This window comes from Sceloporus occidentalis, unplaced genomic scaffold (assembly GCF_023333645.1).
Source record: "Sceloporus occidentalis isolate IW3139 unplaced genomic scaffold, rSceOcc1.0.p SCAF_2, whole genome shotgun sequence".
Lineage (NCBI taxonomy): Eukaryota > Metazoa > Chordata > Lepidosauria > Squamata > Phrynosomatidae > Sceloporus > Sceloporus occidentalis.
In genome coordinates, this window is record NW_028316982.1 from 212,487,439 (window position 1) to 212,631,617 (window position 144,179).

At 39.7% G+C, this 144,179-nt stretch overlaps 1 protein-coding gene and 1 long non-coding RNA gene across 6 annotated transcripts; one reads left to right on the forward strand and one right to left on the reverse strand.

Moving 5' to 3' along the window:
• Positions 1-222: 222 nt before the first annotated feature.
• USP25 (ubiquitin specific peptidase 25) lies at positions 223-92,956 on the reverse strand. 4 transcript variants are annotated; one of them, XM_089512168.1, is made up of 26 exons: positions 92,788-92,956; positions 74,603-74,680; positions 72,433-72,577; positions 68,118-68,241; positions 65,965-66,127; positions 54,842-54,928; positions 52,957-53,094; positions 51,100-51,176; positions 50,701-50,774; positions 47,061-47,209; positions 45,106-45,233; positions 35,367-35,462; positions 34,449-34,610; positions 33,115-33,320; positions 32,392-32,462; positions 30,994-31,222; positions 29,996-30,196; positions 27,424-27,557; positions 22,010-22,120; positions 18,074-18,169; positions 15,693-15,871; positions 6,476-6,554; positions 6,018-6,097; positions 5,283-5,406; positions 1,960-2,155; positions 223-848 (listed from the first exon to the last, which is right to left on the reverse strand). In XM_089512168.1, exons 1-26 carry the CDS (start codon positions 92,830-92,832, stop codon positions 676-678), a joined length of 3,345 nt encoding a protein of 1,114 aa, XP_089368294.1. In that variant the 5' UTR covers positions 92,833-92,956; the 3' UTR covers positions 223-675. The 4 variants fall into 4 exon arrangements, with proteins under 4 accessions (XP_089368294.1, XP_089368295.1, XP_089368296.1 ...); XM_089512169.1 differs by lacking the exon at positions 22,010-22,120 and having other exon boundaries at positions 92,788-92,955; XM_089512170.1 differs by lacking the exons at positions 18,074-18,169; positions 22,010-22,120 and having other exon boundaries at positions 92,788-92,953.
• Positions 92,957-93,008: 52 nt separating this feature from the next.
• Positions 93,009-99,822, forward strand: LOC149319671 (uncharacterized). Of its 2 annotated transcripts, XR_016280229.1 has the most exons (4): positions 93,009-93,186; positions 94,486-96,416; positions 97,306-97,503; positions 99,605-99,822. It is a non-coding gene; the product is annotated as an uncharacterized LOC149319671 (long non-coding RNA). The 2 variants fall into 2 exon arrangements; XR_016280230.1 differs by lacking the exon at positions 97,306-97,503.
• Positions 99,823-144,179: the final 44,357 nt, after the last annotated feature.

Consider the following 144,179-nt stretch of genomic DNA (forward strand, 5'->3'; position numbering starts at 1 on the left):
AAGTGTGGTACTCTGCAGTTAAATAGGAAGCATTACAAATGTCATGAAATAAACACAAGAACCTCCAAGCAAAACAATACTACAGCCAAAGGAAGATTTCTACATTTTCATACACTTCCAAATATCCAAGCTATTAAAAAACTCCTCAATGCATCACCATGATGCAGTGCCATATCTAAAATATCAATAATTCACAAATAAAGAGTTAATTTACAAGCAAAGTAGCCATAAATAAAACTTTTTTTATTCTTTGATGTAATTTACAAGCTACCAGGTACCATGTATTTTACACTGGTCATTTTAAAATTGATGCAGTCACAGAATGTCCCAGATGGAAAAGAAAACTGTTGATGATGAAGTAAAAGGATTTTAAGATAAAAGCAAAGTAATACTGTAACAGGTAAGTGGCAAAAAAGCAGGTTTGCCATAATAAAATCAGACTTGTAATGTTTCATGAGTTCTGGCTGATAATGAAAACTGAGTGCCATGCGATTCTCAGCTTTATTGCCTGCAATCTGGCTAGTGTCAGTACAGTCCTCTTTCTTTTCTTGCAGTTATTAAAATGAAAGAGTTAAAAACTATAGCAGCAACAAGCAAACCCTGTGACAGGAAGGCAAGGGTTAAAGAACTAAAAAAAAAAGTTTATACAGTGTGCTTAAGGAAGGTCTTTAGAGTTTATCTTCCATCAGCTGGAGTTCGACTGAGTGACAACATGATTCGGGCAAATCGCTCGCACAGTTCATGGGTGGAATAAGAAGGTAACTTTGGTGGGTCATTGAAACCTTTAATTTCTGTAGAACAATCTAACAATTTTGGCAGGAAGTCTGTCAGCTTTTCTTGCAAGTTAGCTGTGAAGATAAAAAACAAACAAAACATTTATAACCAGCTAAGTAGACTTGAGTATTATTGAACAGTGTGAGAATGCATCTGTTGGGGTTTGAGAGCACTTAAAAAAGGAAAAGAAAGCTGGTCTTACATATTTTACTCTTGACAAGTTGCACAAATACTAACAGAATTCTGGAAACTGGGCAAATTTAATTTGGAGTAGAGAAGACGGAGAGGCAATGGGACAGTTATCTTTAATCATCTGAAGAGGAGCAATAATAATAATAATAATAATAATAATAACAACAACAACAACAACAACAACTTTATTACGCCCATTTGGCCAGCACAAGAAGAAGAGCTATGTCATACAGTTTTTCATAACCTATCTGATGTGGTAGATTGACAGTATTGTTTCCCAATATGCCATGGATCAGTCCCCTATTTGTGCCCACTGCCTACTAATGTTCCTTTTTTATTTTGGAAAACTGCTGTGAATTGGGAGCCAATAGCTTGTACAGATCACCACTTTGAAAGTTCTGATGCAGAATATGGATCAAGACTTTCTGCTGTTTCAGAGGACATCAACAAATGGATTCAAAACACAAGAAAGGGGTTTACATGTAAACTTCAGATTCATGATAGGAAGAGCTGTTCAATAAAGGAATGGACTATCTCAGAAGGTGGTGGACTCTCTTTCTTTTGACGTTTTTATATGTAATATAAAAGGAATATGTAATAAAGTAATATGAATTTTTTGGATACAGCACTGAAAGCACTTGGCTGAGGAACACACTCAAACATAGTCAGTGCACTTATGTCCAAAATAAGTAGCATGATGAGTATATGCAGATGCTGTTTCACAAATAACTTGATGACAATGACATAAAAACCAATGAGAACTGGCATTACTTTTAATATTATTATCAACCTGTCAAAATTTGATGTGTGATCTCTGAATGTGTTTTTAAGAATAAGCTGATTTCAATCTGAACTTCAGACCCCTCATCATATATATCATTTTAGGGACATCATTCCTCTGAGTGCAACTAATAATGCAACTAATTAGGATTTCTTGTTTTCAATTATATCATTATTTGTACTAAAGCAACCATACTATGAAAAGTAACTTACGCTCCATTTCTTGTCCAAGATATGAGCACCATCGATTCCTCATATCTTCTACAGCAACAATATCCTTTTCCTCTGTTTCATCCACCAACAATAAAGGCAGACATGGGACTATAAGCTCATTCATAATTTCTAGACCCTTATTTACTTCATCATCATCTCCAGATTCAAACTGTGCTGCAGCACACTCATTTAACTTCTTCATGGAAGATCAAGAGAAAATAAACATTAGTACTCACATTGTGTATACTGAACCCATTTTCCAAATGGATTCTAAAAATGCAACTTATCAACAAATTACTGAGAAAGAGAGACTCTTTTCATAATCATGTGACTGCTTAACCCATGACAGATTACTATACCAAATAAGGTAGAGATAGTATTTTTATCGCTGAATCTTAGAATGTGTACCAAAGAGTTTGCCCTTGAGCATCTCTGCCCATCATAACTGAATGTAAAATTGGCTCAGATAGGAAACAGGCAGAAATGTCTCAAACCAAGCCAAAATTCAGTACAGCTACATTCAGAAAAAACTATTTTGTCAAGTAATCATGCATACTGGATCTGAAATCGTCTTACATAACTTCCACAGAGTTCTTACATTTTATGTATCTGTTTCTTACTGTGATGGTCTTTTACCAGTAACACTCAAAAAACAGTTTCTTACAATAGGAATCCAGTAACCATTGTTTTAATTAACACATATAAATACACATTCAAAATACACTGAAGCACAATGCGTAAGAATAACCAGAAGAGTGAAAGAGTCTTTAAATGAATTAATGGGAATTTGGACAAAACATCTGAAAACTACTTTGAGTTATGATTTGAAGGTTTTTTTTTTTTACAAAATGATGTACTTATGATGTTTGATATCAGAAAGACTCCTGAAGTTGTATAACATATGTTGGAAATATGAGCAAAAAGAGGGAACTTGTGGTGCATGTGAGAAAACACTAGGTTTCGATACATTCTATAATGGAAGATATTCTGAAATTAAAGCCAGAATATTTTTTTGGGAGGGGGGAATCCTGGAAGAACCGATAGAGAAGAAATATGGAAGAACTGTCCAATACATGTTCAATGCAGTGAGAACATTGTATGTGCAAAAATGGAAGGATGTTGATATCTATCATAAGAAGAATGGTTAATAAAGCTACAGAAATGGATAAAATGACAAATTTGATTAAATACAAGATCTGTTAGCAATTTTGAAAAAGAATAGGAACTGATAATTGACTTTATGAGAAAATATTGGGTAAAAATAACAATTTTAAATATTGGGTAAAAATAACTATTTTAGGATTTGAAAAATAGTACAATAAGGAGGAAAGAAGTAGCAAAATCACTTAAAGGATATAATGCACAGTCTAACTGAATCATGTCAATAAGACTGCAGGGAAAACCCATCAACATGACCATAATCAAAGTTTATGCTCCAACTACAGAGACAGAAGTAGAAGAAAAAGAAAAAGAAAGATTATCTGCTGGAGTCTTGGAAGAAATTGATCACACCCCAAAGCATGACTTTTTAGAAAACAAAAATATGGGGGAAAAATAGGAGTAGAATCCAAGATTGTAACAAATTTATCCTAGGACCAAGAAATAAAGGAGGAGGGTGATTAGCTGAATTTTGCATGGCCAACCATTTTTTTAATCACAAACACATTCTTCAAGCAACCAATGTAGAAATCAAATAGACTGCATAATCAGAAGCAGAAGATGAAAAAGCTTCATTTTCTCTGCAAAAACAAGTCCAGGAGAATATTGTGGCACAGAACATGAACTGTTAATATTAAAAATTAGAGCAAAGATAAAGAAGAACACTAAGGGCCAAAACAGATGGCCCTGAAGGGGCAGCTTCACATTGCCCCTTTTGAGTGCTGGATCCACTGCACACCACAGCCCTGATCCATCTATTTTCCAGCTCAAAAAGAAGCGGCAAAATGCTGCTCCTTTTTTAGCCTGCAACAGGGCATCCTTTCCGCTACAGTTTTGCAGCACTCCTGCATATAAAAGCCATGCCACAAGAGCGCTGCGATGCTGCTGACCATCTGGTTGCGCGGGCAGTATGACACTGGCTTGGGGGCATTGTTGGGGCGTGATGCATCTGAATACCACGTCCTCATGCCGCCCCCAAGCCGGCACTTACTTACCTAAAGTCTGTTTCGGACCTAAGTCAACCACTGTGGCAAAATACAATCTGAAGAACATAGCAGTACAATTTAAAGAGAACACAAGATTTGCACTATTAAGCTTAACTGAGCAGGAGCATGAAGAACTTTGGACTGAAGTCAGAGATATTGCTAGGGAGGAATACAAATAACAACTATCTGCAGGAAAAGAAACAAATAAAAGCCTCAGTGGATGAGGTATAAACTCTTTAAGTAATTAAGGAAAGAGGAGAAGCAAAAGTAAAAGGTGACAGAAAGAGTGTTAGAACTCTGAAAGCAACTGACTTCTGCGCAGGGACAAGGAGAACTATTATAATATTCAACACAAAGAAACACACAATGATAACAGAAAACAGAATAGGTCCACAAAATCTGAGAACTCCAAGGGCAGTTTATGACAAGAGTGGGGATGACCAGCAAAAGAACGCATTACATGACAAAGCAGAAATAAAAAGATGACGGAAGCAATATACCGAGGAACTATATAAAAGAGATGAAAGGATGACAGATTAATTTAAGGAAGAACCATTTGAAGATAAACCTACCAATTTAGAAAATGACATGGAAGCTGCACTCAGAGCACTTGGGAGGAATAAATCACTAGGAACAAATGGAATACACTCTTACCTCGGGATACGAATGCGCCGGGATACGAAATTTCCGGGTTACGAAAAAAAAAATATATTTCCGGGTTACGAAGGTTATTCCGGGTTACGAATAACCTTTTGGTGCTTTTCGGCGCTATTTCGCACCAAATCGCGGCTTCTCTCCATTAGCGCCTATGGCTTTCTCGGCTTACGAAGCCTTCCGGGTTACGAAAATGGCGGCGGAACGGATTAATTTCGTAACCCGAGGGCCGAGTGTACCAATAAAGCAGCTTCAAGTTACAGAGACAGAATCTACTCTAATTATAACTAAAATATGAAAACAATAGAATGGCCCAGATTACAATCCCCAAGAAAGCCAAAGTTCTAAAGAATTCTGGATTATTATATAATATAACAATATAAGAACCTGCTCAGTAATTATATAACAGTTTAAAAAAATTAAAAAAAATAATTAAATTACTATTTCACTAGTTAACTGATATTTGCACCCTATTTGAATCAAAAGGTTGCAGAATTAGAAAGGCGGTATTTGCATTCTACTTACTAATAAGCATTCTCTTCTATAATGAGATATCAGTTCTTCATCGTGTCCTCTATACAGGCCTCTTGATGAGAGCTCTTTGTTTTTATGGTAAGCACAGATGAGGTACAGCAAGGCTTCATGAAAACTAGCACACACAGAAGAGAAAATATTTTTGCATAGCACAACAATATGGAACATTAGCTAGGCACTACAAATGGTTTCTTCTGGTTTACAATACTGTATAATTTCTCTCCCAATGTTCCAATGTCTACATCTTTGTTCTATAGACAAATTTCTACTATGACTGTGATGGGAATCTGAATTTTACAAGGGAGATTGGGATAACACAAGGAAGGGGAGCACCTTCAACAAGCATATTATTTATCAGCTCAGTGCTGAAACATATGTTTGGTGTATGGGTCTAGCCATGACTGTAGGCTGTGTTTTTATTCATCGGTGCAGGAGACCCAATCTGAACTGGGACTACAGCAGGTAGCAAAGAACACTCCCCCTCCCCCTGAGATGCTACGCAAGCATCTATATTTAGATTAGTCTTTCTGCACTGGCCATCTGCACATTCAATAAAGTGACTAACATTAATAAAAACTGGACAGACCTATCCACTTGTCTTGAAAATTCAAAGTTACTCTCTCCTGTGATACATATATAGATTGATAGATATGCCTGTGCACACAAGTAAATTTTGGACAGTACTTTTTTTCAAGGTTTAGAGAAGCAGTTTGTGGATTCCCTTACTTCTTCTTTTGAAAGAGTTCCAATCCCACCATGAGATATACAGTAGTATCTCTGAAATTTCTGTATTCTTGGTGCCACCACTGTATATAAAAGAAAAAAAAAAGATTTGAGGTATTATAAAATCCATACTCTACTCCTTACTACTGCAACTTTGCAGTACTTTGGATAATGCCTCCTTTACATGGTAACAGTGAAGAAAAAAAAGTCTAACTTTCTGTACCACTTCTTTAACACACACTGACTTTCCACAACAATGGGAAAAGGGTAAGAAAACTGTTCTCTTGAAACTATTTGCAAGCAAATTTAATTTCAAAGGCTGTAGATCCCGATAATCATAATTCCCAACAAGAAGATAAATATTTCCTATAACCCTCGAAGGCTCATTTTCTCTGAAGGACTTTAAATATCATTTATTTTAGTTTGCCACATATAAGAAGTATTTCAAGTATAATACTAGCCTCATAATCTTCCATGTTGACTTCACCTGGCTTTATCATTTCAATTTTGGCTTGAGCCACTTTCATTATGTTGCGACACCTTAAGAAAAAAGAAAGGGGGAAAGAAACAAATAACAATAATTACAAAATATAATCACATCAGATCAACAGTCTGTCTTTCTTTGTGTAGTACCTGTACCAAACAAAGAGGGCTGATTTCTGTAGAATGTTTTCTTTTTTTACTTGTGGGATTTATGCAGAATGAGAAAGGCAATTGGGGGGATGCCTGGGACAACTGTTGAAATAAAACTGCTGCTTCCCTTTGTTGTTATGAGTGGGTTTATAGGGATGGGGGCAGCAAGTGATTGCCCTGTTAATGAGTATGCATCTTTAAATTAAGGGTGAGGAAATTCCTTTGCAACCAGGCATACATTTAGGCTGAAACTGATACCACAATGATGGCAGTATTTAGGTGAATTCTTGCATTGCAGTGGAAATTATTATTATTATTATTAACCTTTATTTATGAAGCGCTGTAAATTTACACAGCGCTGTACATACAATCTTTTTAGTTAGCCGGTTCCCTGCCCTCGGGCTTACAATCTAAAAAGACATGACATACTGCACCACGTTGGCTCTCAGTCTTTGAACATTAGCCATAATAAACCAATACAGTGCCCAGTAGCATTTTGTTCATGCTGGGGTTATTAAATATAATTTACCACCTCTTAAAAATATGCAAAGCAAAGACATCAACCCCTTCAGTGAATTCTAATGTTATGTTACAGCAATCCAATACATAAAGAACTGCTGAAACCAACAGGATTTTTCCCTGATAGCATGTTAGATTGGAAGAAAGCATGTGGTAGTCCATTGAGACGATGATCATTGTTAAACTTATTCTGATTCCAATACATGCTCATATTCAAATGATAAGTACCAAGGCCAAAAAATACAAGTCTATGAAGTTCTTTTATTCTATAAGCACATTCCTAGACGGACAGGTTGCTTACCTGTAACAGTATTTCTTCGAGTGGTCATCTGCGAATACATACAAATGGGTTTTACTGCGCCTGCGCAGTGCTGTTCGGAATCTTCTGGAATCACTAGGCAAAGTTTACTTTGCAACATATAGAAACTTTTTGGCGGTAACTCCGCCCACCCGTTATAAGGCCCCTGCCTTCCCGCTCTTTTCCCCAGTTCCGCAATTTTTCCGCCAAGCAGGCGATGGAGAGAGCCAATGAGAGCAGGACACTGAGGGGACGGACGGGTGGGATTTGTATGTATTCGCAGATGACCACTCGAAGAAATACTGTTACAGGTAAGCAACCTGTCCTTCTTCTTCGTGGTCTCTGCGAATCATACAAATGGGTTTAGACTGACAAGCTTAGGTATGCGGCGGAGGGAGTGTCCTGAGACCAAAGCTATGGTAAACCAAAGGTACATTTATTACAACAATAAACACCTTGAACCATAAAAGAGTCAGTCTTATTGTTTTGCACAAACGACATTGCTAAACCTGAGAAGGGAAGATAAGGTCGTGCAAGACCTATCCCATTGAAATAGTGCAAACCAACATTCACAGAATGGAAACAGAAGGCATTATAAATTAAATGCTGAAACACAACAATCAGTAGTGCAATCAATGCAACCCTGAAACCAGCACAGCCCTCCCGAAAGCTGCGTCTCGGATGGCTCTGGTGTCCAACCTATAGTGTTTTATAAAAGTCAATGGCTGGGACCAGACAGCAGCCTTACAGACATCCTCCAGGGGAATCCCTGACAGAAATGCAGAAGATGCCGACATTGACCTTGTGGAATGGGACCGGACCCTGCCCGGGAGAGGCTTGCCCAGCAGTTCATAGCAGAGGTGGATGGTACCAGCCACCCATTTGGAAAACCTCTGCGCAGACACGGGCAACCCCTTCTTCGGCTCCGAGTAGCATTGGAAAAGTCTCTCGGACCGACTGGAGGCAGCAGTTCTGTCTAAATAAAACGCCAGTGCTCTCCTGACATCAAGAGAGTGCAGGCGTCACTCCGCATCCGACGTCGGATTGGATGCGAGGGTAGGCAGCACAATGTCCTGGCACATGTGAAACGCAGATACTACCTTCGGCAAGAAAGTAATGTCTGTCTGGAGGACTACCTTGTCCTTGTGGAACCTCAAAAAGGGCTGGTCCCTCCGTAAGGCACAGAGTTCGCCCGCACGGCGGGCAGAGGTGATGGCCACAAGAAAAGCGGTTCTCGAAGTCAATAGTCTCAAGTCCGCTGTGGCCATCGGTTCAAAGGGCTTGGATTGGAGAGTGGACAGTACCGCCTCCAAACTCCAAGCCGGTGTCGGTACCGACACAGGAGGATACAGGTTGGCACAACCCTTGAGGAACCCCTTCACCAAGGGGTCCTTGAAGAAAGAAACCCTCCCCCCGAACTGATATTTGGCACAAATGGCAGACAAATAGCACTTGATGGATGCAAGAGATAGCCCCTCATCCAAAAGTGCCATCAAAAACTCCAGCACCACTGGAGTGGACACTTGAGCAGGAGACAAGCCTTTTTGGTCCAGGAACAGGCCAAATTTCCTCCACTTGGAGGCATAGGACCGCTGGGTGGAAGGTTTCCTTGCAGCCAGGATCACCGTCCTCACCACCTCTGGCAGGGCAGTCAGGGCTGTATCCTCCAGGCTACCAGCGGCAGGCTCTCGATGTCCGGGTGGAGAATCCTCTCGTCCTGGATCGACAGCAGGTCCGGACGAGGATCGAGGCGGAGAAAGCATCTCTTGGAAAGGTGAAGAAGGGATGCAAGCCAGGGCTGTCTCGGCCACCACGGGGTGATCAGGATCGCATGCGAGTGGTCCGTTGTCATCTTGGACACTACCCTGATGATGAGAGGGAACGGAGGGAACGCGTAGAGAAGCTCCCCCGTCCAGAGGAAGGCGAATGCGTCTCCGAGGGATCCGTCCATCGACTTCCTGGAGCAGAACTGGGGACAGTGGGTGTTCCACCTGGTCGCGAAGAGGTCGATCCGGGGGGTTCCCCACCGGTCGAAGAGATCGCTGACCATCTTGGGATGGAGCCTCCACTCATGGCACACCGACGGGGATCTGCTGAGGCGGTCTGCCAGCTCGTTGTCCTCTCCTGGAAGGTGAATCGCCTGAAGGAGGATTTGTCTTTGGATGCACCAGTCCCAGATGCGGAGCGTCAGGTCGAGCAGGGTCTTGGATCTGGTGCCTCCTTGCTTGTTGATGTAATACATCACGGTGGTGTTGTCCGTCCTCAGGAGGACCACCTTGCCTGTGACGGTGAACTCGAACACCCTTAATGCCTTCTCCACTGCCAGCATCTCCAGGGCATTGATGTGGAGGAGCTTGTCCTGGGCGGACCACCTGTCCTTGACGACCAAGTCGAGCAGGTGGGCGCCCCAACCCTCCAGGGATGCGTCGGTTGTCAGAGTCAGCTGTGACTGGGGCTGATGAAAGGGCATCCCGGTGCCGACGTTGCGGAAGTCCAACCACCATCTCAGGGAAGCAGCTACCGGTCTCGGTACCGTGAGCCACTTGGACGGAGGGTCCTCCATCGGAGAGAAGGCAGAGAGGAACCAGGACTGGAGCGGTCGGAGGCGAAGCCTTGCCCAAGGTGTGACAAACGTCGTTGATGCCATGTGGCCCAAAGCGACCTGGACATCTCTGGCCCTCACCCTTCTGTGGGAGATGCAAGGTCTGAGCGACGCAGTCAAGGCCTGGAAACGGTCTGGAGGGAGAAAGGCGGAGCATCTTTTGGAGTCGAGAATTGCCCCGATAAACTTGACCTGCCTGGTTGGGGCGAAGTGGGATTTTTCCCTGTTGACGACCAGTCCAAGGGAGTCCAAGAGGTGCTGGGCGAATGAGACTGCCTCCTGCAGTTCGTGTGGAGACTCGGCGGCAAACAGCCAGTCGTCCAGGTAAGGGAAGACCATGAAGCCCTTCTGATGAAGGTATGCCACCACCGGTGCCATGCACTTTGTGAAGACCCGTGGAGCCGTGGCCAAGCCGAAGGGAAGGACGTTGTAGCGGTACGAGGTGGAGCCGACAGCGAAGGCGAGGAATCTCCGGTGGGATTCCCGGATCCCGACGTGGAAGTAGGTGTCCTTCAAGTCGACAGTCGCGAACCACAGGCCCTGGTGGAGCAGAGGCAGAATGGAAGCCAAGGTTACCATTCGAAAGCGAGGGTATTCCAGGGACAAATTCAAGTGTCTCAAGTCTAGGATGGGCCTGATGCCCCCATCCGCTTTCGGTACCGTAAAGTACCTGGAGAAGAAGGCTCTGGGACATTGGTCAGGCGGTAAAGGGGAGATGGCCCCTTTTCCCAGCAAGGTGCGCACTTCGTCGAGAAGGGTGTCCGAGGGGGGAGTGGACATGAAGGCTCCAGTTGGAGGGAGCTCTTCGAACTCGAGGGCATATCCCCTACGGACAATGTTGAGAACCCACGAGTCCGATGTTATTGAGGCCCAGGCGTTAGCGAAGGGCCTCAAAATGTCCAGAAAGAAGGGGGGTGAAAGAGAGGCGAAGTGCGCTGCGTCCCTTCAGGCTCTCTTCTTCCCCTGGTCGGTGTCCTGCCGGCGGGACTTGCGGTACCGAGGCGGGAAGTTACGACGGCCAGAGGAGGAGGAAGACTGCGAGGGGTAGCGACTTCTCTGGGAGCCCTGTTGTTGGGACTGTCGATCCCGAGGGGAGGTCCCCTGAGACTGACCTTGCAGCTGCCATGGGCGCTGACTCTTCCGAAATGGAGAAGCAGGTGCAGAGGACATGCCATGCTTCTTAGCTGCCGCCTTCATCCTGAACTTACTGTTCAGGCGGTCGTCAGTCTCCGCATGGAAGAGCCCGGTCCCGTCGAGTGGCATGTCCTCGATGGCCACCTTGACGGTAGGGTTGAGGTCCGAGGCCCTCAACCAAGCGTGTCGCCTGAGTGCCATGGAAGCAGACATGGCCCTCCCTGCACAGTCAGCCATATTTCTGGAAGTGGTGATGAGCCAGCTTCCGATGGAGTGAGTCTCATCCCTGACCTCGACCAACTGCCTCTGGACGTCATCCGGGATGTCCGGGATGAGAGGGGAGATACGTTCCATGAGGGTTTGGACGTATGCCCCCATGCAGGCGGTATAATTGATGGCCTTTACCACCAGGGCCGCTGCCGAGTAGGCCTTCTTGGCCAGGCCATCCACCTTCTTCGCCTCCCGGTCGACAGGGGAGGTAGCCTGCTTCGGCACGAAGCTGTGTTGAGCTCCCTCAACAATAGCCGAATTGGGCCTGGGGTGGTCAGCCAACCAGGGACAGCTTGCCGGGGCGACTCTGTAGAGACTCCACCTTGCGGGACGAGGCAGACAAGTTGGCCGGAGAGTCCCAAGACCTCTGAACTATGGTCTGGAGAGATGGTAGCAGGGGAAGGCAAGGTGGTGTGGGCACCCGTCCATGAACCCGACGTTCCACCGGATCCTGAGCATCATCGTCCGGGAAAGCAAGCTCGATGTCGAGGGCCCTGGCCATCTTCACGACGTGCTCACTAAAAGAACGGACGTCGTCCGATGGGGAAGAAGGCTCAGGATTGTTCATCCTCTGGGGAGAAGCCGACACCAAGAGGACATCTTCTTCCTCGGACGGCACCTCGGACGGGGGCACGGGCTCATCATCAGAGTCCAAGTCAGAGGAGAGGACGTCAACCACTGTGACTTGGGATCTCGGACGGCGCGGGATGGGATCAGCCGAAGAGCGCGAGCGCCGGCGAGGCGGAGATGGAGGCCTCTCGAACACGGAGACGGCCGAAACCGATCTGGCAGACGTGCCCTCCTGTGGGTCAGCCGGATGGGGGTTCAATCTGGTGAACTCTCTGAGCGCCACCTCCTTCATGACCGACATGAAGTATCGGCCCGACTGGGTGTCCAGGAACAGATCCGGCGCCTCCTGTGGGCGGGGCGGTTGTCCATCGCCCTCATCCTCGGAATGGGGAAGCGAGAGGTCTCCAGAAGGGAGGGCAGGAGCGGTGTCCCCTGTCTCGTGGACGAAGTCCATAGTGGGCTGAGGCGGTGGTGTGACCAGTACCGGAGTCTGCTGCATCTCAGGGGCAGGCTCTGGGTCAAGAGCTGCCGGAGTGGAAGCGCGAGCCTTCTTAGTGGGGGAACGCCTCTTGTCCTTAGCCTTGGGCAAGTCGGTCCCGGCTTGCTCCTTGGCAGGCTTAGACTTCTTAGAGGCAGGGTCACGGCCTGCCCTGTCATGGTGCCTCTTCTTTCCCGGTCTCGGGGTCTCTTCCAACGGAAAGAATGGATTTTCCGGGAGGTCCAGGAGGACAGCAGCCGCTCCCGATGAAGAAGGCCTTGGGGACCTTGCCTTGTCCGAAGACGCTCCCGAAACCGAAGCCAATTCCCTCGGCTTGGAGGCGTGACGGGACGCCTTGGATGATGAAGGCGACGCGAGTTGGGCCTCCGCTCCGGTCCCCTTCCTCGCGTGCGAGCCATCCGATTTCTTCGCAGATTTGGACGACGGCTCGGTGCCCTCAGTCCCCGAAGCCTTATGGGGGCGCTTGGAGGGTTCGTCGGTGGCACTGGGCGGTTTGGAGCCATGGGCCACATCGGAGGTGGCGGGAGGGATTGTCCCGGCCGGGACACACACCACACTGGAAACAGTGGCCCTGACGGATGTCACGCTGGACACGCTGGCCCTGGAAGATGAAGCCGGGGGCGCGGAAGGCGGGACGGATGAAGAGCGGGAACCTCCCTCCTGTACCTTGCCCAGGGCGATCGCTGAGGTGAGCCGGGACTCACGGTTTTTCCGGGCCTGAGAGGAGAGGGACCTGCAGAGCGGGCAGGCCTTGGCGTCATGGTCCTTGCCGAGGCACAGAAGACAGGAAGAGTGCGGGTCCTGGACGGGCACCTTTCCCCCGCAGATGTCACACTTTTTGAAGGGTGCAGGCATCTTGAGAGGACGACACAGCCGAAGGAGAATCCAGAGAACGAGATCAACAGTCCGAAGTTCGAAGTTACCAGGGGCGGGAGACAAAGAATGGTCAAGAGTACAGTCCGAGGTCAAAAACGAAAGTGATTCCAAGCAAGCGAAGCAAGCGAAAGTTCCCTGAAGCAGCTAGCGCGGCGGAAAAAAAGAACTGGGAAAAGAGCGGGAAGGCAGGGGCCTTATAACGGGTGGGCGGAGTTACCGCCAAAAAGTTTCTATATGTTGCAAAGTAAACTTTGCCTAGTGATTCCAGAAGATTCCGAACAGGACTGCGCAGGCGCAGTAAAACCCATTTGTATGATTCGCAGAGACCACGAAGAAGAAACTCTATTTACGTAGCCAAAATAGAAGTATCCCTGGGTCCCTGGAAGCCATCTACAGTTGTTCTACCTCAGGGGTAGGCAACCTTTTTGAGCCGGGGGCCGGGTTGCTGTCCCTCAGACAACTGGGGGGCCGAAGCCAAAAAATAAATAAGTAAATAATTTTAAAAAATAAATAAATAAACCGGGACATATGTAGGACAAACATTTCAAATGGAGGACACTTTTTTTAAAAAAATGGAGGACACGCAAAAAAATTTGCTGATTTTTTAAAAAATGTTAATATAAATGCATGTTTCGGAGGCTTCTATAGACAATTGCCCCTCTTGCCCGCCGCTTGCCCCCCTTGCCTGCCCCTTGCCCGCCTCCTCCTGATAGGCCAAAGGCCCCCGCCCTCATGCGAGAGGCCAAAGGCTCCGGCGGCAATCGGCGGCAGGACCGGGCTGGGGCCGGTCCTAAGGCCTTGTCGGGCCGCATCCGGCCCGCGGGCCGCAGGTTGCCTACCCCTGTTCTACCTAGTCCACTTTGAAGACCATTCCCAGCCAGATACTTATAGTTATATCCCATCTTTCTTTCCCAACATTTAAAGGTATATAAAAATTCTCATAATCCTATAAACTTCATGACCAAATGGAGATTGAAATCTTGAAATCTAGGTCATCTTAATCTATCATTCTAACCATTTACACTGTGATGGTTCTGGGAACGCAGGAAAGCGCTTTCTCTGTGGCTGCTCCTAGGTTTTGGAACTCCCTCCCAAGGGAGGTTTGATCTGCCCCCGTTGTCTTTTTGCTAGCAGCAAAGACCTTGTTTAAACAAGCCTTCAGCCTTGGCTGTGATGTATAACTGGATGTGCTATTTTAATAGCCACTGTGTATGCTAACTGTTTTAATTATTTTTAATTTTAATGTTTTACAAATAGTGTTTTTATTGAAAGTACAGTGCAAAGTGCTGTAAAGCTGCTTTGTATCCCATCTGGAAGACAAGCAGGACATAAATAAATAAATAAATAAATAAATAAATAAATAAATGCTTCCAATGATCTCAGGTTTCTGTGCTCTGCCTTCACTCCAACACTGGGACAATAATCATATGTCTTCCCTACCTAAATGATCAGTCTGCCTGTGAAAGTCATTATTTATACTTAACTATCAGATCTCAATAACAGTCCCTCAAAATTTCTCTGCACAGGACTGAACAAGATTTCCCATATATAAATATAACCTCTATCTGTGAAATCGAAGGCTTTCATGGCCGGCATCCATAGTTTTTTGTGGGTTTTTCTGGCTATGTGGCTGTGTTCTAGAAGAGTTTATTCCTGATGTTTCGACAGCATCTATGGCTGGCATCTTCAGAGAATGTTGGCATAGAAGAGAGCTGGATACTCTCTCTCTCTCTCTCTCTCTCTCTCTCTCTCTATATATATATATATATATATATATATGACCCTGGGTAGGCAGGAATGATTTCCATGTTAATTCCATGTTCTGTTCTTGCTGCCAGGACCTCTGGGTGGAAGGATATGCAAAGGAGGGTTAGTGTCTGCTAATTGGTGATCATTATCTGCTGGGAAAGCCCCTAATCACCCAGACAAAAGGAAAACCAAGGATAATGGTGGCTGTTAACTGTGGGATTTAGTCACCACTTGATGTTTGTTCACTGAGGGCTCTGGAGATTTTTAAAGGCAAAAGATAGTGAAATAATGTATTCACAAATGAACACACTAAAAGCAAATAAAAAAAGTGAGTATAAGCTGGACACTGTTGTTACTGTTTCAAACCTATTAGGAAAAATATAAATTTTAATCGAATAACTATAGTTAAATAAGTAGAGCTATACATAGTGAAAATACCATTTACAACAACCAGGTGCAAGGAAGAGATAAATCTTCTAAACAAACTGTTCAAGAAGTGCCTTCTTTCAGAGTGTCTTTCATAATTACCTTTCATCAAAACTCAAATTATGATCCGCAAACTGCTCCAACAGTGTTCTTTCAATTATTTTCTTTGGTGCCTGATTCTGAATGAAGTACACAATTGCATGATGTAAACGGTAATCACATTCAGGTGGTGTGTCTTCTTGAGCCAGTTTGAGTAACCGTGCATATTCTGATTTTATTGCCTAAAAACAAAACAATTAACAAGAAGCCATTTAATTTGCAATATTCCCATTTTTAAAGTGAAAGGATTCAGTGCATTAAAATGTATAGGCTTTATTCAAACAGTGTCACTGACAATAAACATTCTTTTTAACTTGGGCAATTATTGGGATTCTAGAATTATTGTCTATTTACTAACAACAGCCCTCCCAGTTATTCAATACTTTTATATTGCTGGGGTAACATGATGCACAGGTGTAGTTAGAAAGGAAAAAAATAAAACAAACAAAAACTATTTTAAATTTTAAACTAACAAGGTGTGATTAATAATTTACACTTAGGTATAATGCATCATATTAACCACCAAAAATGTGAGTTCTATATTAACTTATGGCTAAATATCTATAGAATGTAATAACGATTTAATTTCAGCACTCAGCTGAACTGGAACAGATGACACTGAAAGCATACAAAAACAACACAGCATTTTATCCCCACCCCCACTTTTTTAAAAACAAAAACATATGTATTTAAAAACTGTCTGAAAGAAGAAATGTTGCATCACATAGAAATATAGGTTGAGTCCCCCTTATCTCCAAGAAACCTCATTATGTATGTGCAAATACAGGTATTCCATAAAAAAAAACAAACGCTTCTAGTCCCAAACATTTTGGATTAGGGAGACTCAATCTGTAATACATATAATCTAAAATGCTTGGGATGGTAATAAAGTCTACTCTTTACAAATCTAAACTGTTTCTTCATCTTGTTACTCAGGAACTCAAGCATTTCCTGCTTCTATAATTCCATTTCAAAGAGTAATGTAAGGCAAATGGGTACTGCTGCAGCATAAATGTACATGATTGCAACAGAATGAGAAATGTTTGCATAGCAAATCAATAAAATTCTGAAGTAAGTAGGTAGAACTTTATTCCCCACCCCACTAGATAGTGACATCTGCATTATGTGGACCAGCTTTCCAAGACCCCATTTTTCATGGGAAGCTAACCAAAACAAGTGGAGATGCCAGTATCCCAGAGTAATAAAATATATGAAGCAGGAACCTTGCAGACTTTGGAAAAAGCCAAGAGCTGCATTTATAGTATTGCACTTGGCAAACAGAGGTATGAGCAAGCCATCTGGCTGTACACATTGTCCTTTTTCCCCTTACTTGTACAAAGGAGTAGTAAAGTCTTCCATTAATTATGATTCCCCATGGTTAATTAACAACTTCATAACCATTTATATTATTATAAACAATGGTATGAAAGACAACATTACAGCTGAGGTTTCCAACAGTTAACAATTGATAAAATTCTTGTGCACTTGTCCAAAAGGGCTATGTGTTTATTTCCAAAACTGGTACATGTCTGCCTATTAAACAAAATATGGTAGAAGGGGAGTATAATCGCTAGAGCTTAAAATTATGGTATGCCTTTAAAGGAATTGAAATAGAGGTAGGGAAATTATAGTAAAGACCAATCATGGCCAATGGCCCAGTCTAATTATGAGCAGCACAACCTTGAAGATCTAATTATTTCACCTGTCAGAATGCAGCACTGAAGGCTACCTACATAACCATCTAAGATTCCTTGACAGAGGTTACTAGACAAATGTGCTTAATACCTAGTCCTGTTCACAATTCAGTAATTCAAACTGAAATCAACAAGACTTAGGGCCAGTACAGAGTGGCACTAAAAGCTGCCTTCTGGGTAGCTGTGGGTGACTTGGCATGGCATACACACGCTGCATGCCCTCATGATGCCCTGAAGGCATCCAGAGTGCCCCACATTAACTGGCTTCCAGGCATCTTGGGGGTGTGGTGGTTACATGCCACAAGTTCCCAACACACCAGGAAGCCGCCGTGGCCGAAAAAGGAGTAGTTGAAAACCACTGCTTTTTTGGCCGGCACAGCACCGAATTGGGGCTGCCATGGCACCAATTCGTCTTCAGGTGGTGCGTCTTCATGCTGCCCCATCCAGGCCATCTATTTTGGTCCTTACTCGATAAACACTGCTAATATATTTTATCTTTATGTCAGAACACACAAGAACATTTACAATGCCTTCAAAAATCTTGGATGCTGCTATGTTAATATGGTTATCTTTCCAGGAAAAAAAAAGCAACTGTATTGTTTGATAGAAGGAAAATTCCAAGAACAGTCACACTTTTAATAAAAATACAAAAACAAATGGAAAGAAAAAAGTTGAAAGTGGTGATTGTACCTGAAAGAACCCTGCTTCAGGTCCACACCTGTCATACACATTCGTGGCTTTACCTATAGCCATGATAATGCCTTGCATGTTCGGGGTCAGCATTACCTGTCACAGGAGATTTAATATATATAGATACATAGAGATTTTGTGATGAGAAATATAAATTCAAGTCACTCTGTGCCCTTATATTCTCATGCCATATGCAACACATGCATACATATACTGCAGTGACAGCTTGATATCACTGCATTCGTATCACATCCAACACAATAATTATGCAACCTAGATTTATGGTAAAATCACAACAGGAAATGCTTTCAGAATTAAGAGGAAATCGTTTTGCACACGTGCAGAACTTTAAAATGTGCTGTTACCAAGCTGAATTAATACTATAAATCACATCTGTAAGAGTTCCTGGCTTCTGAAACAAAGTATAAAGTACACTACTCTTTTCAGGATTAACGTAATTTCAGATTACAATTCCCAGAGTCTTCAGGCTCAGGGGATTCAGGAAATTGTAGTCCAAAAATGTAATAGGCCATGAATTGTTTAGCCCAGTATTATATTGTTTTCAAACATTTCTCCTTAAGAATTAGTATGACAGTATGAGAGGATAACCATGCATGCTACTGATTATGCAATAAAACACTATCAAAATGCAGTCAACAAGCAGAGACTCATTCACTGGTTGCATATGCAACCCCAGATTTTGTCCATCTCCACCACCCTGCTTTTAATTGTATTTGAATGGTCTTGTGAAAGCAACGCAGAGCAGACAAAATGAATGACAGGGCAGGTAGCCTTTAGGCTTGAAGGATCTACTTTGGCCAGGATTCAATATCACAACTATAGATGTATAACCTAGAGTTATACATCCATAACTGATATGTATTAATGATCCTTACAGTCACACCTGTGGCACTATTGCCATGATTGGACAGTTGGCCCTCTTTCTTCTCCACAATTTTTTAATCTACGGATTCAAGCATCCACGGCTTGAAAATATTCCAAAAAAGTATAAATTCCAAATAGCAAATCTTGATTTTTCATTTTATATAAGGGACACCATTTTGTTTTGCCATTATATTTAATGGGACTTGAACATCCATGGATTTTGTTATCCATGGAGGATCCTGGAACCAAACCCAGCAGATAATAAGGTCCCACTGTAACCTACTTTCCGAGAAATCAGCCACTAAGAGAAGGAAGTTCATTCCTGGCAATTGGGGAATGGGTAGATGATATTTCTACCTCCTGACCTACAAGCGAGGCTGAGACAATCAGAAATATGAGCCTGTCACACTTCCATATCACAGGCTCAGGTGCTGGTGGGAGTGAGGTGGAAACAACATCCACCCATGCCCTAATCATCAGCAGAATGGACCTCTTGCACTCAGCATGGCTGTTCCTCAGTAAAGCAAATGACTAAGGAGTCTATGTAGAATTTCAGATTTTGTTTCTTAATTGCATACTGCTATCCAGCAAGCTGTTAAGACACTGACTCTAACAATCGCAACATCAGCAGGCAAGCAGTTTGAGACCCAAGTGCCATGTGACAAAATGAGCTCCTGTCACTATTCTCAGCTTCTGGCAACCTAGCAGTTTGAAAGCATGTAAAAGTGCAAATAAATACATACACATTGGTGGGAAGGTAACAGCATTCCGTGCAGTCATGCTAGCCGCATGACCATGAGTCTTTGACAACGCCAGCATTGTCCCTCAACTTAGTAATGGAGATGAGCACTTCCCTCTACAGTCGGACCCAACTTGACAATCTTGTCAAAGGGGAAACCTTTACCTTTACCTGAACTGAACGAAGTTCACAAGCTTTCCCCACAGAAATTGACTTCAGTTTACTACAAGTTTTCTGTTCTAGGACACGGGTAAGTTATTTTGTTGCCTCTTTTGTTAAACAATTTGGAATCAGAAATCCTTGCCATCAGTAGTAGAAATTCATCAATAGATCCATTGATCTACTCACCTCTGAGATAAACTCTTTGTATCTACACTGGAAACCACTCAATAAAAGGAGAAGTGGAAGTCTGAGAATACATAGCTAAAGGAGATTGCATCTTCAAAGACTTCTTCAGCGGCCTTCTGACATTGGATCTTTAAAAAAATAACCTAAATGACAGCCTGGCACCTTGTGGATTATCCCCTTGACCTGCACCTCTGTGGGTCCAGTAAGCCTAGGCTGCAGCCATATGGGAGAGGTTGAGGGTGTGTCTACTGCCTGGCCAGAGCATCTATTGCGATTCTGGTAGCTAAAGCATGTCATCCCAACCAATGTATTTCCCTTAATCTACAATCAAGGGGGGGGGGGATATTAGGGCTGAAGAGCATGCTCAACTGTTATATTTTCCATAGTTAATTCTTTTGAGCCACTGGTAGAGTGGAACCACCTGGTAGCATTTAACTCCCAGGTTCAACTGTCAGTGAAATGATACATATTTATTACTGCCAATGTTTGCTAAAAGCAACATGCACCCTTCTATCCCCAGTTAAACTTAAACATCCAGGATTTTCCAGCTCAGGATGCTGGAAGTAGATGGCCTGTCAGCCTGCTTTCTTTCTCAGAGTGTTTGTACATAATACACCAATTTCATTAATTATTAGTAGGCAAGGAACAGTAGTATAGCACAGGTTATCATGTGAACTAATTTCTAATAAAAAACCTTGAATAATAAAGAGTTCTAAAAATTGGACAGCAAATCCCAATTCTGGGGAAATTGGAAAAAAAGCACATCATTTGCATGAAACATAAACTTCATTGTATGTGTGTAATGATATACAGTGGAGTAGCTTTAAAGTTGATTTCTCTTTTGGTCTACATTTTTCTGTACAAAAATAAACACATTTGGAATTATAGGAGGAGTGAGAACCAAATTTTGTACTTGGAATTAATTGTGCATCTATCTGGCTTACTCTTTCACAGGAGTAATTATTTTTAAATTGCAAACTTTCAACCTAATCGTCTCCTTCCCTTTTTACTATGAGCCCAATACTTCACTTAGGCTTTGGGACAATCTGTTCTGCTTTCACTTGTTTTATTTCCTAGGGCTTCCTAGTAACCTAATGAGGAACTTCAGTTGACACTTCATAATCTAATATACCCAATGGCTTTTGCATTAGATTATATTTATGGAATATGCTGCCAATAGAGTCCACTGAAATAATTTCAAAATACATACTTTCAATGCCCATATGGGTCAATATGGTCAATATGGTAAATGTCCAACACACTGTATAAAGGTATCTTTATTTCATGAAGGAGATCTGGCCCTGTAGTTTTTGTTGGTTGTAAGCCCCCATCATCCCTGACAGTGAAGTGACTAGTCTTGATGCCTGGGGCAGAAAAGAACTGCTGTCCAGTAACATCTGAAGGACAACACATTTCTCACATCTGCTTTATTAGACCTAACTATATATATACAAAATTGTGTATATGTCTAGCTTTTGATAATATGTTTCCAGATGCAGCAAGATGAACATCTGAAATACTCTCCTATCTTTCTTGATTATTTGGTTAGTCTTGATAAAGGTACTGCCATTGCTGAGCCTGTATTTTTCTAAATACTGGAGAAATTTATTTCTTTGAAACTAGTTCTTTAAAGCAGTCCACTGGGCCCCAGAAACAGAAATAAATTTATTTATTTATTTATGAAGAATTATGTAGCTCTGTCAAAAATGATGTGTGAAGGGTCTTTTTATTTTTCTATCTGTGGATGATTTCAGTTCAGTTTAGTTCCACACCATGCATAGGCCTCTGAAAAAAATGATCAGCATCTATCTATACATTTTGCAGATTCCAGTAAACCAGTAGACTTAGGTAAGTATTTAGATAGATAGAGGATAGTTAACTGTCACCATGTGCAAGCATGCCAAAAATCTCTTTACAGGCAGTGCATTAATGGTACAGAAATCTGTGATTAGTGAATGTGGTACCTCATCATCATAACCCCCCTCTGACTCAATCACATAAGTCCCTACATCAGGTATCGCCACCTCTACAACTTTCTGGTTAGGAGCAGTAGGAACTTGGGTGCTATCAGATTTCTGTAGGAGAAAAAAAATCAGGTAATGGTAAAATATAAATTAAAAAAGAATTGCTAACTTATCCAACTACCAGGTAAGCTACTTTGAGAATTACTGCATATTTTCTCCAGCAGAGAAATCACTTCAAAGTAAAAATGCCACCTAATTAGATTGCAGATCCTATTTTAAAATGGTCATACTGATGTTGATTCTTGAATGGGAAAAGGGCAATTTGTCTGAAATTTACTACCTGAAGAAACTGCTACATGTCACTTCATTAAAGGCAGTCCTAATAAATTCATAAAGAGAACAAAGGAGAAAATTTTACAAGTAACTTTGAGTTATTGAACAAAACAGATACAGATGAAAAAAAAGTTGCTAAGTAAAGCTTGGTAACCCTGCCCATTGCACTATCAGAAAAGTTTACAGGTGGCTCCAAAAAGAGACCTCAGAACAAAACTGAATGTAAATTAATGAAAACCTGAGACATAAGGATAGCCAAACAGCTTGTATAGGATAACTTTTTAGCTGAGTCAACAAAAATAAGGTTTGTTTTTTGAAAAAGAGTAACATAGTGTAGATGAACAAGAGTTTGAATAGGATAACTGATATACATTTCTGTTACCTCAATATAACAATTATTCCAAGCAGTAGTACAACCTTAGTATGCAAAGAGATCTTGTAGAAACTTTGAGACTGAGTGAAAGACATTGCAGTATAAGCTTCTGTACCATGATGAATGAGAACCTTACACTTGGTGTCCTCCATAAGAAGGCACCTTTTTATTTTACAAACATTTGTATTTATTGATTGCAAAGTACAACTTGCATACTTTCAGAACTAGATAGCTGATTTACATTTCAATCTGGTTTCAGGCCTGGATAGCTAACAGAGACAGCTTTGGTGGCCTTGGCGGATGACCTACACCAGGAACTAGATAGGAGAGTGTGTCCCTACTGGTTATGATGAGGCCCTCTACAGTTTTCAACCCCACTGACCATGGTATTCTTTAAGCCACCTGGCTGGGACAGTACTTGGAAGAACTGATTCATGGTGGATCCATTCTTCCTTGAGGGGTAAACCCAGAAAGAGGTGCTAAGGGACTCCTGTTCGAGTCCTTGGCTACTGACCTGTGGGTTCTCTCAGGTTTCTGCCCCCCCCCTTGCTATTTAATATATGCATATCTGTTCCTAGTCACTTCACTCAATGCATTTGATGAAACAGACTTAAGTGTATGAAAGCTTATACTTTCTCTCAGTTAGTCTCAAAGGTGTTACAAGATCCTTTGGTACAGCTGACCCGCCCCTTACGCGGGCTTGCCTTACGCAGACTTGAATTCACATGGAAGGCAAGCCCCAATCAAAACAATGGGGTGTACGGCCCATTATTTTGAATGGGATTTGAGCATACATTCGATTCCCCTTATGCGGGAGGGTCCTGAACGGATCGCCCATGTAATGGGCGGTTCTACTGTATACTGATCCAGACAAACATGGAAATGCCCTTGAATTTTATGGGAATGGGACACAATTTGCATGTGTTTTTAATGTTGTTTAATCTCACTGAAGTATGCATCATTGCATTAATATCCTTAAAAAGGAAAAGGGTTTAGTACTCCCCACTGACACCAAAAATTTCATAGAAAAGGCTACATACAACACAAATCACAAGCTTTAGCTACTAAAGGGACCAAACAGACAGGCCAAAATAAAGCTGCTTCGGGTCACTTTGGAGGTATGCTGTTTAAATACTGCATGCGTCCTAAGAGGCCGGAAGCTGTGCCAAAACCACGCTCCAATCCTAAGGACTAGAGCATGGCTTTGGCGCAGCTTCTGGCCTCTTAAGATGTGTGTGTCGTTTAAACAGTATACCTGCAGTATAAACAGTATAAACAGTATACCTGCAAGGTGACCTGAAGCACCAGGAGCCCTGGTGGTGCAGTGGTTAAATGCCTGTACTGCAGCCATTTACTCAAAACCACAAGGTTGCAAGTTCAAGACCAGCAAAAGGGCCCAAGCTCGACTCAGGCTTGCATCTTTCCGAGGTCGCTAAAACGAGTACCCAGACTGTTGGGGGCAAATTAGCTTATTTGCTAATTAGCTTACTTGCTGTTCACCGCTATGATCTTTGGAATAGCGGTATATAAATAAAACATATTATTATTATTATTATTATTATTATTATTATTTTGGCCTGTCTGTTCGGGCCCAAAGAAAATCAAGGCAATTTGATAAGCATCATTTGACCTTCTTAAAACACACTAATATCTTTTTCTTACAATAAATCTGCCCAAGAATAACTGGCAATGCTTTGTACCATCATATCCTTATTTGTTCAGAAATGACTACTGTTGATCCATATACCGAAAGTAGAACAATGTCCAATCTATACTTAAAGACAGTCAATTATTAACTGCTATGATCATTTTTTTTTTTGTTTTACCTCTTTCTTATGACCTTGGAACAATACAAACAACTTGGTAGCCACATTCAGATATTACAACAAAATCATGATTTGTTGCTGGGGAGGGGAGCAGGGAATGCACTACAACAGTATAAGCCTCAAATGCTCCCTCTGTGTTCTTCCACCAGGTTCAAAAGGAAATAAAAAATTTTGTTCAAATTTTATCATGTGGAAAAGTTTGTCATTTCAGCTGAGCAAGAGGAACTATGTTTGCAGACACTAATTAGTTAGTAAAGTGGGTAGTGGGCACTAGAAATCATAATACATACCAATGGAAATTTTACACATTCTCTATGTCTACAGGGGGGAAAGAGGAGGAAACATGCGTAAGTGATATCAGAACATTGATATTTTTTTCAAGAATCTAAAATATAGGTTTAGAATATAGCTGGAGAATCTGAAACTATATTGATCTACTACAATTACCATGAACCCTATCCAATTTAGTGAATGGTGGGAACAGTAGTTTATCAATACCTGGAGATCCAAAGGCTCCTCACTCCTGGTCTACATTATTGTACCAAATAATCACATGCTGGCATTGCAGGAAGAAAAAGGGCATTTCTACTTTCCCCCTGTATTTCTGTCCCATTAAATAATAATAATAATAATAATAATAATAATAATAATAATAATTTTTATTTATAAACCGCTATTCCATGTTGATCATAGCGGTATACAGGTAAAAATTGCAATATCAAATACAAAATACAGGATAAAAATTGCAATGCATAAATAAAACTTCAATAAAAACATTTCAGAATACAGATTAAAACCATACATCAAATCCAGGCCAGCTAAATGTGCTCGGTAATGCTGTACATGTAGGGGGGAGTCATATATCATCAAGGAGCATCGGGGAAGGCTTGCTGAAACAGGAAGGTCTTGAGTCTCTTTTTAAAGTAGCAGTGCTACTTTCTGCTGTTCTGTTTTTGATCACAATTTTACGTGCTGCTTCTGACTGACAAAGTCCCCTGTAAGGTGGTTCCTGATCACTTTAGGTAGCACAAAAATTATTGTTGTTTGTATCTTTAAGTTGTTTCTGACTTATGGCATCCCTAAGACAAACCTATCATGAAGTCTTCTTGACAAGATTTGTTTAGAGTTTGCCTTTACCTCCCTCTGAGTCTGAGTGTGAGAGACATGCCCAAGGACACCCAATGTGTTTGGATGGGTATGGGGATTCAAGCCCCACTCTCTAGTCATAGTCCAAACCACTACACCACGCTGGCCACAGCCTCAAAATCTGGTTCAGAGTGAGTCTCCTTCTAGAGCAAAGCACACATGAAAAAGGATAGTGCTTCTCAGTCTTATAAAAGCTTCTTAGATAATAAACTTGAAAATTGCCCTTGGATCTTTTCGTATGTGGTGGGAATTAACAAATAAATAGTCAATAGTTTCCCAGATACTTGTATTTCTTAAGCAAATGATACCACTGTAGTAAAAAAACAAAAAACAAAAAACAAACAAACCAATAACAGCAAAGTAAGGCCTACTTTAAGTGTTTGTTTAAATGGAGTTAGAAATATATTATTATCTACATTATCATCTAATATGATGAAACTAAGAAGTGTAATGTGATTTCTGATTACTTTAGGTAGTGCAAAATTTTTGCAATTAACTTCATTCATATTACTGACTTCAAGTGAATATCTCTTCTAGTAAATTAAACATGAATAGGCTTTTGGATATAGAGAGCAGACAAGTCATGGTTAACTAAAAGCAGAAACAAAAGCACCAGCTGCACTTGTTCCTAGACTTTGGATCTGCACACTGTATGCCTGAGGGCAGGGAACCATCCAATTAAAAAGATTGTATGTACAGCGCTGTGTAAATTTACAGCGCTTTATAAATAAAGGTTAATAATATTAACAACACATGCCTTAGTTGAATATTCTTTGGATTTTCAACATGCTCTACTTGGGACTGTCTTTGAAGCGTATTTGGAAAGTTCAGCTGGTCCAAAGAACAGATTGTTAAAAGGAGTTGTCTACAGAGAATACGTTACTCCCTAGTTGCAGCGCTACTTTCTGCTGTTCTGTTTTTGATCACAATTTTAAGTGCTGCTTCTGACTGACAAAGTCCCCTGTAAGGTGGTTCCTGATCACTTTAGGTAGCACAAAAATAAATGGAGACGGCAGCAACTCACTCAGTACATAACTTAAAACCAGGTGAAGGCATGAGAGATTTGGCTCTTCCCAACCAAAATCAAAAGTGACATTCTTGGAAACAGAGGTCACTTCAAGATGATGGGGGGGGGTAGTATACTTGGGGGGAGGGATATTTTCTTCTGTTGGAATTGTGTAGGGATTTTAAAAAGTGATCTCAGGATTTGTGCTTCAAGAGGGCTTGCATCTGCACAATTCCCATCCCTTTTCTAAATTACAGTTTAGAGTAATTTATTCACAGAGTCTAAATGATGTACCATATATACTCAACTATAAGTTGACCTCATGTTTAAGATGAGGACAGATTTTGGTGCCAAAATTAGGAATTTTGATATGACCAGTGGATAAGTCGAGAGTAAAACTTGGGAGCCATGTAACAAGGGATATAAAGGATGAAGAATAGGAAAAGAATGTCAAAGAACTTAAAAAATTCCAGTGAGCAGGGCTGTTTGTGCTCACCCTAAAAGTTGTAAGGATGAGAGAATAAAGGGTGTTGATGCTTCTTTTAGGTGCTCCAAGGAGGGATTAATCTCTCACTTTTCACCCAGGGATGGTTCCTTTTTTAAATAAGTGTTAAAGTGCAGTACTTACATTGACATGTGGACAAACCAACCCAGGTTTTCTGGGTCAATTTTTTGACTAAACTTTCTAGACTTGGACTTGGGTATATACAGTACGTATTTTTCATCTTACCGAATTCATAACCATTTCAGGATTCTTATCTTCTTGTTCAGTAAATGCTTTTGTGATGGCTCGTATAGAATCTTCTTTCAGCTGTTTTGAAACATCAGTCCTTGACGGTTGTTCCAAATATTCTGGTTCTTCTCCTTGAATGATGGAAAGGGGAAGATAATAAATATTCTATATTATTAACTGCAAAAATAGTGTCTTATTAGGATTCAGACCAATGAGAGTACTGTTAAGAAATTAAGTCCAGCATCAATCAACAAACAGAACTTTGGTTTTTCTTCACACTGAAGTATTAGATTTTGGATTTGCCTCATTATACTAAAATAAGAGCATTGGCATGTAACTATGGTACAGTTGAGGCAGCAATTTTTCATCTAAACAACCACAGAGTGTAACAGCAAGCAAATATCCCCAAAACCCATAACAGATAGATTAAAACATATACAGAAAGATAGATGCAAACCTAAATCTCTGGTTTGTTCATCATCACAAACAAGTTATGAATGATCTGTGGCACTTTTAGCTCATCTCAATAAAAGGAGCAGCCAAGCAGGGGAAATAGGGCAGTGTAAAAAAGTATACTTTGCTCATCTCCAATAAAACAGGGTTCTTGGAACTTGGCTTTTCATCACATCTGAGTCAGGCTTATATTGCTGATCATACATAACTGCAAGTATATGATCTGAAATCTAAACCTAGAAAACTTATTTCAAGTTGCAACAAAATTAGTTCTCAATAAAGAAAATATCGCTACATATTGCTTTGTATGTTATCTGCACGTGAAAGCAGGAGTAGTTACTGGAGAGTGATGGACAGATAGCAGCTATGCCAGGACACCATCACATCAGTCTTGCTTTATTATTATTATTAGTTAAAATACAACATATTTATAATTTCCAAAGCTTCCATCTTCTCTTTCTTGTCCCTGAATACTCAAGTTTCATTCAAGTCTCCAGCAAGGAAGAGTTAAAAAAAAATTAATCTTACATTCAGAAAAATAAAACGTAGGCCCTGTCCAGATGGGCAAAAAGCACATACTGAGTACATGCTAGGGTTGCCTGGAAGCGTCCTTTTCAAATGCTCCCTAACCCTAGGATGTACTCAGTACGTCAAAATGGCGGCGCCCTGTCTACATGGGTGCCGCCATTTTGACGTAACGGCCGCATCGTGTCCAAATGACATGGCCGTTACATCCTGGTATCACTGCAGGGTACCTGTGGCGCTCTTTTAGCGGCACCAAAAGGAGCTCCAAAACAGAGCTCTTTTCGCACCACATATCGCTGGCGCACCCTTTACATGGCCCTCCAGCGATACTGTAGAGAAAGGGGCCAAGTGGCCCCTTTCTCTCTCTCCCCACTGCTGTCGGGGTGTCCTTGGGGCATGAAGCCCCAAGGACATCCCTTTCCAGGCCGTGGGGAAGCGGCATTTTCCCGCTTTCCCGAGGCCTGGAAAAGCGGCGGATTGGGGCCCCTGGGGTTGCCGCTGTGGCAGCTCAGGCCCCCATCCGTCGGGGAAAGGGACGGGTGCAGGCCGCCCCAAGGGGGCGGTCTGTATCCCACCTTAGATAACTATAGCAGTATAAATTGGTTTCATCCTCCCCCAGGTTCCCCAGCCTTAATTGGAGTTTTATTAATGGTACATTATGATATTTCCACCCTCATATATATAATTGCTAACTTTCGTTTCATTCACAATTATCTTCATACTGATGTTACTAACCATAATACATATTATAAAATATTTTCCCCTTCTTATTGTTAATCCCAGATTTTGATGATCTTGATAATTTATTTATCGTTTCTAATTTTCCTTAACAGAATTTCTATCATCAAAATAAATTAAAGGGGGGAGAGGGGACATCCCTGTCGGGTTCCTTTGTTTATTTTACAACCTTGAGATCTTTCCCCATTAATAACAATTTGGGCTGATTGTTTATTATATATGGCATTGACCCATTTTTGAAAGCCTGTTCCTATGTTTTAGTACCTCTTTAAGATAGAACCAGTTTGCATTATCGAATGCTTTCTCTAGATCCAAAAATATTATTCCCAATTTGTTCTTTTTATGATGTTCAAAAAACTCTATTATACTGTATCTACCACCGTTCTTATGTTATTTTTAATTTGACGTCCTTGTAAAAGCCCAGCTTGATCTTCATGTATCCAATACAACAACATTTTTAAAACCTATCTGCCAAGATTGAAGCATAAATCTTATAATCTAAATTTAGAAGTGAGATTGGCCTATAATTCTCTATCAATTCAGGATCTCTTTCTTCTTTGGGGATTAACACAATTGTTGCATTACACCAGGTTTCTGGGAACTTACCATTTTTAATTTCTTTCATCCTGTTGTAAATAGGTACCAATAATTCCTCTGCAATGGTCTTACAGTATTTTGTAGTTAACCCATCTGGCCCTGGAGACTTATTGTCTTTCAAATTGAGTCTTGCATTGGGCATTCACTGCTGAACAGGTAGTCATGATCTCACCACTCTGATTTTTACTAAACAACACACTGGAATATTGATGACAAAATGAAGAGAAAAAGATTGGTTGCTGTTTGCTTTACTAACCTTGGGCAGTGAAAGACATAGGCACCCTGGCTGTCTGGGATATTAATGCTTTTTCTTCTTGTGCTTTCAGAGCAATCTGTGCATCCCATTCTTCTAATTCTTTTTCAAAGCGCTTATTGTCTTCTTTGACATACTCTCTTAAATCAGGAGGCAACGTATCAATTCCAACAACCATTTGACCCGTTTCCTTGTTGAATTCCTCTGTAACAACACACAATGTGTATTTATCATGCATTAAATAACATGAAAAAGAATATGCACAGATATTTTCATTAAATGTTTAAAAGGAAGATGTCTAAATAGTTACTTGTAGGAGACAGCTATGATGCTATAATGAAATACATTTTTCAGCTTTGTTTACAAACTGTTGTGTTACCATGGTATGAATTGTAGTAATTATTATTAAATAAACAAGCATCTTCCAACTAATTCCTCCTTACATTATGATTTATCAAGTTGTTCTAGGGGTGATGTGACTCATAGAAGTATTGCTCCTTCCAACTATTCTCTACCCACTACTAACAATACTTTGAAATCCTTTTTCATTTGTTTTAAATGGTTACATTTTCACATACAAGAAGCATAGTAAAATGCAGCGAAATAATTACAGTGAGCCCACGTCATACATGGGTGTGCCATACGTGGCTTTCAGCATACCCTGAAAGCCACACCAGAAGCAATGGTACATGCCAGAAGAAGTAATGGTGTGCGCGCCCATGGCGCATGCACTGTGCCGTGCCATAGGCACGAGCCCTATTGTTTTTAATGGGGCTCCACCATATGCTGTATTTCCCTTACGGCGGGGGGGGGGGAGGTCGGATTTCCCACATAAGGGAAGGGCCCATTGTATAAAAATGTGTCCAAACTACAAAGCAACAGTGGCTCTCAAGTCTTTCTGATTTCATAAAGGATTAGAGGCTACCATGTATCTATTTCTTCATCATTTTTAACAAAACTATTCAAATGGGGAGCAAAAATTCTTGTATTTTCATATTTACCTTGTATTAAAAATGGTTCCTTATCATTGATGTACATTAAACAGTAAGCACTTGCATTCCGATAACCGCCAAATGAGTCACGTTCAAGCTCTTCCCAAGTAGACTTTGTCACAGATATATCATTGTATTTCATCCATCTCCTTTGGTAACTGTCATAAATATATGCCCAATAGTGTCCTGCATTAGCCTGGCCTTCATGAACTAATACTGCATGTAACCGATAAGGAACCTAAGTAAAATATAATCAAGAGATAATGTTTAGCTATTTTGATCATAGTTAACAAAAGAAAAATGAATGGGTGAGAAAAGCAAATGAGAAAGCAGACTATCAGCTTAAAAATCAAGGATCATAATTATACTTAGTTACACTCTCATTCTATTTAGTCTGTTACATACTGTACAGACACCTTTAGATGATCATTTTACTAGGCGCAGTTGTAAGAAAGAATATCTTCCATTGTCATCCTTGTTGTTACAACTTTGTAAGTCTATTTGATATTTCTACATTCACAACTCAATCCTATACACATTTTACTCAGAATGAAGCAAGAGTTCAGTTGGCTTAAAATCACAGCATAAGAGTCAAACGGCCATAAAAATGATGCTTCCTTATTTGCACATGCAAATGACAAAGCAGATATATAACAAGTTAAGTTCTTCAAGTGATTCTGAAGTATAGTTATACTATTATGTGGCTATGCACTTCATGCACTGTGTTTTGTTTTATGAAAGATATGAGTGCCGAATTTGGGAAAGGGGGGGATATAAATAAAGAGGAAAGTAGTAGTAGTCACAGAAGTTGTTGTTATTTTATGGAATTTGGGTTCTTATTATACACACCCTATCCAAAATAGCTAAATAGACAACACAAAGGTAAAAGAGCATGACAGGAATGTAAAGGGAATGACAAGATAATCATATTTTGCTGCAAGGCACTGAATTACCCAAAAATAAGGTTCGTGGTCAACACAGCTTCACCAGCGGGACCATACATTACAGCATTATCATGTAGCCAGTACATGCAATAGAGTAAATGTTGAGTCTCAAGTCCAGTTGGAGAATCTTTAATGCCAACTGGCATTACAAATAGTTAATGCTACACCATTTGCTAGAATGGTGGAATGGGATAACAATTTAACAGATAAATAAAAAACAATAAATACATGAATTTGGTGTGTGAACGTTAAGTCTTGCTTCTTCCATTTTCTGAGAGAAATGAATGAACCGGTGCTTGAGCAGGTGGAGGTACTTATGTACACATGTTCATATCTATGCATACAAAAGTTAGTAAAGTGGTATCACATAGTGGTGGGCAGATTTCTATTAATCTTGTTTAAACTAATTTAAAATATACAAGAAAAATGTACTGGTTATATTTCATTTAGAAATGGTACTAACCTGCACCATCGACTTGTCAGAATACATTAGTTCAATTGTACGCTGTATTCTTGCTATGCTTTCTTGCAAGTCTAATGTGAGAGAAAAATAAAGAGATTTTCTGGAACTAAAACATAAACATGACGATCTTAACAAGAATTATTGTTTTACCCTGCATTTTAAAATATATTCAATTAATCCAGCTACCATTTTCAGCACGTCCACTAACTGGCAATGTCATTCTCATTAGTCTATGAATGCACTTCCATGACACATGTCAAATTTCTTGAGCAGGAGAAGACCAATATGCACAGGGATCCTGTAGCATATTTGAGATCTGAAGGGCCATAATAGCCCATCTTGGCTCCCTTTTACACCACAGACATATGCATCTAGAACAGACACATTTCTGTTGTGCACTCAGACTGCCCCCCCTGCAGTATACCACATAGATTTTTTTTACCGATGAATGTCATTAAGACCACTAAAAAGAAAATGAAAAATGATACTGAAGTAACAAACAGCCTAGGCACCCCAAGTTGGTGATGTAGCTAAAATTTGTGTCTGTTAACTTCATTGGTGTCCTGCTAACACCTGTGCCAAGGGGTGCTGTGTGCAATATCATACTGAACAGTCCTGAAAACCAGTGAGACATTTCTCAGGGCTCAAGCCCTGCCCTCTTCCGGACTTCCTGTCCATACTGAACACATGTGTGAATTCAAAGCCCAACTTCCCAACCAGTACCTCTAGTGTCATTTTCTACTTCTGTCCTCCAACGATGCAAACAGCCCTCCAGCACTGAAAGCTCTTCTTCTGTTATGTGTCTTGGTGCTGGATGCATTGGCAGATCTGGAGGAATCCGAGACTGCGTGAAGGGCTTGTGTATTATGGATCTTTGTGCAGGCGATGTGCTTTGTGTTTCTATAGAAGGCCCCTGTTGTTCTGTTGTGCTACATTTGTTAAAAATGTGAAATATTCAGTGTAAACAAACTAAATCAATGTATCATTTCCAAAGATGTTGCATTTTGATAAAAACAATAAATATTATTCATTCCTGAAACTGCAAAATACTTTTAACCCTCCATCAACTGGCATTATCAGATGCATCCCAGGGTTGGAGTGGGAGGTGGGAATCACAGGACATATGGGTCAGTCTATCTCAACACCATGCTGCTAGTACTTCTCAACCATAATGCAGTGTGAATTGCCATATGGTGTTCCAGTCTCCAGCATTTTAATTTTTTTACTCATACAGCTTTTATGGTAATTTTAGGGACAATTCCAGGTTAAATGAAATGGCTGGGATAGCTGACAAATTAGGCATATAAGATGCTAAAAGTCAAAGAGATCTTGCTAAGTGTGGTTTGAACTCCCTGTTTACTTGTCCAGAACCTGCTCTGTTAATTTTACATGACAAAAAACTGACAGAAGGAGGGGAAAGTATATTTGCTTGTTCTTAACAGAGATAAATTATGTACTTTTCTTAACAGCTACCATACGAGTGGTCAGGTGCACTGCAGAGCTCCTTCTGGTGTTTTGGAGATTTAGCCATTCAAACTGGTATCTCAATCCCCATATTTTATCTATTATGTGAATGTCTTATATTTAATTAATGAAATAATTTCTAGACTATTCAGTAATAACTATTTTTTGTGGAAAAGGAATTTAAGGAAAAAAGATTTCAAACATGGTGAAAACACATTTGGACAGCAGAAACTATTGTTGCAAAAAGATTCAAAGTTATCTGAAATAGGATGATGTTACAGTGGATTATATTTCTGGTTTAGCTATTGGACTTCTCATATATACTATTTGTGTACAGAAATGTTTATATATGTCAGCTTGCTTTCAGACCTGTATGTGTTAGTTCACAGGTCTATTGCATTTTGCCTTTAGCTTTCTACCTAGCTGAGGGGATCAGGCCCTCCTGATCACTACTGCTGGTGGGAAGGAGTTAATAACAATATAAAGCTGGCCAAACCACAGGATTATCTCACTTTGTCATTTAGTGAGAAACCAATTTCCTATATCTAAGCAAATCACAATCAAAATATTGAATAATCATGAGGGATGTTTACCTTGGTATTGTCTGTGTTGACAAAGTACCACTAGGGAGAGCACTACTATTAAGATCCTCAATAGGAGACTTACACACTGGCTTACTTGATGCAAACTCCAGTGCATACTGTAGGACATCTACCAAAGGGAATCGTTTAGGACCAGAACCATAGCTTAAATACCTGTAAAAATACATCAATACTCTTGTTAAATGAGAAGCACTTCCCAAACACATGCATTAATTGCATTTTATATGCTGTTGTGTAATTATCATTGCAGAGAATAAAACCTCTCTCATATACTACAGTAGCAATAAGTTTGTTGTCAAGAACACAAGGAAGATTTTCCATCTAGTAAGTGTCTGAAATAAGCAGCTGCCATATACAGTAGTTCTGGATGGATCTAATGGCAGCAAACCTTTCTTAAATTTGGCCAGCCCTAAACCAATTTTCAGGAACGAGTGCATACAAATACCTTCCAACAGAAAAAGTTAATAACGTACTGAATAGAACTTTTGAAAAGTACAAAAATAGGTTTAAATTTTATGAATATCTCATTTTATCACAAGGTAGGGGGCACAGTAAGTGCTTTTCATGTCAAAAATATTTTTTCAATCCCTAATACCTACAGGCAGTGATAGGGAGACCCTACCTGAAACGTGCTGTTAGCATAAGTACTTCTTAGATGGGCTGACAATGGATATTCCTAATTTTACAAGAAAGTCTAATTTTTAAAACCCTACTCTATGAGTTTACTCTCAAATAAACAAAAACTCACTTCACTGACATTTTACCTATATTTCGTTCCTAACAGATTTAGAAAAAGCAGAATAAAAACAAGAGGAAATCAGCTTTGGGGAAAAGTTATATAGAGACAACTTGTACATCTAAAAATTCCACATTACTTACATATTATATCAGAGTAATGTTCTATATTACCGTTCTAATCTCTGTTGCAATACCGTGAGGTATTCTTTTAGTCTCTTGATTTCATCCCGCTTTATTCGTGTTATTTCTCTGTTTTTGTGCATGTATCTGTCAAAGTAAAGAGCAGTAAATTTATTTTAGCAATAACAAGTTAAATCCAATATCAGTACCACCTATGATCAAATCAACAGACCTTAAATTCTATCTAGGACTAATGACGAACATAATCCAGTATTGTTTTGATCTTCTAATTGCTTAAATGAAGCAAATCCAATCTAGTTTGAAAGTTATATATTTTACATAATATAAAAGAGCCTTGGTGGTGCAATGGTTAAGTGCTGGTACTGCAGCCACTCACAGCCACAAGGTTGTGAGTTCAATCCAAGGCAGGGCTTCAAGGTCCACTCAGCCCTCCATCCTTTCGTAGGTTGGTAAAATGAATACCCAGCTTGTTGGGGGAAATTGGCATTGTAAACTGCCTAGGGAATGCTAGTTCACTGATAAGCAGTATAGAAATGAGTGCTATTGCTATAAAGTTTCTTGATTAAAGTTTATGATGTGTCTGTCTACACATGTACACACATACTTGAATTTAATAGTTAAATTATACACTTGCATGTTGCTGTGTGTCTTCAAGTTGTTTCTCACTTATAGAGACCTTAAGGTGAACTTATCACAGGTTTTTCTGGGGGCTAGAGTGTATGACTCACTCAAGGTCACCCAGTGGGTTTCCAGAAAGGAGGGGGAAATCAAACCCTGATCTCCAGAGTCACAGTCCAATGCTCAAACCATACATCTATACATATTCACACATAGCAACAGATTTGCCAAGGTTAGAAAGGCAGTTAGAATACACTTTAAAGAGAGGATGGACATATATCTATGACAATCTACATGAGCCACTGATTTTCAGACTGAAAAATTTATCAGTTACTGTCATTAAAGAATAAACAACTTGTTACAAAATAGTAGGACAGGTCCAGGATTGGTAGACAAAAATGATTCATTCACAAGATACCTCCACTTAATTATGGGAGGAAAGGCTACTTGCTGTTTGGAAAGTGTTTTATTTAGTGTTTTTTTAAAAAGATTATTTTATAAGAAAGTTCATATCTGACCTAATTAATACATTAAATTCTTATCGGTCCAACTATTATGTTCCACTCTAATCACTGAAAGTTCACCTAGGAAGTTTGCACTGATTCCAGCAGAGCTTAGATGCAAGGACTTTGATGAATTCCAGAAAGAGAATATAGTGGGACCTCATAACGCACAGGCTTTCCATCCACAAAATCAACCACTCATGGAAGATTGCACCCGCCTTATTCAACGACGGCAAAGTGAAAGCACATGCTGTATGCATGTCCACATTGACACAACTGAATAATACAGGTGTGATCATCCATTTTTAGCATTTGCACTGGGGGAGGATGAGCCAGAAATGAACTTCCACTGATATGGACAGCCACTGTAATACTGTCACTTTGGGAAGCCACTACGTATAGCCAAATTCAATTACAGTGGAACCTCGCCATAGGCGGGCGCGCCATACGTGGCCTTGAGCATATGTGTTCAAGCCGCGGCGCGCGCGCGGGGCGGAGCGTCCCATTCAGTTGAATGGGCGCGTGCGCCTGTTGCGCCGCGCGCGCGCGCCCGTTGCGCCCCGCGCACCTCCGCGCCACCGTGCACGAGCCCCATTGTTTACAATGGGGCTCAAGCATAGGCGGAAATTGCCATACGCGGCGGGATCCAGAACGGATCCCCCGCGTATGGCGAGGTTCCACTGTACTAGCTCCAACCAGTCAACACATTGACACAATTGTTAGATGGTAAACAACAGTTACGTAAATCCTATTTTTTGACTCAAACTGGAAAGAGCAATTGGATTTGTCCGAGAACATATTCCTTATTAGTTTAGGGACATGTATCTATTTTACACAGGGAGTTGTTTCATGTATACAAACAATGCAATTCACAAATAGGTGAAACAAGTCATGCCAAACAAACCTAATCTCTTTCTTTGATAAAATTACCAGCTTGGTAGATGAAGGGAATGCTGTGGATATAGTATATTTTGATTTCAGTAAGGCCTTTGACAAGGTTTCCCATGACATTCTTGCAAACAAGCTTGTAAAATGTGGGCTAGACAAAGAAACTGTTAAATGGATCTGTAATTGGTTGACCGGCCGAACCCAAAGGGTGCTCAACAATGGCTCCTTTTCATCCTGGAGAGAAGTGACCAGTGGGGTCCCACAGGGCTCTGTCCTGGGCCCAGTTCTATTCAACATCTTTATCAATGACCTGGATGACAGAATTGGGAGCATACTTATCAAATTTGCAGATGACACCAAATTAGGAGGAATAGCTAATACCCCAGAGGACAGGATCAAGATTCAAAACGACCTGAATAGACTAGAAAGCTGGGCCAAAGCTAACAAAATGAAATTCAACACAGAGAAATGTAAGGTATTGCACTTAGGGCGGAAAAATAAAATGCACAGATATAGGATGGGTGACACCTGGCTGAATGAAACTACGTGTGAAAGGGATCTAGGAGTCCAAGTAGACCACAAGTTGAACATGAGTGAACAGTGTGATGCGGCAGCTAAAAAGGCCAATGCTATTTTAGGCTGCATCAATAGAAGTATAGTGTCTAGATCAAGAGAAGTAATAGTGCCACTGTATTCTGCTCTGGTCAGGCCCCACCTAGAATATTGTGTCCAGTTCTGGGCACCACAATTCAGAAAGGACATTGAGAAACTGGAGCGTGTCCAAAGGTGGGCGACAAAAATGGTGAAGGGTCTGGAAACCATGCCCTATGAGGAACGACTTAGGGAGCTGGGGATGTTTAGCCTGGAGAAAAGAAGGTTAAGAGGTGATATGATAGCCCTGTTTAAATATTTGAAAGGATGTCATATTGAAGAGGGAGCAAGCTTGTTCTCTGCTGCTCCAGAGAACAGGACCCGGAACAATGGATGCAAGCTACAGGAAAAGAGATTCCACCTGAACATTAGGAGGAACTTCCTGACAGTAAGGGCTATTCGACAGTGGAATGCACTCCCTTGGAGGGTGATAGAGTCTCCTTCCTTGGAGGTCTTTAAACAGAGGCTGGATGGCCATCTGTCAGGGATGCTTTGAATTGGATTTCCTGCATGGCAGAGGGTTGGACTGGATGGCCCTAGTGGTCTCTTCCAACTCTACGATTCTATGATTCTATGATTCTAGGTGTCTGACTTATGACAGTACTGCAATGCTTACATAATTCATACTAGGCCACAGAATGTTCTAACAGAGTGGATTCTTCACCAACTGGTATTGGGTCAGACCTGGAATAAGGCTGTCTACTCTAATGTCCTATGTGCTCTTTGTAACTGCTACAGGGCCTAAGGATAACCTAATCGGGGAAATATAGCATTAAGAGAAGTTAAATCCAATGGACAAAAGGTTTTATTGCATCTTTCTGTGGATGATACAAGAGTGCTACCAGATCCGTTATGAGAAATTTTTCCTATTTTAGGTATTCACCATTTTGGACAAGACTTAGAGGTGAACTGAACTACTGTAATTCAAAAAAATATTTTGCTTAACCACTGGCCTTAAACAGACAGCCCAAAAGGGCTACTGTCAGGCCCATCCAGGGGCAGTGAGTGCAGACGATGCACACCTGATTGTGCTGAGGCTGCATCTGGGCCGCCAAACGCAACCCAAAACCAGCCACGTTTCTTACTGCTCCTTTTTGTGACCTGTTGAGGACTGCGGTAGCAGGCACCCTCGGGACTCCAGGGCTGGAGCGGCCTCTGGCTGTCCCTTTAGCCCCGTTTGCTTCGCCCCATTATTTTAAATTATAGAGATCTTTTGTCACTCAGGACAAACATTCCAATTAGCTCTATTTTTGATGGTGGGTATGTTATCTTGGGTTATTAACATACCTCATTTGAACTATATACTAATCACTAGGCTGATTAATAATTAATAATTAAAAAGATGAAGGCTTCTATAAGTATGTTATTTAGAATAACTGACAAAAAATCCCGCCTAGGAATACCTGATTTATGTATGTATCATCTGAACCTCCAGCTTTGTTAATTGAATGATTTTATGTTGGATGGTAGAGATGTTCTTTGTTTTCCTTATACAGTGGTGATAAAGTTCTAGATTGGATAAGAGGTTTACTTTTTTGCATACATATAACCAATCTCTATTTACTCAAAATAGCCCATTTCTAAATAATTTCTAAATAATATGATGAAGATACACCTTTACTGGAAAGGGCTGTTAATATCTCCTTATGAAGACTTTTTTGTGTGCGCTATTCCCCTTTTATGGACTCCTAACAAAAAAACATTTTTTAAAAAAAGCAAGTAATAGCAAATCCTTGCTGAGGGGTACAGATCCAGTGGTGTGTGGGCCTAACAAGATGTCTTGGGAGATGTGTTGTCTCCCTTGGGCAAAGATCCATGATGTGACAAAGAGGCTGACAAGACTTGTCAAGCCTACTGACCATTACCCCTTTCCTTTGGTTCATGTGGGAACCAATGATACTGCAAAGCACAGCCTTCAGAGTATCAGAAGGGATTATCAGACTCTGGAAGGAAGCTGAAAGAGATGGATGCAAAGGTTGTTATCTCATCTCTTCTCCCAGTTGAAGGGTATGGTCCAGGGAGGGAGAGGAAAATAGCAGAGGTGAACAGCTGGCTCTGCAGATGGTGCCGCCAAGAATAATTGGGATTTTTTGAATCATGGGCTGCGGTTCCATGAGGGGGGACTTCTGGCAAGGGATGGGTTGCACCTCACCCCAGTTGGCAGAAACATTTTTGCCAATAGTCTTAAATATTTGATCAGGAGAGCTTTAAAATGAATTATATGCAGGAAGGAGGCAGTATTTTGGAAGGCAGGGTTGGAGATAATAATCAAGGGCTGGAGATAATCATCAGACTGTTATAGAGGGAACAAGGCAAATAGTGAAAGGACCTAACAGTGAGAGGCAAAAAAAAAACAACAACCCTTACACAGGCCTGTTACAGACAGCCAAAATAAAGCTGCTTCAAGTCACTTTGGAGGTATGCTGTTTAAATGATACATGCGTCCTAAGAGTCCAGAAGCCAAACCAAAGCCACGCTCCAGTCCTAAGGACTGGAGTGCAGCTTTGGTGCAGCCTCCAGACTCTCTTAGGATGCATGCATCATTGAAACACCATACCTCCAAAGTGACTCGAAGCAGCTTTATTTTGGCTGTCTGTATAGGGCCACAGACAGCAAGTGGGGAGGACCCTCGGTTTTAGATGTCTCTACATTAACGCACAGAGCATGAGAAATAAAAAGGATGAATTTGAACTCCTAGCACAACATAGGAAATATGATATAATAGGAATCACTGAAACCTGGTGGGATGAGTCTCATGATCGGAATGTAGTAATAACATTTTTAACAGAAATAGACCAAACAAGAAAGGTGGAGGAATAGCAGTATATTTCAGGGAAGTTTAAACCTATGAAGAGGTCCAGACTCATATTTTGGAAGTCAAGTGGCCAAGTCAAACTGAGGAACTGGATGATACCTTTCTAGAACAGACAAGCAAACACTCATAAAGGAGAGATGTAATAGTGATGGGTGACTTCAACTATCCTGATATTTGCTGGAAGTCAAATTCAGCCAAAACTTCAAGGTCTAGCAAATTCCTTACATGCCTGGAAGACAATTTTATTGTTCAAAAGGTGGAAGAGGCAACAAGGGGGTCAGCTCTAACCAACAGGGATGATCTGGTTAATGGGGTGCAAGTGGTGGGATGCTTAGGTGGGAGTGATCATGTTCTCCTGGAATTTGTTATACAGTGGAAAGGAGAAGTCAGGCATAGTCAGACACACATCCTAGACTTTAGGAAAGCTGATTTCAGAAAACTGTGGGAAATACTATAGGTGATCTCGTGGTCAGGAATACTAAAAGAGAAGGGAGTTCAGGATAGATGGGAGTTTCTCAAAAGGGAAATATTGAAGGCACAATTTGAAACAGTTTCAATCAGGAGAAAAAATGGGAGGTGTCTCAAGAAACCAGGATGGATGACTAAAGAACTTTCAACGGAGTTAAGTTTTAAATGGGGCATGTATAAGAAATTGAAAAGGGGGGGGGGGGGGGAATCACCAAAGAAAAATTCAAACAGATAGTGAGCATACGTAGGGGTAAAGTTAGAAAAAACTAAAGCACAGAATGAGCTAAGGCTTGCTAGAAAGGTTAAGGACAATAAAAAGGGCTTTTGGGGGTATGTTTGCAGCAAAAGGAAGGAGGAAATGGTAGGGCCACTACGTGGAGAAGATGGCAAAATGCTAACAGGGGACAGAGAAAAGGTAGAATTACTCAACACCTTCTTTGCCTCGGTCTTCTCACAAAAGGCAAAGGGTGCTCAACCTGAGGAAAATGAAGCCAAGGACACAACAGGGGAAATCCAGCACAGAATAAGTAAAGAGGTAGTACAGGAATACCTGGTTAATCTAAATGATTAAGTCTCCGGGGCCAGATGAACTACATGGAAAGGTATTAAAAGAGTTGGCAAATGTAATTTCAGAGCCATTGGCAATAATCTTTGAGAATTCCTGGAGAACAGGAGAAGTCCCAGCAAACTGGAGGAGGGCAAACATTGTCCCCATCTTCAAAAAGGGAAGAAAAGAGGATCCCAACAACTATCGTCCAGTTAATCTGACATCCATACCGGGAAAGATTCGAGAGCAGATCATTAGAGAGTCTGTGAACATTTAGAAAGCAATTCCATAATCACAAAAAGTCAACATGGGTTTCTAAGGAACGAGTCATGCTAGACTAATCTGATCTCCTTTTTTTGATATAATTACCAGCTTGGTATACAAAGGGAACGCTGTAGATATAGCATATCTGGATTTCAATAAGGCCTTTGACAAGGTCCCCCATGATATTCTTGCAAACAGTTTAGTAAAATGCGGGCTAGACAATGCAACTGTTAGGTGGATTTGTAATTGGCTGACCGGCCGAACCCAAATGGTTCTCAACAATGGCTCCATCATGGAGACAAATGACCAGTGGGGTGCCACAGGGTCTTCTCCTGGACCCAGTGCTATTCAACATCTTTATCAATGAGTTGGATGAAGGAATAGAGGGCATGCTGATCAAATTTTCAGATTACACCAAATTAGGAGGAGTAGCTAATACCCCAGAGGACAGGTTCAAAATTCAAAATGACTTTAATAGATTAGAAAGCTGGGTCAAAGCTAACAAAATGAATTTCAACACAGAGAAATGTAAGGTACTATACTTATGGTAAAATATTGAAATGCAAAGGTATAGGATGGGGGACACTTGGTTTAAGGAGATTCCATGTGAAAGGGATCTAGGAGTCCTAGTAGACCACAAGTTGAACATGACTCAACAGTGCGATGTAGCAGCTAAAAAGGCCAATACAATTCTAGGCTGCATCAATAGACGTATAGTGTCTAGATCAAGGTAAGTAATAGTGCCACTCCGGTGTCTTGCTTTGCTGTGCGAGGGAGCTTCAGCGGACAAACCGCGTGGCTCCCTCGTGCAGCAGAAAGGACCCGCAAAAAGTGGGTCCATCTTGCGGCGTCATAAAAGACGTCACAGTGTGCCAATGGTGCACTCGTGATGTCCTTATGATGCCAGGATGTGCGGACGCTAAACGTCCGTTGCGTCAAAATGGCAGCGCCCGTGTAAATAGGGCACCGCCATTTTGCCACCGCCAGTACGTACTAGGGTTAGGGAGCATCTGAATGTTGCACGCTCCTTAACCCTACTGTCGCCGCTGCCATGCTACATTTTGCTGGTCTGTATCCCGCCATGGTCAGGCCTCATGTAGAATACTGTGTTCCAGTTCTGGGCAACACAATTGAAAAAGGATTTTGACAAATTGGAGTGTGTCCATAGGAGGGCAACTAAAATGGTGAAGGTTCTGGAAATCATGCCTTATGAGGAAAGACTTAGGGAGCTGGGTATATTTAGCCTGGAGAAGAGACAGTTAAGGGGTGATATGATAGCCCTCTTTAAGTATTTGAAGGGGTGTCACACTGAGGATGGAGCAAGCTCGTTTTCTGCTGCTCCAAAGACTAGAACACGGAATGGATGCAAGCTCCAGGAACAGATAATCCACTTCAACATTAAGAGGAACTTTCGGACAGTAAGAGCTGTTTGACAGTGGAACATGCTCCCTTGGAGCACAGTGGGGTCTCCTTCCTTGGAGATCTTTAAACAGAGACTGGATGGCCAGCTGTAGGGTAAACTTTGATTGTGATTTTCTGCATGGCAGGAGGTTGTACTGGATGACCCTTGTGGCCTCTTCCAACTCTACAATTCTATGATTCTATCCCCTCTGAACAAATCTTGCCAAGAAACCCCTGTGGTAAGTTTGCTTTAGGGCTACCATAACTGGCAAACAGCTTTAAGGCACGCAACGACAATATAAACTTTACAGATTTGGAGGTTTACTTGTGGATGTTACTTGTGAATCAAATCAGGTATCCTTACTAAGGAAAACTATTCCAACATCCTGTTTCAACCACACCAGGTAGTTTACTTGACCTATTTTGAAGACATTAGAGCTAAGGCTCCAGATCCCTAAAAGGCTTTGAAGAACTGATTTCTAATTCTTCATGTTCTGTTGAAGGTCAAGTATCATGAATATATTTTTTTAATTAATATATCCTGGGGGCCTGCATTTCAAGTGAAACAGGAATAGCAAAATGATTTAGGTGCTTGTGTCAATGAAAATGACTGGGCAATTCTCTGAAGCAAGGCTCCTATGAAATCACTGTATTGTATATATGTATATTCATATATGTGAACACAGTCTAAAGATTATGCATCGCTAGGGAGCATTCTGTTAATGTTTCATGCAGTGGTTTTTTTGTGGGTTTTTTTGTCTATCTATAGTCATGTTATAGTCAGAGGTTTTCACATATACAGTGCTACCTCGGGTTACGAAATTAATTCGTTCCGCGGCGCCGTTCGTAACCCGATACATTTCGCAACCCGAAAAGGCTTTCCGTTAGTGCTGGAAAGCCGCTAGCCGCGCTTCGCATTTGAATTTCGCGCCGAAACGCGCCGAAATGAATTTCGTAACCCGAAAAATCTTTCGTTACCCGGAACAGTTTTTTCCAATCTAACTTTTTCGTACCCCGGAAATTTCGTAACGCGATCAATTCGTATCCCGGGGTACCACTGTAATAGGATAGTAACATAAAAATACAGTGGCCACCCTGGAGATTGGTTTCTTGTCTCTTTCCCCCCATTATAATCGTAAAATAGCTCATAAAGAATTAATCATTTTTCTGTATTTGGCAGGTAAATTCATAATATCAACATTTTGAAAAGGACACCAGGGTCCTTTAATATATCACTGGAAAAGCAAGGTCTGGAATCAGCTTTTAATGAAACTGCAATAAGTGCATACAGATAATTGACAAATTCTACAATATTTGGTCTCACTTTATTCAATAAATAAATTAACACACTAATGAGCCACAGCTTTAAAAATACATGCTAATTTATGGAATGCTGCATTACATCCTGCTATCTTAATTAAAATTTAAAATTTGTTGTAATTATATAATATTTACTTCTAAAAATTTCACTCTATCCTGTAAATTTTTGTTGTTGTTAAATAATTAAATTTATTTAAAAGAAATATTAATACATCAAATGACTGGTTAGTGCTTTCTGTATATTGCAGTGCAGGTTTTATAGCTGAGACAGAGAATTACACAATATGATTTTACCTGTCCAGGTATAAAACTTGAGGGAATTCTAATTTGTTGTGTATCTTTTCTGGCCTCCCCAACGCCTGATTGAATTCAAATCTTGAGAGCTCAAAAGTTAAGACAGGAGGAAGCTCAGTAAACCAGTGCTGTAAAAAAACAAAACACAAGCATAATTTCATTTCAGGTACAGTACATTCTCTTCAAAGGAAAGTTTCTCTTCAACTCATTTGAGCAAAAACATGATTGGGAGAATATTATCACTGTAAATTTTCTGTGGCACATTATTGTTTACAGCTGAATATTTTTATAAATAAGCTGTTAATAAAAATTCTATTTGTCCATATATGTGCAAAAGTCTACCTATTTTGAAATTAATGTTATTCAACAGGTATATACAGATAAAATTTGAAAACATATGTTTTCTTATATTAAGGTGTATGTGACTAGCTTCTCTTCTACCTCTTGTATCTCCAACTAGGAAAAAACACACTGCTATGAGGTTGTCTTTGTCTTCATCTTCTTCTTATTATTATTCCTCCTCCTTTTTTTAAAGTGTCTTTTCTTAGCTTTCTTCAAGATCAGTATTTGTTTCAGACCACATTCTAAAACACAGCAGTAGTGCTACTATAGTTTTATATTCACATTCAGATTTAATCAAAATCTATGCTTCGATATTTCTTCTCTTGCAGTAGCTGGCAATTTTACAGCAAAGAATTTCTACTTCACAACTGATTTCCTTTGTTTATTCAGTGAATAATTTTGTGAACTGATTTTTGTTCAAATTAATTAAAATGCTAAAATAACAAGATATTTCTCTATTTATTTACTCATTTGAGAGAGGAGGAAATTTAACACTTTTTCTGTCTGTTTTATCTAGATATTTAATCCAAATTACTGACCTCAGCATATAATAATCAAAATGTGTCAGATGCATATAATTTCAATTTTGTAGTGTCTGCTTTTCTAGAAAATGAACAGATCTTTATTCCAACTCACTAGGCTGAACTTTGGATGCAGTAAATATGCACTGAGAAACACTTTAGGAAAGATGTTATCCTAGGACCTTAGAGAAAATCAGGACAAAAAATGAAAGATGGTGTTATCTACCAAGAAAATCCATTTTTTATGGAAAGAACTCTAGATGTTACTGAGAAACAAACTCCTACGGCATAGGAAATGTCGACATGTAAGAAAACATTAAATAAACTGGTTGAGACCTTTTAATATTACTACTGGAAGGCTTTGACAAGCAGAAGCTCTTGCTCAGCACCAGTAACATTATCCACTCTCATAACACTTTTCTATTGGGCAAACTGGCATTTTTATATGTATTCCAGTAACAAGAGTATGCAGTCTGGAGATATAACATGCCTGACATTAGAGTGATATAATTAAGCCTTTAACATTTACATCTCCTTCTGATCATCCTTTCATTTTTACTGTAAAAATGAAGAGGTTGTGAACTATAACCCAAAAAGGGATATTGAAGTAGAAAGAACTGTAAACTTGCCAACTGTAAATTGAAGCAGATTTCTGAGATGTATCAAGATGGTCAAAGATGCCCACTTCTCAGTATACAAAGTTAAAAGAAGCTTCCCCACATAAATTAATAGGTTAACACAAAAACATATACTAACCATGAAGATACCTATTGGGAACATTGTTCTATTTCATTGCCACTTGAAACATGACAATAGATAAACAGCCCATGGAAATATGCAATTTCAATTTATTTTAAATATCACTTTTAAAAAAGAAAGAAAGAAAGAAAAAGGGTACTCTGTGTCCCACTGATCCAAAGAAACATACAACATGTGACACTTTTACTTTGGGCTGAAACAGAAGCCATGTCTCGTCAGAGTAAATAAATGGTCTGCCAAAATATTTTGCATTTGTGTCATCTATATTTTAAACCCAGTCAGCACCATGGGAAGGGTTACAGATGTCTCCAGAAGCCTAAGCATATCACTCACCTCCTGGCCAGACTTCCCAGAATTTTCTGAGTGTAAGGATTCAATTTCCCCTTCAATCATGGCGGCTTCTAGGCACTCATGGAGATCTTTGAAACCATTAACTTGAAGTGGGTACTGGCCAAACATTTCTGCATTTTCAAATTTCTTTCCTTATCAAAAGAGGCATGCATTAAGATTTCAACAATAAAACATTTATCATCATGTATTTATTATTTATTCATTAAAGTATTTATATCCTGCCTATATCTAAAGATCTTAGGATGACATACAAATAAAATCAATATAAACAGAGTAAAACAAGTTAAACAATAAAATAATTTAAACAGATCAAAAATGGATTAAACATGTTAGGAAGGTAAAACATATAAGAACAGTCTAAAATCATGCAAGAGATCCTATAACATCTACTCAGTCACACATATATAACTAAGTACAGTCTGTCCTCAGTATCCACTGTGGTTTGGTTCCAGGACTCTCCCTGGATACCATAATCTGTGGATGGTCATGTACTATTATATACAATGGTGTAGCAAAATGGTGTCCTTCATATAAAATGACAAAATCAAGATTTGCTTTCTGGAATTTTGAGTGTGTGAATATTATCAAACCGTGGTTGGGTTGACTCTGTGGACGTAGAATCTGTGGATACAGAGGTCAAACTGTAATGCCTCCTGGTCCAAACCACCACCACCACCATCATCATCACCACCGATCTAACAACCAGAAACTGTACAGACAGATGGAAGTCTGTTATTCTGTTGATATGAGCACAGTAGGCTGATATTTTCAGTCCCTTCCCACCAGAAACAGGATATTTTTCAATTCCTCATTAAACTGTAGATAGCTGGCAGAAGCTCCTGTACTCCAATCAGCATCAGACCAGGCCCCCTCACTCAGTGCAGTTGAGCTAGGTTTGGGTGGCCATTTGCAATCATGCCAACAGGACTATGGTTGTGAATAAGCCATTGTGAATACAGTTCAGTTACAGATCTGTAACTCTAGGTTATAAATCCATAATTGCAATACATGACAGCAGCCCATATATATAAATATTTGTGAGTGAATCACTAAAGTCCCAACCAGCAATATATATGTGCACTATAGAAATGCATCTGATTTCATACCAGTTTCTAGATTATAATAGTTTAAATAAGCTGGTTAACCCGAATCTGACTGATTTGCCCAACAGTATCCAAATGTCTGGTGTAAGAAGGAAAACTTTAAATGACAGGTGGGCCCTATGATAGCATGTTGCAGCATTTCTCTCTCCCCCAGTAAGGGTCGAAACAGATGGCCCTAAAGGGGCAGCATCACGCCGCCCCTTTCAGCACTGGATCGGGGCCACGACAACTGCCCTGATCAGGCGCTCCTTTCTTGGGGGGAAGGGTGCCCTTGCCACCGCTGTTTTTAGGTGGCGCAGCATGTGTAAACACCATGCTGCCAAAACGCCATGAAGCTGCCTCATGTGCAGTTAGCCATGCAGCTTCCCAACGACATGGGGGAGGAATCAGAGTGTGCGGCATCTAAATGCCACGCTCAGAACCCACCCAACCCAGTGCTTGCTGGCAGTCTGTTTTGTCCCTAAGAGAGGTTTTGGCATACCCAGCTGGCAAAGAGGTTTCTAGATGGGAAAACAAAGGGGTCTTTTTTCAACTTCCATTGAAAATCTTGTCATGATCAGCTGTTTACAGCATGACTGAAGCTATAAATTAGTGGGAAGAGTGATTCTAGAAAGCGGGAAAGAATTACATTCCTCCTCTTAAAATAGCCCTTTTATAATACTGATGTAGCAGTTTAAGTGTTGGATTAGGACTCAGAGAAACCAGGGTTCAAATCCTCAGTCACAGAAACCCACCAGCTGATTTTGGGCAAGTCACACTCTCTCACCTTAGAGGAAGACAGTGGCAAACTTCCTCTGAACAAATCTTGCCAAAAATCAGAGAAGGCTTGAAGGCACATTAATAGCAAAAAAGTACACAGAGGAGTTTTCATACCACTGCTGTAAAACAACCAGCAAATATTAACCACCACCTCTAAAATGTTAAAGGCCTAAGAAGACCAATTCTTCCCTCTTGTCCCACTGCTTCAGGTCATGTTTTCTTTCCTAGCAATAACTATTAGTTGAAGTTTCTCTTCAACTATTAATGTTCTGTGCATCCTGTACATACAAATCCTTGTCAGACTGTTTGGGTCATTTAAACATGTTATCTCTTCCCCTCATCCCCACCCCCACCCTCAATTTACAGTTAAACACTTCTGCATACCCATAGAGGTCCCTAAGTATACAGAAACCACTACTGTATTTTAACTGCAATGTTTTCACCTTCAAATTGATAGGCTTTCAAGTAGTGAATAGAGAGGTTATTGGGCTGGGACCCATATCTACATTATGTATATCCAAATGGCTTGGTATTTTATACCCCAATGAAGCAAACCTTTTTTTTTACAGCAACTCTCTGTATCATGTCAAGCCGCTTTTGGAGGAATATTTTCGAAAGTAGTTTGTCATGTGTCACTAGGAGTTGCTATTTAACACCTAACATCTTTTATCCTCACCTGAGCAGGCAGAACTGGCTGGGAAACCTTAAGATCTTGGCCAATATTCAAACCTTTGGAACTGTAATGATTGGGCCTTGCTTTTATGGTTTCCATCAATGTGTTTTGTCTCTCATTTCTCTTTTATTTTTATTTTATCAAACCACAAACTCTTATTAAGATTTTGCTACTCAGTCTCATAGTGGATGCCAGATGGGCAACCTTAATCTACATGGCATTAAAAGCCAGACATAAACATTTATCAACTTTTCTTCTTTTAAACATTTTTTTGCTTGTGTAACTTCTATAAAGACCTCTGTGGCTATTTAAAAGCTAACAAGGCTACGAGTTCTTAAGATACAAAGGGGGAAATAATAATAAGCTTAAAGACATACAAACAGATTTATCGACAATATCCAAGATGATTTGATCATGAAAATTATGTAAATAACAAGGGATTGTTACAATTATAAAGATACCATTCAAAAAAGTCTCAAGAGTATATTTTATGTAGCTTGAGGGTTTTCAGTCTCTACCATCTCCAGTTAAAAAGATTCCTAACAGGGCCAAGAAGTGTATCTGGCTGAGATTTTACAGTGCTGCTGCTAGAAAAGGACAGTGATCTCAGTATAAGAAATATTCATCCTAGAACAGCAGCAACACATATATATATTGAAATCCCATGGCACAAAATTCCCATAGATAAGAAAAATTCCCCACTGACATCAAGTAGGACAGACAGTTCTAGGGGCTTAATGAGAATGTGTATGCAAAGCTATTTGATGCTAAAATCAGGCCCCATGGTGGACAAACAGATCGTAAAGAGTACTTTCCATAATCTGTTATGAAATATTTGCAAACAAGTTTAAAAATATTGGTGGAATGTTATGCCAGCAGTTTAACATATACTGTTAAGCAATGTTCTGTTGAAGCTGCAGTAATCTGAAGGATGCCAAACATTTTTCTCATATAATTTTCACTTTATTTTTTCTCTAAACAAACTTTAAAAAAAAAACCCACAACTTGTATGCACTGCTTTCCTTCACCATTAACATTCTGATGGAGGAAATGTGGCTACAAGAATGTTCCCCCTCAAGAGCAGTACCTTCAAGAACGCCAACTGCTAAAAACCGCCCATAAAACAACTCTACCATCGGGTTCTTTGGCTTCTCTCCATCCCTAAAGAGACAAATGCATATTTTAAGAATGTATGTTATTAATGTACAATATCTGGAGTTAAAAATCTGTTTATTTAAAATGTTCAGCAATACTGCTTTTATTCTAAAAATTAGAGCTAACACAATCTTTCAAGTATCATCCAATAATGAATCCCATACTGGATACACTGGAACATTTTTATTGGTATAAATGAGGACCACATTAAATTTCGGGGTGGAGGGGAGCATTGAGGGGATGATTAGGTGAAACCCTCCTCAACCCTAAGTAAGTTTCTGTCATGAAGAAAACCAGGCTATCCTACGAGATTTTTAAAATGGTTACTTACTGTTCTTCTTCAGCTTTCATTTGGAAGGCATCTTCTAACCAGTCTAATAACTTATGTGTGAACTCACTGACATCTTGCTGTTGAGAGACAGTGAACAAACATATATTCACATCTAGTATTGTATGTGAGTGATTGCAACAGATTCTGTGCACATGACAGCTTTAATATTTGTAGATGCTAGTTCTGCTATGACTTATTCAAAAAGGCAAGTCATATCTTCCTAAGAAGGATGACTCTGTGGACTGTAAACATATAATCTGTTTGGGCTGCAAGCCTTTCAAGCAAAAGGACACTAGTAATTTCAATAGCAATATAGTAACAGAAGCTTCATTTATATACCACTTCATACCGCCTAAGCAGTCTCTAAGCAGTTTACAACTGTAAGCTAATACTCAAGAACATTATAGGCCTAATATTTTAGTTCTAATGAGAGTTATACAGAAACTTAGGGGCTGTGCAGACCGCCCCTTTTGCAGTCAGATCGAGGCCATGGCAACCACATGCTGTGGCCTTGATATGGCCTTTGCAGGGCACAAAAGGCGCGATAGCCACAGCTTTACAGAGCTTCTTTGGACGCAGTGCCAGAGGAGCACCGTGACACTGTGTGTCATGTGGTGCAGCATCACACCACCCCTCCTTCAATCCAAGTTGATACACTTTTTATTATAGCTTTAGAGGTGAAGTCTACCATGATTGAAATTACTAAAAAAGTTGAAATACCATGGGCATAAGGCACCTAGTTTTTAAGCTACTCTTCAGATCTACAGATGCTCAGAAACCTGTGCAAAATACAGATTTTTTTTTTAAAAAAAATCCAAGATACACAAACACACACACACACACAGAGTGGAACCTTGTTATATGCTGGGGTTTGGTTCCAAGATCCCTCATGGATAACAAAATCCATATATGCTCAATTTCCATTAAATATAATGACATAGCAAAATTGTGTCTCTTATAAATAGAAAATCAAGGCTTGATATTTGAAATTTATACTTTTTTTTGAACATTTTCAAACCATGGATACTTAAATCCGTGTATAAAAAATCCATGTATAAGAAAGGCCGAGTGTGTGTGTGTGTGTGTATACATACATATATACATATACATACATACATATATATATATAGATATATAGCCCATTACATTACATCTTTTATATATACAGTACAGCCAAGAAATAACATTTTTCTTTATAGCACTACAAAAATTAGTGGAATGATTCCCAAACTCTTGTTGTCTGGATGTTTGAGACGTCAGATTGCAGAATTCCTGTCTGTTGGAGAAGCTGAGAGGAGCTTCTGAGAGCAGAAGTCCAAAGGACCAAAGTTTGGGAACCACTAAATTACATATGGATTATATAAACATTACAAATGTTGCCTTTGGGATCATTTGAAAGTCTGACAATGTTTTGTAGCATTTCAAAATACTGATGAAAGATGAGTATCATCCATCGGAAGTAAAAAGGGCCACCACTAATCAAAAATTATGCCAGACAGTGGTTAAGAAACACACACGATTCTAAACGAAGAGTATTAAACTGATATCTTATACCATGTCACTAGTCAGGTAATCAATTAAGAAAAATGAAAAGAGAAGTCTCACACATTTTTGTATTTGTATTTGTTTACTGCAGTTATATATTCATACACTGTTCCTTAATCACTTATAAACATCAGCACTTTAGGTTTTAAGAGCACTCTGACAACTGGTTAGTAATTTATCAAAAACTTATAACACTATGTGAAGGAAAATAAAGACATTTTAGACAAAAATCAAAATCAAAATCTGAATTTAACCCTACCATGGCCCTAAATTTACTATTATTTCTATTCAAAGTAAGATAGAATACATTACCTGCTGGGAATCATTTGATTTGAATGCATCTTTAAGGATTTCAACAGCCCTCGAAGGATCAACGTATTTTCTTTTTGAACCAGCAAGAAGTGCAAATAGGTATCTTAGTTCACGCATAAAAGGCAAATTTCTATGTTCCTATATTTGGAGTAAGTTTGAATAATACATTATTTTACTTTATTAATTTCACTTTCTATTGCTACTCAATTATAGCTTCTGAATCCCTTCTGCATAGTGAAGCTACCAAGAATAGTGTTCTACACCAGTCTATCAAAAAGGAGTAAGAATATTCTAAAAACTAAACAAATGGACAATTGATAGGATCTCAAAATTAAACACAGATATGGTATCTGGGGGTCAGGAAATATTTCTTAGCTCTCTAAGCCAGAACTGATTCTGTTCCATGCAAAGGACATTCATGACCCATATAAACTTGTGAACCAGCCACAGTGTCAGCTACTAAATTGTAAGTTGCACTCCTCTAAGAAAGAAAGAAAAACCTCTTCTCTTTAAGTCTTGAGACTACTACTACAGTAAGAAGTTAAACAGCTATTAGCATTTTGTACCTCTTGGAAAAGTTATTTATGACTTCCATAGCAATGATCACTACCAAAAGAAACAAGGTGCAGACTTTTCCTGAATTCTTTAAGAGTAATTCGTGTTCACCTGTGACTGACCATTTCTCCTCTCCTAAATCAGATGAACTTCCCAGGGATGTTGGAGAGAGAGAAGAAACACCTGAGTCCTGAACAGCAAAGGAGTGTTGAATGTTAACTCCATTTAAAGAGATCAAACCCTCATCAGATGAGTTCTCAGCTACCAAAGATTGTACTGGCAGTGTAGGATCCTCTCCCCCCACCATTTTTCTAGGTGGGGGGAGTGGAGGAGTGGATCAGCACTGAATCTTTTAGCAGCACCCCGATTAATGTGAGGAGGTTGATTCATTTCTTTCAGCTACTTTGCCACCATAGAAGAAGTACACAGGCATAAGAAAAGAATAGGACTGCCTTGCTCAAAACACCTGGCAGCTTTCAAAAAGGCCACTGCAAGAGGTTGCAGTATATGCACTCTTGAGCAAGGGGCTGCCACCATGGCTGCTGTGGCAAGAACAGCTGGAACTGGAAGGGAAGCAGTACTGTTAGGGTCAGCTCTCATCCCCTGTTCCATATCCCCCTCTGAATATCCATCAACAGCAGCCCCCTGAAAGGTTAACTCCTGTATTTCTAATTGTTGCTGAATGGAAATGGACTCCTGTGATGCAGACATTGTAGTGTCAGAGGCACAAGGAGGATCTTTCAGTACAAACAGCTTCATTAGCAGGGGTGGTGTCTTTGTGGGCTTCCAGAGAAGCAACTAAGAGTGCATGCACATCTTGAACTATACAGACGTTCCATGGGGAAGCAGAGCTCTAAGAAGTGGAGGCAGGTTTAGTGGATTTTGCTTTAACTTTCCTGACCCTGAGGGCACATTTGCAAGGAAGAGACACATGATGGAAAGAGAAAACCAGTAGAAAGGGGGAGATAATTAGCAAGGAAGAACAACTAACATAGGGAACCAAATGCTAAGGGCTTTTTTAAAGTACAGGATTGATAAAGTAGATAAAGTAGAATAAAGGGGGAAAAGACAGACTTAAAGAAATAAAGTCTGGAGAAATCAGAAGGCATACAAGGCAAGAAGAAGCTACAGGATTTGAATGTAAACAAAGTTTAAGCAACACAATATCTTGTCTAGCCTAGGTAGTGACAGGAATTAAGGCATTTATGGATGGTGCCTTCTGCACTGGCTAAGAATTCCTGTTTTCAACATATTGCATTTTCCACATCTACAACAAAATTAAGAGGGATACAAAGGGTTACAGGAAGATAATATGTATTTTAATTTTTACCTTTTGATTACGAGGGAGATCTTGAGCACTTGTAGGAGGACTATAATTCAGGACTAGCCTCCGGAATTCTAGTAGATTAAATAATGACTGAAAAAGGAAAACAGGAATTTTATATTATTTTTTTTAAAATGTAGTTAATGTGTTTGATATTTACTCGATAAAATACTGGAAAAATGTAACAAAAGTAAAAAGTGGTTCATGGATTGCAGCAGATACAGAGTGGATCAGCTTCCATTTTATACTGAAGAGTCTTGTACTCTTCAGTATAAAATGAAGTGGCTACCTGTATACAAGATATGAATCATGTGCACACACACAGTCCTCCATATCCATGGATTCTGAATCCATGGATTGAACTACCCAGAGCTTGAAAATATTTAAAAGGGAAAAAAACCCAAAAGCAAAACTTATTTTTTGTCATTTTATATCATGGGACTTGAGCATCCATGGATTTCTGGGGTTCCTGGAAACAAACTCCAGTGGATACTAATAGCCCACTATAGTCAAAAGATAATGTCACAGGGAGAAGTAGAAAAACTGCAATGATAAATTTTACACTTTTAAAATAGACAACGAGGAACCAAATTATAATTTGAACAAATATTATAAAACAATTGGATGCAATTAAAAATCTCAGCATTATATGTAGCAGTGTCATTCCACTAACACACAGTTTCTACCATCATCAACATCCTCATTTTAATCCAGCGGTTCTCAACCTGTGTGTTGTGACCCCTGGGGGGGGGTCAAACAACCCTTTCATATGGGCTGCCTAAGACCACCAGAAAACACATATTTTCGTTGGTTTTAGGAACTGAGACACTGCTCCTTTTACGGTTGGGGGTCACCACATGAGAAACTATATTAAGGGGTTGTGGAGTTAAGAAGGATGAGAACCACTGTTTTAATCTTTACACAAGTGTCCAATACAATTCTTTATATTTGTGTGAGCCGCTGCAAAAATGCATTCATGATGCCTTATAATCCCATTATTTCAAATTATATTCAGCTTATGAAAATTAAGAGAAATCTGTTTTCTCTTAAATACTCTTACTATTCCTTCCACCCTTAACATTTTAGACAAGTTTCCAAGCTCACTAGAGAATTAATTTCATATGCCTGATTTAGATATTATCACATCCTGCCAACTAGAACTACAGTGACATCAGATGCCATGGCAACAATCCATACATTAAGAACTTGTAGAACAGCAGTGTCCTAGCAACACAGTAGTTCTAGCACAGGGAGGTGAAAAAGGATTGTTATTTTAGGAGCAGGAAAGTTTAAAAAAATGAAGATATACAACTCAGCTCTGCATGTTAACTCAGAGTAAGCCTTACTAAACTCATTGATACTCTGGTTATTTTGTGAAGGGCTTACGACCTTAAAGACATATGAATGAACTACTCCTAGGGCACCAAGAATCACTTCAAATATTACAAAGTCTCGTAACTGTACTTTCTCACCTTCTTCTATTACCCTGATGCTGAGACTTGAGCCTTAACTTAAGTTATTTAAGAACTGAGTGGTTTCTGAATCTCAAACACAAAACTTTTTTTCTCAGATAGAAGAGACATAAAAATATATTATGTATTAATATTGCCGATACTGACCACAAGTGTGGTTTGTCTTGCTTGTTTTTAAATAAAATAGACACTTTAAAAACTTTGAGTAATCATTATAGTGTTTTTAAAAAGTATTTGTCAATCTACTGTTACGCTTTCTTCTCCCCTCTTTCCTCCTTAGCTACAGTTCTTCTCGTTAGTAATGGACTGGCAAACAAATTGTAATTTAACCCATACAAGAAAGAGGTACTTTTGGTCAGCTGAAATGCAGATGAGGGATTAAAGGTTCAGCTTGTATTAGATGGGGTTACACTCTGTCCAAGATGCAGGTTCATCACAGTTTGGGGGTACTCCTGGACTCAGCTCTGAACCTGGAGGCTCAGGTTTCTGCAATGATCAGGACTGCATTTGCACATCCAAAGCTTGTGTGACACCTGTGCCCTGAAATGCTGGATCTGGCTATGGTGGCACATGCCTTAGTTACTGCCCGATTGGACTACTGTAACACACTCTACATGTGCTGCCTTTTAGCTAGTTGATAATTGGGACAGGTTATAGGGACCATATTCCCTCCCTGTTAAAACAGCTCCACTGGGTCCCAATTTGTTTCAAGCATAATTCAAAGTGCTGGTTATAACCTATAAAGCCCTATATGACTCAGTTCCAGGCTCTCTGTCAAACCATAACTCCCTGTATGAACCTACCTGGGACCCCAGACCATCAGAAGAGGTCCTGATGGTCTCAGTTCCACCACCGTCACAAGTATGGGTGGTAGGGGTGCAAGAGAGGACCTTCTCAATGTCTGCCCCTAGATTCTGGAACTTCTTTCCCACAACAACTCCCTCCCTACTGTCCTTCCATTGGCAGGCAAGGCCCTTTTTATTGCAACAAGCTTTTAATACAGGACATTTTAAAACAACAGGCTAGGGGGTGTTGTATTGTTTTAAACTCAACTGTTTTGATAGCTTTTTAATTGTTTTAATAGCTTTAGAGATTTGAAATGTTTTAATATAGTGACTAGTTTGATTTTACAGTCACCCCTCCTAACTCGCAGGGGATCCTTTCCGAACCCCCTCCCCTGCGAGTTAAGAGACTTGCCTGTCGATGGAAAGACAGTTCACTTTCTGTATGTTTTTAAATATATTGTTCTTTTAAACTGTTAGCTGGCTTTGAGTCACAATTTTGGGATAAAGGTGGAATCAAAATTGTTATTGTTGTTTTTGTTATTGTTATTGTCTTCCCTCCTTAGAAACTTTACTTATGTTCCTTGAAGCAAAAAAGAACATGGATCGTAATCATTAGGAAGAGTGGAATTGAGTCACTGAAATATTATTATTATAATATTATTATTATCATTACTATTATGCTTTATTTATATAATGCTGTAAATTTGTAGATAAAATAGCAGTTTTTCCTCTTTGATTTTTTATTGTAGCAACAAACATTCTCCAAAATGATTGCTTCGATTTTTTATTGTTTGTGAATGTACAAGGAATCTACTAGTTCATGCCCAAATGTGAATTCTGTCCATCTTTAAGGATAGGGCAACTAACTATCTGGAATGCAAATTTATTCAAAACAAGAAGGATAAGAAAAGAAGAGAGAAAATAAAAGCAGTATGTCAAATGGGGATTGGTAAATCAGATTGCTTACCAAATAATAATAATAATAATAATAATAATAATAAATATGAATACCAGACTGGTGATAAATGTATATGCACTCAAACCTCTGGCCTTTTCATACCACTCAGTTATAGTGCTATGATTCCATTATAATTGATGTAACTGCATCCTATGGGATGCAGGGATTCATCATTTGGACAGGTACAACCTAAATCCCTACAAGTAAATTCCAGAATTCCGTAGGATGGGAAGACACCAACCAGAGTGGAATCATAGCACTATGAATCTAGAAGCTGATAGTAAAGATGAGTGAGAAGATGTTTTAATACTTCCTCTTTCATATCATATACAGTGAATCTATTAAAATCAGAGCAGCTGTGCTTTCATAATTAAATTCAACTGAAATATTTTTAATTAATACAGTGGACCCTTGTTATACACTGGGGTTTGGTTCCGAGATCCCTCGTGTATAACAAAATCTGTGGATGCTCAAGTCCCATTAAATATAATGACATAGCAAAATGGTGTCCCTTATAAAAAATGGAAAATCAAGGTTTGATATTTGAAATTTATATTTTTTGGAACATTTTCAAACCATGGATACTTGAATCCGTGTATAAAAAATCTGTGTATAAGAAGGGCCGGCTGTAGTTAAACCAACCAATCCTATTGGAATGAACAAACATTTTGAGTATTAATGTAACTGAGAATGAATAACTTCATACAGAGAGCCAACTGTCAAGGCATGGTTAAAAATGCCTTCACTGGATTACAAGCCCATCATTCTCTGTCATGATTTCCGAAAGTCACAGTTTGTCACAACAGTTTTGTAAATTCCAACTACTTGTTTCGGGACAAACAATTTACCTTTCAAAATATTTTGACCCTGTGTTATCCTAAGGAATTCACTTGTAACCAATGGGAGTCATGGCCTACCTCAGGATGCAGAAAGTATGGAATACAAAACAAATCACCCCAGGTCATCCTCTCCCTGGCCCCAACACACATTTCTGGTGTCCCAGGCTTGTGGGGGCTTTTTTCAAAATAAGGTAACTTCCAGTTGTGAAAAATCCTCCCATAAGCCTAGAGCAAGCCTGGAGTGTGGGAATGGTTAAAATCAGCCCACTCAGAGGCTTCAATGGCCATTAAAACTGTTTTGTTTTTGTTTTTTTAAAAGAGAGAGATGGGGTACATGTAGCCCATCCATTTTTTCTGTCCTGTTAAGACAACCCAAGGCAAGGCAAGAGATCATACAAAAACACCCTTAATTCCAAAATAATGATTTTGTTTCCTGATAGCCACTGGAATAAAAGGTGAAGCCTTTACAAATCAGAGTTTACATCACAGGAGAAACAACATTGAATATTATTTATTTTATTTTATTTATGGTATTTATATCCCGCCATTCAGCCCTAAAGGCTATCAGAGTGGCTTACAATTATTATTTTTAATTAGACGGTTCCCTGCACTCAGGCTTACGATCTAAAAGACATGACACGAAAGGAGAAGGGAACGGTGGTGGGAAAGGGGATGAGGTTCTTCTCTCCCTCTGAGGCCTCTACCAAAGCAGATGCCATGGAGGGAGGGCTCTCTTTCTTCAGGCTAGCCCTGATGGAGCTGGGCCTGCCTCTTCACTCCCTTGCAGGCCGTAGGATGACAGTTATCACGGAGGGATAATGTCAGAAATGGGGGGGGGGGGGGGGGACACAACCCTATCTATATTCCCCAGCATCTTACACCTGGAATACTTAAAATAGCTCCTTAGAGTACAGGCATGCTTAGGACAAAGAGAAAAGGGTTAAAAAAAAAGTAAGAACATCAACAAGCATATTAATGTCATATGTTTCATACTGTCAAGAGCAGATGAGATACTGCGGTTGGCTTACCACAACAGCAACAACAAAAACTACAATAAATTACAGTAGATCATCTTGAATCCCACAAATGTTTAGAAGCAGATATTATTATAAATTAGCAAAAGACCTATTTTGGATCTTCACATCCAGCATTGGATATTATTAGGTTCACTACTAAAATGGACGTATGAAAGCAAAGTTTCAAACTACTGAGCCATGATACCAGTGTGACAGGAAGCCTCAAGGAAATAGGTTTTCAAAAAAAGATTATTTCACCACGAAGAATTTAGGTTCCCACATGATGTAACAGAATGTTGAAAGGGACTTTGCTTTTCTGGCAGATGAGAAGCTACCAACTGAACAAAAATAAACTTTTGGCTCATGTTACAAGTGAAGAACAACAAAGGAAATGATTCATAAAGCATATATCAATAAAATTAAACTCCATTAGGACATGTTTCCAAAGGGAAACTTGTAACACTAGTGTTAGATTTGTTTTCATTTTATCTTAGTACTATTCCACACAGCACGTCACAGATTAATGAAAGCAACATTACACATTGCTGACCTCTATTAAAATGTGTCAGGTTTCAAATGACTCCTGGGGAAAGCATGAAATACTGTCACACAGTTGACGCAACCTAAGGAGCCTATCAATCCTGTGGTTAAATAAATACTGTAGTAGGTAATATCCAAATTTATCCCACATGAAGTAAACTGGAATAGTTAACTGAAAAGTCACCCCTCTGGTTATTAAACAAAACAGACACAAGAATAAATACTTCTGCTACCATAAAACTGCTGTATTATACTAAACTATTAGCAGATTTTCAAATTATTCTGCTTCATATTTTCACAATGTATGTGAAGGACAGTTACTTTCATATTGCTTCTACAAAGTTGCATTTTGGCTGTAATTAATAAGAGGCTGGGAGTGAAACATGTGTTTAGAGCCTATGGAGAAGATTCGGTCTTCACCACTTAGAGACACACACAAGAACACTGTAAAGTACAAGGGGTGAGGCTGAAAAATGAACGAACCTTTCTTTTTTAACAGCATGATGTATTATTACAAAGAATAGGAATGGACTTTATATAAGAAAAAGTACCACACAAACTTCCACATCCAAGGACATAGCTCAACTATAGCATCACACATAGAAGTGTATGCTGCAACGGTATGACAAAGTGCTGGAAGAACTGTTGCTCAGTGTTAGGGCAGAGCCCTTGCCAACTTGCATAAAGGAAGGAGTCCCACATGTATTTCCCAGGGGGACTAAGTTATGTCACAACTGAGTGAAGTTGCAATATTATGGTATGTAATAATTACAGCACCTGCTCCAAAAGCAGAGAAGTATAATCATAGAATCATAGAATTGGAAGAGACCGCACGGGCCATCCAGTCCAACCCCCTGCCATGCAGGAAATCCAATCAAAGCATCCCCAATAGATGGCCATCTAGCCTCTGCTTAAAGACCTCCAAGGAAGGAGACTCCACTACACTCCGAGGGAGTGTGTTCCACTGTCGAACAGCCCTTACTGTCAGGAAGTTCTTCCTAATGTTGAAGTGGAATCTCTTTTCCTGTAGCTTGCATCCATTGTTCCGGGTCTTGTTCTCTGGAGCAGCAGAAAACAAGCTTGCTCCCTCCTCAATATGACATCCTTTCAAATATTTAAACAGGGCTATCATATCACCTCTTAACCTTCTTTTCTCCAGGCTAAACATCTCCAGCTCCCTGAGTCATTCCTCATAGGGCAAGGTTTCCAGACCTTTCACCATTTTAGTTGCCCTCCTTTGGACATGCTCCAGTTTCTCAATGTCCTTTTTGAATTGTGGCGCCCAGAACTGGATACAATATTCCAGGTGGGGCCTGACCAGAGCAGAATACAGTGGCACTATTACTTCTCTTGATCTAGACACTATACTTTTATTGATGCAGCCTAAAATTGCATTGGCCTTTTTAGCTGCCGCATCGCACTGTTGACTCATGTTCAACTTGTGGTCTACTTGGACTCCCAGATCCCTTTCACATGTAGTTTCATTCAGCCAGGTGTCCCCCATCCTAATTCTTATTCATCCTTATTCAATTTGAATACTTGAATAATGCTTTTACACTTATGACATATAAACACATGATGCTTATTTTACAAGAATAATATTGGTTGAACACAAAAATATTCCATTAATCTATTCAATATTAAAGCATAGTTCTGTTTCTAACTGGCAATACTTCCTTGGCATGAATTTTGAAAATACACACATAGGGCAAGCACATTCATCCAGATGAATCCTAGGCATAATAGAGGACAGGCCCTGCAAGGAACAGTAAACAGTGCTAATAACAAATTAAATCACTTACTGAATAAGTGGAAAACCAGCTATGTTGTGTTTGTGGGCTTAGTGAGCTCCATTTTTTAATTTATTTTGGCAGTGAAAATTCTATCAGGTTCATTAATACGGGAGTGAGAGGGGGGATCAGGACAGAAAACAGTTTCCCAACTGCCTCAGTGGCAATGAATCACCCCCCCCCCCCCTTTCCATCAACAGTCAATTATAGCCCACCTGCCTCTCCCCTGCTCCTGAAAGAACAGGTGGCTTACCTGTAACTGTGGTTCTTTGACTGGTCCTCTGTGTCCTCACACAAATGGGCCTCATGCCTGTGCAGATCCACACATGGAATGTTCTAGAGAATGCCTTCGGGAGATAATAAATAGCACCAACAGCTACACCCCCTCAATTCCGCAAGGCCTGAAGAAAAAGAGGGGAGGGAGGGTTGTGTGAAGGCACAGATGTCCACTCGAAGAACCACAGTTACATGTAAGCAACTTCTTCTTCTTTATGGTCTCTGTGCCTCACACAAATAGGTAATTAGCTAATTTATCTTAGGTAGGGGAGATCAGTCGAGGATAGAACAGTACCACCCTTCCAAAGGATGCATCCACCTGAGCCTCACAGTGTATGTAGTGTTGTACAAAAGTTGAAGACTGAATCCAAGTAACTAATCTGCATACATCTGGCAGGGAAACACCCTGCAGCCATGCATGGGATGTGGACATTTCACAGCTCAAATGGGAATAGAGGCCCAACAGCTGAGATTTCTTGGCAAGCTGGTAGGACAAATTTATCAATTCAACTATTCATTTGGTCAGCCTCTGTGAAGAGCCAGGGAACCACCATCTGACCACCATAGCAGAACAACAGTCATGGGGATTTCTTCATATGAGCTGTACAGTGAGTACAGTAAGCTCAAGCACACCAGACATTGAGAAAATGCAAGGCCTTTTTCAATTGCGAAGAAGAATTTTGATGGAAGGCCAGTAGTACAAAATCTTGGTTAAAATGGAATGGGGAAACCATCTTAAGGTGGAATGGGAAACCTTAAGAAGAAATGTTGGATCAAATCCTAACACTACCTTGTCCTTATGGAAAATTGTATAGGATTGGTCTGACAGAAGAGCACAAAGTTTACCAGCCCACTTTGCAGAAGCATCTGCTATGAGAAAAAATTGTTTTGAGCTTGAGAAACCAGAAATCTGTGGCTGCCATTGCTTCAAAGGGCTTCTTCGTCAGCTAAGATAGAAAAGCATTGAGGCAGAGTGACTGGCCAGTTGGTATGCTACTATAAGCTACGAGGTAAAAGCACAAGGAGAAAGGGTAATACCCATGTCTTTCAAGTGAAGAAGAGAAATAATTACTGTTTTTTTATAGTGAGTGATGGGGAAAGAGATGAAGCCTCAGCAAACACACAAAAACAACACCATTTGATGGTGTAGGAGGAGTTAAGGGCTTTCAAAAGGCATGTAAGATCAAATGTATAGAAGCATCTATGGTTTTATAAGACATCCAGATCTTAAGATCTGGATGCCTCACACTCCCTTTCAAGTGTGTGAAAAGTGTGGAAAAGTATAGGAGCTGAAGGTCTTTGTGATGACACATCTACAAGTGTTGCAAAACAGGGCTGTCTGGGCACAAAGGAGCTATGAGGATGCACTCGGTCATGTCATCTTGAAATCTGACTGGTATTTTGGTGAATAAGGGAAAGGGTGTAAACAAGTACAGCAGAGAGCCCAACCAGTGCTGGGGAAAGATGTCACTCAGAGTGTCATGGACATGACCTCCTCTGATGAAGAAATATTTGCACTTCCACTTCAACCTGGAAGCAAACATTCTACAGATGGCTGGCCACAAAGGCATGACAGCACAGAATTTGCACATGCACCCCTTGCCGTGCAACTCAGTGAGTTTGTCAGGTGACTGTCTTCTCCCAGGAGCATGAAGAGCCAATGGAAGTGTGGCTCTGCAAATGCACCCGGTCCACAGTTGTCAGCAAGAACGTTCACTGTAGAGGATCTCAACCCCTCCTCTGCTTGTCTATGTAGAATACTGGGGTTATGTTGTCTGAGACTACCTGCATTATTCTTCCTTGGATGCTGCCCTGGAATGCCTTGAGGGTTTTCATGATAGCAAACATCTCCAGGGCACTGATATGGTAACTCCTCTCCACTATCAATGATCACAAAGTGTGAGATTGGCTCAGTGTGTACCCCACACTGAGCAACTCACATCTGGAGTTATGAGGACTGATGGCTGGGGTGGGGTAAAAGGGCCTGCCTTAGAAAAGACTGACTGATTGGAGCCACCAGAATAGGGCTGAGCGGATCTGTGAAGGAAGACGTAGCGGTCTGGGGATGAGGATTACACCTGGGGTTGAAGTGGCACAGGAACCATAGCTGAAGGAATGGAATTGCAGCCATGCACACAGAGAGACTGTCATAGTGGAAGCAAACAGGCCAAACAGCTTCATGACCAGTCGAGCCATCACTAGTCTCATGTGTAGAATTTATAACAGCAAGAACCAAATCATGTGCATTCTTTCTGCTGGCAGGAATGCCTAAGGAAGTCAGAAGTCCAGAACTGCCCCTATGAAGGGGAGAGAGTGAAAAGAGGGAGGAGGCTGAGTAGTGACAACTCATACTGATTCCTCTATTGAGAGCTGGTCATGTGCTATCCAAGCCATCTCCTATATCATTTATTCCTCAATTTGACCCAAACTGTGGATCCAGGCCAAGTCCATGGTCAAGGAAATCAGACAGAGCAAAGCTGGGAGATGAACCAAGAACAAAGGTCAATACCACAATAACTGTTGTTGCTCCAGTCTTCCCTTTACCCTTTGCTTTCTTCCTTTCCTGGCGTGGGCACACTGAATTGGTCAGCCCTCGTCTGCATTTTTCCAGGCTTCAGGTATGCAGATCTGCCTGAAGGAGGAGGAGGACACATCATGATCTCCTCAAGTGGTGAAATATTGGATCTGGCTGGGTCTGATGCTGAGGCCATAGATAATCAGACTAAGAGAACTTTTGAGGTGGGAGTCTCTTACAGATTGACACCAAAGCAGAATGGAAGTGTGGTGGTATCTGCAACTTTCAGAGACTATTCCCAAAGATAAAGGTGAAGCCGGCAGAGACTTGTTTCTTGATCTATGAACTGTAAACCACTTATAAATAGCACAAGAATGAACCAAATGGCCATCACCCAGGCAAAACAAACACTATGAGCGGCTAGCTGAACTAACAATCTTCCCACTACAGGAAACACAGTTTTTGAAATGAGCCCCTGAGGCAGTGCAAAAGTAAATGTCAGACTGGGAGTGCGGGGACAGATGAACTATTACTTTTTTAAAATGTAGAGGAAAGAAACAAGGAAAGTGAAAGAATAATAAAGGGGGTGGGAACCCTTGCACACCACTCGAAGCTATCTGAGATGTAGATACCACAAAGGCTGAAAAGGAACTGAGATGGAGGAGCTCTTGGTGCTATTTATGCCCATGCCTGAAGTAGGAGGGGTTCCCACCAAATGCTACTAATCTCTGGAACATTCCATGTGTGGAACCGTGAAATGTGTGTTCAGTATAAAAAATGCTTCAAAATCCTGCTTTTTCCACCTTCATTTTGGTAGAGCAACATCTTTGTGCATTTCAAACAATTATTTCCTGCATATAGTTGATTTGTAGAAACTATGGTTCAAAATTTATATAGATGTGTGTTTAAACATGTATATATATGTAAGGCTACATTACCTGTATAACTGCACTGAACCAACATGTGTTGCCAACATTTTTTAATCCCACTGGGCAATTATCTTGACGTTTTCTATCATAAGGGTTTGGTGAGTCGCTCCATACTTCTGGATGTGTCCTTTTCAGGCTTGCCTTGTTTTCTGCTATGCTGGCTTCTAAAACTCTTAGAAAACAAACAATATAATTAGGAAAGTAAGGAGAAAGACCATTGAAGGTTATGATATGACAGTAAACACAGCAATTCCAAAAAGTAGGTCATGTAAGAACAGATTTCCCAGATAACTACTAAGAAATTTAGGTACAGTCTGCTCTCCCCATTCACAGGGGGATCCGTTCTGGACCCCCCCCCCACACACACACACATATGGGGAAAAGAGCATATGCTCAAGCCCCATAGGGAATGATGGGGCATGTGCTCACGGCGGCTCACAGGGTGCAAGTACGCACCCTATTATTTCTGCCTGGGCTTACCTTCCGCATGAGCTCAAAGCTGTGGAAGGCAAGCCCACCTACAAGGAGGGCCAACTGTACTGATTTCCACAATATATCATGCTAAGTTAAAAGCACAAGCAATATTTATGATTTACAGTGGACCCTTGTTATACACTGGGGTTTGATCCAAGATCCCTCATGTATAACAAAATCCATGTATGCTCAAGTCCCATTAAATATGACATAGCAAAATGGTGTCCCTTATAAAAAATGGAAAATCAAAGTTTGATATTTGAAATTTATACTTTTTTTTTAACACTTTCAAACCATGGATGTTTGAATCCGTGTATAAAAAGGGCCAACTGTACTACTAATATGAACTTCTATGCTTCTGTATACACATTTTAAAAAAACAAAAATAAGGAATCATAGATGTAGTAAACTGTGATAAAAATGGAAATATGCCTACTTTCAACAAATCACCTTACTGGACAACTCTGTCAGAAAGCTATCCAATTTTCTGGAGGAATTTTAAAGACTTTATTTGCAATAACCAAAATAACTCCACTAATAACTACTAGCAATTCTAAGATAGGTATGCAGCAATGTAAAAGCAGCAAGTTCATACATGTGCGACACAACTGACAAGATTATAAATTCACATAATGTCTTTTTTTTTAATCAGGAATGGCATGTGGGGCATAATCTCTTAACATAAAATAAGAAGTGGTTTCCAGGTTCCTAGAGTTGTTCTCAAGGGAGCTTTACTAGGAGAATTTGCTATACAAATAGTTTTGGGTCAGAATAGTTAAAAAAAAACCCAACTTCTTCCATATCAGCATGCCTGAAATTCAATATTCTCTGTAGAGGCCGTTACAGGTCTCACCACACAACAAGGTAGTGGGTATATGGGTTTTCTCTCTACTGTATTCCACTGACTGTGAAGCTCCTTTCCAAATAACATCTTAGAATTAGGTGTGGCTATTTTGGATGCTTTTAATTGTCTCCAGTTTTAAAACGTTTCATACACAGGAATTGTTAGTCTGTCTATAAGGGGTTTTATTTATGTATTTAATATTTTAATATTTTTATCAATTGTATATTGCCCCAAGGATTTTCAGACTGCAGCAAATGACTTAAACAAATAAAATAAAGGTGGGAAAGTTCCCTTATCAATGGGAGCACCAATATAGCCAAGTAACTTGACTTGTACCTGTCTTATTATTAGTGAAAACATGCATGAACTTAAGCAGCATTTTAGTGGGTCTTTGCCATCTCTTGGATAATCATTTATCTGAAGTAAATAACCACCCTAATTTTCTTATCCTGAAATATTCTGAAATCTCAGTTATAAAAATTTAAAGTCACAAATTCTTTTCAGCAGAACTACAGCAACTGGCAGTCATATACTGAATTCATCAACTGAACTGACTGGTGCATGATAACTATGTAAATCCCAATGATTAAATGTGTCTACTTTAGTTGGCTACAGCAACTGAATTTAGATTATAATGAACTTTTACAAAGCATGATTTCAGTATATGGAACACAATCTAGAAAAACAAAAAATCCAGGACATGATATGAGACCAATAGTATGAGAACACAGGGTGAGTCATAAATATTTATAGAAAGAAAGAAAGAAAATAAACAACAAAAAACAAATCAAGGCTGTTAGATTCTTTAAAACATCTATTCCTTTCACATCAGTTGTTTGTTTACCTGCTAATGGCTTGTTCCTCATCTGTTATTCCAGTCTCTCTGAAGGCCCTATTTGATTCTTCCAAACTGAGGGCAATTGCCCTTTGTAGATCATCTTTATCATCCCCTGTGAGATCAATCACACCTGAAAAGCAAAAAAATATCTCTCAAAATTAAAACTGCAACAAATAAAAGGCAAGGCTCAATCTAGATTACTCAGAATTAGTTTAAACCAGTTACATTTATTACAGTTATTAGCTTCTTCATTCAATTAACACATCACCTACACTAATGTCGTCCTACTGCTTTTTCCCATAACTTGACACATTAAACTAGGTTCATAAGCCATGGCTTTATATCTGCAGAATCTCCTATCTTGTTCCTCCCTTGTTATGCACTAGTTTGGACATGAAGACTTTAATGTGGATCTAACCAAGCCAAGGAATTCCAGTTTAATGTCAGGATAACAATAGTTAAAAAAGAGAAATTGACCCTTAGCTAGAGAGCACAAACTCTGGCATTCTCTATCAAGCTCAAAAGATTTTGTATATGGCCCTAATAGCAGACTGTGGCCTGTTACAGACTGCCAAAATAAAGCTGCTTCGGGTCTCTTTGGAAGTATGCTATTTAAATGATGCATGGGTCCTAAGAGTCCGGAGGTCGCGCCAAAGCCACACTCCGTTCCTAAGCACTGGAGTGCAGCTTGGGTGCAGCTTCCGGATTCGTAGGACCCATGCATCATTTAAATAGCATACCTCCAAAGAGACCCGAAGCAGCTTTATTTTGGCAGTCTGTAACAGGCATGTCTGTCTGTTGCCAGATGACTATCTTAGCTAACAACAGAAAAGCTCATCACAGGGTTGACCACCAGATAACAAATTGGTCAAAATAACTGAACACAACAATGGTGAGGAATCTCCATTAGCAGAGGAACTATGTATATTAAGGGGGGAAATGATCTTCAAGATATTTCCAAATAAATAATTCAAATTTAAGCTGTCACTACATTCCTCTGTCCTACTGCCAGGTGCAAATGTTTCAATTCCAACTGGTATTCTGCAAACTGACTGTAGGTGCTTTTAACCTGCCTGCAGGAGCTATTTTATTGAATTTTATATTTATCCTTTTTAATGGATCTGTTTTATATTTTTTTAACTCAATACCCAGTTTAATCACAATTTAGCAATATAACTTTTCAGAAAACTTTGCTTTGTGAAAACTTCATGAAATAGTGATAGTTATGTGTCTGAAATCCTTACATTAAGAAGCAGGTATGTCTAACCTCGAATAATTGAATAAAATTGGATAATTTTGATGTAACAATATTTAAATTTGAGACATACCATGAAAGTATGTATTTATTTAATATGTTACTTTCTTTCCTGTGCACAACCCAAGGTGGTTTGTAGCTTGAATTAAAAGAGCATATAATTAAAAACAATTTGTTTTGTATGTTTTGACTTATTTCTTTGTATGTGTTTTATCTGTATTTGTTTTAATTTCTGACAGCTGCCTTTAAACCTAGTTTTTTGGGAAAAACTGTGACAGCAGTGAAAAAATAAATAAATAAGCACTCACATAAATACACACACTTCTGGACCAACATTATATAGTGCATTCAACCAGCAACTCTAACACAAAAAAGTTGTCCATGCAGTGCCAATGTTTGAACAGTATTATGTTCTTATAAGTGCTCAAAGATTCCAGGAACTATGTGAATGGTTAGGTTACCAACAAACCAGAACCCTAGAGACAATCAATGGCTTATTGGAATGATAGCTTTTCACATGGTTAGAGCTCTTCACCCATTTAAAGCCAACAAACAGGATATCTTTAAGCAGCTGTCACTACATAGTTCAGAGCTTGTCTATCCCAGGTGCGTTCCAAAGAATTATTCTCTTGTTTCCTTTATTTCAGCAAGAATTATATCATTGTAGACAACGACTTCTATTGTTATACCTACAGAATCTGCTAAAACAAGACAAGGTCAAATTTCACTGGGCTTCTCAATAGATACACTGTATATTTTCCTTATTCAAGAACAATACATTTTAATCTAAATTATGAAAGTAGGTAAATGTTATGTCACTTGTAGCATAACACTGTGATCCAGAAGACCACACTCTTAAAATTCAGCTCTAGATTATGAAGTGCTATGTTTCAAGTTGTGATAGCAATGTTCACTGCTGGTATGACCTACAAAGCCCCATACAATCTGGGTACTGACTATCTCAAGACTATATTTCCCGATACTAGCCTGCCTAATGCTTAAGGAAAGCTTTTTTCTTGGGCTGCATCTACACTGCAGAATCAATGCAGTTTGACATTGTTTTAACTGTAACGGCTCAACACTTTGGGTTTGTAGTTTTATGAAATATTTAGCTTTTTCTGTCAGCACGCAAACTACAAATCCCAGGACAGAGCCATGACAGTAAGTGGTGTCAAACTCCATTAATTGTGTAGTGTAGCAGCAGCCTGGGTCCCACCAGCCTTTGCAGCCATGTTTGATGAAAGCACAAGAAAAGGCCGACTTGGTGCTTGCTCACGGACTGTGTTGATCCTTTTTAAAGGATATTAGACTGGCCTAGTTTCTGCTCCCTTTTTACAGTGTTTTTTTGTTTTTTGTTTTTTTTGTTTTTTGGCAACTAACTAGCTATCATGGAAAAGGTTTTTTTCCCAGTGGGGAGATATTTTTTGCCTTCTCTTGTTAGATTTTTTTTAAAAAAATGCTTTTAATTTGTTTTAATTCAGTGCTTAGTTTTAACAATGACAACTTATTTGTTTTAAATGTGTTTTTAGCATGTAACTTTTTAAATTATATGCTCTTTTAATTCATGCTACAAACCACCTTGGGTTGTGCACTGGAAAGAAAGAGGGATATTAAATGAATACATACATTTATGGTATGTCTTAATTTTAAATATTGTTGCATCAAAATTATTCAAGCTTAGACATACTTGCTTCTAAATGGATTTCAAACACACAACTATCACTTTTTCACTGTAGTAATTATGAGCATGAGTGGCATAGCAATGAGGCTACTGGCATCTGTACACAGCAAAGTTTTCTAATTAAATGTTTCAATACATACAGCAAAATAGACAAGGGCATTCTTGGGACTATGGTTGTGTGCAAACCATTGCACACAGTAATTCTGTGCATAAAAAAATGTTACCTGTGAATAATTCCACAGGCCTAAATCTATCACCAAACTAACAGTGAAAATTCCTGCTAGCACAGTTGCACTGGAATATATCATTACAGTGGAGCCTTGTTATCTGCTGGGGTTTGGTTCCAAGACCCTCTATGGATGTCAAACTATGTGGATGCTTAATTTCCATTAAATACAGTGGCAGAGTAAAATGATGTCCCTTATATAAAATGGCAAAATCAAGGTTTGCTTTATATATTTTTTCAATATTTTCAAGCCATGGATGGTTGAATCAATGGATAAAAAATCCATGGATATGGAGGGCCAACTGTATGCATATGATATCGCAAAGCACTGAAAGCATCCAACCACATGATCAAGAGCAACTGCACAGACTAAAAATTAGTGCAATATCCTTAAAGGTGCATCCATAAGTATAACACACCTCACCCTAACACAAAGGACAGCATTGGAAACAGGCGTTAAGAGTAAAAATTGAAGGATTTTTTTTAGTTCGGCTGAACAGAAAATATTAAACAATCCTGCCTCATTGCTTAATGTTTGAAATATAATTATCTGAAGGCATTTAAAAATGTTTGTAGGTGGACCAACAAAGACAGTAGGTCGGTAATTTTATAGGATAATGAGATCCTAAAATCTAGATTGTAATGATCATTCCAAGGTAGGAATGAAGAATGCAGTAATTACCTCCATTCTTATGGTTGCTTTTAATTATAGAACACTACCAAATGATAGGGAATTATGGGCTGTAGAGTGGAACAAATTTCAGAGCCATGAAGCTATGGTTTTAAATGGATAGTTTTGCTACTTTTTTCCTCAGCTTCTTAGAAGAAATAGTGTCTTCTCACATTAGATAATATGGAGAAAACAGTCTCTAAAATAGGCATAAACAATGCTACAAAGAAATGCATAGTGCACCACCAGCATCTTGAAGCAGGCTCAGAAACTGAGAAACAACTGACGTATTTTCTGAAACATTAACAAATGTGCTTTTACCTCTAGACCCTGTTTAAGACTAACAAAGAAGTCTGGCGAAACTGTAGTATCCAACAAAATACTAAAATTTGTGCTACAAAAAACATAATGTAAAATATTAGACAGCAAAGGTTTTTTCACATGCTTTCACATGTTGATCTTTCAATTATACAGAGAAAAGACACTTACTTGTATCTGCCTGGCTTCCTACACTGATGTATCTATCATTGCCGGGAAGTGCTGTTTGATAGTATGTTGTCTCTTCTTGCTGAGGAATCTTAGCATTCTTTGCAGTGAGGAAAGCTACAGCTAATTCCAAATTTCCATTGCTATCCTTTAAATGTACAAGAATAAATGTATCAGTATGCTATTTTGTGATCCACTAGTTTGCATCCAACATCAAGTCTAGGTACATTTCATTCTTCCGCTTTACATCTGCATACTTAAAATATGATTTGACTAATAAAGATTTATTTTTTTTATTTTAATTTGTTGTGTTTACCTGCTGCCTTATAAAACACAGTCTGAGAGAGTCACACAATAAAATATATTAAAAGCAATAATGATATGACAAGTGCTATATAAAACTCTTGAGCTAAATGAACTCACTAAAAAAAAATCATGGTTGAGAGAAATATTTCTCTCTGGTAGCAAAACAACAACTACGAAGTTGCAAAAGAAGGAGTTCATACCATAAACAGGATCTCAAAGTGAGAAAGAAGGTGGTGGCAGTGTGTGGACACTCACTGGGAGAGGTGGGGTTGAAAAAAAAGGCCCTATCCATAAGCTAATCACCCCAACAAAGCCTTTTATTTTCATGTGTTTCTCCTTGTTAACAGGCCACAAGAAGAGAAAGATCAACATCTGAGATACATGCAAATGAATGTAATTTCAAACAAGTACCCAGTAAACTGAGGCGGGTTGCACCCGCCCCTTTCCCCGGTGTATCGGGGCCTCAGCTGCCAGACCAGCAGCCTCCGAGGACCCGATCCGTTGCTTTCCAGGCTGCGGGGAAGCGGCAAAAGGCCCCTTCCCCGCAGCCTGAAAAGGGGTGTCCTTGGGGCTTCAAGCCCCAAGGACACCGCACGGCAGCGGGGAGGAGGATAAAGGGGCCGCTTGGCCCCTTTCTCCCTTGCTTCACTGGGTGCAGCCGTCTGAAGGCTGCGCCCAGCGACGCAAAGTGGCGCCGCAAACCAGGAAGGAGCTCCAAAACGGAGCTCCTTCCTGGTCCACGCAAAGGGCGCACTAAGCGCCCTGGCACGGACCGACGACGTCACGTCCACGCCACCCCGTATAGAGGTGGCGCGGTCGTGACGTCATCATGGCGGCCCCCATGTGGAAGGGGAGCCGCCATTTTGTACGGACTCAGTCTGTACTAGGGTTAGGGGGGTGAGGAAGCACCGCACCTTCCTAACCCTAGTACGGACTGACTCCATACTTTCATGGCGGTTTGTAACCCGCCTGTAATACAACCAGAACTGGGCAGAAGAAAGGCATTACGCATCTCTTGCCTGAGTAGTGAAAACCCAAGGCAAGGAGTATGTATTCTGAATTTATGGCGGGTTACAGACCGCCATCTGGGTCATCCTTAGGATGTCCTAGTTTAAAAAAGGGGCGTCTCTTCTAGACGCCTCTACTCCTGTTACGGACTCTATCTGTAACAAATGGCGGCGGCCGTTCCACACGGCCGCCGCCATTTTGACGTCTTGGACGCCTAGCATCCAGACATGTCGGGGCAGAAGTGACGCCGCGAAAGTGCGCCTTGCGCTTTGCAGCGCCACTTCCGGGGCCCAGGAAGGAGCGCGATTTCCGCGCTCCTTCCTTGCAGCGTCCGGGAGTCCCACGGTTCAGAAGCTGCGGCTCCCGGATGCTGCAAGCGGTGCCGGCAGCAGACCGCCACAATTTGGTGGTCTGTAACGTGCCGTTATTTCAAATCACATCTGAAAGCATTAGCAGCAGCAGCATCTGAACAGCTATATGGCATATTTAAAGTTTTCACCATTAAATACTCTATACTAGATTGTACATGTTGTTGGACTGTAACATCCAACATCTCGAAGTTGCCGTACCATCTGAGGTTTGTATAAGTTTTAGCCAGTGCCCCATCCCTACTCAACAGGGATGTTATATTTCTTTGTTGTAAGTAATTATTTTAGGTGAATAAATACATCATTATTTGAGCATTATTTGCACTAATTCTATCAAGAGACCCACAAATGTTACCCTACTTTTAAGGTACATCAACTATATGAACTTAAATCGGTTAAGTTTAGTATTGACTGTCAAAAGAAATCCTAGCTTAGACATGGGCAAATGTAAAATTAAAACAGACATAAGTCATTTTTAAAAGCCACCATACCTTTAAGGCTTGCTGCAATACTTGGGTATCCGTGATGCCAGTGATCTCTCTCAGCTGATTCAGAAATGTCTGCTGGTGCTGGAGAATTAAAGAGCTAGTCAGCATTGAAGCCAAATCGGGGGGGAAATCAAGCAGAAAAAGAATATTTGACTTGTTTTAAATTTCTAAATAAGGCAGTGAAACAGTTGCAGGGGGTCAGGTATGAAAATAAAGGTGAAGGTCAAAGAGAGGATTATCTTATGGAAGAACTGATGTAACAGGGATAGGATACTTTAATGGAATTTTGGCCTGATACAGACAGGCCAAAATAAAGCTGCTTCAAGTCACTTTGGAGGTATACTGTTTAAATGAAACATGCACCCTAAGAGTCCAGAACCCGCATCAAAGCCACGCTCCAGTCCTAAGGACTGGACTGCGGCTTTGGCGCAGCTTCCAGACTCTTAGGATGCATGCATCATTGAAACACCATACCTCCAAAGTGACCTGAAGCAGCTTTATTTTGGCCTGTTTGTATAGGGCCTTAATTAGCCTTTCTTTGTATTCCGAATTTCATCATGTGTTCTTACCATTTAGACTATAAGATTTGGCAAGCAAAAATATATATAATTAATGCAAGAGATGTACCAGAAATACAGCACAGCCCTGTGATTGAAATTATGGCTGCAGCTTATCCTATCCATCATTTTTACTTCTGAAATACAGTATTTTTAATACTATGATACAGAAAGTTCCTTTCTAAGCATTGCTGAGCATAAACTGTGACTTTCTACAATCAAAGTAAAAATGAACCAATGTTGTCAGGTAACCAGAGAACATAAAATAGCTTTGAAAAGCACACACTATTTATATAGGTAACTGATATTCTGCCTCCCAAAACTCAATTTTTCTCAAGGCCAAGTACAGAAAACAGAAACAATTAGAACGTACTTCAACATATAAACATTAAATGTCATACAGAGGTTTTTTTAAATAACATTTTATTTTAGGCAGCCTTTCTACTAAAGTGGCCCTTGTATCCACTGGGGTTTGGTTCCAAGATCCCCCACGGATACCAAATCTGTGGATTTCAAGTCCCATTAAATACAATGGTGTTGTAAAATAGGGTTCCTTATACAAAATGGCAAAATCAACGTTTGTTTTTGGAACTTATGTTTTTAAAAATATTTTCAAGCCATAGATACTTGAATCTGTATATAAAGAATACATAGATATGGAGGGCTGACTGTATTAGAATACAATTATGAGACTGACAAGCAGCAGTGTAGACAGCAACTCAGGAAAGTCTCGGGTTTCCAGAACTGAGCACAGGCATTTAAAGATAGTTGAAAGATGTTTTTTTTTCTTATAGCTTCAGGCAACTCTACCCCTTTCTTTAAGCCATGCTTGGTATCACATCAGATCCCCTGGCAGACATAATTTGAAAATGTTTTACATTCCTCCCCTTCCCCTGCATCATCCACTCTGGTATCTGTTACAGAAGTTACGACACTTCTTCTGGGATCAAGTTAGAGATGGCCAAGATCCTTTCAATTGACAAGTGTGGCATTCAGTGTAGTATCTTTCGGCTGCAAGAGATACAGTGGGCCTTTGATATCCACTGGGGTTTGATTCCAGGAATCCATGTTGCTATCAAAATCCATGAATGCTCAAGTCCTTTTAAATTCAATGTTGTAGTAAAATATTGTCTCTTACATAAAATGGCAAAATCAAGCCATGGTTGATTGAATCTGTGGATAATGAATCCATGAATATGGAGGACAGACTATATATTATTTCCATCCCTACCATTTCCAATATTTTCAAGCCATGGGATAAGGAATCCTGGATATGGAAGGCAGACTTTACAACTTAGTCACAAACCTACCATGGCTGGAAAATGGGTCAGAATGGGAGATGCAACAGCAATGTCTACCTGTCCTCCAGTTCTCAGTGCCACAACTTATGTGTATTAGTACTGGTTCATGTATTTCACATTCAACCATGTAACAGCAAATAAGATGGTTATCAAGTTATACTGTATATTACATCAAGAAATAAAATAAAAATTGCCAACAGATGGCTATAAAATATCTATTAAACACAAAGTTTCCCTCCCAAGTGTTATATACTGTAGTACAAGATTTCTAATAAGCATGTTCCTAAAATTGCACAGTGTTGCTTTCAATTTGTTTCCAACTTATGGCAACTCTAAGGGAAGCCATTGTGGGTTTTTGTTTTGTTTTTTTGAGGCAAGATCTGTTCAGAGGTGGTTTGTCAATGCCTCCACTCTGAGAAAGAGTAACTTGCCCAAAGTCACCCACTGGATTGCCATGGCTGGGTACAGATTCAAACCCTGGTCTTCTGGAATCCTAGTCTGGCACTACACTACATTGGCTTGCTACATAATGTTACAGAACGAAACAGAAGGCAAGTGGCTGATAGGGTAGTACTTAAAATGGATTTTATTCATTCTATTGTTAGACATGCCTACCGCTATATGGAATAAAGTAAAGTGTCAACTCCTTACTGAGACACTTCATGTACTGGCCAACAGCAATTTTTAAGTGAAAACCTGATGTTAACAAAGCATGGTTATGTACCAAATTTAGCATTATTTTACTTGGAAAAAACACCCCAAACTCTTTTCTTATGAAAAGCAACCATATTTATGAAATTGTGTGAAACACTCACCTAAAGCTAGGCTCAAAGATTACACAACTACTACCTAACCAGCCAAAACAAAAACAATAAAACTCACCCTCAAGTTCATTAACTTAATAGCATAGCTTATTTTGCCTCTAAGTCAAAGATCTCTGGAGTTGTCTGGGCTGACACACAATGGGTTTAAGAAATCCAAGGGGGATTTTTAACTTTTTCTGCCTATTTAAGTGTCTAGCTCAGGTACAGCTTAAAACATATTCTCATGCACAGCACAGCAGGTTATTAAAGAGGTTACATCTATGACTTCCCCTAATGGATACATTTTGCAATAGATGAAATCTAAACAAACTTTCAGTAAGAACAACTGTCACTTTTCCACTGATCTTATTTATACTAGTGTTTGGAAATTAGCATAGGTTTTCTAGGGAGAGGCATGCATTCTATGGAATACTTGAAGATAACTGAACCGGACACAAAACCACATATAAGAAGTCAAGACAATATTCTCATGTCTTATTTGTGTACTTTATGTAAGATCTGCTTCTGTCCTCAGTGTATGTAACTGCTTCCTGTACTTTGTTTACATTATTAGTTCCTCAATAACTAATTGCTAGTGAAGGATTTCCCAGAATCTAAGTCTATATAAATAAAGTCACACAGTGCCTGACATCAGCTCTACACTTCCTCATTTTCATGACTTAATATTAATAAATTGGTATTTTTCTCATTTCCATCTACCTCTGACACACAACTGTAATCCCATCTTCTTTCTTTAGTAAAATGGGGGTTACTAAAAATACAAAAGGAGATAGTAAGGATAGCCTAAACTGGTAAGCAATAGCCAGGAAAAATGTCAACGCAGCAGGAAGGCATCCCCATAGATTTTCATTCTCCACGTCCATTCAGCATTTCCACTTTCTCCTGCCAATAAAACTCTGACTGAAGCTAAGGGCTGTGTAATGTGGACATCATCCCTTTAGTGCTGGAAGAACACCAAATATTCCCACATAGGTTGCCAAAAGAAAGTCACTGGATGCTAACAATTTCTATTTCGCCACAGCATGACAGAAAGGCTTCAGCAAAACAGATGGAAAAAACATCTTCAGTGCCTGCACACAGCTACATGTAAATCAACCACCGTTAATGGGGAGCAAGAGCTAAGAATTAGACCATTGCCTGTGGGCTTACCATAGGCACCTGGTATGGGAAACAGTGTATCCATCTAGATAATCTAGTCCAGAGTATATACCTAATGGTATTCAACTAAATTTTTTGATACAGAAATTGCTATGTTGATGGATGTTCTGAACCACTAAGAAAAAATATTTCTGTGACTCTGCATATTAATCTTGTATTGAATTATTCAACATCTCTCTAAAATATATGGTTAGCCAGTAAACTAGTGATGAAAGTAGGATATGACTAACGGCCGGTACAATAGAGCATCACCAAAATTTGGATTTAGTATAGTGGGCAGCATCCAAAAGGGCTTCTTTACTCACTGCAGCCTCCTGAAAATCTTCCCGAGAACTGAGGTAGTTCAGGAAAGTAGGACAGCCCACAGCAGAAGGGGGCTTTATGAGAACTCAGGGGAGTATGATTATAAGTGGAAGTGTCTTTTTGCATGTTTTGAGCCAAGGACTCCAATCATACAAAATACTAAACAAAATTATAGACAGCCACCCTCAAATCCACAAAGCTTTTAATGAAAGCTTATACTATATGTTCATAATATTTCAATGCTCGTGCTGCCTTTTCAGTATGTAATTTGTTTTTTCTCTTCAAATGTTTTGTCAAAATTCTTTCCACCTGTCTCTCACAATGTCACTACTCAAAGCAAATTGTGGTCAACAACTCTGCAAATATTTATATAAACTGGCCTATATTTCACAGTGAAGGGTAAGTGTCATTCATATATTAGCATATAACAGAAATAATTGAACCTGCTATTCATATTACATGATTTCTTTTGAATGTGGAAGTTCCAAAATCGCTTAGTAGTACAGATTGACATTTAGGTGGTATGTACTGACTTTGAGACATCTCTCTGTGTGCTACCCCTTCCAACTCTATGATTCTATGATTGTAGTAGCAAAACCATCAGATTTTTCCAAACATTTCTTCTCAAGGTGTAGTACAATGGCAGGATGATAACAAAGTATTTATCAATATATTTATATTTTAAATCTAATTTTGCATCAATTTTAAAGTGGGAAATAATTTTCTCGAAAAAACTCAAATAGTTATTTTTTAAAGCCACATTGGATTGCTATTAACTGTTAAACTGTGGTACAACACACACATCCCTACCATTCACCCTGGGTTGGAACAGGTGGACCCGATAAAGCGGGCTGCGGCTGCTCCAGCATGATTCACACCGGGACTGCAGCAACCGCACGTGCCTGGTCCCAATCCAGGCTGCCACTGCAGTTTTAATCTAGGCCAGCAAAAGGAGCAGTATTTTACCACTCCTCTTTGACTTGGGTCTTTGTAAAAGACGCAGCCTTGGCGTGGTTTCCAGCTGCACTGAGGCGTGTGTCATCTAAACACTACGCCTTGAACGAGGCCAGCAATCAATTTATTTGGCCTGTCTGTTTCGGGTCCTTGTTATCCACACAACAGCCATGAAGAACAAGACAGAAACATGAGACATGCCATGAGCCAGCGCCTACAGCATGCAATATTCCTCCTCTACATTTAGAAAGGTCACCCCCTGTACCTAAAACAAAAAAGTAACAAAAAAGTTGACAGTTACATCCTCAAAAAAGGTTGATTCCTTGTTAAGTTATATCTTGCAAAAGGAATTATAGAATCATAGAGTTTGAAGAGACCACAAGGGCCATCCAGTCCAACCCCTGCTATGCAGGAACTCACTATCAAAGCACTCTCAACAGATGGCCATACAGACTGTTTAAAAAACTTTCAAAGAAGGAGACTCCAAGATACTTCAAGGCAGCAAATTCCACTGTCCAACAGCTCGTACTACCAGGAAGGTTTTTCCTTAGACAGAATTTCTTTTAATAATGAATAACAAGTCATCTGTCATTATTAACTTCAGAGTTCTGTAAAATTTATCATAGAGCACTAAAGAAAATAGTTTAAGAAACCATATTATTGCTTTGAGTTATACACTATTAGCACCAGACTAAAGCAAAATGAATCACCTTTTTGAAACCTATTCCTCAAAAACTCAATTATAGTGGCACCTTGTACATAAGTAGAAATCCCATCCAACTGGTCTGCATGAGGTTGCTGATATTAACTGCCTTCAAGTTGGCTTTCACTTATGATGACGGTATGAGTAAGAGTCCTCCAAGCGTCTCAGTCAACAGCTTTGCCAAGGTCTTCTGGCCTCAAGGCTCTGGTACCCATCTTAATAACACAAGAAGTACCCTTCATAGTACTGTTAGTGTTCCTGCTCTGTAAAGAAGGCTTGCCTTTCTACGCTGAAGAAATAGAGGACCTATTAACAATCAAAACATAAAATGTTTGCACACAGTTCTCAAATCATGACTATATATCCCATGTTGCTTCACGGGGTTCTTTTAATATGAATTTAAAAAATACAGTTCTAAAGAGAAGACAGAAGAAATCTGGTACTAACTTTAATCAGTGGATAAGAAAAAATGTCTCTTTAAATTAATTTAATTAAGAACTGAAGAATATTTGCTCAGTTGCGTTTAATACATTGAAGCTTTAGAAATGTGATCATACCAAAGTACATTTGATAATGATAGGGTGGCTTTGTCTACATTGGGAAACATTTGGGAATTAAATACTAGGGAAGATACACTTACTGGAAAGTCAATGTCTTTGAACCATGGGAATATTTTTGCAATATTTGAATAGGCTTGGTACCAAACCAAAAATAGCACCATTCCAGAATGTGAGTTATCAACATTCTAGTTGTTTATCCACATATCAGTTCAACTATGGAAAATCCCTGATTATCACTAATGGTCTTAATGTAACTCATATGATCTATTAAAGAAGAAAAACAGTATAGGAGTTTCAAAAAATAGTGTGTGTGTGTGTGTGTGTTTTAAAAAAATGTTAATATAAAAATATAATGTATATATGGAAATCAATTGTGATGACATTATGTGACAATGTAATACTGTATGATGGATTGTTTGGGCATTCTGTCCCTAAAATGTTTGTCATCTGATACAGAGCAAAAAAACAGGATTAATGAAATTCTATATGTCCATCATTTGAAACGTACATATCAGTTCAAATTATAATAGGTATATTCAACTTGATGTATTCTTGGATTTATTTAGAACATGAAGTTTACTAAAACACTGAAGTCTGTACTGAAATTTTATCTGATGCAGTAACATAAAGGTAATTTTAGCACAACAGCCTGTAGATACAATTGGCTTAGGAGCCAATAAAAGGTTTCAACCACCTCAACCTAATCACAGTGAAGTCATTTTTCAAGATCTGCATTCTATTTCCTGCCAAGAACAAATGCTATTTTATACTAGATAAAAGTTTACCTCAGCAGTACATGGGTAAGGGGATTGTCAATAATATAAACTGTTATTTGCACCATTGTGGTTATAGCCACATTCAAAGCACGGTGTATTCAGAAGAGTAATCTAAATATACCTAACTTGTTAAGCCTTACTAATCAAAACTCTAAATTATCACAATCAATCTAGACCTGCTCAAAAATTCTTTGGGACCTGTCAGCCTGATAACAGGAGCCCCACTACCACAGGCATCATCTGAAACATGCCTCTTGGCTTTAGAACTGATTAGCTCCATACAAATACTCACTGTATCTAACATGTTCTGATGCTTTCTGGTAATAACTGCCTCAGATTCTAATGCAAAATTGTTCTTAGCAAAGAATGAATTAAACTGTTCTAATTTTGTACAGTAAGAGTTCTCTAAACCAACACCATCTGGTAGCAAGGATTACTGAATTAAAATCCTGGAAAGCAAGACTATCCTACTACCTATTCAGCTACATAAGCAGTGAATACAGTACAAGCTAGTTACAGCAGTAAGCCACCTACTGCTTACAGGTGAGTAAGTGAGTGACAATCTTCAGAAGACAGCTATGATTTTTTTATCTATTTGTTTTTCTGGAAGCACCAAGCAGCAGTACATACTAAAGATTTAGACCACAGGCCAGAGACTTCTAGTATCCAGATGTTTTAAATAACTATTTTACTTATGAGAAATGAAAAAGAAACACTTTTTTAAATCTAATTATAACCATAATATTTTTTAAAAAAGCAGGAATGGAGGAAAGTCTACAATTATATTTGTTCCTTAATATTTCTGAAAAAGAAGTTTACCAAGCTCGGCTTTCCACCCCAACAAACAAACCAGTAGCCCTATACAGAGGAGAGAGAATCAGGAAATAAACAAATGGCATGAGTAGTTTCCCCTTTGAAAAGGTTTCCTCTTTCTTCTTCCTTTTTAAAAAGTACACAAACCATCTCCAACCACTATGAATCATTTCCAGGCAGCAAATTTGATCCCTTCACATTTACATATGAAGTCAGTAGTCACTGCTTTATATCCCATTAAAGCTTTACACATTAGATACAGTAAAATTAAGGCTTTCAGTTTTACAGCAATAGTAGCAACCAACAAACTGTGGAACTGTTTTAAGCATTTTAAGAGTACATTGTGGGACTGTCCACATAGACGAAAAGGTCCATGTCCATCCTCCCCGGCCTCGCATTAGTCCTGTTTGGATGACACAGACCAATACCCCATGGTCAGGATAGAGCTGGATCCTGGCAGATCAGACATGAATCCAGTGGATGTAGTCTGATCCAAGGTTATACTGGGCCTAATGCAGGTCAAAATTTCCTGCTGTTTGCCGCTGAGTTTCCTGGAAACTCCGCAGCAAACCCCAGCTGATTAGATAGCCCCCATGAGCTCCTTATCTTACTCTCCCATTGCACAACTCCCATCTCTACATCTGATGCAGAAATGGGGTACTTGGTCATGGGGTTCCCCGTTTCAACATCAGACATGGTGACGGGGTCTTCTCAGTAGTGGCTACAGCAGAATAAGGTAAGAAGCTCTCTGTGGTGCTGGGTGAATGGCACAGGGACAAGCAAGCAGGTAAACACCCGTCCATCTCTATGCCAGCTGGGGAACAGATCCGGGTTAACACCCAGGCCTTGAAAGCACAGACTGAGTCTCTGCTTTCAGAGCCCATCTGCTCAGGATCCATGATGAACAAATGAGAAACCTCTAAAAGGGCAAACAGTTTTGTACAGACACTGTAAAATGAAATGGTGATCACACGTCTTTCTTTATTACATGTCTGTCCATAGAGATCACCATCATAGTTAGTAATAACTTCATGTCACAGAGGTTTGGGAAAAAACTGGGTATGCACAATCAAGCAGATTGCCACTCTTATCCCTACTTGATAAAAAAACTCTGTATTTTACAAAGACAAGGCAACTTCCCATAAGCCTCATCTAAACACAAATGGGTCCAAAATAAGCAAGAGTATAAAAAAATAATGGGGAAACCTGGTGATACAGTAGTATATTAAGACAGTGAGATGTTATGTCAACAGAATGAGGAAATCAAATTCTTAGTACTTGGGCATACTGGATCAAGACATTACCTATCTCCACATAAAACACTGAGCCACAGTTCTTCAGAATGCTGACTTATCATTTCATTGCTCATGAACATGACTGTTCATGAACAGTCTTGCTTATCTTAGGCCTATCTTTAAATGGATAAAATAAACAAGAATTGAGAAGGGTGACAAGAGAGGAGGAATGGTGTTACATTTCAACTAGGATTCTAGATTGTTGCTCATTGTACAAATCTCAGTTCAGAAGACAACTTTAAACTCTAGCTTGAAGCTCCTGGCTTGTTAAAGGAAACGATCTAGAAAAACCTGTCTGGATGCAACACTAAGCTTTTCCACCTGATGAGTTACTGGTTCGTATAGGCACACTCCTACTTCCAGAGGGAGCCAAAGAGCAGTGTGCACCAGCATACCTTCCTGTGAATACAGGTTGAGTATCCTTTATTTAAAATGATTGGGACCAGATGTGTTCCATTCTTCAGATTTTTCGGATTTGGAAATACCTGTATGTGCACATGTGTACAGTAATAAGGCATAATGAGGCTGGAGAAAGACTGAGGGTCTGTGAAATGGCTGGGAGTGGATTCCACCATTTCACAGGTCCATGCATGTCTCTCTAGCTGTGTCTCTCTGCAGCCTCACAAATACAGTACACACACATATGTAGCTTTTGGAGAACTTCAGATTTCAGAATTCCTGATAAGGGATACTCAATCTGTAATAAACCAGAACTTTGGTTAGCAGGTTGCGTGAACAAAGTCAAATGGGAGTTCTTTTGATTCTCTCTCTCTCACTCACTCACACACACACACGTGCACACACACACACACAGTGTAGTAGTAATGTGTAATAGTAAAGTACTGCTACTGGCAATAACATGAAGAGGAACTATCCTGTTCACAGACCTGAAAACAAAAGAATCTGCTAAAAAATCTATCCAGTCATTCTCCCACACAGACATTCCCACAGTCTGAGCAAGGTATTGAAGCTGAAGCCAAAGTATCAAGGATTAAAAAAGTTACTAGAATGAAGGCAGCAAGCTGAAGGAAAGATTCCCATTATTAATAATAATAGTACCATATATTCCGGCGTACCCCCAACTCTTTCAGTTAAAATATAGAGTTTGGGATATACTCACCATATAAGACTACCCCTCTTTCAATGCACACCAAATTAAAAAAAAAATCAGCTTTGATTTCAATATGGTAATTTTAATTCAAATAACATGCAGGTACTTAGCAGGAAACCTTGTTGTATACAAAGCCTGCTTGGATTGGTCAGCTCTCCCTGCCTGCCCAGCCCTCCCTGTCTCCAAGACTATCAAAGTGGTAGATGCTTTCATACAATTGTCGCATACAGTGGGGATGTGGCCGCGGCCGTTTTTGAACTCCCCGCACCATATGCGGCAACCGCAGATTCTCCATTCCAGCTCAGAGGTTTCAGCACCTGCCCTATAAGACGACACCTGGCGTATAAGATGACCCCCGACTTTTGAGAAGATTTTCCTGGGTTAAAAAGTAGTCTTATACGCCAGAAAATACAGTAATTAATAATGAAAAGTTTTCTTCGCTGCAAGTGATGAACTGTAAATAACTTAAAGAAGGAGACAGCAACAGGTTTTCCTAGCTGGGCAATGTCTTTTCAACTGTGTTTTCACAGATAAAAGTAATAAAGATGAACTTACATAGGAAACTTGACTCCCTAATTCTGAAGTAACATAGTATGAAGTGTAGGTTGTAATTATTACAATCCACTTGAGTCATACAAATTTGCTACTACATTATTTACTATAAATGTTCCACATTAGAAATTTAAGCAGGACTTTGAGGGTGTTTCAGTGTTAACATGGAAAAAGTCAACATATGAAAGCTAGTCTTAAAAATTCCTGACTGGTGTTTGTCATTTCTTATTATTCTGCAACACTACCGTTAACATATTACTCAGTAACACAAATAATAACAAATTAAGTTTGTGTTTTATGCCTTTTCTAATGAGAGACAGATGACAACCAGAAGAAAAAAATGCTGTGTTATCACATGAAATCTATTCAGATATAATAAACCACAGCTGACATGAATCAAACAAGAAAACATAACAACATGCTTAGTTTGTCATGTAACAGAATTTTCAAATCCTTCAGATCTCTGAAATATTTGACTTACTTGGTAAACATTTTTACAGAATAGAATGTACACCACTTCAACTATGCTTACTACAAACAGTAGTGTTTATTTTTTTAAAAGGCCAATAATTAGATTAGATACTTATATCACGTAAGGATGGACTGTGTATTTGTTTATGAATGGGGAAAAATGTAAAATAGAAACATACAATGTGAGAGACATTTATAAGTCTATCTCTCTCTTCTACACAGCCCAAATGCCAGTAACTCACATGCAGTTCAAATGAGGGTAGCAATACCTATCAACATGGACCAACACACACAAACACCTTTCCTTCAATGTAGTTCTACCCATGTGATTTATGGATTGGACATGCAACTGTTCTTTAGTGTCACATGTAACTAAACAGGCCTTTCTTCAGAGCTTGTCATGGTCAGGTAGGTACCTGCCAAGATCCCCAGAGTTCAAAAGCATCCATCACCAATACTGCTGTTCCCACCAGGACAACCAACTGCTAATGTTGCCATCTTTGCCACCCTACAAAAGCTGCAGATCACCAGCAGCATTCATTTTCCTCACCCTGGATGTGTTTCCACAGCCGACAGTGGTGTTTCTCAATGGGAGACCAGCTACAGTCAAGAACTGTTGTACAGTCAGCCCTCCTTATCCATGGATTTTTTTATCCACAGATTCAAGCATCCAAGGCTTGAAAATATTCAAAGAAAGTAAAAATTCCAAAAAGCAAACCTTGATTTTCCATTTTATATAATATACACCATTTTGCTATGCCATTGTATTTAATGGGACTTGAGCATCCACGGATTTTGTTATCCACGGGGGTCCTGGAGCCAAACCGCAGTGGATACCAAGGGCCCACTGTATATATGTATAACTCTAGAAATTATAGTCAAAAAATGACCCCAAAAACCTGGATTAATTTATCCACAGGTTAATGCGAGCCCTGTATTTTCACTCTTATAAAAAGGGGAACCATCTCCTGATGAAAGGCAGAGTATAATCTGTCCTGGAAGCACTGATTCCCTTCTATTCTCTCATCCATCCAATCTTTAATGTGAGCACAAACAGTTATGTCTGCTGGAATTTTCTAAGTTCTTTGGCATTGCTTTCTTACTAGATTTCTAGTTGCTGGTACAAAATACACAGGAAAAAAAATGTACACACACAGCAAGAAACAGTATTATGGCAGTTCTCCATATCCATGGATGCAATCATCCATGGCTTGAAAATATTTTTAAAAAATTAATTTCAAAAAGCAAATCTTGATTTTGCCATTTTATATAAAGGACACCGTTTTATTAGAGAGCCAGCATGGTTTGAGTGTTGGACAACTCTGGAGAATAGGCTTCATACTCTAGCTTGCCCATGAAACCCACTAGGTGACATTGGTCAAGTCACATGCTCTCAGCCTAGGAGAAGGCAATGGCAAACCTCCCCTGAACAACTCTTGCCAAGCAAATCCCGTAACTGGTTTGCCTTGGGGTCCCCATAAGTCAGTAATGACTTGAAAACACGCAACAACAACATTTTACTATGCCACTGTGCATAATGAAACTTGAACATACACAAATTTTGGTATCCACAGGGGGTCCTGGAACCAAACTCCAGCAGATATCGAGGACCCACTACAATAGTTTCAATCATGATTTTTGTATATTGCTTCGTGCTCTTAAAGGGGGGGGGGGAGCTTAACAAGTCTCAAAGCTGCATTTAAGCATCTCAGAATAATGTATGCCTTTTTACTATATTCACATTTTCAGTTCCTCTGGAAGAATTCTATATAGAATGCTTCATACACTGCGTTTGGTGTGTATGCAGGATGGTATTTATACAGTATTTTTTTACATTTTGCCCCAATGCAAAACTAGAACACAATTTAGTTTCCCACAAATTTCTGAAGAGTTTGCATACTACAGACTTACAGATCAAAGCTTTTTGTGTTATAAAAATAGAAGGCCTATTATATTAAGAGACAGTTGTCATGGTAATATCCCCTTCATCTGATCTATAACTCTTTCATAAAATTTACTGCTGTTTGCAATTTACATTAAAAAGATATATTAACAACCCTAACAGCAATACATATCTGACAACATTCTTGTGTAGTAGGTCACTATGGGAAAGAATTAGTCAGGCCGGAAGGGCCTGCTTCCTGAGCAGCATATGTTTATGTTCTCATATTAAGGACTAACAACATAAGAAGAGTGGCAACACCTGGAAATTAATCCACACTACTTTTGCATTAGTAACAGCATTAACACCCTTTCTCACAAATGAAACAGAAGAATTATCCAGACATTCTTAATTTTGTTTGCTTATCTATCTCATTTCACTACACATGAATCTGTATGCATTTAAAGACTCATAGCAGCAGTTCCAGGACATGATTTTCATAAATGTCACTCTATATAATAACTACACACAGGAATGGTTTCTTTTATTTTACAACAGTGGAAGACCATAAAGTACTGTATGTAAAATGATTTCTGGCGTATAAGACTACTTTTTAACCCAGGAAAATCTTCTCAAAAGTCGAGATGGACTGGAGAATCTGCGGTTGCCACATATAGTGGGTGGAGCTCAAAAACGGCCATGGCCGCATCCCCACCGTATGCGGTAACTGTATGAAAGTAGCAAGGGTGGCACTGTACAAGTACAGTAGAAGAAAATTCACTCACAAGGTTTCGTGGAAAGAAGTGACTTAACATTGTCTTGATGGCGAGGTGAGGGGGTGCCTCACCCAGGAAGGTGTAAGTGAAAGGCAGAGCAAGCTGCAGGCGTCCGGGACGCCCAGGGTATGGAAAAAAGAGCCGTGTTTGCATTACCGCTCTGATAGTCTTGGAGGCAGGGAGGGCTGGGCAGGCAGGGAGAACTGACCAATCCAAGCAGGCTTTGTATACAACAAGTTTTCCTGCTAAGTACCTTCGTGTCATAAGCATTTGAATTAAAATTACCATACTGAAATCAAATCTGATGTTTTTTTTAATTTTTATTTGGTGTGTGTTGGAAGAGAGGTAGTTTTATACGGTGAGTATATCCCAAACTCCATATTTTAACTGGAAAAGTTGGGGGTCGTCTTATACACCCAGTTGTCTTATATGCCAGAAAATACGGTACAACAAAGCAAAGTTATACCTTGAAACAAATGGAAACCTATCATGCTACAAAATATACTTTCAAAGTAAGACAATATTTATTAAAAACTAAGTATTCCTTTGAGTAGTTTTTCTCTGGAAATAATGAGAAACATGACTATGCAGTTCCAACTTTTAAGCACAGTCTGATGTTATTTAAGCTTCAACTGCTTCAAAAATACCTATGAAATAGTCAACAAACTGCTCAGGTTGCCCCAAAGAACAAAATGATGATTTCTAACCTGACTAACTTCCAAGTGGCAAGATGTACTTGTCAATGAAAGTATCTGTCATAATTCCTTTCACTGGTGCTTCCTAAGCTATTTGATGTGGGGGAAATGGCAGGGTTTTTTTCCCATGTACCAGAGACCAGCATTATACCTCTGCCCACTGACAACTGTTTCTTTTAGCAGTGCAGGTACACTGTGACTGCTGATTAAACATTGGGACTTGAAAAGCATCAGCCCATGGACCACACTTTGCACAGCTCTGCCTTTCACAATGCAAAGGAATAGGTGAGACAACAACAATTTACTTTCCTTTTACCATGAGTGGGAAGAGATGAGGAGAAATATAAAATTCACCATAATGTTAAAATGTGGATACAGAATATAGAAATGAAGTACACTACCACTCACCAGATGACACTTACTATAAATCTTTTATCCTAAGTCTTAAGTGGGACTTGCAAGAAAAAAAAGGAGGAGGAGGAGTGGACATGGGGTACATGAAGCACATGTTGAAAGAACAAGCAGGACAGCTACCTAAGAGGCCGCCACTGAGGGGCAACCTGCAACCGCCGCCAGCTGCGCTGGATTGGGGCTGTGGCAACCACACACCACGACCCCGATCTGCGGCTCCTTTTTGCACCCTGGAAAGGGTGTGATAGCTATGGTGCCGTGGCTTTAAGGCACTCCTTTGGTGCTGTGTCATGTGGACACATCACCAGAGGAGTGCTGTGATGCTGCGTGTCATATGGAGTGGTGCAAAGCATCACACCGCCCTTGGCGCGGAGTTGGGCGTGTATCATGTGGGACTCTGCCCCCATGCCGGCCTTTATGGCCAGTGTGAACAGCCCCTAAGTTACTAATTTCATAACTATTTTACCGTGATATAGGAGAATGCCCAACAATTTTGTAAGCTTAGCTTGAACCTGAACTTCCCCGTTTATCTCAGGTTAATCAAAACCACTCAGCACCCATTTTTAGTGGCTGCACACATGACTCAAATGAATGACAAGTGATAAATATTCCATACCATCTCCAGATGAAACTGACTCACCATCAGTCTGTACTTTTAACAAGTACAGAGCATATGACAGACTTCCAGAAACATTAATCCACACGCAGATATATGCCTACCAGAATATTTCCACATTACACTATACATGTACAGCAGAAAAATAATTATATTGTACTTAAACCAAAGACATAGGTATGTATCCCAAACAGTTGTAAAGATCCCCCAGTAAATTTGGAACAAACACTCGCTCTCAGTTCAAGCTAATTCATGGAGATTTTATAAGAATAAAATGGGAATAAAGTAAGGATCAACCAAAAGAACTTTTATAAAACATGGTGTCTTCTTTGAAGAAAGAGAATTAAATATGTTTTAGAAACTTGGGAGTGATTTTGTCTTTCACATACTATCTTCAGTTGTAGCAACTTTTACTTTCTGTTTACAACAGGAGGCTCCCAAAGTGCTGGAAACAGAAACTGCCCATGCACAGAGACACAAGCTTATCTGACAAAGGTTGCTCCAGAATGAGTAAAATATGTTTTGTCCTGTATACACATATCCTAAGCTTCTCCAAGTGTGGGGCTGTCTTACTTCGAAACAAAGATATATACAGGCCACAGTTATGAAGATCTGAATCCATGTTCTGGAGAAAATGCTAATTAGATGGTGATACACAGAATTAGTGATCAGCATGAATTTACCTTAGGCTGTGCTTTCCCAGCAAATTCTAGTTAGGAATCCTTATGGCCAATCCCATTCTACTATTACTTAACAATCACACCCCTTCCTTATGGGGATGAGAGGGGAAAGCAGCAGCATGGTTTGTTTTCAGGCTCATTGCTTTTCAGAAAACGAACGTTTGATTTCTTCTATACCTTTCTACCAGCTGCACTGGAACCCATTTTAAGAGGTAACCTCCTTACAGCACAGTGTAGCGCACTGATGCCCAAACTCTGGTCCTCCGGGTGTTTTGGACTTCAGCTCCCAGAAGCCCCATCCGGCTTGGCCGACAGTCAGGGAAGTCCAAAATATCTCCAGGACCAAAGTGTGGGAATCATTGTGGTTTTGAGTGTTGGACTATGACTCTGGGGACCAGGGTTCAGTTCCCAGCTCAGCCATGAAAATCCACTGGGTGCCCTTGAGGATCTCACACTCTCTCAGCTTCAGAAGATGGCAGTGGCAAACCCCCTCTCAAGAAACCTGCCAAGAGACCCCTAAGACAGGTTCGCATTAATGTCGCCATAGGTCGGCAACGACTTGCAAGTCCCACAACAACCTGCTTACGCCATTTAGTTCACGAAAAAAGCCGCCTCAGAGGTGGGATATAAAAAAACCCTATTATTATTATTATTATTATGATCTCTTAACTACCAATAAAGTTATCAATATTTGTGGATTTTTGGATGTTATTGTGCTTTATCACAGAAGCGGCTGAAGAGCGTCTATAAGAACCGACACAAGAAAAAAAATATGGAGGGCATGGCCAAAGATAAAGCTCAAAGAAGCATGGATAGGAATATAAGTCCATGCTTCAGAGTCATGCTCCAAATGGATGACCTTTTTGGAACTCCTCCTGGACAGAAAAGGCTGAAATGGGAGGATAGCTCCCGAAAATAGGATGACTAGATGTCCCAAACACAAAAAGGAGGACAAGGCTCCTCAAAATGGAAAACATGCAAGAATAAAATGGAGGACATGACCAAAGAAAGAGCTCAAAAGCCTCACAGAAGGATGCTTCTTAGCCATGCTCCAAATGGAGGGCCTTTTGGAATTCCTCCTGGACAGAAAAGGCTGAAATGGAGGACAGCGCCTGGAAATAGGATGGTCAAGTGTCCCCACCAAAAAAAAGAGGACTAGACCACAAAATAGAGGACACTCATGGACAGGGCAAGGCAAGAAAAGTTAAAAACACTGACAGGAATATTCGTCCTTTTCCAACAGTAGAAGACTATTTCGGGATTCCTCCCGGACAGAAAAGGCTGAAATGGAGGACAGGGCGACCAGGTGCCCCGACCGCAAAGGAGGACAGGGCGCCTCAAAATGGAGGACACTCAAAAATAATGTAGGATGACCAAATAAAAGCCAAAAACGTTAACATAAATATAAGCCCATGCTTCTTGGTCGTGCTCCAAATGTAGGACCTTTTGGAATTCCTCCTGGACAGAAACTAAAAGCTGAAAACACTGCTAGAAACAGAGGCCCCTGCTTCTTAGCCCTGCTCAAAATGGAGGACACTCTGGAACCCCTCCTGGGCAGAAAAGGGCTGAAATGGAGGGCAGGTCCTGGGAAAGGAGGAGGAGGCGCCTGGAGGCCCCTGGGAGCAGGGAGAGGGGCTCCGGGCAACCCCCCTCCACGGCTTGTGTGTTGTGTCTCCCTGCAAAGGTGAGGGAGGGAGGGCTGCTGGCTGAGCCCGGGAGAGCCAGGCCTGGGCCCCTCTCTTGGCCTTACCTTCTGGGAGCTGCTCTGCTGCAGCACATTCTGCTCCACCGTCATCCTTCGGCCTCCCTCCCCGCCGGCCTCGGTCGGGAAAGGCAGCAGAGGAGGCCAAGGCAGCCCCGGGAGGAGGAGGAGGAAGGAGAAGAAGAGGAGGCCTCGCTCTCCTCCTCAGGGCCTGGCTCTCTGCCTCTCTCTCACTGGCCCACACCGCCACCGCCCTCCCTCCCGCCCGCCCGCCCGCCTCAACCAAACCTGCCCGGCCCTGGAATGCGGCTCCTCCTCCTCCTCCTCCTCCCCGACTGCCACTGCCTTCCCTGCCTCAGGGCCAGGCCTCCCCTCTGCCTTCAGGGAAAGCACTGCTCCCCAGTTCCCTGCTGGGACTCAAGGGCTGGCTGGCTGGCTGGATCCCAGGTAAGCGGCCCACAGCAGGCCTCTCCAAAGAGGGAAGGGGAGGGAAGGAAGGAAGGAAGGGGGAGAGAGAGAGAGAGGGAAGAAGGAAGGAAGGGAAAGGAAAGGAAAGGAAAAGAGCAAGGAAGGGAAGGACAGGAAAGGAGGAAAGCAGAGATGGGAAAGGAAAGGAAAAGAAAGGAGGAAGGGAAGAAGGAAGGAAAAGAAAGAAGGAAGGCAGGAAGGAAATACCCTACAGGACGCTTTCAGTGCTGGGCCCTGGCATGCTGGGGAGGAGAGAATACTCTCTATTAGTAGTAGTAGTAGTAGTAGTAGCAGCAGCAGTATTACACACAGGGGAGAATGGCATATCCTGACATATGATTGTTCTTGTTATTATTATTTTCATCATATGTCAGGGTATGTAATTCTCACTGATAAGTAGTAGTAGTACTAATAGTAGTTATTGGTGTTATATACCAGGGAGAAGAATAATAGTAATAATAACAACATACCAGGGTGAGTTACATACCCTGACATGCCAGGAAGATTATTATTATTATTATCATTGTTATTATTCCCAGTATATCAGAATATGTAATTCTCCCCAAAATGTTGTTGTTGTTATATTCTGGGGAGAATAGTACTACTAATAATAATAACAACAACAACAGCAGCAGCAACATACCAGGGAGAATTATGTACCCTGACATACTAGGGAGAAATATTAGTATATTCACCCCTCTGTTTTCACGTACTTTGAATCTCCATCCTTCGCCCATTCGCAGAGGGGCACAAAAGGGGAGTGTGCCGCTGTTCAAGCAAATGGGGCTTTGAATACCAGTGATTTTTCCAATTTTTTGGGGGGGAGGGAGGGATTACATTTTGGAAGAAAAGTGGGATATAAGTGTAATAGATTTTAAAAATCCCCTTGCAGGGCTGACAGATGTCTCTGGTTGCCCCATTTCAGGGTTGGAAAGTTTTTTCTTTTTATACAGACTGAACAAGAGGTCACAAAATCACCGTATTTTGGGGGGAGTGAGTCCTTCACAAAGACAGAGATGTGTCCATCATGTAATTTATGGACATGGGTAATGTATTAATTTTGCTAGAACTGCATGACTAGCTTAACTCAGATGAATACTGCCTTTTTGCATTTAGGTAGAACACAAATTTGACAGCTACTTTCTGATTGTCAAACCTGCCTGTCATGAATTTCAACTGTCCCTTATTGCTATTTTGAACACCTGTCAGCACCAGCTGAAGAGTAGGGGTGGGTGGGAATGAAAATGCTTGCTTAATGCTCTGTCTTTTGTTTTGAAGACAGAATAACTGATCAGCCAACTCTTCTCTGTTTGCTCCGCATTAAAGACTGGAAAGTTGAGTGCAGGGACAGGCAGACTTCCACAAGAGCCCCTTCTCTTCAGAAGCTGCCTCTTCTACTTCCTGAAGTTGGGGAAGATATCGTTTACTGAAGGAATGACCATCTCATCCTCTCACTCCTTCATATGTACTCTTCCTTGTGAGTCTAACAAGCCCAATCCTCATATTGCTCCCTGAGCAATATGACAAGATATCTGACAAGGCAGAAGTGGCATAACTACCTCATCATCCTCTTTCCATCTCTGCAGGATGAAAATTATGCAGCTCTCCAGATGTTGCTCAAATGCAACTCCCAGTTTTCTGTACCATAGTTAATGCAGGCTAGGGCAGCTGAAGTTACAGTTCAACTACATTTGGAGGGCCAATGATTCCCAGGTCCCAGCTAGAGAAAGGTTGTGCCAGTGGATGGAAATGACCCATCTGGAATGGTGACAATCATTGGTGGCCCCATCTTGGCTGCTGAAAGAAAAAAAGGGGGTTCTCCCTCCTCTAGGGTCCCATATATCCTTTTTTAATATTCTCCACTTGCAGGGTTGCCAAAGGACAATGTTCCTTTAAAAGTGTCCTGTTTGAAGGACTGTACAGTTCAAGTCTGACAGTTCTTCCACACTACAGAAATAAAGTACTTTGAAAGCACTTTCACTATTATGGCTCCATCCTTAGAATCCTGGAATTTGTAGTTTTGTGAGGTATTCATCCTGGTCTGTTAGAGAGCTCTGGTGCCTTGCCAAACTACAATGAATGGCAGTCTTTCGTGATAAGCCTGAATAAAGTATATCTGTAGTTTTGACCAAGGACTGACAGAAACGGATGCATTTCCTAAAAATCAGAAGGGAAAAATGAAAATCTGACAGCATGTGGAAAGGAGAAGAACAACAATCCAGCCCCACCATCCCAGGAAAGAAGTCTCCTGCCTGCCTGCCTGCCTTCTGTTGCTGTTAGCCACTCCTGGTGGATTGCTGCCTGATCTATACTGCTCCCTCCTGATCCAAGCCGCAGGCACTCAACCAGTTACTGGCTGTATAGTCAATTAGGACCACTTGTCCAGTTGGGAAAGAAATAAAAGCTGTGTGTCTGCTGTGGCAAGCTGCCATTGCCAGGGTTGCTGCCAAAGGGGAAGACACCAAAGGGGAGTCACCCCTTAGGGCAAGGGACAGTCTATTGAGTTTGTTCCTTTTTTTGCTTTTTCTGCCAGCAATAGGGAAGGCATGAAAGGGGAAGTAGCCCAGGGAGCAGCCATCACAACAGTAATGGCCAGGGGCAGATATGGCAAAGGGAGACAGTGGACCCTTGTTATATGCTGGGATTTGGTTCCAATATCCTCTGTGGATAACAAAATCCATGGATACCCAAGGCCCATTAAATATAATGAAATAGCAAAATGGTATCCCTTATTTTAAAAAATGGAAAATCACGGTTTGATATTTGAAATTTATACTTTTATTGAACATTTTCAAACCGTGGATGCTTGAATCCTTATATAAAAATCTGTATATAAGAAGGGTCAAGTGTATATTGGTAGAAAGGACAACCATAGGATATTAGTTATCTGCAAGGTGTCTCCTTTTTCAGATAATCTGAATACCCTGGGCTGAAAAAACTGCTTCTCAATGTCAGATTGATAAATGAAAAAACATCTCTGATCCAGGACTTGATCGTGAATGACCATGATGACCTGGCTTATATTACAGAGTCTTGGCTGGATGAAGCTGGTAGAGAGGCAGGTTATCTTTCCCAGCTCTGTCCACCTGGGTTTTCTGTACAGTAGCAGGTGAGGCCTGAGAGTCAGGAAGGCAGAGTGGCAGTGGTCTACAAGGATTCCATCAACACCTGTCCCATAAACTGCTGGGTTCAAGTATGTGTTTTTGAAGGTGAGTAGCCAGGACAGAATAGGAATTCAGTTGTTGTACCACCCACTCCACTGATTAACAGTCTCTTGGGCTCCGTTAACTGAGTCTCAGAGGCAGTGTCGAAGTATCCTTACCATGTTGTACTGGAGGGCTTCAACATCCATGTGGACACTGCTCTGTTAGAAGCAACTCAGGACTTCATGTCCATCATGACAACCTTGGGGCTATCTAAAGTAGTATCTGGTGTCACCCATGCTGTAGGATGCACTCTAGGCCTGGTTTTCCATCCTGGGCAGGATGACGGTGATTGGGGGTGGAGGAACTTTATATAGTACCTGCTGGGTGTTGCACTCATGTGGAACTCAGAGCCTCTACAGGGGTGGGGAACTGATTAAGATGGTCTGCCCTAGGAGACTTATGGATCCAGATGGATTCCTGATGGCTCTTGGGGAGTTTCCTATTACCTGGGTAGGTGATCCTGTCAAAGGTCTGGCTGATCTCTGAGACAGAGAAATGGCCAGGGCAGTGGACATGATTGCCTCTAAGCATGCTATCTCACAAAGTGGAGCTTAGTGAGCTCACTGGTTCACTAAAGCCGGTCATGAAATGAGTGGGACAGTGACTAGAGCAACAATGAGAGAGGACTCGGAGGAAGCCTGGTCTAACAGGCCAGAGCTCATGCAAAGCTTATGCTGTAGCAGCAGTGGAAGTGAAGAAATTACACTTCTCTATCTCCCTTGTGCCTGCTCAGTGTCATCCAAAAGACCTGTTTTGAGTGGTAAAGGGCCTGTCCCTCTCTGGCCCACAAGTAGATACCAAAAAGCACTCAACAGCCCACTGTGACAAATTTGCAAGATACTTTGCAGACAAAATCACTCATATTTGCTCTGACTTCGATGCTGTAATTAAGACAGGTCCGATGGATATAATCTTGGCACCTGCTTGTCCTGTATGATTGGATATATTTGTGAAACCTGAGCTGTGGGCAGAATCCTTGGAGAGGGGAGAGACTACTACATGTACCCTGCCTTTCTTGGCTTTTTAAAGCAGCCAGAGGGGGAACTGGCTGTGTGGGTAAAGGGTGTGGTTAACCCTTCACTGCAGCAAGGTAAGTTTTCAGCCTAAAAGAGGCTGTGGTAAGTCTGTTGTTGTTGTTGTTTAAAAAAAGCCACCCTGGATCCTACCAGCCTCTAATATCCCATTTTGGGGCAAGGTCCTGGAGTCTGTGGTGGCCTCCCAGCTGTTCCAGATGAGATTAAATATCTAGATCCATCTCAATCTGGCTTCAGGCCTGGTTATGTGGCAGATACAGTTTAGGTCATGTTAGTGGATTACTTACACAGGGACCTGGACAGAGGGAGGGTTTTCCTGTAGGTTCTGCTGGACCTCTCTAGTTTTCTATTATCAATAATATTCATTTTAATAGTCATAAAAATCATAAAGCACACATTCATCTCCCTGCCTATAATCTACAAAGACAGTATAGACATATAACATATAAGACAAAACAAAACAAAAAATGCATAAACTATCCAAACTGGAACAAAGAATATTGACCGTCAGTCAATCATTACTTCCTCATACACAGTCTTCATGGTGATAAACTCTAATTCTTCAAATTTTCCATACTATCTATTCTTATAGCTAATCTCTGTATTTACGGTACTTTGAATACTAGTTTCCTAGTTCAATCTCATTACTATATGTCTTGTCATTCTAATACTGATTACAGCTGGGCATTCTAAACCAATGTTTTTTTAAAAGATATTCCTTCACATTATTTGTCACAGCAGATCTAACATCAATATATTTCCCCATTTTTGTTTTAGTATTTCATTAGTAGATCGCTTTTCTGAATCAGTATGCGTCTTGTCAATTTATCTATTTCCATAGCATCAAGTAGCTTTAACAACCAAACCTCTAATGATTGGACAGCCACTATCATGTAGAATAAAGTTCTGCCACATTTTTTTTCTGCCATGTTTTCCCCTCATGTTTGATCTAGGATGTTCAGCAAGAACATTTCTGGTTTAAATTCTATATTTCCTTGCAAAATTATATTTATTGCATGATGTATTTTCACTCAGTATTTTCTGGCTTTGTTACAGGGCCATCAACTGTGGAAAAGGGTTCCCTTTTCCTTCCACATTTCCAAAATTTGTTAGAGCAAGTTCCAGAAATTTTACATAGTTTGTCTGGTGTCAGGTACTACCTAAAGTAATTTTTACAGTGCGTCTGCACCATATGCAGGTGCACTCACTATATGCAGCTTCCTGCTTATGCAGAAGCCACGTGACAATATAAACAATGGCGTGCGTGCCCCCACACATGCACCACACTGCCACCACATGCACACACCCCATTGTTTCCTATGGGGCGTGAACATACACAGATTTTCCCTTATGTGGATAAGAAAAAGTGAAAGCAAAATTGTGTATATCAGTGAACCAGGCCTAGGAAGATAGGTGGTGAATGTGAGAGGAATTTGGGAGACGAAACTGAGTAAAAGCTTTGGAAAGAGCTTGAATTCCAATGAAGTTCATGGAGGAGATGAAGAAGAAAGAAGTCAGAGAACAGATACAAGTAGGCCAACAAGAAGAAACCCAAGGTGGCAGTCAGAAACAAAAAAATACCCAATGTGGGGCTCAGTGTGGGATAGAACAGTTTTGGGAGAAATCCTTGTTAGTAAGTCTCTGCAAAGAACTGTTTGTCTGAAACCTGAGGGTAAAAGAGCAGGAAAAATGAAAGACCTGAATTTTTAGGGAGAGAGACTTAGAGCAGGGGTAAACAAAGTGTGACCTGTGGGCTGCAAGACAACAGGGCTCACTGGGCGTCGAAAATATAACTTTTGCCAAAAAAAAAGAAAGAAAGACAAAAAGAACTTTTTCTTTGTTCCAGAATGCCTCCCTGCGTATTCTAGGGGGTGTGGAGAGTATTTCTACCATTTTTGAAGCCTCTTGTGCCCCCCCCCCCATCCAAAATAATTTTTGCAAGAATTTTCAAAAAAATATTTTTGTCCTCAAATACTCCAGATTGTGCACTGGGAATGTGGGTTTATTTCCACCATGTTTTGTGGGCCCTCTAAGCCAGTGTAGGCCAGGAGAGACCTTTAAAATCTAAAACACTGTGAAAATGTCCCCATAGTCACTGAGGCATCTGGGGGCATCTGTTCTACTCCATTCTGTTATATTCTTATATTTATTTTGCAGGAGCAAGTGTAGCCCTCCAAGGTCTCCTAAGGGGCTAAGGCAGCCCTCTAGCCTTCCACAATTCCTCACAGTTGAAGAAATCTGATTATTTTTAATTTGTTTTCCTATTGCTTGCTTCGGATCTAATATAAACTGAAACATTGTTTCATTTTGTTTTTAAACAATTTTAGTTTATTATTCTGAACTCTTTAAAATAAACATGTTGCTGTTTTTATTAAACTAATAAACTGCTTTAAAACATTATTATTGCAGTAGCCTGTAGTTATTGGTTGCCCCATCCTTGGCTAAAACCTTACCACTCTACAAAAAGGGGGATTCATTTGCGGAATCAGAGTCCTGGGGCTTTTGGTGGAAACAAGGGAAAAAGTAAAAATATCCACCTGGTGGCAGCAGAAGAGTTGCTGAAGCAAGGAGTAGAGGCACTATCGCAAAGGACTGTATACTCTCTTTTTGGCACAAGGCTAGACTACTCCATGACATCTCCCATCCTGCTGTTGCTTTACAGATAGAACAGCTAGAACAACCACAACCAAATACATGATAAATACTCATATGTCAAGAGTGAAATTTTGCTTCTTCTCAAATATGATTACAATTAGAATGAGATTGTTTCAATATTAGTGTAACAGTGAGCCCTTGGTATCCGCTGGGGTTTGGCTCCACGCCCCCCCCCCTCCCGATACCAAAATCCGTGGATGATCATGTCCCATTAAATAAAATGGTGTCCCTTATATAAAAGGGCAAAATCAAGGTTTGTCTATGGGAATTTGTTTATTTTAAAAGTATTTTCAAGCCATAGATACTTAAATGCATGGATAAAATGTCCGTGGATAAGGAGGGCTGACTATTCAAAAATGCTCAAAAATGGTATAAAACGTGATTTTCCTACATTTAATTATTCAAAAAATATTTAAGATACAATTTGAAATGTTACCAGAATTTTAGCTATTAAATATAACATCTGTTTTCAAAAAAGAAATAGAAAATATATACTGGGGGTATTATTGTACATAGTGATAGCAGCAAGATTGGTCATAGTTAAATACTGGAAAAACAGTGATTTACCAACTCTAGAGGAATGGACACTAAAATTACAAGAATTAAGAGAAATGGACACACTTACATTCCTGATCAACAATAAGTGTAAAGACAAACTAAATGAGGAATAGTTTTCAGTACAGTGCCCCCACATTATATATTGGTGTGTTTTACACGGCTTCCAGCATATGCTGGTAGCCACGCCGGAAGGAAGAGAGACGCGCACCAGAAGAAAACAATGGTGTGCACTCCCAGGGCATGAGCCACCGCCACGCCACCCTGGGTACCAGCCTCATTCATTTGAATGGGGCTTGACCATCTGTGTTTTTTCTCTTAGGCGGGGGGGGGGGTGTTTCCGGAACGGATCCCCAGTGTAAGGGAAGTGACGACTGTACTACAATTTTGGGAAAATACATTTTGTATTCAAAAAGATCTAATGATTTAAGGAACACATTATATTTCATAGAAATATAAATTGTAAAATTTTACAAGATCTGATTAATCAAGGAAACAAAAAACTTTGTTGACTGTATATTATGTCTTCATTCGAAATATGTGAGATATACAGATAGATGAATTAATCAGTGTGAAACACAATGAGCAATGACAACCTGTAAAGGCAATGCATTCTGTATATATTGTGAATGATAGATTTCTAATAAAATTTAAAAACTGCAAAAAAAACCCATGATTTTCCAGTGTCAAGACAAAGGAATCAGCTCCATTAGAGACTTATTCTATGTAAAAATTACACATGGTTGTTTTGTATTTTCTGTGCATAAAATACAGTGGGCCCTCCCCATATGCGGGGATCTATTCCACCACCCCCACCACCCCTGCATATGGGGAAAAACATGTATGCTCAACCCCATTTGTTTTAATGGGGGTGCGCTCCCGCATGAGCTCCATGGTAGCACAGACTATTATATCTCCCACAGTTTAACTTTCCACATAAGATTAAAGCCACATATGGCACTGGCACACTATAATATGCAAGAATATAGTTTTCTGTACAGAAAATGTTGTCTTCAGTGCAAAATAACCATGTGTGAATTTTGCACACAATTAGTCACAAATAGGCTTCAGAAACTGTTTTTTAAAGAATTTCTTGCAGCAGGAAGGAAATTGCTACATTTACTTGTTGCTTCCTTCAAGAAGAAACTTAGTGAAGAATTACATCCCTAGCATTCTCTGAATAGTGCCCAATTTCTTAAATATCCTGTTTACTGAGAGAGAGAGAGAGAGAGAGAGAGAGAGAGAGAGCGCTTTGCAGTGAAACTAATTCCCTTGTTAATTGGCTGCTCAGTTCTTACATCTGATAGTGTTACTTTGAGAGGAAAACTGAGAGAACAGTAGTGAATAGATGTGTGTGAGAAAGAGGAGTCTTTTGGTTCCCATGTTTTAATTGGTGATAAACAGATTTCACTATGATCACAAATCAAAGTTCAGTTATACATGTCTCTGCAGGGTGTTTCTGCCTCCTGTTCAAGGAGGTAAAAGGTGTATTTAAAGTGGAGTTTCATTTTCTGGCAAAAAGTATGTAATAGGATTGTGGGAAGAAAGTGTCTGTCTTAATCTCATTATGGGAAGACAGCTGTTGTCATCAACTGATGTCACAGCTATCCTTGAGAATAAATTCCAGCATCAGACTAGATCCTTATATCCCAATCCCCTATACCTTACCTTAAAATGAATGCAATGTTTTTGCATACAAGCATTTCTGATTGAGAATGATGCAACCATGGAAAACTGAATATTTCTTTTCATTTTTTTAGCGAGCCATTTTCTACTACACTCTGAAACAAGTCATTCCTTAATTTTTAATGTAACTTCTTATTAACGTATGTGTGAAGTATTTGAAATGTGAAGAAACATATTGATGAGGGAGGGACATACAAATTAGTGAGAGAACAGAGCAGATTGTAAGATGAGATACCATTGTCTAGGACCTCATTTTTCAAGTGGATGGTTTCCAAATGTCTTGGACTCCTACCATTCCCAGGCAACAATTGCTTTATGGGCATTGTAATCCTTCTAAAATGTTATAAGGCTCACTACTACTAGCAGACACAGTACTGCTAACAGAAACCAACACAGACTTGGAGCAATTATTGAAGTGGGTCAAGGAGGAAAGTGCCAAGGTAGACATGATGGTGAACATTAAGAAAATAAAAATAATGACCATGAAAGATCTACAAGAATGAATCCTTTGATAACGAGAAAATGCAAATAGTCAAAGAGTTCCCATACCTCGGATGACACATTATTCAGAATGGAAACTGCAGTCAAGATATTAGAAGAGGGCTAGAATTGGGAAGGGCAGCTATGAAAGAACTGGATAAAATCCTTAAGAGCAAAGAGGCAACTCTTAACACAGGTAAGGATTGTCCTAGCCATTGTATTCTCCCAGCACCATGTATGGATGTGAGTGCTGGAGAGTGAAGAAGGTAGATAAGGGAAAAAATAGACTCATTTGAGATGTGATGCTGGAGAAGAATGTTGAGGATACTGTGACCAAGGAAACAAACAAATGGTTCTTGAACATATCAAGCCTGAATGAACTCTTCCTGGAAACCAGGATAAGTAAATTCAGGCTGCCATATTTTGGCCACATTCTGAGAAGGCACAAATCATTAGAAAAGACAATAATGCTAGGAAAAATAGAAGGCAGAAAGAGATGGAGACCACATGTGAGGTGGGTGGACTTAAATCAGAGACGCCATGATTCCAAGCATGCCAGGACCTGAGCAGAGCAGTGGAGGACAGTGGATCTTGGAGTAGTCTTATTCATAGGGTCAACGTGAGACAAGATCGACTCGAGGGCAGTTAACAACAAATTTTCCTTCTAGGAAAATGTGCCAGGCTGGATGGAAGCAACTTTAAAAGGAGAAAAGGAGCATGTTTGAAGGTGCTAGTAATAAAGTGTGCCCCTACAAGTCACTAATGACAATTTCCATGCCCTTCTGTGTAAATTCCAGATGAAACCCCTGAAATTGCTAGCCAAATTCAGTCCCAGGTTGTGATCTGAGTCCAATCCACTCTGTGTCTGTTCCTCAGATTGGAGACTGGCTTCTGTAACCGCCCATTGCAATTCTTTTATTTGCTATCCACTAATACCTTTTATATATTATATCTAATACCTTTTATATATTAGTCCATGTGTGTGTGTGTCTAAATACTTTGTCAATGTTGACATCCCTCATGTTGTTCAAATAAGACTGGGTTGTACTTAGTACTCTGGAGTTCTAGTTTTTTGGGACCAGTAAACATAGGCTGTGACCCTAGTCCTATCACTGCTCCCTATTGAGTTAAATTAATTTGAATTCAATTTGTAGGTGCCCCTCGGAGTCCCCTGCAATTTAGGTAACTTATGTTACACATATCGTTATATCTGTTCTATATGTGTCTATTATATATTAATATATGGAAGGTATTATTTGAAAATAAGCTTCTTTAATTACTTGGATATTACAGACTTATTGAGTCTTCACCTTCTGCAAATACAAACACAAATCTATCTAAAAGTAAATTCTGTTTACTGACCTTCAATACTGTGACATATCTGATTTATGAGAGCAAAGTATTCATATGTTAAATCATGAACAGCTGGGATGAAACAGTAGACTTAAAACAGAGATACATTGCATAAACCTCTGCTCCAAACATCATGAGCTGAGATTAAATAGTAATGCTCGCTAAAATTGAACAACAAATATCTTGGCGTTGCTGGCTATTCACTTGTCCCAGTCATTGACAATCCTTGTAATTCTAGTGCTATCTCAGAAATAATTTATACTGAGCAGGGCACAGTATTTTTATTTCCAAAAATACAAGTACAGAGACCTTTAATGGCTGTACCAAATGTATCCAAGTCTGGAAGTCATTGTGAAGTTAATGGATAGGATGAAATGTATATCTGGCACCTAGATTTCAAATTCACAGCATTTAAGTACAGGATTTTTTGAATTTTGACTACATCTTGGTTAATTGTTTCATTTGTCATTAATGGCAAAAACAAAAGAGAATAATGCTGAGTATGAGTTGTTCAAAACTCAGTTCATTAGACTTTTTTTGCATATTAAAGGCATAGCAGCTATCATCATTATCAGGTGGGGAATCAGTGTGCAACTATCCTAAATGTTATTTTGTAAATGATGGGTAGATTCATTTTAATACATTAAAAAGAAAATGTGAACAAATAATGATATAACAAAATCATTATTCAGTTTGTTTTTGGTGCTAGCCAGGGGTAAGCAAAATGAAGTCCTGGAGCCCCATTGAGCCTCACAAGACTGTGACTTCTGACACACACCCCATTCTTTTTTCTGGCAGAAAATATTCTTGATTGCTTCTAGAAGGCTCCAGGAGATCCGATTCACCTGATAAATGAGTTGCAGCACCTTCCTGTACTGTTCAACAGAAAAGCAAAATCAGAAGATGACTTCCAGACTCTTCTGGTTTTGTTTCTTCTCTCTCCACCTTTTGTGGGGTCATTTTTACAGTTTCTGTGGGACATAGAGAGTCCTAGAAGCATAAATCTGGTCCCCAAACTTGCCAGAGTTGTCTTATCTTGAAGTAATATGTAACACATGGGCAATATGTGGCTTGCAGACTGCATGTGGTCCCTCTGGCCACTTTTTTGTTGTCCTGAGGTTCCTATTGCCTCTGTTGCCATTGCTGCACTAGTAAAATGGCTAAGTTTTATCTTTAAATGGACTTCTTCATTAAAGTAAGGAGTTCAGAGAATGTCTTCCTTGTTTGGGAGTCAATTAGCACTACCCTGAGGCTCCCAAAAGGACAGTTTTTCTCACAAAGGAGTTGTGTATTCCCAAATTCCTTCCTAATGCAGATGTGGCTGCTGTCAAGATTAAAACTAGGCTTTTCTGTTTTTACTGCCACTCCTCTGCTGAATTCCACAGCTTTCAGACTATGCAATTACAGAGCTATGATTCTACCATAATTGCCATGGTTCCAACCCATGGAATCCAGAGATGCACAGTTTAGGGAGAGATATTTCAGATTCTCAGCCAGATAGTTCTTGTGCCTCACCAAAGTACAAACCCAAGGAGTCCACAGGATGTTGCCATGGCAGTTAGTGGAATCATGGTGCTATTACTATGCAATGTGAAAGTGCCTATTTCTAGGGGTGCTCTGAGAAGGTTGGGAAGGGTGCTGATTTAGACAGGCTTGATTTCCCACTTTTGTCTCTTTAGACTCAGGAACTGAGGGTTCTTGCCATTTGGCAGCTAAATCTGTATCTGTTTCGAAGACCCTCCCATCATCATCTTGTTGGTTGTTGTTGTGTGCTTTCAAGTCATTTCTGACTTATGGCAACCCTAAGGTGAATCTATCACAGGGTTTTCTTGTCAAGTTTCTTCTGAGCCTGTGAGAGTGTGACTTGCCCAAGCTCATCCAGCGGGTTTCCATGGCCGAGCCAAGATATCTTGGGATGTAAAAAAGAAGCCTTTATTCCAACAAACATATCCTTTTTTAAACATTCTGTTGAGACCCTGTTTCTCCTTTACATCACACATGCCAGGAGACTTGAGGAAAGGAGACACCAAATAGCTGCTTGGACTTTCTTCCTCTCCGCTGTACAACAATTAGAGCATCCTAATTTAAAAGAAATTTCATTTCATTAAAATGTTCTTAGGTTTCTGTTTCCCTTAGTCTGATTTTTCATTATCTTCCATGTATACTTCTGTCTTTCTGGTTTTTCTTGTTTGCAGCATCTATTCTCAAGTAAATTTCACGTGCAAAATTGTATCTGTTATGGTGTAGGAATATCTTCTGGGAGAAAAAATGGAATAAGAATGTGGAAAGGTTTTTTTTTAATTAATTAATTGCCTCTATGCAATTTTTCATACCTTGCCTCCAGGATTCTTTTCCATCCAACCTTTCACCATTCCTTGACCACTGACACCATTGTCTCATGGTCCTTGCATAGTCTTCCTGATTATTTTCTGGATGGCAGGAAGAAAGCACAATCTCAAGTTCAAAATAGACACATTCAAACCTCTGACAGGCATGAACATCCTGGAAATAGCATAGAGATGCTATAGCAAACCAGCCAATATTTTGTAACTAAGTATCTCAGCCTTTCCATAGGGAAGTGACATAGAATTGATTTTATAAAATGGTTGTGTTCCACATGGTTCAATGCTAAAAGATTATTTTTCAGGACTATATGTTTGCACTTTTGTGTGTTGATTATTTGTTAACATCAAAGTCTACATCAGAAATACTTTCCATCAGCTAGTCAAGCCCCTTTCTGTTCTAGCACATGCCGCATCTCAGAATTAAAATAAATGTAATATGTTTTGTATTGGTATGTAACAATAGTAGGATAAAGAATTAACCAATGAAAAGCTGACCAGAGTCCCAGTGTGCCTAGCATTTCTTGGAAGGGTTGAACTATTCCTAACCTCCTTCTGTCAAGCATGCTCTAATTCACTTCTCAGTTCTCTGTTTTCATAAACCCTGGCCTTTGCAGAGCTCTCTGAGATCTAAACCCGTTGCCCTGTCAGCTTTGGTAACTTCTACCTCTGTTCAGACAAAATTCATCTCTTAATTTCAAGCCTGTCAATACAACCCAATTCTCAAATGTAATAACAAAATATCAACACAGTACACAGATAGAAAAGACAATGTTAAGAATGGACCACAGGGTTAGAACGGCACAGGATTTACAAAACCCTTAAGGAAAGTCCTTGAAATATAACCATCTCTTTAAGTGATAACAGTAAGCTGGTTTAGCAGACTTCCCTTAGGATAAAGATGTTTAAAGACTACACCCTGCTTTTTGGGCCATCGGTATGCCTTCAGATGGCAAAAAAAATCTAAGTAGGGCTTCCATTGTCAGCGTGAGCAAACAAGGAATTGATATGTTACCATTCCTCTTTTGGGTCATTCACTGTGTGTGCTCCACCAAGTCATATCATTTGTCTCTGTCAAACAGTGCAAAAATATGGCTGTTTCTCTTCACCTGCATGCCCTCCCCACAAAGCCTCACAAATAGTCCTGCTCAACCTTTTGACATCAAACCAATGACTACAATGAGCATGTCAGCTGTATAGATAGTCCCTTCTAGTTCAGTTACTGCAAATGTCTTAAGTCTGGTTGTCCATTCTTCCACCTGTTGGCTGATCACCTCTATTCAGATTTCTAACACAAATCTCTGTACTTAAGATTTGATGCTCCTTCTTAAATCTCCATACTGTGTTCTTGACACCATTCATAGCCATACTTTATTCATGCATAACTTTGTAAAATAGGCTCTCATCTTGCATAATATCCCAGCATAACTTCACACTACTTATGAGTTCAAGCATGGTGGAGGGAATTCACCCGAACATATAAGAACATGTGCAGTGGACAGTGGACAACCTCCACTGTTGTTTTTCACATATGAAGAGTGACAGTCTTGAGAGGACAATGCCCTGTGTTAATTGAGCCTCTCTAAACATTCAGGGACTCTTCCCACCTGCCCAAGGAGTCCTGTATACATAGAGAGCCTCTATGTAATAGTAGTAGTTATTGTTGTTGTTGTTTCTTACCTGCCTCTCTCCATGGATTGAAGCGAGGAACAATAACAATTAACAGACACATCATATCAGTTAAAACATATCAATTAAAATTCACATCAGTTTAAAGGGACATGCATATAATTTAAAAGGACAACATATATTTTAAAAATCTACATTTTCAAATTCATCATTTTCAAATTCACAATTTAAAAATAATCTGGGTAAACCTGCCAGAAGAGACTGGCCTTTAATGCTGTTTTGAATTCAGACAGCATATTCAGCTGTTGAATCTCTTCCAGCAGGTCATTCCACAGTCTAGGGACAGCTGAAGAAAAAGTCATCTGGCTGACAGTTGTTAACCTAGTCCTGGCTGATAGGAGTAAATGTCTGCCAGAGGACCTGAGTGTATGGGGCAGATTATCTAGGAGAAAGCGATCTTGTAGATAACCTGGACCCAAACCATGTAGGGCTTTAAAGGTAATAACCAACACTTTGTACCTTCCGCAGAAACTAATTGGCAGCCAGTGGAGTGATTTTAATACTGGTGTAATGTGATCACTTCGGGATGTCCCAGTAATCTGCCATGTTTTGAACTAACTGAAATTTCCAAACGTGGTACAGAGGTAGCCCAATATACAGCACATTGCAAAAGTCCAGACTAATAGCAAAATCAGACTTTGCTGTTTACACATGGAGAGCTGGAGTGGAGTGGAGTGGAGTGGAGATAGCATTTGTTCTTTCTTATGTGAGCACCTTAACCTCCTCTTAAAAAGCTGAAAAAGGTTTTTGTTTCTGCTGATCCACCATCCTTAACCTTTAGAAGGCCTCTTCCTTTGAATAAATTATTCTGCACCCTGACCTCTCCTTAGAATCCTTCTTGGGATATCTGCATGCTGCTGCCTCTTTCCTCATTCCAGGGATGGCTCTGATAGGGCGCTCCATTTTGCTCCCCAAGCTTTTAATTGCAGTATGGTTATGTTCAAATAGAGCAAGAATTAAATCTTTGCCCTCCCCCCGAATACTGGCCTTTTTTTTATCCCATTACTCTCCCAAACCTTTTAAAACAGGGGCTAAAGCCCCTCTCAAAACCCATCCTTTTCATAACAGTACGAACTCAGCCCTTTCCTCTTCATTCCTTACAGAAATCTTTCATTTCTACACTTTCATTTCAGTCACCTTCCTCTACTGGATCACCTTTGCTTGAACTGAAAGGCATGACTTACTCTTTGTTACTATGACATGAACTCTGTAGTGCACACTGATGAACTATTTGGATTCTGCACACTGACAACAATGCCAATGGTGACAATTAATTTCACTGTTGCCACTACTGCTGTTGTTGCTCTTACTAAAAACATCAACAATACTGTATAAGACAACCTCATATGACTAGTATATTCAAATCTGGAAGTGTCAGTCAAGGCTGGGTACTAGGCAGCACCAGAAGGAAACTAGAAATCAGGAGTTGTACAAGAGTTGAGAGGATACCTCAATTGTCACAACTAAAGAATACTAAATGCAACTAAGCCAGAAAGAACATATTAACTGAGCAAGGCCCCTGCCTTTTATGAGGATTCTCCAGAGTTATTCTTTGGCATTTGGGAAAGGGAACACCCTTTAGGACTGGACTTGATTTCCTCTCTCATTTAGGGTTCAAGGTAGTACAGGCAGATCAGCATACACAAGCTTCCTATGAGCATGCTGGCTAAGGACAAGCTAAGTGTATTCACTTGCTTCTGGGTCCTGGTTTGTTCACCTTTCACATGATAAAGAGGAAATATACTTCAGAATTCATGGTACTGTGCAGCCCTGCTTCAAAACACAACACATTATGCAGCCCTGCTGCAAACAACACTTAAATAGTTAATAAAGTGGTCCATACATTTGCGTGTCTATCTCTTTCTTCTGACTGGGTGGCCAAATGGACCTTCCTGACTAGATGGCTGTGAGAACCAGACTGGATGAGTAGTACATGCCCAATGTCTTCAAATACTTCACTGACTAAACTGCAACTCTGATGGGCAACTGCACAGGTGGATCAGGTGGGATACAGTGTGTGTGTGTGACCCTGACAACCGAGGAGGCACAAGTAAGTTGGGCAGACATACTTTAGGGAGCTTTTACACCAGTGATTGCCTCATTTCACATACACACCCCTATATTAGTTTGATTCCACTTGAACAGTCATGGCTGCACCTTAGGAATCCTGGGATTTATTAGGTACCTAGGGCAAGGTGCTTGACTGCTGTAGTTTAGGGAAGTAGACTGGTGCTCTCTAGCGGAGCTATTGTTTGATAAGCAATGATTCAATTTGTATTGTACATACACTTTAATATTTTCTTCTCAATGAAATGTTAAAATCAAATAAAACACATTGAACTGATACAAATATTAATAATAAATAAATAATAATAAATAGTAATAAATAGTAATAAAACCAGTTATTATTTCTTTTTAAATAATGTTTTTTAAAAACCCTTACATGCAAGAGGTTCTACTTACCAGAGTAGTGGTAGCTGGCAACTTTTATGTTGGTTGGATAATATGTATACTCCACTTTTTCTCTAGCTTTGAAGATACTGAACCTATTTAGGGGTATAGAGGTCACCACCTTGGAAGCCTGGTGTCTAGCTTTGAAGATACTGAACCTATTTAGGGGTATAGAGGTCACCCTACCAACACAGAAGTCACCGGCAACCACTATCCTAAAGTAGTCTTTTAGGAAGTATAAAATGTAATAGTTGTTACAAAATTAAGTTGTTGTTAGTTTATAATTCTACAAAAAAATTCAAAAGCTCCCATTATGCATGCAATGCAATGAAATGAGGCCACAAAATGAACAAAAGTTGGTTGTGTTGTAATGAAAGAGAAAGAGCCAGTGTAGTGCAGTGGTTTGAGTGTTGGGCTAGGAGTCTCAGAGAATTCAGCCATGGCAACTGGATGACATTGGCCAAGTCACACTCTTTCATCCTAACAGGAAGACGATGTTAAACCTCCTCTGAATAAAGCTTGTCAAGAAATCCCTTGGATAGGATCACCATAAGTTGGAGTCAACAAATTGTTACAAAACACTCCAAATGGAAATTAAGATTTAGTGTTCAGAGTAGTTACTGATAGTTCAATCTTATGCATGTTTATTCATACGGAAGTCCCATTTTATTCAATAGGATTAACTTGCAGATAAGAGTGCATATGACTTTAACTTCCAAGAGAAATAACATATTATGGGGTAGTGGTTTTCCTCATTTGGTGCTATAGATGTTTTGGCCTGAAGCTCCCTGAATCATGACTATTTGCCATGCTGGTTGTGTCTTCTGGAAGTGGAAACACAAAACATGATGTTAAGAGCCACTGTTAGAGAAGAAATGTTTGAAACCATCTATTAAAATTGGCTATTCTTTAAAAAGGGTTCAGATATTAATGAAGTTAAATTTAGGATTTTAGACGTGTAATTCTGTGACTTCTAAATTTGTGGTCTTAAGTAATTCCTGATTTGAGATATATGTTTTTATATGATTATAAGCCTGAACTCTTATGAGGACAGTCAGGGTATAAAGCAAATCAGATAAATAAACTATAATCCTGAATTCTGAAAAGATGTTCATTCTGAACCAGGAAACCTGTTAGATTCATCTTTCAAGGTGAAGATAAGAAGATACAAGGAAGGATAGCAAGGAGGGGAGGAACTCTCCCATGTTTAAAAATGAGTCATTGCTCAATCATATGCTGATGATTTGGCTGTGACATTCATCACCCATATTGATCACCAGAGTTCATTTGGCTGGGCAGGACACTGCCTCCTTTCTCTCTCATGGCACCATATGCATCAGATCTGAAGTTGCATGTTCATTGGAAGAAGACAACCATCTCTATCTGCTTTATCACACAAGGGGGCAAACAGGATTTAAACGAGAGTAAAACTAGAGTTAAACAGGTATTTTGTGTGATAAACATCAGGCATTTCCTGTTTAACTCTTGTTTAAAACCTGTTTGCCCCCTAGTGTGATAAAGCAAATAGAATGAGTGTATCATTCTTCAATTATCAAATGACATGCAGTAGTGCAGGGAAATGCAGAAGCCTCACTGAAATCCCTTACAGATACCAGAAAATATTACATAATTAACTTATTATTAAGACGTTATTTCCCAACCTGTAATGCTCTAGGTGGCCTGATCTAATAGGAGTTTAGCACACAGCTAAATAATCTGGTTTACTTTGCCCAGTTTCAATCCTCTTCTGGGATGCAGCCGGATATTATCATATGCATTTTTTTCCACCGATGCTGACTTCTGCTTAAAACCCGGCTAGAATCTGAGCTCAGCCGGCCAATTTGCAAAGCCAGGAAGCTCCCAACTTTGCAAATTGGGCAGCTGAGTATGGCTGGGACCAGAGTTTCAGGTGGGATTTAGGTGGGAGGTGGCATTGGCAGCAAAATGCATATGGTAATATCTGACTGCACCCAGATGAGGATTCAAACCAGGCAAGGTAAACTGGATTATTTAGTTGTATGCTAAACTCCTAAGTGATACCTACTTGTCATCATCTAGGGGCCTCCTATAATTTATGTCTTGATAGCAGAAACCAAGGAGATCCATGAATGTATTTTGTTGATCACCACTTTGAAAGAAACAGTAGCTCTCATGTAATATATTGAAAAGTTCTAAAGAGGAGAATTCCAGTCACTGCCTTTGATGTGGCATGGATAAATTGCTATTCAAACAAGAAAATTAAACTAATCTGATGGTTTGGAACAAAATGCTACATGCCTTTAATAGGCCTGTCATCATTAAATGGTAATAAAACTAATCTACAGACAATCACTGACATGTTCTGACTATTTCTCAGCACAATATGGAAATTGTAATTTTTTAAACTACAACTCCCAGAAAACTCTTAAGTAGAATAAACATTGGCTCTGCTGGCTGGGGACTTTGCTAGTTGTCCAAAGGACAGGGGCAGCAGAAAAAAGAGGAACTACTCCAAATTCTGATCTACCATAGTGTGTTTCTGCCTAGTTGATTAAGAGTTTTCATAAAATCTAGTCAGCTATGCAGAAAATATGGGCAAAAGACCTCTTTTTTTTGCTTTTAACTAAGGCAAGTTACATTTTTTTCATAGAATTCTTAAAACCAAAAAGTTTACAAACAATAAAATCCATGAATTATCTGTTCTGCTTAGAAAATATATTCATCTGTAATGCCAAAACCTACAAGCATGTAACAAAATATTATGTAGATCATCCAGTTGTATAAATATTGATGAACTGGAAAAGAAACTTTGGCATTAAAACTACCATGTTATTCTGAAAGATTTAGCCAGTTTCAGTTAATTTCATTTTCATTTCCCATCCAGCGGTATAAATGCTGATGAAATGGGGGGGGGGGGGGGACCCTTTGGCATAAAAACTGCTTTACTCTTCTGAAAGAAAATCAATCTCTGTTAATTTCATTTTTTCCTCACATATCAAGAAGATTCATGCTCTTCACCACTAGAGGACTCTCTTACCTTTTAAAAGAAATGGAAGATTATTATTTTTTTTACACAAAAAAATTGTTGGCATAAACTTATAAGGCTGAAAGCCCTTGTTAAATACAGTGCCACTTACTTCTGAGTAGATATACACAAGATTACACAGTAAGACTTCTTAATAGTTCAGATAGGGGAAAGATGATAAGCCACAATCTCTCTAAGGTTGGCTGAACTGAATTAATGAATTTGCCCATGAATTTTGACTGAAGAAGCTTCTGGTTCAATTAACCAATATGGGTAAGCAATTTTTTATGCACTGATAATCTCACTGTTTTCTAAGGCCTATGTTAAATTTGATAGGACTGAATTATACATAAGATGCCAAAAGAAATTAATTTTGGACTATTTCTGCTGTATCGTCCAAATATTCTTTTGCCAGTCAGGGTAGGCATATTAAGATGTTTTAGTATTAGTTTTACAAAAACAGCTCCTGTCCTTGTGCTCTGCCCAGAGATGTACTATCTTGATATTTAGATAATGGGTAAGATTTTAAACAGTAGCAGCCTATCAGCACCTACTTTATCACTAAAATTCGGTGGGTGTAGTGTTCTTCTAACTTATCTGGGTAAACAATACATATTAAAATATTAAAATAATGGTTCATGTGGCAACAAGACTCATATGTATATTATTCACAGGTGTCTGTCTGTCTCATATTTAAGCCAGTACATAATTTCCTGTGTTGGTGAGAAAAGGCATAATCTATGACCATAGGTTTTGTCCTGTTCTGTATTTGCTGGGAGTTGGTTCCAAAATCTGTGGATGCTCAAGACCCATTAAATACATTGGCATAGTAAATTGGTGTCCCTTATGTAAAATGGGGGGGGGGGGGGACCCAATTCCTTTGAAATTTATGTATTTTTTGAGTATTTTCAAGCTATGAATGCTTGAATCCATGGATTTTTTATAGGGCCAATTTTATAAATTTTGCATCAGAGAAGGAGATAGAGCCAACTTGAAACAGAATATAATGTGTCAGTTATTGTTACTCAGAGATACACTTATATTGGCCTTTTCGAAGAATAGTAGACAGAGTTGCTGATGAAGAAGAGTCAGAGCTTCAGGGCCATACTAGATGCTAGGGAAAATGGGTTAATTTACTTTCTTTCTCACAGCAGGATTTCTACAGAAATGCCTACTTCAACAATCAGACTTGCAAATTAAGACCATGGTTATCTTCCAATGACGAAAGCAAAATGCAAGATATAAATTTAAGGACAATCATGCCTCCAGTAAACAGACCTCTTTTACCACTTAAGGGAGCACTATTTCTAAATGTGAGCTAACCAGATAGTCACTCTAGACAGACCCTCAGGTATTAATCAACTGCATCAAAGAAAGGCCTAACTTCTTTTCTAAGAGGCTATTAATATATGAGAATATCTTACTATAATGTAGACTATGTAGGATAATTTTGCAGCCTTCAGGATGTTTCTTTGTTTTGTTTTATTTTATTTTATTCATACCCTTCCTTTCCCCCTGCCCCCCGATAGGACCCAAGGCAGCTCACATTAAGTTAAGAACAAAGTACCCTGAAAACCTATTTCATACAAAAGTTTTAAAAAGTGAAACTCCCAGCAGTCATCACAATTGGCTATGCTGGCTAAATGCATCTTTATATAGGTGTACTTATGAGCAGGGATACCTAAGGTATGGTGGGGATGGAGGATTCTTGGACTGATGTATTGTTTTTGTAAGTTTGAAAAAAAAACCAGACCTTAAATAAGGTCTGTGTCTGTCTGTGGGATGACAGAATATAGTCACCAGTGGTTGAAGAACATATTTGGTTTATCCAAAAGGATCCAAGACACTAAATTCATATTCTAATATACCAGAGCACAAAAACACTTCTTATTCAGATGAACATTCTGTTAAACCATTTCTTTTCTGAGATGTCACAAGTAATGCTTGTTGGAAGAACAGAACACTTCCTCCTTCCTTGAAGAGCAGAGAACAAGAGCTTCAAGCAAATAGATAGAATAGTATTTTCTCTTACCATGGAATTGAGAGAGAGTGTGTGTGTGTCTGTGCCATATGTTTCAATGTTGTCAATTTCATGTTGAGGTGCAACTAGCTAAAGGGTAAACATGTTCGATCATGCTTTCCCAAGGGAAGAAGTATTCATTTCGAAATCTAGCAAAGGTTCTGCAGGGCTCTGGACCAGGAATGTGAAAGTAAGCAGAACTGTGTGCTTGTTTTGCCATCTCTGATTATGTCTAATGTCTTTATGCCCAGCAGAACAGTGTGAGCAAAAAAATAAAATAACAATAAAATAAATGGGGATTCTAGTGGAAGTGTTGGGATTTTTTTAAAAAACAAATTGTATACAAGCGTATTATTGTACACATGGGGAAAAAACCAGAAAGAAAACCAGGAGACTATTTAACAAGAGAGATGACAGAATATTAGAGATAAATTGCAGAAGAAACCTTGCTTGTTTTATTGAAACAACAACAGCTGTCCTTCCTCCAAGAGGTGTTTTTTTTAAAAAAAAAAAAAAAACAAGATTTCCATGGTAGTTTTATATGACTATGAATCAGGTCCATTAACACCTATGACTGTTAGGGAAGATTTGCTTTAACAAAAATTTGCATTTTAGCTCAGAATAAAAACATGATGTGTGTGTGTGTGTGTGTGTGTGTGTGTGTGTGTATCACATCACTCCAGAATAAGTCAGGATTGGTGGGACCTTCCACTGAAAGAAAAAGAGCAGTTTCAAAAATGTATCCAGATCAAAGGAAGTAATACCACTCTATTATACTTTGTCCCAACCTTAACTGGAAGACTACATCCAGTTCTGAGTACCACAGCTCAGTATTAACAAGCTGAAATGTGTTCAGAAACAGGTGACTTAGGCTGCATCTACACTGCAGAATTAATGCAGTTTGATACCATTTGAACTACCATGGCTCAATGCTATGGAATTCTAGAATTTGTAGTTTTATGAGATATTTAGCCTTCTCTGTCAGAGAGCTCTGGTGCCACAACAAACTACAGATCCCAGGATTCCATAAGATCGAGGCATGACAGTTAACACACTGTCAAACTGCATTAATTCTGCAGTGTGACAGCAGCCAAAGATGAGCAACTGTCTGGATACCAAGCGTTTTGAAGAACGTTGTAGGAAGTTGGGGATGTTTAGCTTGGAGAAGGGAAAGCCGAGAGATGACATGATAGGTATCTTTAAAAATCTGAAGGGATGTCATGGAGAAGATGGACTGAACTTGTTTTCTGCTGTTCCACAGACTAGAATGTTCAAATTACAAGAAAATAGATTTCATCTAAACATTAGGAAGAACTTCTTTACTATAAGGCTTTGTGGGGGGTGTACAATTCTTATTTAGAGGATTTTAAATAGAAATTGAATGTGAAACTTTCAGGAAAGCTGTAGTTGTGTATTTCTACATGGCAGGGAGTATGTACATCATTTTTGTGGCACTTTCCACCTCTATCATTGGATATGATTTTGTCAAGATAAAAATCTCTGTCCCCCATTCCTAAGGATGGTCAGGTTTCTCTGTGGCTATTATTTACTTATTTTAAATATGCAAACCTAATTTGGTCCTCTCCTGGGCTTAAAAAATACTTATGCTGAACAAAGATAGCAGGTATCTTGATAGTATCTATAGATAAATTATATACATCTTTCATATTAAAAATATTTTGAAACAGTTTGCCTTGCATCAGCACATAGACATTTGCTAAAGAATCTACAGAAATGCTAGCAGAGATTAAGTGCAACCATAGATGCATACCTTCAGTGACTTGGTCATAACATACAAAATGGCTGAATACCTACTACGTAGTCTGGGAGTTGTAAGACCTTTTAAATTTAAGAGAATTCCTCCTATGACCTAAAGGAAATGGGTTGGTTTTCCACAGAAAAGCCTAATCAAACATACATAATACCCAAATTAGATATCTCAGATTCCTGTCCTAGAAACAGCAGTAATCACCACCTGTCAATGGAACAGGTATGCACATGGGTTTTGTGTTCAAAAGTGTATTGAGACTCTTTCCTTGTCTCTTGCAGCATTCAATTGTCCAGTCCAAAATATTTCACTGGCCAATCAAAAAACAACAATATGAATAAGCTTAAGGCAGTGGCTCTCAAACGTTTTATCTTTCTGACCCTCTTTACATTTATTTCTGGATGCTGCCTCCTTCTTAACGTAGTATATGAATAAAAATATTTTGTTTATTTGTTGTGTATATTTTCATTCACACATTCATTTATATTGATATTTAACATTTTACTAGGAAATAGATCTCCTCCTCCTTCCCCCTCTACCCCAGCAGAGGCTCCAGTCACCTTCCTTGCCTTTTTCTTTGCCTCCAGGACAAAAAAAGCTGGGAAAGCAGAGAAGGAGGAGGGATCAGGGCCTCCAAGTCTTATGCATCCTCCTTGAGCAACTCTCATTTGTTTCTGGGTTTACCTTAGGGTCACCATAACTCAGAAATGACTTGAAGGTACATAACAATGACAGCAACAACAACAACAATGACAACAATAATTCACCTGGCATAGCAACCCTACTCCTTTCCAGACAGTGGCAAACACAGGAACAGTCCCTTCCCCCAGTAGTCATTTCTAGAAGAGTTCAGGCAAACTGCAGAGTGACGCTGTAATTCCCCCTGGTATCTTGTAATCTCTAGAGGGGCTCTGGCCCACATGGGGACTGCAGCTCCATTCTACAGTATAACTTAATTTCTTTATGAAAAAGGAATTGCATATCCTCCAATATTTCACAAAAGAAAACCAAAATACATGTGGCCAAGCAACATCAGAGTATGCTCAAGGTGATAAAAGTTATGAATAAGGAATAACACACAAACTAGGATATGCTGCAGCAGTTTTTGCCTAACCTTACTGAGAAGGGCAAGAATCTGCCCTCTCCTCGCCTCTCCCTCTTGTTGAATTAATTGCATGCAAACAAATTTTGCACTTTGAACTCAGTTTGCAGCAAATAAAATAAGCCAGGATGAAGGGGGAAAGTGAGGGGGTGAAAGAAAAAGTGGGAGATTTTAAAAGCAGCTGAAAAAGTGGGGCAACAAAGTACTAATCCAAGTGTCCTGCCACATCAGGACACTTGGAGGATATTGTGGCTTGTAAACTATAATGGCAAAATGCATCTCTGAAAACTCTTAACATAAACTTGTTTGTTTTGTACAGTGTAAACTCCCGAGGCAGCAAACCTCCTTTCACTGAACAATATGCAAACATGTTGATCATAAAAGAAATATAAACTTAATCTAGTTCCCCTTTGATTACAGGGATACTGTGCTTTGAAAAAGCCACACACAATAATATGTATCATTGAGATGATACACTATTCTAAAAAGGTTGTTTTTGATTTTGTTTTAAAGCAATTTGCTTCTGAACTAGCTTCTAGCCTCTAGCTTTTATAGGAACTATTGCCGTTGATTAGAGAAGTATATAGTTAGGATGAATTCCACAATCTTGGGCCCGATACAGACAGACCAAAATAAAGCTGTTTCGAGTCACTTTGGAGGTATGCTGTTTAAATGATGCATGCGTACTAAGAGTCCAGAAGCCACGCCAAAGCCACGATCCAGTCCTAAGGAGCGCAGCTTTGGCACAACTTCCAGACTCTTCGTTCGCATGCATCCTTTAAACAGCATACCTCCAAAGTGATTCGAAGCAACTTTATTTTGGTCTGTCTATATGGGGACCCAGATTTGTTAGTTTTACTCACTTTTTTAAAGCTTCTGTTTTGGTAATTATGAATAATTCATTTTGTTATATCATGATAAGGTAGGGCAAGGTGAGGCAATTATGGCACTATTGGGAGATGGTGTTCATCCTGTGACCATATCCTGGACCTCACTAGTGTATTTCTCTGCTAAACAGGGAGATATGTGATTGATGACATGAAAACTTTCCCTATTCTTTCCGCTCTGCCATTAATATACTGATTGTGAAAATGGCATAACTGATGTGTCATGGCATGTATTAGGAGAGACTTTGGATATGCCAGATCGAGCCCTCCCTTTCCTTTGAGAAGTATCTGGAATTGCAGAGGGAAAATACATCATCCCTAGATATGGTATAATGGGGTATGATGGAGTGAGCTCCTGTCACTAGTCCCAGCTTCTGCCAACCTAGAAGTTTGAAAGCATGAAAATGCAAGTATATAGATAGGTACCACTTTGGTGGGAAGATAACAGCATTCAGTGCAGTCATGCTGGGCACATGAGCACCGGAGTAGTCCTCGGAAAACACTGGCTCTTCGGCTTAGTAACAGGGATGAGCACCACCCCCTACAGTTGGTTACAACTAGACATTCATGTCAAGGTACTACCTTTACCTTTACCTTTAGATATGGTATAATTTTACTTCCATTGAGACAGATTGAAAGGATTGTGACACTAACAACCAGTTAAGAAGTACTACCCCCTTGTGTGAGCTGATCATGGCTCTGGATTTGGTAGTCGTCACAGGATGATCCTGCTGATGCTATGGTATTGTTGTGTGCTTTCAAGCTGTTTCTGACTCGTCCCATCTCTAAGATAAACCTGTCACAGGATTTCATGTCAGATTTATTTAAAGTGGGTTTCCCATTGCCCTCCTATGTAACTGAGGGTGATGTCTTCCTCAAAGTCACCCACTGGGTTTCCATGGCCAAGTGGGGATTCAGACTCTGGTCTCCTCGAGTCCTAGATTTAAATCACTATATTACACTGGCTCTGATGTTTTGGCATGCTTGAGTTGATATGTAGCAAATATAGGAACACAACAAAATCTGGACAGAATTGGCATAAGTTTTCACTTTATGTTGAATAATAGTTCCAACAGGGAGTCATTTAGTTAGTGAATGTGATGATGGTTAAGGCACACATTTCAGATTGCAATTATGTCATTTTTAGGCCTGCTTTCACACATGCCTTGCTTAGATGTTCTCACTCATTATCACATTTATTAGTAGGCATGTCAAACAATGAGGTGGCAAAGTGAGAAGACCTAAAATAATCTTGTTAAAAATGAATGTGATGAAGGTCATTATGAGACAATTTATTATGTGGGGCGGGGGAGCTGCCAGACATTTGATCCTGAATTTTAAATGAAACTGAGTTTTATGACTGGATTCAAATCCTTATGTCAGACTGGCTTCACTCCAAGTCAATGGGACAGAGGGCAAAGTGAAGTAAATGTAATGCTGAGGCAAAGGCCAAGTCAGTGCATGAAACTGATGACCTTATTTCTTTTTGGATAATAAACAGTTACTCTTGAACTATAACTCTGAGAATTGTCAGAATTTTTGGAGCCTTACAACAAAACATAACTTTTGCAAGTGAGCAAAAACTGTTTTTGTTTTTTTCTAGGGCAAAGGACAAACCTGAAGTAAGAATTTTTATAGGATTTAGGTTCTGTCACATGTCTTAGGCAAGTAATATTCAAAATACTGACCTAGTCATTTTGAAGGCAGCTGTAACATGTCACCATCCAATGAAAGGACAACTTCCAGTTCAGCCAGTTGTGCAAGTTATTGGTCTTATTCATGAATGTATTCTGTTGATTCATATGGGATCCTATATCAAGAATTTTGAGCATGCCTCCACTCATTCTTTCATGACCATTATATACCAGAACTGGGGGGAAAATAATGACAAACAAAACTGGTTATTGAGCTTGAAGTATTTTGTAGGGCAATATGAGTCCTAAGTTGAAATACTTTGTTATAGTCTTTTGTATTTCCATAAATGCATCATTATTTTTCCACATATATTTTAAAATGGAGCTGAATCTAAAGTAAATGAAACTTTAGAAATAGCTTATTTATGTCATTTTAATTCATTCGATTAACAAAAAATGAAGTAATTCTCACCAGAATTAAGGGGAAATGCTGCTTTAGAAGGTACTCCCCCCCCACCACCACCATAAAGTGAAACTGAGCGTGAGAAAACTACAGGCCTCATTTGCAAGAAGAGACTGCTCTCAAAACCATTATATATTTGATCTCTGATGAATGCAGCCCACAGTTTCACTAATTCATGTATAGCATAAACATCTAGGAATGTCTGGTGTAGTGTAACAGTCCAGGTGGGCTTGTACAGGGGTTCCTAATGCCAAATAAATGGTGTTTGGCTTGGCTACAGTGGCCAGAGCATTTCCAAATGCAATATACATATATCTATGAAGCCTATAGCTGAGATACAAAGGAATTTGTTTTTCCAGTTAAAATTTTCGGAGATCTAAGTCTGGCATCTATTTTGAAAGGAGGACCTCATGTGACTCAGGAGAACATTCAGTCTTTCCTAGGTCTTTGGAGGCAACTGCTTTTATTTCGATATACAGTGGCCTCTCCGCGTAAGGGGAAATCAGCGTATGCTGGAGCCCCATTGGAACTAATGGGGCTTGTGCCCATGGCACAAGGCAGCGTGCGCGCGCCATAGATGTGCACCTCATTAGTTTTTCCAGGGCACACGAGAAGCTCTTCTGATGCGTCTTTCAGCATATGATTTCAGCGTATGGCATGCCCACGTAAAACACAGGCACACTGTACAGAACAAAAGTGTATTTTGTATGCTAGATTTGGTTCTTCCCTAAGCTTCCCAAACTTTTATCCATATATTGTCAGGACAAAGAGGATTTTTAGTCTTGTTATGCAGAATATCTTTTTCATAACACAATAATGTTTAATCTCAAATCAAATCCCAAATGTTCAATCCCACATAATTTTCTTCTGAAGAATTAGATGAAAATAAGGAAACTCTGTGGCAACAGCCGGCAGACCAGACAGCTACACGTACCGTGTACCATCCTCGCCATTGCATTTGCTGAGAAGATCCCTGTCATGGTCTGTGACATTGGATGGAGCTACCTGGCCACTGCCTGATGGGCCTTGATGGGGACTTCTCAGCAGGTACAATGGCAAGACAGGTGTGGGGCATGTAGCAGCAGCAGGTCCATGGCGTGGCAATGGGGGTGTGTCTAAACATTCACCTGTCACTATGCCGGCCCAGGGACTGACCTGGAGTAGGACCCAGGACAGGATAAAATGGGCCTGGCATGTGCTATCCTGCCCATCTGCATAGGGCCTTGGTTGTCATATAACTTGTTCCTGACAGAATAAAGCAGCAATACTAGTTATCACTAACATTTTCTTAAAGACAAACACACTACTCAGCTTATTACCTTTTCACAATAATTAGCCATTCAAATAATTAAATTAGTTTTCCCCTAATTATTAATAAATGAGATTTTAAATAAATCAATTTAAAAAATACTACTGTACCATTTCCCCAATTTGCTTCTGAACATCTTTAACTGGTTAATGGTCTCCTATAGACACCACTTTCTGCTAGCTTACTGGTTTCTCTCTGATGCCACAAATATATCTAATGCATGGTATTGTTGAATACACAGGAATTTTCTAGAGTACCCCCCAAAGCTATAACACTATGCACGTCTTGCTGTTCTCATGAGTGGCTAGGTAGGAGGTATTTTTATTCTTAAGGATTGCTGTTTCATCCTTGACTTCCCTTCCAGACCATAAACTGAGCTAATATTGGCTTTTAGATTGTGCTGAACCTTTTATAACCATTTGCACACTTCTAAAAGGATTATTGTTCAGCTGGCTCAGTAATAGTGGGAGTCAACAGTAGCATGCCAGAGAGTTTTCTTCTTATTAGATGACACTATTATAGGAGCTCTTGATCCAAATATTGTAGAGTAAGTGCTTAGAGATTTGGAAACTTCAGTGTCTGAAGGAAAATTTCAGCAACTTCTAACAGACCAAGATGTGGGAAGTGTGGAGAAAAAATATCTGGAAATGACAAGGACTCACATAACTGTTTTACTAAGAGAAGCCATGTTAAAAATACCCACACAGAAAATAACAATATACAGTATATTGGCTCTTCATTCCTAGTTGACTGCTGGACATCCCACAGAACATGTTTATATTCCTATATGGTGCTTTTACTGTTCAGTGGTTCATACCTGGTTAACAGACATTTGATGTTAAATTATTGTCGAAAAAATCCATCAGTACATTACTTGTTCTTTCCTCTGGGCTGCTTGAAAAAGAACGATTTAAATCAAAGAGCTCAGTGGTGTAACTATTTCTGTCTTCCATATTGAAAATGTAGCATTCTTTAAAACTTATCATCACAGTGTTTTTTATATGGTGTAAAATAAAATGGAATAGCTACTACTTTTATTCCCAGCCTCGGGACAAAGCAGAACTTGTAAATCTTTCCACACTGAAGTGTCTCTGTGAACTAATGTACTGCTGAAATTAATGCTCAAGTAAAGGTAGGTCATAGAATTATAGAGCTGGAAAGGGAATTGTACACCATTTTGTACAACCTCCTGCTGCGCACATGAAAAACAAAGCTAGAGTATCACCAACAGATAGTTGTCTGTTTCAGCCTTTGCTTGAGGACCTATAGCTATGCATATACTGCTCTGTCATCAAGCTCTCATTTTAAAATATTTATCCCAAAGTTCAAATTAAATATGTGTTCTAATAACTGAAGCCTGTGACCCATTCACACTACAGGATGATAGCACTTTGATTCCACTTTAACCGTCATGGTGCTATCTTATGAAATCATGAGACTGGCAGTTTAAGGAAACACATTTTGAATTCTCAACCAGAGCTCTCCAGTGTCTGGTCAAACTACAAACCCCAGAATTCAATAGGTTGCTGTCATGATGGTTAAAATGGATTATTAGTGCTATATTTATGTACAGTAAATTGCCTCTGGTCCTGTACAACATGGTGTAGTGGTTTAAGTGTTGGACTATGATACTTGAGACCAGGGTTCGGATCACTACTTGGCCATGGAAACCCACTAGGTGACTCTCTGTTAGGCTCAGAGGAAGGCAATGGCAAACTCCTTCTGAACAAATCTTGCCAAGGAAACCCTGTGATAGGTTCACCATGAGTTGCTATAACTCAGAAATAACTTGAAGGCACACAGCAACAATCACCTGTCATCTGGAGAAGCAGAGCCCATGGATCCTTTCAAAAACACAAAGAGCAGAACAGTCTCTGGCCTACCCCAATATGTGGAAGGTAGGGTTAGAGGAGAGTAGGCAGGCCCAGTAAAGATATCCCTACATATACCCATAAATTAAATTGTTAGTAGGGACAAACATGACAATGAATGCAAGTGTGTTGCTTGTCTGGGGTATGATCAGGTCTCTAGTTTCTGCATGCCTTTTATCATTTTTCTAAATCTGTATTTGAACTACATTTAGCATATTGTAATTAAATTTAGTTTATACAGTATTCACTGTTGTATAAGCTGGATGCAGCCTTTTAACTATCACTTGATTTGCAAGGCAAGTGATCTTTTTCTCTTACAATGAGTTTAGCATTACACATTTTGGAAAAGGTAATGTTGAGTATGTATTCTTCTACAACAAATAGACTGCTTACATAAGTAATAAAAGACAGCAGCATGCCAGATATATACATTAAATAAATACTGCTGACTCAAGGGGGAATTGAGTTATAGGTTACAGTAAGCAGACAGCATATTATTAAAAGTGAAATCAATGATTTATTTTTAACGAGTTCAGCCACTTGGCCCATCCTTCCTCAAATAGTGTAGTTCTTAATTTAACAGAAGTGATAAAAGACATGCCATTTATCTTAATTGTTTTAGTCAACTTGGTTTCTACAGAGCTTTTTTCTTATTTCTTTTTCTTTTGCAGCTGTAGAGATAAACATACTCTGGCCTATATCGTGTTGTTAGTCATGAATAGAGTAGACCCACTGAATCCATTAAATTTACTTACATATGAACTCACCATTCAACAAGGAATCTACTCTAGTTGGGGAAAACCAATAGGATACCAGTTTATATTGGCTTCTTTCTGTTCTTTGATTTAAGAATAGAAGGTAATATGTGCCTCATTCTGTGTCTAACAATTAAATATTAATGAGTTAATATACAATGCATGACAAAATTGCCTCTAGGTACTTTCATGGGCTATCTCCACATTGGCCTGCTTTGGCCAAAAACAAAAAGCCTCCAGTGGTGGTGGAAGAAGAAGATGATGATGAAGAGGAGGAGGAGATCTCCACAGATATCTGTAGAGAGGTCCATTTCCTCCTCCCTCATCATCATCATGATCATCATCTCCTCCTCCTCCTCTTCCTCAACAACCTCCACTAGAGGCTTTTTGTTTTTGGTTAAATTTATTAGCTACCTTTTCTCCAGTGAGTAAAACACAGGGCTTATGGCTTTTTCCCTCTTCCATTCATTTTCATAGAATTCCTATGAAGTAAGTCAGGCTGAGAGGACCTGACTCACCTGAGGATAGTTTTAGGAAGCAGAACCTTGTAGAAAACATGTCAAGCCAAAGTAAATGAAAGCAAGGATAGTGATATTGCAAACCAGGGAAGGAAATAATATTTGAAAGTATTCAAAAATAACTGAACAACATGTATTTTCAAAGCCTAATGAGAAGAATTGTGGACTGATAAGAACCTTCCTGGTTTTGGACTTCTTCTGTACAAAATTTGTTCAAAGATCTTTTGCACAGAAAGCAGCATTTTCAGGAAACAGGTTTTTCCCCTGCAAAAAATAAGACTGTTTTCTTTACAAAACAGCCATCTGCACATAAGTTCCAAATTGCAAACACTTCTCAAAAACTGCATGGTTTTACATAGTCTTTCTCATAGTGGGAATGAAATTGCTAAAATACTCATTGCTTCTTTTGAAAAGTTTTTTTTCTTTTGAAAAAAACCACATCACTATTGCAAAAGATAATACTAAAAATATTAAAATTAAAATATTGAAATATTCCAAATTCTCTTTACATGTAGCATTCTGACAGATGGAAGCTAATCTTGAGTGTTTGCAACTTAAGTCATTGTATATCACTTACATTTGACCCCACCTCCAGTTCCCTCCCTTTCTGCTGCTGATTCTTGCTTCACACTTTAGATTGTAAGTTCCTCAGAGCAGGGACTTGTTCTCTTCTTTTCTGCAGTTCACTGATGGTCCTGTATAGATACCACTGTATGCTTCTTTCTCATCAAGTTGTGCTCATAGTTGTTGACAACATATCAAATAAATAACAATAGCAACAAAATACCCTTAAAAAAGCTAATAGTGAAAGAAAAAGATGGCAGCATCAGCAAGTAAACACACGATTTTTGAAAAAATCAATGCATTTAATAAAATAGTGCCAATGGACCCAATCAAACTATTGAAAACTAAAAAGTAAAGAGAAATACACCTAAACACCCAACTGCAAATGTTACACAGTACACCATGATAACACAGGGCTCTCCACAATTAACCTAAGCACATTGATTGGTGGCTACAACTCTTATTCATAGCATCCTCTCTCTTTATTCTCACTTGAGTTTCTTTTACTCATTTACTTCCTCATAACCTACCTAGGGAAATAAAGAAATCAATCCAATGTATCAGCCTGACACAGTTGTTGCAGTTTGATACCACTTCATCTGCCATGAATTTGTTCTAAGGAATCCAGGAAGCTCTTGTTTGAATTCTCTGCTGCAGTGCTCTAGTGCCCTCTCCTGAACTATTCAGCACTAGACTTCTCTAGCAGAGAATGCTAAGTACTAATTATACTACAGATCCTAGGATTTATTATGATAGAGCTGTCTTAGTTAAAAAAGCATCAACTGCTAAAACTGTATTACATAGGCTGCATCTGCAAAGCAGAAATATTGTAGCTTGACACAGCTTTAACTGTCATGGCTCCATGTTATGGAATCTTGGGATTTGTAGTTTGTTGTGGCACCAGACCAGAGAAGGCTAAGTAACTCACAAAACTACAAATCCTGGAATTCCATTGCATTGTGCCATGACAGTTAAAGAAGCGTAAAACTGCATTATTTCTGCAGTGCAGATGACACCACGAATACTCTCCAAGCCTCATATACACTCACACATCCATACCTTCCAACTGTCCCAGTTTGGCATGAATAGTCCCAGTACTCTGTCATCCCACTTTTTCTATTGCTTTTAAAATGTCTGGTTCTCTTCCTCCCACTTTCTCTCTGATTTGATGTAATGTTTAAATTCATACATAAAGGAACAACTGGGCATCATAACAGTCTCTATGATGGCAAGAAATATACCAACAGCCTTCATGAGATAAGGCGCTGTGGTTGATCTTGTAAATCCAGACATTTTCAGTGCATTTTTGATACTGAAAAATGTGTTTTCCCTTGTATGTCCATTGATAAAATATGGCATAATGATTATCTAATAGGCACAATAAAATGATCTCATACATTAATAAATCTTCTTTGTTCTAATTTATATCAGTCCCTTACTTCAAGGAACCCCTCGTTAATAAACACTTGCTTAAAAAGTAAGACTCTTATACATATAATTTTAATCTTTCAAAAGACTTTATATTGCATCAGGGAGTCTGGGTTTCATAGTATGATTTGCAACAGTTTGCTGTGAAAGGTGCTTTGAGAAAACAAGAGAATATAATTTACTATTTACATCAAATTACCAATTGCCTAATAGGACTCTTTCCAACAATGAGATAACTGTACCAAAACTAAGATTTCAAAGGTAAAGGCCAGCAACATTTCAGAACAGAATGAAATGAAGGGGAGATATATCTATTTTTCATTATACAGAATTAGGTACATGTGTTTTCTGAGCTGATTCTAGATCTGCCAAATTTTACAATTTTAACATGAGATTTGATGGCTCATTTCCTTTTCCTCTCATGTTGAAATCTGATTTTTCAACATCCTGCCCCTTGTTCTGCTCTGTTTGACCTCCACTGTGTTTTCTGCTGTAATTTCTGGTATAATGTGAAAGCTCAGAGTTGATTGGTTCTCATTTCAAAATTTGTCTTAGCCATAGAGTTGCCAGATTGAAAACTGGAGCCAGGTTCTCTTCCTTTAATAGCTGCATAATGGGGTGAGTTCCTGTCACTAGTCCCAGCTTCTGCCAACCTAGCAGTTCAAAAGCATGCAAATGCAAGTAGATAAATAGGTACCACTTTGGTGGGAAGGTAACAGCATTTGGTGCAGCCATGCTGGCCACATGACCATGGAGTTGTCTTTGGATCATGCTGGCTCTTAGGCTTAGTAACGGAGATGAGCACTGCCCCCTACAGTCGGATAGAACTAGACATTCATGTCAAGGGAAAACCTTTACCTTTACCTCTTCTGAAATATAGCCCACAGCATCTGATATTCATTGGCTGTCTCCCACCCTAGTACTAACCAGGGCTGTCCCTGCTTAGCTACCAAGTTCAGACAGGATTTGGTATCTTGAGGGTGTTTAGACCAGTTCTGTAAGCATGCAACACTCTGTAAATACTAAACATTTCTACTGCTTTATTTGAGTGAAATTGTTGTAATCCACTCTGAGTGCATGGGATATTATGCATAAATAAATCAGGTAGTAGCAAATATTGTGTGGTCAGACAAGGATCAAAAAGACCTAGGTGAAAATCTCTGCTTTGCTAAAAAAAAAAATCTTACTCTTTGCTTCAGTTTATCTATGTGAGGACACATCGTAGGTAAGCAAATATCTTTAGAGGAAAGGGGATATTAACATTCAAATAAACAATAAATAGATGCTTCATAGTTGAGCTGGGACTCTTACATCAGTTGACGTAAGCAGGGGGGGGGGGGGAGGTCACAAACAAAGCTATCTTTTAACAGTCCAAATGCTACAACTGTACAACAGTGTTTTCAGGTGCTAGCATTAGTTCTTGAAAGATATTAACCCTGAACTGTCTCTTAACTTAGATTTAGCAATTCCCTTCCTCTGCCAGCAAGCTAAGTAGACGATACCTTGCTTAAAACATGCAAACAGGACAGTTTCAAATCACCCCCCTGCCCCTTGTTTCCCTTTTACTACCATATACCATATACCTTATTCCTGAGCCCCAAAAGCATTAAATTAAATACCTTAAAGGGAAATGAAACAGGCTATTTGTATCTTCAGCCCTGCTTAAGGTTCTTTGAAATACACTATTCACTACTGATGGTGAGCAATTTGCAGGACATGTTGTTCCACTTGAGCAAAGAATGAAAGAAAGAGGTTACGAGGATAAGAAACACCTAGTCTAGATGTCAGTCAAGTCAAGACCACGAGGTTATGAATCTGAAACCTTCATTAAAAGCATATACTGATGGTCACATAAAGTAAGATGTAATGTTATATTGGGACTATATATATATATATATATATATATATACACACACACACACACACACACACACACACACACCATGGAGCGCCTGGCAGAGGTGGGAATCGGGGGCACTGCGCTTCAGTGGTTCCGGTCCTTCCTCTCTGGGAGGTTCCAGATGGTGCAGCTGGGAGACGTGTGCTCCGATAAGAGGGCCCTTATATCTGGGGTCCCTCAAGGAGCCATTCTGTCTCCCATGCTCTTTAACATTTACATGAAACCGCTGGGAGAGATCATCTGGAGACATGGGGCGTGGGGTTATCAGTATGCTGATGACACCCAAATAGTCTTCTCTATGTCTCCGACTGATGCAGTGACCGGGGATGGCATCTCTCCTCTCGTGGCCTGTCTGGAGTCGGTAATGGGTTGGATGAGGGAAAACAGCCTGAATCCAGAGAAAACGGAGGTGCTCGTGATAGGTTCTCCTGGCCTGGGGATGGCGGTGGTTCCACCTGTCCTGAACGGGATCACGCTTCCTGTGAAGGACTCAGTACGCAGTCTGGGGGTGCTCCTTGACTCATCCCTCCACCTTACATCTCAGGTGGATGCGACGGTCAGGAGAACCTGTTATCAGCTTCGGCTGATACGCCAGCTGCGTCCCTACCTGGGCCAGAGGGACCTTGAAACTGTAGTACACGCTCTGGTAACCTCTCGCTTGGATTTCTGCAACATGCTCTACATGGGGCAACCCTTGTACCATACCCGGAAGCTGCAACTAGAATATGGCAGCCCGACTGGTCACTGGCACGTCCAGGGCCAGTCATATAACACCAGTGCTTAAAGATCTGCACTGGTTGCCCATTCGCTTCCGGGCGCAATACAAGGTGTTGCTTATTACCTATAAAGCCCTAAATGGCTTGGGTCCAGGGTACCTAGAGGACCACCTCTCTTCATACAATCCGCCCCGCACACTCAGAACATCTGGGCAACAATTGCTAAGGGTTCCAGTGGTCAGATTAGCTTCCACCTCTAGGAGGGCCTTTACCACCTCGGCCCCCAACCTCTGGAACTCTTTGCCCGTTGAGCTCCGCTCGGCCACCTCCCTGGCCCAGTTTAAAAAAGGGGTGAAGACCTTTTTGTTCAAGCAGGCATACCCCTAATGTGCGCCCCGAATACCTCCCCCCTCCTCTTCTCGTCAGCAAAGGCAAGCTGGCTGGAATTGTTTTATTTATGTTTTTAATTGAATGTATTTGTATTTTTATTTTTTATTATTGTATTGTATTGTTTATTATGTTGTACACCGCCCTGATTTTTTAGAAGGGCGGTATATAAATAAAGCTTTTATTATTTTATTATTATTAATTTAAATTACAGTGCGTCCTCGCCTTACGCAGGGATCCGTTCCGGATCCCTCTGCATAAGGCAAATTCCGCCTATGCTCAAGCCCCATTGTAAATAATGGGGCTCGTGCACGGCGGTGCGGTGGCGCGCAGGGCACAACGGGCGCGCGCGCCCATTCAATTGAATGGGATGCTCTGCCCCTTCCACCCCGTGCGCGCCCCACGGCTTAAGCGCGTATGCTCAAGCCACATAAGGCACGCCCGCGTAAGGCGAGGAGGCACTGTACTACATTTAGTGGGATTCAGTAAGAGTGAAACTACAAAAAATGGATGGCAGAAAAAGGAGGGTTTTATTGCGTGCTTGCTCTCTTATTTTGCCTCCAAGACCAAACATAGACTCCTAAAGAGAATACCTTTATCATAAATGTTACAATCATAATTAACTTTTGAATATTTGCCATGTCTTTTTAAAATGGAGAGTGTGGGTTGTTGTATTTAATGGCTTTATTGTAATATTGTATAGAGTGGATTAATTTAGAAACATTTTATACTGACTCAACATTCACGTGGAGAAAAACCAGCGGCATCTTTCAGGTGCCAATAGTTTATGGCAAGCTACATTGATTATGAAGCTATGAAAAGGAGAATCACGGAATGAGAGTGAAATAAAGAAGTATAGAACAGAAGAAGGCAACGGCACATTTTATAGGGCTTAGTCAGGTCTGGGCCGTACTTTGGTAGGAGACCACCAAGGAATACTAGGTGCTGCAGGCTGTATTTCAGTGGAAAATAGAAAACTACATCTGAGTAGGCCTTATCTAAGAAAATCCTATGAAATTCATTAAGCCACCTTTGGTTCCTGGTGTGACTACACCATTGGGAATCTAAAGCTGAAGCATGGGCAAAGTTCTCAGGCAAAACCTTTAAACTATGTCAAAAGTTGGGGTCACCATTGACCAGTGTCCAAAGAGATCCTACACCTCATCCAAAATGACCACAGGAAGTTAATAGATATGCTAACACATTGTTGGCATCTTATAGTTAGCTTCCTGTAGAAAAATAAGGTCACTTGCTTCAGTTATCAAAGAAGATTCATAAGAAAATAATGAAAATGGTCTCTTTTTCATTTCTCATTTTCTTCATTTTTTGAACCTATCTAATGTGCAAAGTGCAGCTAAATCATAAACATAAAACTATAAACATTTAGCAGTTTTTTAAAATTATTTATTTATTTTGCTAAAATGCCAAAGAAAATATTTTAAATGCAATGGAAATAGAAATGGAAATACTTGTTACTGTTAAAGTTTCTGTGTACTTTTTGTTTGCAAGTGGCTGTATATGTCTGTCTGTCTGTCTGTCTATGATTCAAGCACTGAAAAAACACATAGACTTCATGAAGTACATGGGTCATATATTCTCACTCCATTATAGATTATCAGCATTTGCAGTATAATCAAGGGAGACCATTGCTGTCTCCAGTAGCTGACTGCATGTCTTCCAACTGGAGGTCCCACTTTCCGGCACTGCTTCTTCCTTAATTTTGGATAATCTCATCGTATGGTTTTCAAAGTAAAAGACATACAGAAGTTGTCTCTGACTGCCTTCTTCTGTGCAGTATAACCAATTAGCTTAAGTTTGAGAGCGACTCTACCAGTGTCACCTCCACTGCTTACACTACTGCTGTTTCCAATAGCTGTTTGTTTATCCAGTAGTAGCTGGTTTACCATACTAAAATTCAGATGTTACTTGAAATGCACCAAGGAATTGGCAAGGGACACCGTCACAGCACATGGCAAGAGGCACAGTGGAAGTTATCTTCTCACCACATCTTGAGACAGGTAATGGTACAATGATCTGGCATTCTACACATGGAATAATTGTTGGCAACCCTATTCTGGAACAAAGTCTGTGGACAAAAGGCCACTGTTTGATGAATTTGTGTTCTGTTTCCAGCTTACTATAATAACATCAACTTGAACTGATAAGGATGTTGCTAAATTTGTTTTAATTAATGTCACAATAAATCACTATTAATTCTCAAGTTAGTTTGGGATTTTTTTTTTTTTTTTTGGAAATGGCCACCTCTTTTGGGATGTCTCTTAAATTTGGCACTCCTCAAAGGTATTAAATTATGGGATGCTGTTTTATTAATGCTCTTCTGGTTTTAGCTTCTCAAGGTGAGTTTCCATCTGGCTTGTAGATACTAATAATCACACTGAAGCTTTTAGCAAGGATTTAGAAATTCATCTACTTAGTTACAATCAGGAGGAGGTGCTTATAATTCCATGTATATTTTTCTGCATGCACAACAAACAAAACAATAAACAAAAGGTCTGACTTTGATTCGTCAATATTGGTTAATATTTGTTGCTAAATGTCAGGATGAATGCCAATAATAATAACTTCTTTTGGATAAAAATATCAAATAATGACAACAGAAGGATAAAGCTTTTTATAGTAACTGAAGCAATAAGAGAACTTGATGTTCTGGACTGTTCTTAGTGATACATCCAAAGAGACTAGAAACCAGGAGAATAAGTAATAATCAAAGCAGGATGTAACCTAACATTACCTGACTCATGTTAACATATCCTACACCCCTCTCACCAGACATTGGCTTTCATATTTGATATCTAGCATCAGGCATATTTTTGAGAAGTCACAATGACATTTAGGACACTAGGAGGTTGCACATGTGAGAAGGCACACTGGCCTAAGGACATGTATGATCCCTAGATAGTTCTAAAAGAAAATTTAAATGGGTTTGCTGCTCACTACATCTCTCCCCCAGGATTTTCACATTTCCTCTTGCAATAGAGACAAAGGGAGTCACATCACAAAAGCAATTAAACACCATCTTCTACCTCATACCATGCTATGTTCCTAGGCATCCTTCCTATCCAACTACAGTTGGACCTTCTTATACACTGATTTTTTTTTTTATACATGGATTCAAGCATCCACAGTTTGAAAATATTTTAAAAAAGTAATAAATTTCAAATATCAAACCTTGATTTTCCATTTTTTATAAGGGACACAATTTTGCTATGTCATTATATTTAATGGGACTTGAGCATACACAGATTTTGTTATCCACGGGGGATCTTGGAACCAATCCCCAGCGTATAACAAGGGTCCACTGTATCTTGGAGTTGTCCTAGATCTATCAATGTTTTGTCACTATGAAGTTAAAGCCATCAGCTGATTCAGCCCTTTTTTTGTCAATTCATCAGAGCTTCTGTTACACCATATGATATCATCAAGCACTCCTCAAAGGTATTAAATTGAATATAGATATCCACTCCACACAGGGCCATTGTGCACATCGTTGGTCCCCAGACCAGAGCCCCTCTCTGTTTCACCCTCAGACATTGTCTAAGATATGTTCGATTTTCCATGGACCTATCTTCAAGTCTGGTAATTATCACCTCTTCTAATTCCTGACTTCTCACTATCTAGCATTCCACTCCATCCTTTCTGTTAGGCTTGTATGATTCTTTAGCTTGTAGTGGCTTTGTGTGTTTGCATGAGTTTTGCACATTTCTACATAAAACCTTTATATTAACTTAAACCAGAGTTTCTCTGCAGTGAGTACTGGAATACGTAAGTGGAAAGACCTCTGAAGTTACCCTCTTCTTTCAGGACTTCTTTTGAGCTAATAATTCCCCCCCCCCTGCCAAAAAAAATATCAAGGAGACTCTGACACTGTTGGTAGTGACTCCACATCCCCCCACACCTTTTAAGGTAACACCCATATCCTTTTTAATTAGATGTACCATCTTAAATTATCCTGTATGCAAACACAGAGGATGTCATTGAGACTGAAAAACTAGATTTAATATACTTTTCAGTAATTTCTAAATGATATTCCTCTAAATGTTGCTCTGCTTACTTCTTGTGATTTAGAATCCTTACCCCAAGGAAAACAGAAATATCTGCTGGCTGCCTACTTGATAGCTATAGTAGTTTTGTCTTGTGGCTTCTCATTTATTATCATAAAATAGATTCTGATAATGCTTCTTCCTGTAGAAGTTCTAGATTGCTGACGAAGCCCCTAAGGCTTCACCTGACCCCATCTGCCCTATACCTATTCTCCATGTAACAGATGTAAGCATCATCTGTTCAGGACTTCATGCTTAATTTATAAATGCCAGAGGGCAGATTTAAAAGGTAGGTTTAGTGGCCAAACCACTTTTCCAATCAGTTGCCTAGGGTTTCCTATTGCCTATAACACAGGAAAGAGACTTATGTGTTGTGGAAAGAAATCACTTATTTTCAGTGGCACATCTGGGCCCAGTTTTACATAATTCTACCCATTTATACAGATTATATTTCTGCCCTGCCTGTTATTTAGTGAATTCAAGGAGATATGCATCACTTTCATTTTCCCTGTCACCTTATCTAAAACCCAATTGCTAGTCCGAGGTACAATATATCCATTGAATCAATGGAAATTATTGGAGTAGGTCAGGCTGAAAGAATTACTGGGCCAACTTCACACAGTGAATTTCAAGGCTCAGTAGAAGCTAGAACCTGGATCTCTCAAACCCCAAGCCAAATCACTGTCCAGTATTGAATGAAGTCTACATAGACATCATTTAACCAAAAGCTCTCCTGAGCAAAGGTCATTGAAATAAACCTCTTTCAATGAATATTGTACAGGAGAACTTCCTAAGTAATCTGGTTTAACATTTTAGTAGGCTCACTGTATCACACTGACTCTCATATGGAAATAACAAGTTTGGAATGGTTATTTTTAGGGGGACTATAAAAAAAAAATCTTGTCCTGGTTAGCTATGTTAGCTAAGTCCCTGTTTACCATGGTAGCTGGATGATTCTGTAATTCCCCCCCCCCCCCCCAAAAAAAAATATCTTTCCAAAACACTGGAAATTTTGACCGTTTTAGGGACAGTTTAGAAAACAGGTGAAGTGCTGGATAGGAGGTGTGGTGCTCTGAAAAAGCAGACAACCAATCAAGATACAGATCATAGTGGAAACGTGAGGATTTTAAAATCACCCATCCAATACCTTGATCTCCACAAAAGCCTCCACCAAAACCTACTGTTATTTACAGAAAGGAAGTTGTCACTGGTTCCAGTGCCCACTTCCTGTCAACCTGGCAGGCAATTTTCTCAGGCCCACAAAAAGACAATAGGATATCTAGCATTTCCTGGATTCCATATCAAATGCAGGCTGTGAATTTCATATGAAATATGAACTGGATTTTTTTATACCTAAAGATTACATTTTTTATTTATTTCTTTAATAGCAGATAGGTTTCTAAAGATATATATCATATTTTATATTCAATATTTTCTCAAATGTCTTATTTCTGTTGGCTTCACACACTTTAATAATGAAAATTGTTCAACCTCAGAAGCTGGAATGTACATCCTATTTACTCTAAAGTAGCTTCATTTACTTTGGCCATTAAACCCCAGGGTAAGTGGGTCATGAATTACAGACAGTTGCCTGCAAGGCTATTTGTATGCAGAAGCAATTTCCATATCCTCTAGGTCCTTGCAGATCTTACAAAGGAGTTTGATGTTTTGTATAATTGTCTCTGTGATATTCAGTAATGGATAGCTTCAGATTTTGTTAGATTTAACTTAGACATAACGGAGTAGCTATCGATTAGTTCACTGAGGCAGAGGTCTCAGGTGTCATCGCTGGTAGTTTCCATTTGTGGTGGTTCTTTTTATTCTTCAGATAATGCTTGTGACCTCAGGGTCATTGTGGATTCTGTGCTTTCTTTTGAAGTCCACATCAATCATGTAATTAAAGTGTCTTACTACCGTCTTTGGAATCTGGCCAGACAGAGACCTATGCTCTTTCTGGTCCACTTGTTAAAATTTTAATCCTTCTTCTTTTGCCTTTCCCTCCCTCTGATTCTCTGTGCCTGTCTGTAAGATTATAACCACCAGTCCTTGCATTTTGGGAATAAAAACCCTATTCTAAATACATGGAATACTATATTGCATTTTTTTATTACAGTTGTCACATTAATTTGCATGGAAATAATTTTGTGAATAAATTAGCTTTACACTTTGGGGTCTGTCACTATTTTGAGGAGATGAGGACAATTCAGTCATGGGTGAGCAATTTGGAGACTGAATCATACAGATCATTTCCATTGTACCCATCTTTCTTGTGCATTGCTGTACCTTGAAAAGACTGATATTGTCACTGTAAGATACATTTTTTCAAGTTCAACAAAAGTCATATCAAGAAATATACCTTTTGCATTTAACACACATTTTCTAACCCTAGAAGCTGGCAGAGTAGTGGGTTGAATGTTGGGAGTACAAATCTGGAGAGCAGGATTTGGTTCCCTGCTTGGCCATGCAAACCAGCTGGGCGACTTTGGGCAAGTCAAATCTTCTCAGCCTTCAGAAAACAGTGTGATAGGTTCACCTTAGTGTTGCCATAAGTCAGAAACAACTTGACACATAACACTACCATCCCCAACATCACTTCAACCCAAATCTACCAAGATCTTTTCAAAAATTACAATGTCTGAGTTGTGGAATATTTTCTTACCCCAATGAGAATTCTAGAGCATGGAGTGTTAACATAACAGTTAAAAAATTACCCTCTCCTCCAAGAAGTTTTGATTCATCCGTCACAATAGAGTTAGTCTAATGATAACCAGGCCATGATTTTTTTCTTTTTTCATCATGCTTTGCCAAAAATGATATGGAAAGTCATATGCTAATGGCAAAATGCAATAGATTTGTTGGTAAATTGACAAAAAGCAAATTTTGTTGCTGGATGGAGGGGAATCTATATATGGCAAATTCTGAGACTGTTGTGTGGCAATGTCTCTGTTTACATTGTAGGACTGGTTCTTTGTGATTTCTGCATGAAAATATGACTCTTGGAGCTAAATGTCCCATCATAGTATCTGTCAGTTAAGAAATGCTAATAAAAGTGCTGGAAGAGGTGGACATTATTAGAATTTCAGAATACAAGTGGGGGAAAGTCCAAGCTTTCCTGCCCTCAGTACGTTCCTGATGAAATCTATTCCTTTCAAACTCCTATTTGCATTGGGAGTAAATCCCATATTGGCACAAACTGGATTTTAATTCCTATTCAAATAGCGATGTGGAAGTACCAACAGCAGGACAGGAATGGGTTTTAAAAGTTCTTTCCACATTTTTTAAAAAAGTGTACATTAAATGTAAAGGTATATTTAGTTTGTCCCTTGGTAGTGTCACCAAAAGTTGAAAAAGATTTGAAGGCACACAATAACAACAATAACAGCATGATCTCAAGGTACAAGATATGGGTAAAGGAGAATTTTTGCAGCATAAGTATCTTGAAACTTGTACAGAATTGAATGTGGCCCATAGTCACCTTCCATGCTTGGAGAACTAGCAACTATTGTTTATGGCCTGCAAAGATCCTGTGATCCAAAGGTATGCATACAGCCTTAGGTGTGCCAGTGAGAATTTTGTATTTTCTTCATTAAATAGTAGATTCTGCCCCCTGCCCTGAACTTTATTTTGAAAGTTGTCTCAATATCAAAAAAAAAGTTTGCATGTGGAAACTGTTTATGGAGGAAACACTGTTAAATCAGAAGCCCAAATCATCCTAAAATATACACAATTAATTATGCACATTTGGGGATTATGCTTTTTTGGCAAAGACAGGCTATACTGAAGTAGGCTCTTATCTTTTAATGTATATTAGATGTGTCACAAAATATTTTTAAACTGTCCATCTTTGATCTGTTAAAAAGTTTTATGTATTTATGTAGTTTGCAATGTGCAAACTACAAACAGCTATAAGTAGAAAACTGCTTTGGACCTCAAAAATTGAGCCATTTGGAACCTGCTGTTTGTGTGACTGCATTACAAACATGACATAAAATGCCTGACAGAAGAATCCTCTAGCAAAAGGATATTCTTATTACTAACATAAGATTGTGTAAACTGGCATTATATACATGCCAGACTCTCATTTATATGAATGTACCTCAGAAGCAGGCCTTGGGCACTTTACCAGGCTAATGGATGGGAAAATGCCAAAGCCATGAACAGCTTGTTACAGCAAAGAAAAGTCATGTTCCTAGAGCAAGAGGGTGTAGTTTTCTACATTGGTTATGCTGGTGTCGCTGTTTGTCCAAGTTTATGCAGACCGTTAGTTGCCTATCTTTTATTTCAAACACATCCAAGGGAGCACCTTGTTTATTGCTAGGATAATAACATACTGCACAATATGTTCTCTGTGTAAGGCTAGAATAATGGCATCAGGGAGTAATTTGTTCTCAGATGAAACATGAACTTTCATCAATAACAAAGAGATACTGGAACACCCTTGCCTTCTGCAAAGTTGGATGGTTATCCTGAATCATTACAATGTTGTTTGGCAGCGTCCTCCGGTGTTAATTGCTGCAATGAAAATATAATGTGGCTTCTAATTAGCAAAAGCAAACTGGACAAAGCAAGAAGAGTATCCTGTATATTTGTCTGTCAGTTAAAGGAAATGAACAAATTTGGAGAAGCATCCCTGACCCAATAACCCAGTTGTAGCCATAACATTTTTATTTTAGATGCAAATGTTAATTGGATCTTTGACATGTCTTAACTCTTTTCAAAATCCTGACCTGTTCTTGATAAACAACTCCCTAAGATTATTAACTACAATAGAGCATTCAACGTTACAGAGAACACAATCAATTTCTAACTGTATTTCCCACCTCACCATTTTCTCCTAGTACTGGGGTAGCACTATCATTAAGCAGAGTGAGCAGCACTTTGCTGATGGAGAGGGAAAATAGTACCCTTAACTAGAATTACCTATTATGGAACAGAGATGTATATGTTCAATGGCCTTTCCTGCACCCTAGCTAAATTAGCCTGATACATTGACAGAAGCAATGGAGGATGAGGTCCCATTAGACATATCAAAGTAAGATTTAGCTTGTATACTAGTTGGATTCTGTATGTGGAATGAGGAGGACCACAATCAAATTGTCTTCTGCTGACCATAACTGTATTTTGTAGATCAAGTTACCAAAACATTGGCTGGTTTTCAAAATGTAAACGGCTAAAAGGGAAGACTATATCTTCATGACAACTGATTTCTGGAGTTTGATTCCAGAATATGAGGCACACAACACATTATGTGGAACCAGCATTTAATGAACTAATGTAAGTAAGTAAGGGCTGTTTGACAGTGGAACACACTTCCTCGCAGAGTGGTGGAGTCTTGCTCCTTGGACATATTTAAGCAGAGGCTGGGTGGCCATCTGTCGGGGATGCTTTGGTTGAAAGTTCATGCATGACAGGGTTGGACAGGATGGCCCTTGTGGTCTCTTCCAACTCTACGATTGTATGATTCTATGATTCTATAATGAACTAACGTATTTATTGAGCATGCCTACTGAGAAGTAAACTTGTAGAGTGCAATTTGAGCATGTATGAAGTTGTAGGTAAATATGTACAGGAATGTACCCTATAAATACAAATCCTATTATTGGGTCTCTAGGCTAACTGATCTTCTAGAGTTTTCATACCTGGAGATGCATAATGGTACCCCTAGAGTCTAAAGTTTGCCAGGTTTTCCAGGGCTTTGGGAGGATCATTGGGAATCCTCAATGCATACTTAAAAAAAAAAAGGCCTGATATGGTGACAAGCCTCACAATTCGCATTGCTGCCCAAGACCAATATCACCAATTTTCTGAAAATGTCCTAAAAATGTCTGCAGAATAATTTTGTTTTCACTTTTGATACAACCCTGAATCTCTTCTCGGGGACAGATACTTCATGATAATTTAAATAAGTTAATCTATTCCTTCATTCACTACTTGTGTTCTGAGGAGTGCTTTGAAGCTACATTACTGTAGTTTCCATAGAGAAACATGGAAAAGGTTCATTAGTTCTGAACCAGAGTGGGATTTGTGAAAGGTTATCTAATTTTATTTCTAGCACTGCTGAATAAATCCAGAAAGAGTTTATACACACACACACACACACACACACACACACACACACATTGTATTTGAAAGTGAGGAGCAGCAAGTAGACATAAGTCTTTCATTCTGGCATTTGCATGCCATTCACACTTAGTCACAGCTAAAGGGCAAACAGGGCAGTGTCTGAATGCAGCAGCAATTTAGGGTAACTTACTCACATTGCCTCCAACATTTTATGAGACTAATGAGGGAGTTGGGAAACTGGCCCAGTTCTGGGTAGTCTGACAGGCAGATTGCCTAGAAAGCTTATTTATTTATATAAATGTCTAAACTGCCAGTGCCCAAGGTGTCTTACAAGCCCAGTAGAATAATCTTACAAAGCATAACTAAGTACCCATTAAAGTCAACCAAAAAACCCTCAAAATAATATACAAAGCAACATGTGTACAAAGTTTCTCTCTATAAGATGCCAATAGAGAGATCTATAAAACAAATTCTAGCGAAACAGAAAAGTATTGATGTTGGTACTGAGAAAGAAATAATGATATCACTAAATGGTCTGGAGGGAGTAATTCTGATTCAGACACTGAAAGAACCAATTAAGATGCTTTTCAGCAACAAAATAATAGACTCCACATGTATAAACATTGTAAATTATATGTCTATAGTCATTTGATTGCTGTCACTTAAATGAATTATCTGTAAGTTTCTGATGCAAAAAAAAGTTGGTGTGGCTGATTAGAAATCTATATCTATAAATTCATCAGATTAGAAATCTAACATTTCAAGTGACAAATTAATCCATGAAATGGTCAGCAAAGTGACGTCATTCTGGTTTTAAAATTGTGTCTGAGACTGCATCTGCACTTGACAAAATGTAGGCCTGTGACTCTAACATCAACATTTTTTCTTCTGTATTTTTTAATGTCTTTGCCTCATGAAGAAGCCAGTGGAGCTTCAAAAGCTTGCAGCATCTATTTTGTACATTTTGGTTGTTCCAATAAAGTTATTAGTATTTTGTAGAACAACAATATTCACTGTAATGTCTGCAGAGAGCACATAAACTGTTTTTGGACTTTCTGATGAATGTGCATAGATGAAAATAGAGTCATCCTTCACCATGTTTCCTAAGTTCTGCTCATTCATTGTCCTCACCAAATGCCTGAGAAGGCTACTATCTTTGTCTAAACAGAAGACATATGTGGGATATACTGTTAGCATTACGAAAAGATGAGTGACCTGTGTTTTGGTAACTGAAAAGTACTTCCAGAAAAACAATGAAAAATTTACAAAATGTTTAACACTGGAAGCAGAATCCAAGATGATGTGTGAGAATGTCTGCTCAGGAAATGACATTGCTTCCTCTATTATCTCTTTCTGACATTCTGCCCTTAAATCTGTTCTGAAGGCTTCCCAACTCTCTGGAGCAAATTTTACAGAGGGAGAGGATTCTTGGGAGCTGTTGGATTTTTTAGGAAACATTTAAAACTGAAACAAATCATTGACTACAAATTATATAGTAAGGTCCCTTATAGATTTATTTTCAGCCACCAAAAGTTAACTCAGACTCTAAGGATTCCTAACTACATAAGGGTAGCATGTGTCATGATGCAGCAGTTCTCAAAGTATTGTGGTCATTGGGTTGGGCTGCTAGTAGCTATTCCAACAACTGTGGTATACACTCCCCTGTTCCTGTCAAACCCATGGAGTGCATCATACTTCCCCTTGCAAAATAACAAATAGTGTGGTACCTTACTCAATAGCATCTACAGCAGAGATTTAAATCCATTTATTGTGTATTTTATTATGAGTTAGTCTGTATGCCCAAATAAATTTAGGTAACATTTAATGGCTGCATACATTGACAAATCCCTTTTACAGAGCTGTAACTAAACAGTTTTGTTTTGTTTGTTTTTTTAGAAACCAGCCTCTTCAAACTGGACCCTTGCAGCCCTGAAAAGGTCATAAGAACAAGTCAAGAGTGTCCTTTAGATCGGGTGGCAGAGACCTTTTGTTCTCTCACACAATGGAATGAGTTCTATGACCCTGTCTTCCTACAGCTGCAATTTTTAAATGACTGTGGTGTGCAGTATATAGCGAACTGTGCAGTCCTTGCTGACCATGAATCAGAGATCAGCCTGTACTTTGTTCTATCAAGAGACATTGGCAATGAGCTCTTTGCATTCTCTCATCACTCATAATCCATTTTGGAACTCCAAAGATCAAACTTCAGCCAGACTAAGCAAATCTCTGTATCATTCTGAAGGAGAAAGCAATAATGTCATAGAGTAAACTAATTCCAGATCTTCCGAAATTTTCCATCAAAAACATTTTTAGTGGAAAATAGCCCCACCCCAAAAATTCAAAGAGCAGGCTCACAAGAAATGGATGCTCCTTCCACCATCATTTCTGATTCCTGTCCCCTGTCATTTTCAAGAGAAAAAGTAGCAAGCCAAGAAAAGATAATATATTATGTAAAGAATTCTTCAAGTTTGTGATTATTAATTAATTAATTAAGTAAAATATTTATTTCCCTCCTTGTTATTGAAGATTTCTGGGTTGCTTGCAAATAAATTATTTAAAACACTAAATACCAATAACAACACTTTTAAAAGATTAAAAATATACTGTCCTGTACTCAGGAGAAAATGCGGCCACCCGATTCATCGGGCAGGCCATGTTGCTGCCGGGAGCTTTGCCGCTGCAAGGCTGCGAACGGGCTTGGTCGCGCCCCAGTGTGCCTTGCTGGGGTGTTCAGGCCTGGGATTGGTGGCCAGGGTGGAAATGGGAGGGACATCTGAGGCCTCTCCGGGAGGTGTGGGGTCCCTCTCTATGGTCTCCCCAGGATCTCCAGTGCAGCCGATTCGTCGACTAGCCTTGGGGGCGGGGTGACTTCCCTCTTGGCTCCTCCCACATACTGGCTTATTTAAGGCCACTTGGCTTCCTGCTTGGAGCCATTTTGCTGCTCGCTGCTATTGCTGCTCGGTGCCATCTGCTGCTTGGTGCCATTTGCTGCTTGCTGCTGTTGCTGCTCGGTGCCATCGGCTGCTCAATGCCATCTGCTGCTTGGCTCACCCACCCACCCTCCCTTGGGT

Bases quoted from the DNA above. Each gene is read 5' to 3' on its own strand.
- USP25 (XM_089512168.1), bottom strand. From the start codon at position 92,832: ATGACGGTGGAGCAGAATGTGCTGCAGCAGAGCAGCTCCCAGAAG. The intron at 74,681-92,787 runs GTAAGGCCAAGA...TTAATTCTCCAG, and splicing joins AGCAGAGCAGCTCCCAGAAG to CACCAGCAGACATTTCTGAA. The intron at 54,929-65,964 runs GTAATGTAGCCT...TTCCTTTTTCAG, and splicing joins GGTTCAGTGCAGTTATACAG to TCATTATTTAATCTACTAGA.